This window comes from Ahaetulla prasina, chromosome 1, assembly GCF_028640845.1.
Source record: "Ahaetulla prasina isolate Xishuangbanna chromosome 1, ASM2864084v1, whole genome shotgun sequence".
In the NCBI taxonomy this organism is placed as follows: Eukaryota; Metazoa; Chordata; class Lepidosauria; order Squamata; family Colubridae; genus Ahaetulla; species Ahaetulla prasina.
This window is the reverse complement of record NC_080539.1, coordinates 354,982,038-355,108,565: the sequence shown is the minus strand read 5'-3', so window position 1 is coordinate 355,108,565 and position 126,528 is coordinate 354,982,038. Positions and strand designations below refer to the sequence as shown.

Sequence of the window (126,528 nt, the reverse complement as noted above, 5' to 3'; positions counted from 1 at the left end):
CATTCTTCATATACTGCTTTGCAATGGCCCTTGTCAGCCACCCAAGTATAATAATCTGTTGGAAGAAATGTCCATCTGGGTTCAGTTCTAAGTGGGGAGAAAGACAGTGGAAACCTGGAGACTGCTGGGAAAGAAAGTTTATGATGAACAGGATCACATGCCTTGAAGATCTTGGGAGAAAGAAAAAAGGAGAAGAGATGCTGAGAGTGCTTGGGTTTTATGCCCGCTGGGTTTTTGAATTTGTATTCTGATTGGCTGTCAGACTCCCATGGGGCCATGCAGCGTAATTTTGTAGGTTGTGTTTTTGAGTTCCAAGCTTAGTTGAGCCTTGCTGGGTGATGATGTAAGGGTTCGGGCAATTCTTATAATGGCTCTGCTTGAAGGAGATAGATCTTTGTTATGTAGAATAGACTGGGCCAGGCCTTAATGGCCCATTGACAAAGGGAGGGGGCTGAGTTTCTGCCTCCCTTTTAGGGGAAATATTCTGCTCTTTTTAATATTTCCTAAAATATCTCATTTTCCTAGGACGGGTGGGTGCTAACTTCCTACAATATACAAGCGTTTTTATACAAGACTTATCAAGTTGTCTTTATAAGCATACTTCACTCTAAAATTTAGAGGAAACAAAAAGTGACTGAAGTCATTCAGCATAGGAGACAGATGAGACTGTTTGGTACAGAGTTTGATAACTTCTGGCAAAGTGAGTATTTTACTATAAGTGATGATCAGCTAGGTTCATTCTTCAGTAACTCGGAATTGGCACATTACAATGATAGAAACAAATATTTAAAGAGCAGAGTTTTGGCAGTGGTTGAACTTTGCAGAGGTACTTATTAGTTTTTCCAAGGTATTTATTCAGTAGTGCAAGAGATGCTCAGAATCACGTTTCTAGTTACAGCTAAATCCTTTAGAGGCAGTTGGAAGAAAAATCCATCTGGCTCAGCTCCAAGCTGGGAGAAAGATGCTGGAAACAACATAGAGGCTGATTGGAAAGGTCCATTTATTAATTAACAGAACCATCAGGGTTTGTGGTTCTGGTGCAGCTGGTTTGGTTTTACATGTCTTTTTATACAATTTTTACAGCATTTTGTTATCTGGAGGCTTGCCTTATGTGCTTTTATTATTTGATTGGTTTTACTTGTCTTATGATGGGTCTTAAGGATCACTTCCTTAATCCTAATACTGTCAGGCATATGTAATTCATATTATCCTCTTATCTATTGCCTCTAACCTGCCTTTCTTAATGAACAGATATTGTTTCCACTTTTCTCAATGTCCTGTCCTTTATCCCATCACCCCTGGAGCTGAAGTTCTTTTGTCTTGTGAATAAGCTGGGCCAATCTTTTTTTATTTTATTTTATTTATTTATTTTGTCACACAGTATATATAAGCATAAGCATGAAATAACTATATAATATATAAGCATATATATAAGCATGAATATGTAATAACTATATTAATTGGATATAACAAAAGGAAACAATAGGACAGGAATGATAGGCACGCTTGTGCTCTTATGGACACCCCTTACAGACCTCTTAGGAATGGGGTGAGGTCAATAGTAGACAGCTTTTGGTTGAAGCTTTGGGGATTTTGGGAAGAGCCTCTGGTGGCTCAACAGACTAATGCAGTCTGTTATTAACAGCAGCTGCTTGCAATTAGTGCAGGTTCAAGTCCCACCAGGCCCAAGGTTGACTCAGCCTTCCATCCTTTATAAGGTAGGTAAAATGAGGACCCAGATTGTTGGGGGCAATAAGTTGACTTTGTATATAAATATACAAATGGATGAAGACTATTGCTTGACATAGTGTAAGCCGCCCTGAGTCTTCGGAGAAGGGCGGGATATAAATGCAAATAAAAAAAAAAAGAGAGACCACAGAGTCAGGTAGTGTATTCCAAGTATTAACAACTCTGTTACTGAAGTCATATTTTCTGCAATCAAGATTGGAGCAGTTAACATTAAGTTTAAATCTATTGTTTGCTCTTATATTGTTGTGATTGAAGCTGAAGTAGTCTTCAACAGGAAGGACATTGCAATAGATGATTCTATGAGTTAAACTCAAGTCATGTCGAAGACGGCATAGTTCTAAATTTTCTAAACCCAGGGTTTCAAGTCTGGTAGCATAAGGTATTTTGTTGTATTCAGAAGAGTGGAGAACTCTTCTTGTAAAATATTTCTGGACATGTTCAATTGTATTGATGTCAGAAATGTGGTATGGGTTCCAGACAGTCAAGCATTCAAGAATTGGTCTAGCAAATGTTTTATATGCTCTGGTTAGTAGTGTAGTGTTTTTGGAGAAGCTACGCAAGATTAGGTTTACAACTCTTAAAGCCGTTTTTGCGATGTAGTTGCAGTGGGCTTTGGCACTTAGATCATTTGATATGAAAACTCCAAGGTCTTTAACATGGTGGGGGTCATCTGTAAGGTAATGTCCATCAAGCTTGTACTTAGTGTTTAGGTTCTTTTTTCCAATATGTAAGATTGAGCATTTGCTGGTCAAGAGTTGGAGTTGCAGGACGACTTCCGGTATCCAGCGGCAACGGACGTCTGGAAGGTTTCTCCTGCCTCCAGCGTCCGAATCCGGCCGCCGCCGAGGCCCTCAGGGGCCAGGTGTTCCGAAAAGGACACCTGCCGTGCACGGACGGCTCGCCAGGGTCTCCCAGCCGATATACAGGACTGTGGGGACCGATGCTGGCGCGTCCTAGGCTTGGCGGGGTTCGAGGCCACAGGCCGTTATTTGGGTCGTGGCCTGGGCCGCTGTGCCCGGTGATACCGGGGCATTGGATTTATAACTGCAGCAGCCTGGTGGTGAACAGGGCACGGAGAAGAATTGAGGAGGAGAAGGGAAGGGAATATCGGTAAACGTGAGTGGAGTGCGGGGGGGTTTTCTCTCCCCTGCGGTTGGAAGGAGCACGAGTTATTCTGGAGAGAGGAGAACTTAAAATAAGAAGATTACCGGTTTTGTGGAGCTCTGGAGAGAAGAGGTGATGGAGAAATTTAGGAGGGAAGGTTTGAGGCCCCCCCTCCTTCTGGGGAACAGTGGTGGCGTCCAGCTTCCGCCTTCACTATGAGAATTTTGATGACATCACTTCCCTTCGGCTTCCTGGTTGACTAACTGTACTCTGGACTCGTTGCTCCTGTGAGTGCCCCCTGGTGGATCCGGAGGAAATTACAAGGATACTGTGCTTGCCTGAGGATTTTGAATACTTTTTTTTCAAATGGCAAAAGGTCAGAGACCAACTGCTGGAGAGATGGAGAGAATTCTGGAAAAGTTATCCAATATGGACAAGAAATTGGATGATTTGCAAAGAGGCCAAACGGAAATAAGAGCAGAAATTGTGACTATCCAAAAGGATTTAAAGGATACTCAACAAGTCTCAGCAGAAAACAAGCAGAAAGTGGAAGGTCTGGAGGGTGATATGCGGGCAGTGCAGAAAAGAGAGGAGACGACAGGCAATGCTGTGCTTGGACTACAGATGGATAAAATGTCTTATTTCCTTAGGTTTCAAAATTTGGAAGAAGTGGACCAAGAAGATTTGAGAGATGTTGTGACTAAATTGTTGGGAGAATTTCTTGGGAGAGGTGTTGATTTCATGAATTGGGATGTGGATCGAGTTTATAGAGTTAATTCAATATGCACGCACGCATGCAGTTCCCAGAGAGGTTCATGTCAAATTTGTGAGAAGAGAGACGAGAGATGAAATTCTTAGAAAACATAGGAGTGGGGCACTGATTTACAGGGGCAGGAGATAGCCATTCTGAGGCAGATTCCCAGACAGGTACGTGAAAAAGAAAGAAATATTATTTTTGTCAAGCAAATTGTACCAGAAGGAGTGGGCTTCAGATGGCTGATGCCAGAGGGATTGATGATTTTCCGGGAGGGCATTACGAAAAAATCAGTACAATTGTGGAGGCTACGGCCTATGTGGAGGAACACAAAGCCTTCCTGGAATCAGATGACCCAGGAATTGAAGAAGGAGGTTATAGATCATGGGGCTGAAGCGGCTGCCGCTGTTGCGGCCCTGGAGTTGGGTCAGGCTGAACCCAGAGTTCTGAGATCCAAAACTAGGAAGTGATAAAGATATTTGGGATTGTGTTGGTTTTCCTTATTCTCTTTTGTACGATATTCTGATTATTCTTGACTCTTCTTTATTACGTATTTAAAATTTGCAAACTTAGCTACTTCGTGTCACCTGCTTGCCTTATGGCTGTTGTATGTGTTAAAAAATTTGAGTAAAATTCTTATTTTAGATAAGAAAAATGAAAATTTACCATACCTGATATGTATTTGTATAAACCTTTTTTGACTAATAAAAACTTTTTGAATAAAAAAAAAGAGTTGGAGTTGCCAAGTTTTAGACCATTCAGATACAAAGTCAAGGTCTTTTTGAAGGGTAGCTGTATTGTTGGTGGTGTTAAATAGTTTGGCATCATCAGCAAAGAGAACACAATTTCTTGTAATATGGTCACAGAGATCATTAATGTATAATATGAAGAGTGTTGGTCCAAGAACACTACCTTGGGGAACACCACTTTTAACAGGAACAGGATTTGATAGAGCATTGCCAATTTTGACCACTTGTTATCTGTTTGACAGGAAAGCTGTTATCCAATTGCGGAGGGGTTCTGAGATGCCGTTGGATTTTAGTTTTAGGAGAAGTTTATCATGTACTACTGAGTCAAAAGCTTTGCAGAAGTCTATGTAAATTGCATCTATTGTTTTGCCTTGATCAAGATTTGTAGTCCATATATTTTTGCAGTGGAGAAGTTGTAAATTACATGATAAATTTTTTCTAAAACCAAATTGTTTATTAGAGAGTAGGTTTGTTTATTTCTAGGTGGAGGGTAATGGATTGGTTGATGATAGATTCCATTACTTTGCAGGTGACGCAACATAGAGAGATTGGTCTATAATTTTCAAGTAGGCTGGGGTCTCCTTTTTTGAAGACTGAGATGACCGTGGCTAGTGACCAAAGTTTGGGAAGGGAACTGGTCGTGAAAGCTTTTTCAAAGATTATGCTTAGGGGTTCTGCTATATTAGTGGAAATCTTTTTTAAGAAGTATGCACATAGTCCATCAGGTCCAATAGATAGGGATGGTTTCAGTTTGCGAAGAGCTTTTTCAACATTATCTTCTGTGAAATCTATTTGTTTTAGGTCGTTGCGCTCATTGTTGGTACGATAGGGGAATGTCGGGTTACTGTTAACAAAGACTGAGCCAAAGAATGTGTTAAAGATGTTTGCTTTAGCTGTTTCATCATTATATTCTTTGCCCTTAGATTCTTTTAGTGGTGGGATGGATCTCAAGTCTTTTAAGTTTGTTGTTTACAAAATTATAAAAAGCACGATTGGAATTTGTGCGCAGAAGGTCTTCTTCTTGCTTGGTGTGGTAATTGGTGCATTCAATTTTTATTTGGTTGCATATATTTCTGTAGCGGTTTTTGAAATTTGCTACATAGCCCTTTTTGTTTCTTCTCCAAAGGGATTTATTTTTTTGGGATTGGAGCTTTTTTATTGATATGGGTAATTTGTTTTTTCTGATTTTGGTGGTGATTTGTGGTATGTACAGTTTAATGACTCTGTTGATTTCAAGTAGGAAAACTCTGTAGTGGTCTTCAGTAGTGATACAGGTTGAGAATAGATTTTGCCAGTCAAGAGATGGGAGGTCAATGTTTATAAGGTCGTAGTTGGCTTTTTTGAAATTGTAGTTTGGAATACATTATGATGATTTTTATAAGGGCGTATATTGAGACAAAAGTCTATCATGTTGTGGTTGCTGTTGGAAAAGGGTTCTTTTATTTGTAGTCTGTAAATTGAGTTTTTGTTGTTGCAGAAGATGAGGTCAAGGCAGTTGTTGAGTCTTGTATTGTTAGTTACCAGTTGTTCAAGACCTAGGTTTGTAACAGCGTTGTATAGGATAGTATGGATGGGTTCAGTTATACATTCATTTGTTAACCAGTTAATAAAAGGTAGATTAAGGTCACCCTGGAAGCTAAGAGGATATGGGCAAGAGGTAGCCCATGTTAGTAGTGTGGTTAACATGTTCACATGAGCGATGTCGTAGTCAGGGGCTCTGTAGCATAGTAGGAATCGAAGTGTGATGTTAAGGGACAGGTCGCATACAAGTTTCAGGAAGAGCAAGTTTATGTGCAACTTGAATATTTTTTAGATTCAGTGACTTTTTGTAAAAGATAGCCCTCCACCTCCTCTGCGGGTTTCATGATCTGACCGAAAAACAATACTCTTTTGTTTGAAATAATGAAGTCAGGGAGGGATGAGTTCAGCTATGTTTCGCAAACAAATATAATATCAAATGTACCATTGTTTAACAAGAGGATAAATTCAGGCAATTTGTTTACAATACTTCTTGCATTTATCAATTTGCATTTAAGATCTGCAGTGTTTGGTGTAAAAGAAGTAAATCTTTCTTATTGGGCACAAAATATCTGCTGGGGGCTATAAAACTGAGCCTGCTTTCTGTCTTTAAGAGCATGGTTCTCCATTTCTCCCTTTGGAGAAATATAATATTCTGCCTTTTTTAAATATTTCTTTCTTCTGGGAGTGGGGAGCTTCCCAGAGGATTTAGGACGTCTTTCTTCATCTAGTCAGCCAATAGCATCAAAATTATGTTTTCCCATGTCAGCTATGAACTCCAATTCTGCAGTCTGCACACAGAACCAACCAAAATAATCGCCCGTTGCAGCTCCCAAAGATATTAAGCCGTTATTAAGCCGAGAGTGACAGAGGAGGTGTTTGGATGAACTTTAGCGTCTGGCTATGCCGCCATCTTAGTTAAACATGATTAGAACGACACAGCGTCCACATTCGGAGTAACGCAGAAGGACTTAACTAGAGATCGGAATTTTAGAGTTACGGTGGTTACGGCGCGTAACCACCTTCAGCAGACTCGCGGACTGTAAACCGTCTCTCATTGAGACACGCAACAGCCACGTCGCTAGGAAGGCCGAGCGAATCTCCTTCCGGTGCATGCTCTTTCAAGCGGGTTGTCTTCCGGGCCTCCGGCTGGGCGCGCAACCACGCATGCGCCTCCTTCTTCCCGCCGGCGGCGCAAGTCAGATCCGGCCAGAAAAAAGAGAGGCCTTAGGTCCGACGCGCCTGCGTAGTACTTTCTTTTCGGACGGCGGGCAGACCGGAGGCCTCTCAGGGAGTCAAGTCGACGGCGACGGCCGAGCGGGACTGATGGCAGAGAACACGCGCCAGGTCTGTAGGGAAACGGGCGAAAGAACGAGAAGCCTCCTGGTTGTGCGTGTGTTACGAGGTCTGAGGAAAGGTTTAATAATTAAAAAAAAGAAACCGTTTCGCCAGCCACGCTCGCTGAGGCAAGACGGTTGGGCAGCGAGGAAAAAGAGGGGAACCTGCTGTTGCCGACCCACGTCCCTCCACACAGTTGGCTTTTTCTCCCCCTCCCCTCGAGCTCGGCAAGGCCAGAGGCGGCGCTGTAACAACCCCCCCCCTTCCCGCCTCCGGTGGTCCGAAGGCGTGCGCGCGTGCGTGGGGGGAGGGGGAGAAAGGGGGACCGAGCGCGCGAGCTAGAAAGTGTGTGTGTGGGCGGGGGGTGGGGAGAAAGAAGCTCTTTTCTCAGCTACTTTTTGTGGAAGGAGCAACGCGAACCAAGGAAGGAATTTGCTGGCGTCGTTATACCCGGAGGGCGGGCGATTCTTAAAAGCTTTCTTTTCTTACTCGGCCCCGGGACGGAATGACCGGCGGAGCTTCAGTCAAAAAGGCCTGCCTTATATAGCGACTTTCTCTCAGCCATATTGCTCTCTTAAACTGGGATTGCTTTGCTTTGCCCGAATTGGCGCTTTTCGGTGTAGGTGTTGAACTCTATCGTCTATCCATCACGCGGGTTGATCTCCAGCCATGTGGCTTTGGGGCTGTGATCTCTTACGCTTAAAATTAAGGGTTTTTTTTGGGTAGGGTGGGGAAGCTGGTTGAGGGCATGATGAAAAAAAGGGGGGCGTAAATTATACTTGCATCGCTCCTCCTGATCAGAACTGGTCGGATACATAACTTTCTTTTTCGACTCGCTACAGTTTTCAACGGTCAAAGTTACAGTAAGGAATACAGTAGAACGGGCGTCGTGGCCGGTGGGTTTGCCACTGAAAAGGAAACGATATGGAGAGTTTAAGAGGGTTTTTTTTTCCAACTGCAGATGCCTAAAGTGTCTTATAAGGAATTAGGCGTTTTGAAGGAGGTCATGACAGAAATCGGCTTTGACAAGGGATCTTTAAAAAAAAAACGAGTGGAAGAAAGTTACATTATTCATTTACTGGGCCTTCGTTTTTGCTCGCTACACCTCATATCAGCTTCAGGGTGCAGTTCAAGAAAGGGTTGCTTTACACGACAAATATTTTGAGAATTGAAACTTGAGAATTGTGGTTACTTGTATTGTGTTTTTAGACCTTTTCTGCGAACCGAGAATGGTTTACATTTTTTCTATTTTGGAGGAAATGAGAGGAAAGCTTTTGAATAGCCAAATATTTTGCTCTAAAAGGCAGAGCTAATTTCCTGTAAATCTCGTTCTAGTGAATAGGTTCACTGTCTGAATTCTCCTGTAACTAAATCTTAGCAGATTTTTTATATAATGATGTTACAAAGTTTGGATAATTAAATCCCTGCAAGAAGAGAACCAAGCTCAGAAAGCAACCCCTTTTACACATGTAAATCTGAGGTGTCCTAAAGCTTTTTAACATATCTGCCTCTGAAGAGAGATACTTGGTACTGAAAATATATATAACCAAGCTGTGTGTGTATTTCCATTCAGCTTGGTTATGTATATTTTCAGTACCAAGTATCTCTTTGCAGAGGCAGACATGTTAAAAAACTTTTGGGTTTCTTTGTGTTCTAAAAATATTATACATAAAATCCATTTCCTCCAGAATGACTTTGGGACTTTAGATAATTCTATTATCCCAATTACAGACTGCTCTGTCATCTAGAAAGATCTTGATTATAGTTATTAACCAGTACCAACAAACTCAGAAGCATTGTGGGAGGATACCACATCAAAGTCTATCAAGTAGTTCCAACTTGATTGAAGTTAATACTTCCCTTGAGCCTTTGTGTATCAGTTAGGGATTATCAACTGATGCATGATCTTTAAGAAGTTAGATGTGATTGGACTTCTTGCCACTTTTTAATTGTAGGTTAGGGCAACTGATTTGCCCTTTTATAACTTAATTTGCTATGAAAGCTGCTGCAAATGATTGAATGAGCAAGTTATCTCTTGTATGACAGGCTCAGTTGCCACCTGTCCCTCCCTCCATTCAGTTGAATTTTTTGGAATTTGTTTCAGTGAGACTATGACTGAGAAAGCAGGATCCAAATAATAATTTATTCATTTGTTTTTATTGGTAATTGAGACTAGAGAAGGTGATGCTTAGATAAAAACATTTGGCTTCTGTGTTGGAATTCTGAAGTAGAGATTAATGGGAAATGAAAGCAGTACTACCAGATATATTAATATAGCACTTTATTTCAATAATTTAATTTATGAAATACAATGCAAATATTTTTCTTTTTCTTGTAATTTGTGCAGAACAGAGGTGTGCTAAAGTGGTATATTAATTATACATTATTATTTACTCCAGTTAGAATTTTAGCCACTTATTAATCAGGGTAGTTTAGTTGAGCTAAAATGGGCTGGAAAATGGTTTTTACTCTGATATTTGCCTTATACTTTGCTTTCAGTCTATATGTTAGAAAGATTTGACTCATTCATTCAGCTTTGATTGTCTAACTTTTAATTATTTTAACTCTCTATCAAATGTTATCTTTACTTAAAAAAGTCAGATGCCTATACTGTTTAATGAAAATTCAATAGACAGTACCAGTGCTAATCGTTTTCTGCATTTACAGAATATTTCATAAAGATAAAAAGGTATCAGTCGCTATGCAGAGTTCAGAACATACAGAAGACAATAGCAACTTGAAAAGTGAGAACATGGGTAAGGACACTGAGGCCAAGAATGAGCAGCCAGCTGACTTTAGCACAGAGATCATGAGTGTCATGGAGATGGAGCAGTCCCCTGACAATTCTCCTGCTGCCAATTCCCAGGAAGAGACTGTTCAGGACACTGAAATACCAGATACAGAAACTGTAAAGACATCTGATCCTGAAAATTCATTCCCTGCTGACTTTGACAAGTTTTGGAAAGTAGTTGAAACCAACCCACAAGATTTTACAGGTTGGGTTTACCTCCTTCAGTTTGTAGAACAAGAGGTAAGTAATTATATATTTTGGCCCAATAGTAGTGTTTTTCCCCCTACTGTCCAATACTTGAATGTACAAATTCTAAATTCCATGCTTCTAGCAATTATATCATCCCTCAGGTTCAGTGAAGTCATGTTAATATTTCACATTCAATATTGTAAAATTCTTTGTGTGCCACATGTAAGAAATGGATGAATTGAGTGGAAAATGAATATACAATTGAGGGCTGTTCATCTTCCAAGTATTTACTTTCTTCCCTTCTTCCCGTTATTTCCTCAAAAGATAACCTTTAGTATAAGATTTCTTCCACTCGCCTACATTGTGAGTGAACGTTCTGGCACTCTTAAAATGTTCTCAATATTCATTCAAAAATTCTTGTGATAGATTTATTTTTTATTTTATTTTTTTTGGTAGAGAGTATGGGGAAGGGTCCTACAGCAGCAGTTTTCTTCTCTTACAGGCAAAATAAGGGCAGTGGCTGTAGCTCTTTCAGTGTAGGAAAACTTTTGGGAGGCAAAATGTTAATGTCTGTAACAGCGAAGAATAGGGATATGGAAGGGCAACGGGAGTGGCTGCAACAGCAGTGACAATAATAATGATGTGGGTAAGGTAATCTAGAAGGGTGGAGAAAGGTAAGACAATAGTGAATGGACCATTAAATGTGGAGTGGACAGTATCTGTGGCTCTTAGGATATATGCATTAAGTCTCTGTTCCTCCATTCTGTTGGAGTTCAACTATCCTTACTTGTAACTGGGAAAAACTGAACTGAAATAAAATATTCCCATATTAATGAAGGGAGAATAAGTTTCTATATGTAGATATTGGAGATGCAAGTGTTAAACAATTGCTGTCCCTGAACCTGCATGGGTTTTTTTGTGTGTGTGAAATATTTTGGAGTGAAAAAAAAAACATAGTTTTAGAAATAGGTACAACATTTTAAGATTTTTATGGGTTTAAATTTTTTTTATCAGTGCAAAAGTATAGAATTTAGAAGTACAGCTACAATATGTTTTATGAATCCCAAGAATCTAGTTTATCTGTTGAAGTTTCAAGGTCTTTTTGATACATGTTTGTTTAATATACTTAAGCTTTAAGATACTGAACCCTCTTCATCACATGTGTGAAAATAAAGCTATCTAATATTTTGGAATAATGAAATATTGTCATGTATATTTTAAAATACAGTGAGAGCTTGATTTAACCAACTCCTTATTCAGCAAACTTCAGGATTTCTGTACAGATGTTGCAGACTAGTACTTTGCATTCACAGTAGATTAAGAGAGGCATTTAAATTTATATTAACTTTTCCTTAATGTTATAACTGGAATGTTATGTATGAAGACTTTTATGCAAATATATGAGTCATGTCAGTTGCACCTATTTGTGCAATGCTCTTATGACATTAATTCAAATGATATAAATTCTTTAATATTTATTTATTGGACAATAGGCAATAGCAAATATTCCTTCTTTTTCCTAATTAATGTAATAAATGAGGCTTTATTGTAGTTTGGATGAACCATGTGGAATCTAGAAAAGTGATTAAAGCTTTGCCTCTTGATAGCAGATAATTCTTGATCGAGCTGGGTGATCCAATCAATCCCATATTCTTCAAAAATAAGAATAAAAATTATCAAAGGAATTATTTTGTCTAATGTTACCTTAATTGAACCAATTAAATCTGATTGCTGATAACAAAATTTCCTTCAGAGAGAATGTAATACAGATAATCTTCAATTTACCTGGTAAAATGACTGTCATTTACATAGTTACAATGGCTTCAGAATTGTTGCTTTGCAGCCTGTAGAACACTTCCAGTCATCATCAGATGTTTCAACAGCACCACCACCACATGACTGCATTTCAGGCGCTTGGCAACCTGTTCTCACTTCTGACCAAGCCCTCAATCTCGTAAATCACTATTTTCAGTTCCCTACTCAGTGAAAATCATGAAGATCTAAGTTTCCTTTTTGTACCCTGTGGTGCTCTCCTGTGTGCACACACAAAAATTCCTGCTGAGGTGCGGAAATGGAGCTTGGAATCTTCATGATGTAAACTTTGTTTCTGCTTCTCACCAAAGGAGTTCCCTTCCATGCATGGAGGAGAACTGACATCTTTTTGTGGGGTGCAGAAAAATAAGTTTAAATTGTGAAAATCTGAGCTTTGATCTTTATGATTTTAAGCTTTTCTGTACCCCATGAACGGATTTCAGCTGTCTTCCACCCACAGAAAGGAACTCTTCCAGTGAGGTAAAGGAAGGGATCGTAGATCTTCATGTTTTAAGCTTCTTTTCTGCATCCCACTAAATGATGTCAGCTGTTCTTCATGCACAGAAGGGAAGTCGTCTGGTGGAGTGCAGAAAGGGCCTTAAGATTTTCATGATTTAAGGCTCATCTGCACGCCATCAGAGGAGTTCCCTTTTTGCACATGGTGGACTGCTGACATCCTTCTGCAGGCTACAGAAATGAAGCTTAGATCTTCAGATCTAAGTTTCTTTTCTTTCTACTTCCTACCAGAGAAGTTCCTTTCAACTCACGGAGGGGAGGGGAACTCCTATGGCAAAGCAGATGATGTACAAATTAAGGTTTTTTTTCACTTCCAATCTACTGCAGAGTCTAAAACTACTAAATGCTGTCCTCTATATTTTCCCCCCAGAACAATTTGCCAGCTGCAAGGAAAGCCTTTGACAGTTTTTTCACACATTACCCTTATTGTTATGGCTACTGGAAGAAGTATGCAGACCTTGAGAAGCGACACAGTAACATGAAGCAGTCAGATGAGGTATGTATATAGAGGTATGCTGCTGTTGCTCTTGGGTTCTGTGAGCCAAATGATGACCAAACCACTGCATTGCAAGAAATTCTTTGGCTGCCAGTACCTGCCACTTTCATTCAGGGTTTTCTATTTACACTTGTCACTCCTGTTGGCCTTTGGAGCTAATATCTTCTCTCTTTGTTGGCAGGTGCGTTAAACCTCTACTACAGTTTGTCAAGCTTTGCAGTGCAAGCGTCTGCATTACACTGCAGCTTAACAAGTAGGGCAGGGCTTTTCTGTCACTTACATTATACATTTATTCACAAAATTCAAACGCTGTGGTTGGTTTTGCTGGTCACCATTGCTACATCTTGCATTTTTGGTCAGACGCTGACATTGATGCTCTAAAGGGTCTGTGCCCTATGATCTGTATCCCAAAGCCTGCCCACACAGCCTGGTCAGATGCAGGGACTGCTGCGCTTTGAAGATCAAGACTCCGCACGTGGAGATCAGAGCATTGCCATGTTCTAGCCAACCTCCACCCAAATGGTAATGGTAGATTATTTAAACAAAATTCCAGTACATTAGTATTTCGTAAGGTTCACCAGATAAGACAGTGTTGCCTCTCTCATATAACCCACCTAGAGGTTCAAAGGATAGCTATTTAATGTTCTCTTTGTAGGTGTATCGGAGAGGACTCCAGGCGATACCTCTTAGCGTTGATCTCTGGATTCATTATATAAATTTCCTCAAAGAAACTCTGGATTCCAGTGAGGAAGAAACCGTTGGGACCATTAGAGGGTAAGTTGGTTGAAAAGAATCTTAATGTGTGTATCATCCATGGTGGAATTGTACTTAGGGATGTACTTGATTATATGAAAAGACACTTCAGTATTCGGCCTGAAGGAGAAGCTTGAAATTAGAAATGCCATTTATAGCAGGGGCTTCAGAAACTGAGGATGTATAAGGTTGAAGTGTACGTGTTTACTAGTTTTCTGAAGGTCAGATAGGAGACCAGATAAAAATCTGGTCAGACTTCAGAACACCTTAGCATATATACATGGGAATAAAAATGCTATGCATGATATATGTGGTTTTATAAAAATAATAATTAACAGCCTAATATATAGCATCCACGCTTGCCATTTTTTTTTAAATTTGCATTTATATCCCGCCCTTCTCCGAAGACTCAGGGCGGCTTACACTATGTTAGCAATAGTCTTCATCCATTTGTATATTTATATACAAAGTCAACTTATTGCCCCCAACAATCTGGGTCCTCATTTTACCTATCTTATAAAGGATGGAAGGCTGAGTCAACCTTGGGCCTGGTGGCACTTGAACCTGCAGTAATTGCAAGCAGCTGTGTTTATAACAGACTGTCTTACCAGCCTAAGCCACCAGAGGCCACGATTTCTTCTTTCAGGCCATTGATATCCTGATTGGGCCTGAAAGAAGTTCCACAATACTAAAAGGATTAAATTTGAAGAAAGTGTGTCTGTTGTAAGACTGCCAATTTTTCAGTCACAAACAATGCAGGTGCTTACTATTGTATCCCGCTGTAAATAGCTAAAAGGTTTTTGTGCTAAATACTCAAAAATCATGTCTCAGTGGCTTCATTCTTTTCTAAATGAAATATTGCTAATTCATTATGTGATGTATTTTGTGGTAATGAAAAACTTCCTTGATTCCTAGGACATATGAGCATGCCGTGCTTGCTGCTGGGACAGATTTCCGTTCAGACAAACTCTGGGAAATGTATATCAATTGGGAAAATGAGGAAGGCAACCTGAGAGCAGTGACTACTATATTTGATCGTATTCTTGGAATTCCAACACAGCTATATAGTCATCACTTCCAAAGGTATAAGGATTGTAATTGTTTGGTAGTGTTCTTTTGTTAGTATAATTGTATGGTACATTTTTACACTTACATGGCAATATAATCTGACCTACCAGAACAAGGCAGAATTCTTTTCCTGAGTGTTTTTGAAAGTCTATCCAGTCATATTTTTGCAACATTGCACGGAGAACTAGATTCCACAATGGTGTTCTGTAGATTTTTCCTGAATTGAAAATCTCTCAGCCAATCTACCTCTTGGATTGTTGTGGGATTTGTAGGAGTTTTAGGTATCTTCACCGCTGTGAAGTGGGCCAAATATATAATAAGCAGGATAAAAATATAATAACAACAACAACTACCCATTGTCATCAGGGCACTTGGTACCATGTCCAAGAATTTTATAAGATACATCAACAAATTTCAGCTTCCTGCAATAACACCAGTGGAACTACAAAAAACTGCGCTATTTGGAACATCGTACATCTTAAGAAGGTACTTGGTTGATACCTAGGACGCTGGCAGCAACCTGTATCAACCATTAATACCAGTCAAAGGTATTTGTGATACTTTTTTGAATGTTCAGTTGACTGAGTTTCATGTTTAATGAATGAAGTAAATAATAATAAAGCTGTAATGATCTTCACACTGAAGTATTATCCAAACCATTTTTAAAATGCTTTTGAGATTTTCAAAAGATTACTGATTTACTACTCTTACCAAAACAATTTTAAGAACAGTTAAGTTACTGTGTAAGGATTTTGACTCTTGGGTATAGGATGTGATGCTAATCCACTTTAGTATTTTTGTGTCTGATAAACAGATAAAAAATACCCCATTTTGCCAAAGAAAGAGCATAAAAAATTATCTATTAATCTCACGTGTTTTCGTTTCTAATGAAATTTACTTCCAGCAGTCTGCATATCATTTGTCGGGCAAGCTCTTGAGAAATTGATAGTATTGCTGAAAATGCACCCAAAGAGGTTATACACCTTTTTATCTAATGAGATTGCAGTGGCACTGGGGTTGACCTGTTCTGAAATTTTGTAGAGGTTTAAGTTGTTCTTAGACTCAATAGAAGGATCTACTTTATCTTTAGGTGTTCACAACTCTGCGTGTATATAGTAAGCTTGGAATAGCTAATATTTCACCTTGAGCCCTGTACTACGTAGAAGTGAACAAAATAGTAAGATTTTCTACTCTTTGTTTTTTTTGATATATTGCAGGTTCAAAGATCATGTCCAGAATAATCTGCCTCGAGACATTCTTACTACTGAACAATTTATTCAGCTGCGTAGAGAACTTGCTTCCACTGCCAATAATCATCATGGGGAGCATGAACCACCTCCAGATAACCAACCTTCTGGAATTGAAGATATTACTGACCCTGCTAAAGTAAGCAGTCAGCATTTTTGAATAAGTTTTCAGTTTGGAATGTACAGTAGACAATTTCTCTAGGGCTAACAGTTTTTTAAATAATTTAGCCAGTTGTTTGGAAATGTTTTTGTTGAAAGTGCTATTAAAAGTTATGTTCAGAAAATTGTTTCTATACAGAAATACCGGTGTATATGCATTTACTCATACATTCTGTGTACTCCAGTTCTTTTTCTTTATCTTTCTGCCTTTTAAAATCTGTTGGTGCTCTTGGTTTTCCATTCTTTTCATTGGATGTTTCTGAAATGTCATCTAATAATTTTAGTGTCCTGCTTCAGTGCAGGCAGCGTGTCATTTTTCCCACATATTTATATAAAAACTTATCAATTGCAAACACCAGTGTAGATATAGTTCAGGGAGATACTTTTAAACAGTTGTATTGTTCTGGTAAACTAGTTCAGGTAGCTGTATTTAACACACTCATACAAACAACTAGAACTCTGTAAGGTAAAGCTAATAATTCTGCCTAGTTTGGTACTTTTATTTTAAAGTTTCCAAGTATCTTTAGGTGGAGGTATGCAGTTTAATTTCCTTACGCTTACATGTCACTTACTTCCTATGGAACAGGAAAGGTTATTAATGGAAGGGTTCTGACAATTCGCCATAGCCAACTTGCTGTGACAAACACTAATATCAAAGAAATGGTGGAGTAGACTCATTAAGAAAGAATGCAAAAGGAGGGACAAAATGGAATGTGAATGACAAAAAATATATTTTTTATTTATTTTGAATAATTAAATTGATTTGTTGAATTACCTGTGGCAATTTATCCTATTCTAGGTGGAAGGGTGTGCTGATTTTACTGTACCATTTTCTTCCTGTTGGTAATTGTGGTAAAACTACAGGATAATTTTTGATTAGCAGAACATCTGGAACATGATGGCTTGTTCCAAGTTCAAAACATCTTCCCCATCTTTTTGTACACCTCTGTTTCAGTTATTGCAGTAGGATATTAACATGGTATATTGAATAAGCTACATGTGGCTGGGTTTCCAAAACATGTAAATTTATAAACCATGGCTTACCATTTATAGCAACACACTAAGACTCAAAAGAAAGAAGCCACATTTTGTTTTGATATTGGTATACTTTAGTCACAGACAAATGGTCTAGCACAATCCTATCAAGTTAACCATTCTTTAAGATTCTTAGAGTGCATTGATTGATGTTTCCAATCTATGGGTGGTCAGGTATTTTGATAAACAAGGTTGTGGGACTAGAAGATAATTGTTTCAACTTTTTTATTCATATTAAACTAATATATATCAGCAGTTATATTGGAATACATCATATTTCACAGTCGCACTAGAATAGTTTTTTTATTATTCCCATCCAGAGTAGGTACCTGTTTCAGAAATTTCTAATAAAAATGCCTCTTTGCCTGAATTGTATTAACACTTCCAATGTCTGGTTTAGCTTATCACTGAAATAGAAAACATGCGTCACAGAATCATTGAAATTCATCAAGAAATATTCAATCACAATGAGCATGAAGTTAGCAAGCGGTGGACTTTTGAAGAAGGGGTAAGTTCATTTGAATAATCTTGTCAATGTTGAGGGTTCATACAATTTCTGTCATGGCACTGCATATGAAAAAGCCTCCCTCTAGAAATTAGGCTGCCCCATTGCTAGTAGCTTTGCAGAATCTTAAAAGAGATTAAGGTTTTTCTATTTCTGTTTTATACACAATAGTGAAAACAATGTTGTCATACTGTTTAGTTGATGGAACATTGCCTTGGCTCTTCCATTTGCCTTGTACATAGTAACACATTGACAATTTTTATAAAAGAAGCTGCCAGCTGCATGTTTGTGGCTTTACAAAACAATATCTGACCATTGCTAATTAACAAATGTGCCAACTTTAGTGAAAACATTGAATATATTTTTGGTTGCCCAAAGTAGAATGTATGTAGGTATTTCATTTTGTACTTTAAACTGCTTTTGAAACAGGGCACAGAGGAAAAATAAATTATATCTGTTCTCATTTTGCAAAATTAGAGGTTGCACCTGGATAGTAAATAAATACTGTCTCCTCATTCACACTTCTTTCTTAGTATTTTAAGAAAATATAGGACTTTGCCAAGTTTTCATATGTAGCTTTAGGCCAATTTTTCAGTCTTTATACCATAGAAATGCATTTGTACTAGAAGTACTAGAATTCCCAGCAAAAATGGCCTATAGTAACAGTATAGACCTAAAATGTATGGAGGTAGAGTTATCAAACAGGGACAGCTCTTCTGCAGATAAGAACTATAGTAAGAGAAGTTAGAAATCTGTTTCACATATATGGGATCCTTTTCACACCTATCACTATTTGAACATTTTGAAAGTTCAGCACATGCTCATCTGTTTTTCAGTGGTAGAAAACTCTAAAATGCTATGATTTTAGGGTTACTTCAAGCATTTAATTAAAGATTGGGTCTTTGTTGGAAGAACATACATCTTTGCTCATTTTCTACCATTTGCAATTTATTCTATGTGACTCCATATAACCACAAAGGCCCTAATGTGATTTTTCTCCCTTAAAATGTTGTCCACCATATTTCAGACAGGAATAAGATCATGCCTGCACAAAAGGTTGGATTAGAAGACTTCCAAGGTCCCTTCCAACTCTTATTCTGTTATCCCTGGCATCTCCAGCCCTAGTAGTATGCTTTTTTTCCAAGGGCATTTACATCTGACTCTGTAGCTTCTTGCATAAATTTTGCTTGAAGACATGCTTGGTGTTTCAAAGTATCAATTGTATGGGGTTCATTGCAGTCTTCCTGATCCCTCAAAATGGGCGAGTCAGAACAAATAAATACTATAAATAATTTCAGTAATTTAGGTGTGGTTCCAAACCCTTTGTACTCTCTTTAGCGTCTTGCAGTCAGCACATATTAATTAATGACTTTACAATAAAGACAATTTGTGTTCTTGAATCATTATACTTTATAAGTATAATGAGTATAATTTTTAAAAAATTCTATCCTAAATGTCCAACATTTTTCTGTTCTTTCTCCTCATAGCTGTGTGTGCTAAATTACTAAGCCAAGGTCTCACAGCAAGCATGTTTTATTTATTTAATGACTCTTTGCATGCTGCTTTTCATTTAATTCAAGAAAGAAGAGAATTCTGACTGTTTGCCAGAATATTTGGCTAGACCCAGAGTAAGCAGAAAACAAGATAAAGATGAGTTTGGGCATACATTGTCTTGTAGAAGGGATCTTCTTTTTTTCCCTGTAAGATAGGAGTTTTTATTCTTGCCATCATACACAAATCTTCTGAAAGTTTAGTGCTTCTTTAGACTTAATGATTTTGTTGTATTTACGCAGACCTTTTTATTTCTGAGTGACTTCCTTGCTTGTCTATAAGCTGTTTATATTGCTTAGGTGATTATATTCACTTACAGTCTACTAGTGAAAAGCAACACATGTCCAGGAGCCAGTGTTCGCTTTACACAATATTTTGTTTTGATTCTTGTTCTTCCTTTATTTTTAGAAAGCTTCAGTATATCCAAATTGGATATATTTGGATATGATATATTCAACAAACAAACTGGTTTTATTTGAGGATAATATATAAGATTATGAAAGTAATAATAATAAAAAATATTAAATTTATGTGCTCCCTGACTCCAAGAGAGGGTAATTTGAAGCAACAACAGACAAAGAATAAAGATCCCAATAATGACCAAAATGAATAGTTAGGATCAAAATAAATACGATTTACTGAGATAATTCAGTTTTTTAATAACTGTAATGAGCACAATGTAAAATGAAATTTGTTTTCATGACTTCCCATGTCATGTCCATTTCAGATAAAACGACCTTATTTTCATGTTAAACCTCTGGAGAAAACCCAGCTAAAGAACTGGAAGGAGTATTTGGACTTTGAGATTGAGAATGGAACTCATGAACGAGTAGTGGTTCTTTTTGAGCGTTGCGTGATCTCCTGTGCTCTCTATGAAGAATTCTGGATCAAAGTAAGGGGCGTTTCTCCTATGCCAGTTCTACTCTTTGCAAACATTGATGATCAGTGACTAACCTTCTGTACTCTTGTTTGAATGTTGTTCATGTATAACTATATCTGTTGCATTAGGAGATGGTCTGCTTGCAACCAGATTTGACAGCTGCATATGCCAACTTCGTTGCCTCTCTTCGTCCTTCCTTACAGAAACTAGTCTAATGGTTCAATAAAGGTGCTGAATGGGTTTAAAACACAAGAATTTTATAGTTCTCTCAAGTATTTAGCAACCCAGAGTAAGCTGGGAATCATTCAGTCTCTGCTCTGTCTTCAAATGCAGTATGCCAAGTATATGGAGAACCACAGCATTGAAGGGGTGAGGCACGTATACAGCCGGGCCTGCACGATACACCTCTCGAAGAAACCGATGGTGCACTTGCTCTGGGCTGCTTTTGAAGAACAGCAAGGTGAGGAGTAGCTGGTGGCCATATAGGTCTCTCTTGAAATGACTTATCCTTTTAGATTCTGGCTCCAATTGCACTCTGAGCATACCAACCATCTCCCCTTTCTTTGCATGTGTCTACATAATATCTTGTCTCACAAGCGTTTCTCAAAGTTCCTGCTGAACACAGTGTTTGATTTGCATCAAATTAATCACAAGGCCAGGTTATCTGTGTGGCTGCCGTTCCCTAAGGACATCTACCTATCCTACCAGGTTAAATGGAGTGAGCACACACTCCTAGTCCCTTTCTTTAAACATTGTCATCTGATGGAGCTAGGAAGCATGCCTTTTCTGTGCCAGCCCCTGCCCTAAAACACCCCCTTCTCCCTGAAGTTTGGCAAGTTTTATTCCTAAATCTGACGTACTAAAGACCTGGCTTTTTTCCTAAGTAGCTGTGATAAGACAAAGCTATTATTTGTAATCACTGCTCATCAACTGCCCTAAATGAAATAAATGTTTCTTTCTTCTTTAAACTTGGTATTCTGAACAGAAAGTTCAGGGAGAGTTGAAAACCTTTAATTTCTACTATGCCATCAAGTAATTATTTCCCCCTTTCATGCCAGCAGGACCAAAAGATTTCCTGTAGATAGTAAATTGTACTTATTGCCCCTCAGCAGATTGAACCAAATATAAGGTTGCAAAAGGAATTTTCTGCTCTAGTTCTGTTTGCTTTTTTAAAATCTTTTAAGGGCCCCATTAGTGGATGCTTAAGCATCCATCTTAGAGACTGATCTCAAAAGATGGAGATTATCTATACATTGTTACAAACATAATGATCCATGTTCACAAGGCTGGTGCTTTAATAATCAAGGTGACAGCTACCAGTTTTCTCTTTGCCTAACAGTAATTCCATGGTCCAAACACCTTCTAAAACACAACTCTATAGAACTATTGATTGTCATCGAAGTCTTGCATCCACCATTCAGACTAAATCTCAGCCAAGGAGCCAGGTTCATTCAGATTTGAGCTAGTTATAACTGCCCATCTGGAAATAAACAGTTCTTTTAGACTTTACATTGTGACTCAGTCTCTATCCAGACCACTCTGGCCTCCCATGGAGCATCAATATTCAAGCTCCTTGAAACCACCTGGCACATTTTCTGCCAAAGAGAAAAGGAAGTGGCACAAAAATCATTTTGGATACTGGCCTTTTTTGTAAATGGGTATTAATTATTTAGCACATTACATCATAGATTTCAATGGTGGCTTTGATCCTTTCAGATTCTCAGATCCTTTCAGATTCTCTCCTTTCAGTATTGGCCTTTCAAACCCCTCTGCTTAGTAAATGTGTTTGTTGGAAAATGGTTTTCCTCATGAGCATAAATTCAAACAGACCTCTCTCTAAACCATGGGTCTCGATAGAGATCCCACATTCACATCCAGATTATAATATATCCTGCAGAGCTTCTTCCTCTAAATCTTCTGTGCTATCACAAAAGCAGTATTGCAGGTTGTATATTTGGAGAGCAGTCAGTCTCTGCCTCAAAAGAACTGCCACCATTATTCCAGTCACTTGTCTTTGTTTATAAAGTACCTGCTGTGACTACCAGGTGAATCTGAACCTGATTAGCTTATTGATAAAAGATAGCCTCAATGGGTATCATAGCTGATTCCACAAGAAATATAGCCAGGTTTTTGTTTTGTTTTTTATCAAGATGCCACTGAACAACATATGCAGGCTGGCAAGATGGTCCTCTATCAATTCCTTATTGAGACCCTGCAGGTTTAGCTCATAAAGCTCAGTTGAAACCTATGAAACTAATTCTGTGTGAAACAGAACCACATTCCAATTTCTGCTCCACAAGTAGTTCCCAACTTTGGACAATTATCTGGGAAATTCTTCTAAAGGCTGGTCTTCAGGCAGTGTAGGGAAATGGAACACGGGACTTATTGAATGAGATCTTCTTTTCTGTTTTTGGTATCTATTGTTCTTCCCTTAAACATCTCATGTTCCATTGCTTGCCAGTATTTAAGCTCAGGATGAGGGAGGTCCTAGTGAAACTGGGTTGATTTCAGAAAGGATCAGTATGGTTGGATGGAGTGTAATCTGGAAATTTCAGGACTCTTGGTTAGGTTATAAAGACATAGGATACAGTAGCAGCAAACTACTTCTGTCATCCTTGCCAAGAAAAGTACAAGATGCACTCACTAGGAATCAACTTAATGTCACGGTTCAAAGTAACACCCCCAACGGAATAAGACACTGAGGCTTGAAGTTCCTCAAAGTTCCATTTTATTAGAGATGTCATATTAGCACATCAAAGGAAACATATCCCACCCAAAGGAAAGTCCAGGTCCCTGCCCAGCACCCACATATCCCCGCCCAGCACCCACACCATCCCATCTGGAGATGCCTCCCAGTCACCCCTTTAAGTGCAGGGCAAGATGTCCTTGACTCTCTGAGAAAGTAATGTTGTTATGACTCTATATCTCCCTTGCTCCATACAATCCCCCTCCCAATTTCCCACAGTACTAAATGTGGCAGGACAGAATGCCCAATACAAAAGTTGTCACTGCAGTTGTCAAATTATTAACACGCTTGTTAAGTGAATCTGGCTTCCCCATTGCTTTTAGGAGGGCACAAAAGGTGATCACATGACTCCGGCAAACTGTAACCATAATAACTACATGCCAGTTGCCAGGTATCTAAATTTCGATCTCGTGGCCACAGGGATGCCGCAACCATCGTGTGAAAAGCAGTCATAAGTCACTTATTTTCAGAGCTTTTGTAATTTTGAACGATCACTAAACGAATGGTTGTAAGTTATGGACGACCTGTACTTGGCTACTTAAAATTCTGCTCCAGTTAAGGCTATTACTGTCAATTAGGTTTTGGAAACTAACAAATGAAGTGAGATTCTGTATCGATGCTAAATTGGAGTACCTATTGCTTCCTTTATTTGCATATCTTCTTTCTGAACCCCCTGTGGCTCTGTGAAGCAGAGATACTTGACTGCTGAAAATCCAACTAATTTGCATTATATAATATCCTTCATCAAGAGTAAAAAAAGGGCAAAGCGTAATCTTGACGTTGGGATGGAGCAATATCCTAATATATTTGATGGGCTTGTGTCAATTTGCAGTTCCAAGTGCATGCATACTCTCTCTCTTACTTTTAGGGAATATCAATGAAGCCAGAAGAATTCTGAAGATCTTTGAGGAGAATGTTTCAGGATTGGCCATGATTCGTTTACGAAGAGTTAGTTTAGAACGGAGACATGGAAACATGGAGGAAGCTGAGCACCTGCTTCAGGAAGCTGTGAAAAATGCCAAATCAAACTATGAAGCCTCTTTCTTTGCTGTAAAGCTTGCTCGACACCTTTTCAAAATTCAGAAGAGTCTTCCAAAAGCCAGGAAAGTTCTTTTGGAGGCCATTGATAGAGACAGGGTATGTAATTTCCCCACTGTTGGTTTGTGTGTCTTATCTTAGGAAGAAGTCATTATAGCTGGCAACTGTGATGATTCCTTTAAACTCTGCAATGCGCGTAGCTGCAGTATGGAGACAACAGTCCCTCTAACCTGACGTTGCTTGGCTTATCATTTGTCTGGTTTCTCCCTAAATTTCAGGCTTCCTTTCCAAAGCAAATCATTCCGGCATGGGAATTACCTGACATTGAAAGCATAGTGATGCCATATCTTGGTAGTATAACGTGGCCAAAAGTGGTACATCACTGTACCTGAACTGGTTGTGTTCAAAAGAAGCAATGCAGATTTCTAGATAAAAATGCAACTATATATTATAGTAGGAAATGTTCCTGGGAGAGCAGAATTATGTGGCATAATTAGGCAGGAAAAACCAAATGCATAGAACAAGGGTGTTTAGCCTAATGAAGGCTTAGGGGAGACATGATAGCAGTCTTCCAATACGCTGCCACAGGGAAGAGGGCACTGGTTTATTTTCCATAGCATCTGAGGGCAAAACAAGAAAGCTCATCAGAGAGATTCAACCTACAAGTAAGAATAAATTTTCTGACAGAGCAATTACCTAACTCAGTTGTGGGTGCTCCATTGCTGGAGACTTTTAAGAAAAGATTGGACAACCATTTGCAGGATAAGGACTCCTGCCTTGATTGTGGAAGGGCTGGACTAGGCCTCCAACATCCCTTTCAACCCTAATATGTATGTCCTTATTTGAGACCATATTTGAGATAGTTCCTCTCATATTTGTCTTTAGAAAAGAATGTTGAATATCGTGAACTTTGTTTAATCCACAAGATTCCATTCAGATGCTACAATACATGTGGCCATGTATGGACAAAACATATAAGCGTCCAAGGCCTTATACTTTCAGTATGTACATATTTTGATTGAGAGCAACGTTGTGGCCTAGTGGTGAAAATGCTTGCCTCCCACTCTGAAGGTTGAGAGTTCAATCGTAGATCGCAGATTTTCTCTCCTACGATGCAAAAAAAATAAATAATGCAAACTCTGCATAGGCAGCAGAGCATCCAACCAGTATCCTGAATAGGGACTACAAGGTTGTAAAAAGGGAGAGTTTTTAAAAAAATGTTTTGATTATGGTGCAAGACATCAACAAGTTCTTGCAAGTGTATATTTATAATGAATAAAGACTTTCTTCTACAGTATGCTTTCTCTTAGTAAAGTACGGTATATTCTGATGAGTTGAGCCATTTAATTTTCTAGGTATTGTAAAGTTGCTGATAATTTCTTTAATGGAAGTAGGATAGAGGGCTTGTTACAATTCTTATTCTCAAAGATTGGCTCAACTGTCAAGAAGCATTTTTACTATTAAGACCTAATATTTTGGCCTCAGGTTGTTGCTGTAATTTGAAACCTGTTGCAAAAAGCATATTTGTGCAGTGCTCACACAAAAAGATAATGACTGTCTTCTTGCACTGGATGATTTCACTTAGTAAAAAGTGTAGGGCTGCCTAAACTTAATTTGCCTTTCTGTTGTTTTGTTGGCACCTGATCTGGCTTTTTCCTCACACTGGAGAAACTGAACTAGGAAATCTGCTTTTTGTGTATGCTTAGTCTTAAAATGTGAATTGAGCAGGAAGCCTTCAGGAACAGAGGAGGCATTTTGACATACAGTTTTACAAGGAGCACAGCTAATTGATTTATGTACCTCAGACACTTTGGCTGAGTTTGTATATATAAGCCATGGTTTACTGAAAAACCACACATATATGATAAGTTGTAAATCATGGTTGTAACTTACATCTGGTTTTACATAGCACAAAATATGGCCTGGAAGAACCATTCAATAAAAATGTTTGAAATCCCCTTTTGGGTACTGAAGGTGACCTATTTTTTGCCACTTTTTCCCTTGTTTTATTATTGTATTGGCTTTGGATTTTTTTTAAATCCATAAGCTTTCAGACTTGTTGGGATTCAGGCAGCATAGAAATTTAATTAATACATGATAAGTTTTATGAACTCAAGCCGTGTTTTCAATTTCATAAGGTAATTGCGGTAGATACATTCTGTCAATTTCAAAATAAAATGAACAACAAAATACTGAGTTACTCAAGATTCTCATTCATATGTTTTAAGCCAGAATTTAAATCATGCTTTCAGGTTTATTGCCAAAGTTTGTTACCTGATATTCATTTAGAAATTTGAGGAAACCTGTAGATTAAGCATAACTGTTAAAATACAAACCTGGCCATTCTCAATGGTAGGTTAACATATGGGAACTTAACCTGACCTTAAATTATGTTGCTTTTTGCATAGGATAATCCAAAACTGTATCTCAATTTATTGGAAATCGAGTACAGTGGAGATCTAAAGCAGAATGAAGAGAACATCATTTTGTGTTTTGACAGCGCTATCAATGGAACGTTGCCTATAAAAATTAGGATTATATTTTCTCAGCGCAAAGTGGAATTTCTTGAAGATTTTGGCCTGGATGTGAACAAGTAAGATTTATTTTCAGTGATTGCAGTCTTTGATTTTTGGATTCATGAATGGTTTGTAGCCTACAGAGATCAAGATGATTAAGCTGTCTTTATACATTTACTCAGAAATTCCAATCCTAAAATTTATTTTCCATTTTACTCTGACTGTAATGTTGTGTTTTCCCGAAAATAAGACCCTGTCTCATATTTTTTTGAATCCCGAAATAAGCGCTTGGCCTTATTTTTGGGAGGTTTTATTATTTTGGGGCATGTGGAGCAAGACGGGACTCCTCTTGCCATCTTAACTGATTTCCAGCTCTGTCTCCCTAACCAGAGGAAATGGTGGATGTTGGCTGTACATGCAGGTAAATATTTTTTTTGGGGGGGGGGTGTTATTTTAGCGCATGCGCTCGAAAGCCCAATTGAGTTTATTATCCGGGGAGGGTCTTATTTTTGGGGAAACACAATAGTACTTTCAAAAGCCAGCTGTGTTGACAGACGGTGAAAGCAGTATATAAAACACATGCAGGATATGTCTCGAATAGAAATCTCAGTTTTCTTTCTTTTTTCCTTTTGGTAGGCTTTTGGATGCTTATGAAGAACATCAAGCCCTTCTGAAAGAACAAGAATGTTTAAAAAGAAAAGCAGAGAATGGGTACACATATTTTCTTTCTAGCTAAGAGTTCTGGATTGCTTTTTTAAACATAGCTGTTATTTACTGTTACATTTTTGGAACCTTACCAATGACAATACATGTCTGAGCTAATTAAATGTAAACAAAGTATATCTTGAAAGGAATTGTGCACAGGTGGTCCTTGATTACGACCAAGCCTGTCCATCTTGGTCATAACTTGGTGATGGTTGTAAAACAAGTTGGTCACATGATGAACGACCAGATTTTATTTTTTGAAGCAATCATTAAAGCAAAACAGTGGTTTGGTTTTGCTGAAAACTGGAAATGTTGGTTTTTGACAAAGCTGCTGTAAAAGGTAGTATGACTGCAAGACACTGCAAATAGCTGTACATGTAGCCTGGTTGCCCAGCACCCAAAATGCAGTCAACTGACCACAGGTGTGAAGCACTGTCAGAACTTTGAATTTAGATGGTAAATAGCCCGTAGGTAGGTCTCTCGGAACTAAGTGACCTGTTGTAAGTCAAGGGCTATCTATATCATATTTTCAGAAAACATGAGCAAGAAAAATACTTTTTTCCTTGATGTGATCATCAATATTGCTATGATCATTTTTATATGAATAGAACAGTTCACACTTTAAAGATACTTAAATAAATGTATAGGCAGCAGTAGTAAAATGTGCTTGTATGCCCTTTACATACACAATCTTTAATTCTGTCGAAGGAAAAAAATAAAAATTGGGACTTCTTTGCAGATATCATTTAAGATTAAACAGGAAGCTCAAAAATGATCTATTTTCTTGAAGAAAACTAAGGAAAGTTTGTTTTAGCCCATGAAGCCACTTAGGACTTTAAATGTTGCATGACATATTTAATGTACAAAGTTTATGTGTAGTGTGGGATATTGAATTAGTCTTCAGTTTAAAATTCATTATTTAATAATGCTGTGACACTCTGGAGAAACTTTTGACTGTTGTAACAAATAAACCTGCCTAGGAATACAGCCACCATCTTTCTACTCAAGATTGGGGGAAGGGCCCTGAAAAAGGCTTCAATGTTGAACTCCGTATTCGGCACCCTCTGCTGAGGGTTTAAATTTTGATTAAAAGTGACTGCTCTTCACAGTTTACAATAAGATAGGAAATGTATGGCTAAGTTCAACATGCAGGAAAGTAATAGCATTTCCTCATACAGTTGGGGGGGGGGATCAAAAATTTCTGCAAGGGTCTTGCTTCATAAAGAAGTGACACAAACTATTTTTGCAGCTGTGAAGAACCAGATGAGAAACGAATTCAGAGTGATGAAGGAGGTGTTATGTCTGGACAAGTAGCTGATGGAGATATGCAAGCAAATCAGGCAGCCTACAACTACAATGCCTGGTATCAGGTGAGCATCATTTATTTGGAAGTTTTTGGACTAAATACTTAAATTCTGCCCGTTTCCCTGCAACTGAAGTTATTTAATTTTAAAAATGCAGCCCAGCTTAATAATGCTTTAAGAGTGGGTCGGTATGCCTTAGTACAAGCTTTGCAATAGCAAATGGCTATTGAGGGCTCCCAAATCCAGCCTTCAGAGATGTATGACCAGTAGATGGCAACAAAGAGTTTGAATCACATGGCTGCCATCTATGGCTCCCAGTTGTGGCAGTAATCCTTGTTTGGCAATCATTCATTCAGCAGCCTTTCAAAGTAGCAACAATTCTGAATGAGGGCACTTGAAACCATTCCTTCTGGTTGCACTTTGGATACTTGACAACTAGCATGCAGTTACCATGGCTGCAGCATCCCAAGGTCATGGGATTGCCATCTGCAATCTTCACTGCCAATTTCGAACAAACTTAATGGGAAAACTTACAGTAAGTCACAAATGGGAATCCTGGGATGCCATGACTGTGCACGATTCACATAACAGTGGTAACTGGAACTGCCGTCATATGACATCAGCTTTATCAACTGAGTTATCAAATCTCCTTATTAAAAAAGGGCTGTGTATTTTACACCTTGAGAATCTTACTTTTCAAGTTATTTTAATTGTTAGCTGCTTCATATTGGAGCTTACAGCATTAACTATAGAGGGTATTAATTTTCTCTATTTTTTCCCCTTTAGTACAATTACTCAAATGCATGGAATTATGGACAATATTACCAGTCATCTTCAACCTGAGCAGAACAATTTAACAACAAATGGAGTTTCACAATGTTTTCTTAAGGCTTTTCTTTTGTAAAAGAGAAAGAAATAGGGATGTGAACAAACTGTCATGTGATTCTTGTCTTTTTTGCATGTATGATGAGTTGATTTTTCACATTTTTTCTTGTGACAAACTCATATTGGTATCTTGCTGTATTCCAAGTCTACTGAGCTATTAACTTTCTCAATAGTAAAATTATCAAATGATGATTATATGAAATAGTGTTGATGATTCGTTGGGAAAGTTAATTTGCAACAATTAACATGTATTAATACAAAAATTTACCCCTGCAATCTCGAATATTACCCAAGCCAGGAGATACTTTTTCTTCTGCAGTAAAATATGCCTGAATATTCACAAATCCCACATCCCTTTTCCTGCATCTGTTTGGTTTTTTTTTTTACCAGTTTACAATTGCAGCACCCAAAAGCTGCGAGCTTTTAGAAAAATGTTAACAGATGAGGATGCATAATGTATAGGGTATCTCTTTGAGTGACTAAAATGAAGTGTGTTACTAGAACCATGCTCTGTCTTAGGATGGATTTTGTATTGGAATTTTCATGTGTAAGTTTAGTTTTTTGTTTAAAATGCCTTTTTGTAATAAAATCAAATTGTGTAATTTTTCTGAACAGTAGCTTTTCCTTAGGGGTCTGTTTATCAAATTTATTTTGGAACATGGCTTCTTTCTGATGGTTTCACTTGTACTGCTATTCAGTTCCAGGTTTCCTTTATGGATTGATTCTGAAACTTTGCATGTAGGACAGTTGTATTATTATGCGTTGCAAAAGCCAAGCCAATATTTGGTCCAAAAATTCTTAATTACTCTTTTCTTATGTTAATCTGTTTTCAAATTATGAACATGCTTGTTGAACTACAACATGGTGTATATCTGACTGGATATGTGTGCTCCAGCTGAATAACCACCCTGCTATTCTGATATTGTATGCCTGCAAGATTAAGAGAACTGATTACACAAAGAATGGAGATTATATGTTTAAATCAGATAGACTAAAATAGATTAGCAAAATATGGTAATTTGGGCTGAAAGGAATAGAAATTATAACCCAGCAAATCAGGAGCCCTGATCTTAAAATATCTTTCCATAGACAACACAAAGTGCTTAACAAGTCCTTGCTACAAAACATCAGTCAAAGCCATGTATAAAGTAGTTTTTAGTAATACAGACATTGCACTGTAATTGCAGTAGTGTCTTTTGACTCCTCCATCTATCAGATAAAAGGCCACATGTGCATTTCCCTGAAATCGGAAGTGCTGTGTCTTCACAAATATTGAAGACTGAAAAGGAGACAATACATCATTCAATATCTACCAGTTCAATTTCAAAGAAAAGTTTTGCATTGGGCGGAATCCTGAAATAGAAGTTAAGGAAATTCTTAAATAGTAGATTGTGTTGCAAATGTATATATACTTAAAGATTGTATACTTAAAGACTGCATATTTTTTTCTAAATTGCATGACTTTTCACAAAGTATTCTTATTCAGCGTATAACTCAGATGGGGGCTTTGGCAACCAAGTACAGATAGTCCTCAATTTACAACAGTTAATTTAGTAACTTTAAAGTTACAAAGGCACTGAAAAATGTGACTTGACCATTTTTCACACTTCTGACCATTGCAGCATCCCCATGGTCACATGATCAAAATTTAGACATTTGGCAATTGACACATTTATGATGGCTGCAGTGTCCCGAGATCATATGATCCCCTTTTGCAACCTTCTGACAAGCAAAGTCGACAGGGAAGCCAGATTCATTTAACAGCAGTTTGACAACAGAAATTTGGGGCTCAATTGTCCCAAGTCGAGGACTACCTGTAATGAATGCTCATAAATAAAAAGTACCTAGATATTGTGGAAGCAATGCTCCTTAGATGTAATGCCCCCTAGAGGATGTAAGCATGAAATTGAAAATACGAAATACTCTAACCACCTTTCAATGTCCATTTTTCCTTTTCTACCTGTTAATCCTTAGAGGCTTCAATTTAAGGAGTCTCCCTCCCTCTTCCCCAGTCAAATCATTACTGTACACAATTAAAGATAACTTAGTCAGGAAGATCAGGCAACAAGATAACATCTAAATAAATCTGTGAGACGTAGTTCTCCCCCCCCCTTTGTGCTTTGCATCCAATATTAGATGAAAATACTGAGGATTATCACTTGAATTTTGCCTCATTCTGTCCCACCTCTTTACCTCTCCACCCCCCCCGAGAAGTCTTTCCAGTTCTTTCACATTGAGAGATCTGTCAATGAAGACACTTTGTATTATGGACAATGATGGAGACTTCTGCAACAGTATAAAATTGTTGGAAAAAATATGCTCTCTTAATCTCTATTATTGTATAGGAAAAATGGTTTTTGCAATCTACATAGTGATAAATGTCAGCAGGATACTTGGCATCGGGTTGTCCTTTCTTCCCATAAGCCCATTCTGGCTCAATTTCCAAATTAGCCTTTTCTCCTTTGCTCATTGTCAGTAAGGCTTCATCCCACTGAAAAAATAGAAAAGAAATGTGTTCTGGTTACAGGTTTAATAATATCAGATAAAAAGCCTTTCTTTTTCATTCTCCACTGCTGCTGAAATCTTTTTGTTAAGATTTCTACACAACACATACTAGATATTATTTAGAAATGGTACAAAATACTTTCATCAGGCCTACAAAATTCATCTGAAAATTAGTAGATTGGACTCAATTAATTGGACCCAGAGACTGCAATATTACACAAGATCATGAATAGATAAAGTAAAGGTTCCCCTTGCACATGTGCTAGTCATTCCCGATTCTAGGGGGTGGTGCTCTTCTCCATTTCAAAGCCGAAGAGCCAGCGCTGTCCGAAGATGTCTTTGTGGTCATATGGCCAGCATGACTAAACCCCAAAGGCGCATGGAATGCTGTTCCCACCAAAGGTGGTCCCTGTTTTTCCACTTGCATTTTTTACGTGCTTTCAAACTGCTAGGTTGGCAGAAGCTGGAACAAGTAACAGGAGCTCACCCCGTTATGCGGCACTAGGGATTCAAACCGCTGAGCTGCCGACCTTTTGATCGACAAGCTCAGTGTCTTAGCCACTGAGCCACCGGGCCCCTTTAGGTCATGAATACAGATTTACAAACCTGAAGATTACAGTCTTCTGTCTTGGTAGAGATGCAGAACTAGTAAACAATCTTCCTACAACCCAAAACTAGAACTAAGGAAAGTATCAGAAGTGACCTCTGCAAACATGATATACATCATGCATGACACATAGCTGTCTCCCAAAACCTCTAATTATGACAGTTGGACACTGGTCTGCAGGAAATGTATGGGCAGACTTCCAATGGTGTTCTCTCATTCCTGGCAGGATAGAAGAATCTAAAGGGCTCATGGGATGACATATACCCAATGCCTCCTCTTATGGAAAGAAACAGACAGATGGCTGAACAGCTGCAAAACCAAAACTATTTTCTAATAATGAAAGGGTATGAGAACGTGATACTCTCAGTCACCCACATTAGCACACTTACACCTCGAATCACTTTTCCAACACCAACTTTGAAGCTCAGTGGTTTAGATGCTTTTTTTTTCTTTGAACCTGAAAAATAAGATTTGGTTGCAAACTATCAGATTAACAGGGAATTAAGATTCAAATCTTAATAGAACATTTGCATCTTTCTCCTTTCTTTCTGGGTACAAAATACACTGTAGGGAAGACCAGACTTGATTCACAAGAATTCTAGTAAAGTCTAAAGTCTGCTGTAGATTATTAAGACGCCAGGCTAAAAGTCAGGAAACGGAGTTCTAGGACTACATTAGGCATGAAAGCTAACAGTGATTTTGGATCACTTTCTCAGCCCAACTCCCTTTACAGGGTTGCTGTGGTGAAAATAGGAGGAGAGAATATTAGGTGTGTGTTTGTCACCTCGAATTATATTTATAAAAATAAAAAATAATCTTTTTTAAAAACGTTTTTCCATCTTTTTTCCACGATGGCTTGAACAAATGCAAAATGTCGAGGGTTTACAGTCTTACTCGGCTCCAATTTATTGTTTGAGAGACACTGTAGCTCCATCACTCTGCCTTCAATGAGGACCACTCATTTAAAAGCTTTGCCAGCTTTTTTTTTTTTAAGAACTGTCTAAACACTTACTTGATTGAATATTAGTGTCAAAAACAGTTCCATCCTGCAGCTTGCCTGTATACCAGCAATGAACAATATCACCCTTTTTGGGAAAGTTGGTTTTATCCCCTTTTTTCAGAATTGACTTGGTATATTTTGGGGAAGTCTGCAATGAAAGTGGAAAGAAACAAAACACTAAACTTCACGATTTTAAAAATACAGAGGTTCAAAGTTTTATATAGTGTATTTTTAGAAGGATATAAATAGTCTACTTTCCTTTTCATACACTCAGAGAAGTATACATTTTACAAAATTTTACAGGAATTCTATTCCCCCTTCTATGGGACAGGATATTTATTTAGCATCTGGACAAACTCCTAATTAATAGGTCAAGTAAGGTTAAGATCACTACTGAACTGAAAATTCTTTTCAAGTGGCTTTTTAGTTGGTCCCAAAAAGGGTAAAACCATGAACTATATCATTCTGTACACACACATACAGAAATGTCTTCTACAATAGATTTTATTCTTTAAAATATGTATAGAGGTTTGTGACATATACCATTAAGCTTGATCATGCACATTTTATTTTAAAAGAATTATGTGTTCAAGCTTGAGTTGACCATGTTGTTACATATATGGAAAATGCAACTAATTTCAGAAGTCAGAACCCCAAAAGATCTAATGAGCAGAATAGAAATCACTACCAGCTCAAAATCAGACACAACTATCACAAAACTTAAATTTAAACAGTTATACAGTATTGTCCTATTTTGCAGAATATACTTTATAATTACAGCATTATTTTCAATAGACAAAAGAACTTGTCTCTTACTTATCACAGCTATGCTAGGTGTATTGTGAATATGTCCTTTCTCATTAATATATGGTTTTTTTAATGTACTCACCTAGTAGAAATTGAAAAACGTGACTGAGGTACTTCCCAACTTACCTCATCAACAACTTCTTCAGATTTTGTCTTTTTGGGTTGGTTTTCATCAATTTTGGTATTTTTTAGCTGTTCTGCCACTTGTTCAGTGCTCTCTGTGTCCTTAAAGCTCTAAGAAATATACGTTTTAGTGATCTATCTAAATTATAAGGAAGTTATAACAGTGCTATGGAAAGTATTTATTAATCAAATTTTATAGCTGCCAATTTCACAAAACTCATTTCTAGGTGGTGTACAACAATCAAATAAATAAAGTACATAAAATCCAGCTTAAAAAGTAAATAAGATAAAAAGAAGTATACAACTCTAGACAAAGGATATTAATAGAATAGAATAGAATAAAATAGAATTTTTATTGGCCAAGTGTGATTGGACACACAAGGAATTTGTCTTGGTGCATATGCTCTCAGTGTACATTAAGAATGGGCATCTTGCAAAGGAGCCATTTCAGCATATCTGCTCACACCAATGTGAAGTCACAGCTGCCAGTTCTTAGCTGGTATTGTCCTTTGTAAACCTCAAGTTCTTACCAAGAATCTAGGAAGTTGTACTGTATCGTTGTAGTACATGTGTGTAGCTAAGCAATGTGGCCATTTGCAATTGACAGGTAGGTGTTTTTTGTGAATGTGCAGTTTGTCTAAGTGCCACCCATGATTTTTTAAATGGACCACCATAGCCATTTGCCAGAAACTTTTAATGTCAATTTTTAAAACTTAATACTTTTGTGATCTTTATCAATTCTTTGTTTTTTATTCCAGCAGTCCCCAAGTTCTCCAGCAGCAGGGCCTGGTACCAGGCTGTAGGTCAGGGGATGGAGACTCCTATTCTATTCTACTGATATGTTATTATAATATTGAATAACATGAACACAATCATACTTATTATATTCTGAATGTTCAAGGCATTGCACTTATATTTTCTTGGTGCAATCTTAAAATCTTTCTCTAAAATGTCATTATAGTTCTGCCATATAAAATGTATCAGTACTATATAGCAGGTCCAAGTTAAAAATGATGTTTAATTAAAATAACATTCTTGGAAAAACATTCATGTAACGTAAGTTTTAACAGCTAGTTTGACCACATTTATATACTCATCCTAGTCTGTCTAGAAACAGTATATATAGGCATTTTTTAAAAATTGCTTTTTTAAAAGATATTTGTATTAAAAGTTTTTACTTAATATAAAATAGAAATATAAATAAATACAATGTAAAAAGGGGAAAAGAAAAGGGAAGAGTAAAGAAAGTGAGGAGAAGGAAAACAAACAAAAAGTGACTTCCAAATTATTTTGGTGCAGTAAGATACATAATACAGTTACAATGTCAATGCTTCATTTATCTAAAATAGCAAATACTAGTCACGCCTATAACCATGATCTATTGGTACTTAATAATCAAAACCCAAATCAGAATTTTTTTTTTCTTTCAAGCAGAAAGTTTAACAACAATAAAGAATAAAGACAATAAATAATAAAGACGGCACAGCAGTCTTTTTAAGTAGAGATGCTGAGCACCTTTTGTAGAAAAAATACTATTATCTATCCACTCAGCTTTTCATCCATTTTCAGTTTACAAATAAAGCACTGGTAAAGTAAGGCAAGCATAAGACCTACCTTTGTTTCAAAGAGTTGGTTGTATGCTGTTATTAACTGATCCTTACTAGCTGTTTTAGCCACATTCTTTATCTGACCAAGCAACTTGTGCTCTGCAAGAAACTGCAAACAAAATTTAAGATTAGTTCAGCTACCTGTAATAAATGACAAGTTTTTCTATACTGCAAATTGAGCTGGAGTAGTATATACACTTTACAATATGAAAATTTGAAGTTTCTAGTAGCATCCAATAAATCCAACTATTGCTCCTCAAATCCAAAAACGTGTGATTCCTATACTATACTAAGAAGTCCATTCAGGATGGTCACAGCAAATTGCAGAACAGAACCCAATCATAAGACAGAAAAGAGCAAAGGAAACAGTGAAAAGAATACTATTCTCTTTCTCTTGGTTTTTCCTATCTACCAATTTAATGGAAGATAAACATAAATTCATTTGCAATATAAGTAAGCCATGAAATTGCAGATCAGCTTAAAATAAATTTAAAAACAAATCAAAGTATCACAATATTCCAAATAAAAATGTCTATGATCTCACGTCCATAAATCTAGATCAGCTAAAATTAAAAATGGAAGATACTGTGTAACTGAAAGACGCTTTCAGTTATACAATATACCCTTCTCCTTTGCACTGTAAACTGAAAGCTTCTTGGATTCATCTATTCTAAACTATTTCAATTTGAAAAAAAATGAGATATTTTTTTTTATTCCCAAGCAATTCCTTTCATGTTAACACAGAAAGCAGATGAACGGCTACAGGAAGCCCTCTCCAAGGCCTATTTTTTTGTTTTTGACGATTATCCAATGGGCAATTATCTTGCATTTCAAAAAAATTAAAGACTATTGCCCGTATTATTTTAATGTTTTGCTATGCTTTGAAATTCAAGGCAAAGTACGTTAATGGCATCCGAAGATCACTCAACAAATAACAGGGGGAAAAAATCAATGAATTAAAACCTGCAAGAATGAATTAGTGCATGACCAATCTGTGATTATAAATTACTTTATCCTGGCCTGTCAGTAATGGAATCAGCAATCCCTATCCCTTCCCAAACCCCGCTCCCAGGCGTGAGAAGGGAAACTGTTCCCCACCCACCCACACACGCGCGCTATGCTTACGACTACAACCCAAGCTGGCATGTGGGAATGCCGCAGTCACGTGAAATGAAAAATGGGAGGAAAGATAAAACGCGATCTCACTGAAAGGCTCTCATCACGTCCGAAGGGATCTATCTATATGGCTTGCTTCGAAGAGCCGGACAGGGTTAAAGAAAGAGGCAGCCCTGACTAAAGGAAACCGGGCAACGAGGGCAAAAAAATAAAAAAAATAAAAATGAAATAAGGCAGGAGAGGATGGGACTTCTCAACTTTGCACAGATCTTCTGGCCGAATGAAAGCTACACGCGTCCAGGCTAGCCCCGCACGAACGTATGAATGGAGCCTGCCCACTCGTCAGATCGCGCCTCGGACCCCCCACCCTGTGCGCCGCTTGCTCCTGCAGAAAGTGGACAATCTCCCGCTTGGGCAGCTCCTCGCTCCGCAGCTCCTCCAGGCTCCAAGGACGAGCGCGGTCCGCCATTACATCGCCTGACGCGCGGGCGCCTATTAGGAGAAAGTCCGGGAACCCTTCAGCAGCCCCTCACAAGCCCACAGCACGAAATACAATTCCAGCACCCTTGGCGCGCCACGCCGCCTCCACCCATACGCGATTCCGTTCGCCTCTTCCCGTTGGGCATGCTGGGTAGCGTAGTCCTACCCGAGAAAGCAGAGGCTCCTGTTACGTGATTGGATGGACGCAAAAGCCGGACCGGCGGAGCAATTTCTGATGCATGCTGGGTATTGTAGTCTAAGAGATGATTAGATAGATAGATAGATAGATAGATAGATAGATAGATAGATAGATAGATGAGAGATAATGATTGATAAATAGATAGATAGATAGATAGATAGATAGATAGATAGATAGATAGATAGATAGATAGATAGATAGATAGATAGATATTGTTTCCTAGTATGACTTGATTGCTTATTTGTACCCTATGTCTATCATTAAGTTTTGTACCTATGATTCTTGACGAATGTATCTTGTCTCTTTATGTGCATTGAGAGCATAGGCACCAAAGACAAATTCCTTGTGCGTCCAATCACACTTGGCCAATAAAGAATTCTAATCTAAAAAAAAAAAAAGGAGAAAAAATGGAGCACGTGATCGATCCGCCTCTCTTCGGTTCGGCCAATCAGGGCCCTCCTCGAAGCTGGCGGGTTTTTTTCAGCGGCCCTCAAGAGGAGGGCCGCTTGAGAGGAGTCGCAGGAGACCAGCGGTAGGGCGGCGGCGGCGGCGACGGCGGCTCAGCTGAAATGAAAGGCAGAAGCCGGCAGGCCACGCTCTTCCAAGCATGGGGAGCCCAGCCGACTCCTGCCCCGGCGGTGGAAGAGGAAGAGGAGGAAGAAGAGGCGGCGCTGTTGGCTGCAGCCATAGAAGCCGAGGCAGCGGATTCGCCCTCCTGGCCCTCTCCGTCAGGCGCTTCTGCTGCCCGGGGGTTCATCGGCGGCGCGCCGGGCGCACTATGGATGTTCCCGTCCGGCGGCTGCGTGGAGGAGCGCGCCTACCAGGTCCGAGCGTCGTGGGAAGCGCTCTTGGCCAACACGCTGCTCTGCCTGCCGACAGGGTTGGGCAAAACGCTGGTAGCCGCCGTGGTCATGTACAATTTCTACCGGTGGTTCCCCGGCGGCAAGATCCTCTTCCTGGCCCCGACTAAGCCTTTGGTGGCTCAGCAACGGGAAGCGTGCGCCCGCCTCCTGGGCATCCCAGCTTCGCATATGGCCGAGATGACGGGTGGGTCACACGCCCTGCCTGTGGCTCAGGACCGCACTGTTTTCGCAGGAGCCGGCTTAGTGTCTTTGCCTGCTCCGTAAGGGACCTAAGCGGGCTGTGGATCACTAGTGGGGGTGGGAGCAGAGCTATAAGACTGTGAAGTTGAAAAGAAGTTCCATCTTAAGATGGATTCAGATTAACAGAGTTGGAAGGGATCTTGTAGGTCATCTAGTCCAACCCCCCACCCCAAGCAGGAGACCCTGCCTACATCCTTTCTGACCAGATGACAGCCCAGTCTCTTCTTGAAAGCTTCCGGGGATGAATTCCAGAATAAGGCATCTCTTTTATCCGTGGAAACGGACCAGTAGTGAAATTGGACCGAAAGGATTTATTTCTTTTTTATATCCTGGTTGGAAGAAAAATCCATCTGCTGACCCAGAACTGCATGCTGATTTGTGTGTTGTTCTGTTTATCAATAAACTTTTTTTCCCCCCAGTCAGCCTCCATGTGGTTTCCAGCATCTTTCTCACAACTTAAATTTTTCTTCCAACAATCCTTTTTACGTGACTTTTGGTTGGATCGATACCACCAGCACTTCTAAGCAGCCAATTCCTGTTGATACAGCTGGCATTCCATATATATTAAGCTATGACTAGTTTCATTATAAGGTTTATTTTGTACTTTATTCAGCAGTCTTGCTTTTAAAAATAAACGCTGAAGAGTGCTGTGTGTATTTCTCTACCCAGAATAAATGGAATGAGAGTTGTGACTTTCAGGAGCAGCACAAGGTGTTAATTTATTTTTAGATGTTACATGCTTATTTGCAAAATCCAGTCTTCTGAACAAAGCTGCATAATTTAGGGAGAAAGCCTGTGGTACTTGTTATTAATGGTATCTCTTAGTTTTTTCCTTATGGATTATTCGCACTCCTGCTTATGTGCTAATTTTTGACTTTTACCAAGTCTATTTCCACCTAAAATAGTTAAGAGAAATGTGATTAATTCTAGCCATTAAATCCTTTCAGAGTGGGATTTCTTAAATTGTTTGATCCAGTTACCCTGTTTCTCAAATATAATTATTGCCACAAACTTGACTATTATTTACTCAAGTATTTTGGCAGGGGCAGTCCCCAGGATATGCTCAAATTACCTCCTTGGGAATAATTATCCCATTTTAAGAACTACTGCTCTGCATGATTAAAATGGGTAGAGGATATAATCCTGATTATCTTGAGTATATTTTTTTACAAGATGAAGTGTGTGTATGTATATGTGTGAATATGTAGGCTTCTAGTACCCAAGCACAGCAAGGATACCTTGCAATCAATCAGTCTTGCTGGGACTTTGAATTGTACTTTCTGTTTTCCAAGCTAGTGCAACTATTTGGTGATTTGCACTTCAACAAATTTGGTGGATTTTAGTTTTAAAAAAAAGTTCAACTGAATTTCCTCAATTTGATCTGTGACAATATTCATGATTGCTGAATGGTACTTTATGCAAAATGCAAGTAATTTTCTATTTTCAGTACAGTACAGAACTATCAGTATCATTCTGAAATGCTGTCACTTAAAATGCTTTTCTGGCTAGCAATGTAGAAACCTGAAGGCTGATGTATAAGAATGCATTTAATGTAAACTCTGCTAGAATATGTAGCTCATATTAACTGTAAATGGCTGTGCTATGTATGTTTAGACATACAATTTTTTCTTATCTTTTTTTCAGGAGGTACCCAAATTGTTGATCGGAAAGAAATCTGGCGCACCAAAAGAGTCTTCTTTCTCACTCCTCAAATAATGGCAAATGATCTTTCTCGTGGCACATGTCCAGCAGCAGAAATTAAATGCCTGGTTATTGATGAAGCCCATAAAGCTCTTGGAAATCATGCGTATTGTCAGGTAGTGTGGATTGTACAAGCTTATACTCTGTCTTTGAATAGATTATTATTTAAAAAGCAGTCGAGTTAGGAGCACATATTAGTCTGCAGCTAATCTGGAGTTGGTGTGACCAGAGCCAAAAATAGATGCAGGCATTCATTCTTTTTTCTCTCACAAGCAGCAAGTTGGAGAGAAACAGTTAACTCTTTCTATAAGTTTGAACTATTTTCTAAACAAGGATTTCGAAATTAGATCAAGAAACTGCTGCTCTAGAAATTGTTAAAATGTTTTCCAGCTGTTGATGAGCACATTAAGGCTATTTTTAACTGATTTAGAATTGTATATTTATATAGACTCTTCAGTACATGTATTGAAAAAGACTGCATCAAGAAACAGGATTTTAGGATGAGAGTTGAAAAATTCTACTTTTCATCCTACAGAAAAAGATTTTTTTGCCACTAGGTGGCTCTTAAATGTCATCCTATAGGTAGAAAATCTTGTATAGGTTATAAGTAGTAAATCTTAAAATCGATTCTGTTTTACCTGTAGCCAGTGAGCCCAAGTATGCATTTCTCTTCAATTTTATTTTTTATTTCCAGATTCTTTTTGATGTGGTATTAATCTTTTTCTACTTTTTTCTGCATTTCAACATAACAGAAGAGGCATCATATAAATAATACAATTTGAGTAAGAATGTTAGCAAAGAAAATGAAGTATTTTTTTTTAGAAAAAGTGTTTGGTGCTAGGGCAATATTAGGAAAAAGAGAAATTAACAGCTATTTTGATAGAAGACATGCTATCTATCTCATCTTTTAAACTCCGATTCCTGGCAATACCAATAACAGTGGAAGTTAGAATAGGAAGAACCAAAAAAAGAGGAATGTTTAAGTTAGAGTTTATAACTCAAACATTCCACCTTTTTGGGTTCTTACAACTGCAGAAAATTGCCCCACTGAAAGCTGACCATTTTGCAGTTTAGTTTCAGCAGTGCAGTTTCACGGTGCTGGGGACTCTTGTCTGTTTAAACTCCTAACCAGAAAATAAATATTGTCTCTGGGTTTTAATCACATAGCGTAAGTTTACAAATACAGGTTTGTTGTTGTTAGTTGTGAAGTCGTGTCCGACCCATCGTGATCCCATGGACAATGTTCCTCCAGGCCTTCCTGTCCTCTACCATCCTCTGGAGTCCATTTAAGCTCACGCCTACTGCTTCAGTGACTCCATCCAGCCACCTCGTTCTCTGTCGTCCCCTTCTTCTTTTTTCTTCAATCTTTCCCAGCATTAGGCTCTTCTCCAGTGAGTCCTTCCTTCTCATTAGGTGGCCAAAGTATTTGAGTTTCAAATATAGGCTTACACCTCAGCAAGATACACATTTATTTTACGGAAACTGATCTTTATTTTCTGTTAGATGCTACTAATTTGGGAGTCAGAATTTGCTTTGTTCATATTCTGCATTTTATCAGAATTATTTTGGATGTAATAGAATAAACTTAGTGGTGATGAAAGTTATTCTCCCTTCAGGTTGTGAAAGAATTATGCAAATACACCAAAGAGTTTCGAATCTTGGCTCTAAGTGCAACTCCTGGCAGTGATGCAAAGGTGAGTCAATTCTTTTTGTTGAGGGAGCTAGTTTTTCTTAATAATTATACATTATCTTTTATTTATTTATTTATTTTATTTATAATTTAATTTCTATACCGTCCTTCTCCCAAAGGACTCAGGGCGGTTTACAGCCATGTTAAAACTACAAATACAAATAACAATTTTAAAAGCGAATTAAAACCAAATATTTAATGGCCAGATCAACTAAAACGGTCAAAGACCGACATAAAACCCGTTTAAAATTACAATTAAAATTGTACTTAGGCTAGTCCCGCACGATGAAATAGTAGAGTCTTCAGTTCACGTTTCAAGGTCCGGAGGTCGGGGAGTTGGCATAACCCCGGAGGCAGCTCATTCAATAGGGCCGGTGCTGCCACAGAGAAGGCCCTCCCCCTGAGGGCCGCCAACCGACATTGTTTGGTTGACAGCACCCTGAAGAGGCCCAACTCTGTGGGAGCGCACAGGTCGTTGGGAGGCTATCGGTGGCAGAAGGTGGTCTTATAAATAACCCGGTCCTAAGCCATGGAGCGCTTTAAAGGTGGTGACTAACACCTTGAATTGCACCCGGAAGGCTACCGGCAGCCAGTGCAGGCCGCGCAGGATAGGTGTTATATGGGAGCAACACAGTGCTCCCTCTATCACCCGCGCAGCCGCATTCTGGACTAGCTGGAGCCTCCTGGTGCTCTTCAAGGGGAGCCCCATGTAGAGAGCATTGCAATAGTCCAGGCAGGAAGTAACGAGGACATGAGTGACCCTGTGTAAGGAGTCCCGGTCAAGGAAGGGGCGCAACTGGCGAATCAGGCGAACCTGATAAAATGCTCCCCTGGCGACGGCCGTCAAATGTTCCTCTAAGGACAGCCGATCGTCCAGGAGAACACCCAAGTTGCGCACCCTTCCCCTGGGGGTCAATACTTCACCCCCAACAGTCAGCGATGGTGTAAGCTGACTGTACCGGGACACCGGAACCCACAGCCACTCTGTCTTGTAGGGGTTGAGCTGGAGCCTGTTCTTCCCCATCCAGACCCGCACGGCTTCAAGACACCGGCCCATCACCTCGACGGCTTCGTTGGGGTGGTTCGGGGTGGAAATGTACAGCTGAGTATCGTCAGCGTACAGATGGTATTCCACCCCGAAACCACGGATAACCTCACCCAGCGGCTTCATATAGATGTTGAACAGGAGAGGCGAAAGAACCAACCTCTGTGGCACTCCACAAGTGAGGCACCTTGTGGTCGATCTCTGCCCCCTGCCAACACCGTCTGCAAACGGTCAGAGAGATAGGAGGAGAACCACCAATAAACGGTGCCCCCCAATCCCTCCAACCGCCGCAGCAGGATACCATGGTCGATGGTATCAAAAGCCGCCGAGAGATCTAAAAGGACCAGGACAGAGGAACATCCCCTGTCCCGAGCCCTCCAGAGGTCATCCACCAACGCGACCAAAGCCGTCTCCATGCTATATCCAGGTCTGAAACCGGACTGGAACGGGTCCAGATAGACAGTTTCCTCCAGGTATTGGGGAAGCTGATATGCCACCACACTCTCAACAACCTTCGCCAAAAAGCGAAGGTTGGAGACTGGACGATAGTTCGCCAATACAGCTGGGTCCAGGGAAGGCTTCTTGAGGAGGGGCCTCACCACCGCCTCTTTCAAGGCGGTGGGGAAAATGCCCCTCAGCAAGGAAGCGTTGGTAACTCCCAGGAGCCAGCCTTGTGTAACCTCCCGTGTGGCAAGTACCAACCAGGAGGGACACGGGTCCAATAAACATGTGGTGGGATTCAGCTCTGTTGAAAAATCAATCTCTGTTGATTTTTAAAACTACTGCTATACTTGAATGCACATCTCAGTTCTCCAAAGTTGTTTTCCTTTGTATACAGTTTCTTGATCAGCTGACAGTTTAAACTGACAGGAGGGAAGGGCCTAAAACTATTGCTTAATAGGTGCTATTAGTAAAATATTGGAAGCTACTGGGATCTTCTATAGGTACATTGTGAAGTTTATGTGTTTATGTTTGGGGTATTTTTTTTTACCAATTTTAAGGGAAAGGCTTTTAAAATTAACTTAAAAGATTATGCCACTCACAAGATTATCCCAACATTTTTTAAAAATGTAAAAATCATACATGCACAGCCAACCTGACATTGGCAATTCCGTGGCGGATAATTAGGTGTTTGCATCTTAATATGTGTGCTACAAACCCCACAGTTAGGACAACTTGAATTTTTCCCTCATTTACTCTTGCTTGTCTATAATATTTACAGACTGAAGATTAGTAAAGGATCTGAAAGACTTTAACTCTGAAATTCTGTGTCCAAATATGTCTGATTTTTATTATGCTAACATGAGCCTAACCGAGATGCAGCACATAATTTTATTTGTCACTTTTTTTAACAGGCTGTGCAGCAAGTTATTACCAACCTGTTAATTTCCCACATAGAACTTTGCTCTGAAGATTCTCCTGATATTCAGCCTTATTCTCATGAGCGACGAATTGAAAAATGTGTTGTTCCACTTGGGAAAGAATTGACTGAAATTCAGAATGCTTACATACGGGTGAGTTTTAATCTGTTTTAGAATTATGAAAATGAAGGTAGAATTAATATGCAAGAATTAAGTAAAATTTTATTCAACACTTCGTTGTACCCAAAATGGGTACAACAGCCAATAAAGACCACCAGACACGAGGAATGGCATGTTTTATTAGAGTACTCCAGCAAAAGGGTCTCAGCAGCTAGAGGAGCCAAGACCCAGAACCATGCACAAATACAAAATTTATACAGCTATGATTAAGGAAGTTAACACCCTAAGAATAAATCATTGGTTCCTTGGCACATGTTTCTTTTGATTGGTTTTTTCTACTTTGCCCTCTTTTTTCATAAATTGCATGTTAATGTTAATAAGCTTTCTTATCAAAAGAGCTGTGTCTTTTACTATTATAATAAGGTAGAATATCCTTCTAGCATCCTTCTAGCATATCCTTCTGACTTGTAGCTTTATTGTTGCTAGGCAGTAATGTCCCACCATTTGTTACACTCATCGCAGTTGCAACTTTCTGTCTCAGCAATTCTTTTAACAAACTTTCATAATTCCAGTCTGAGTCCTTCAACTTGAAATATGAGTCAATAATTACATTTATTTTTCATTTTGCTATGGGAGATCTGCTCATTGAGCCTGTTAAATAAAACACTGAATTTACTGATGTGTTTCTGAACTTATTTTTCAGTAGTTTAAAACTTCGAACAGTGACATGTGTAATTAAACCAGACTGACAATAGAATGCTTAACAGTTGGTGAATTATCCTGATTGGGTTTGCATTTTGCTGCAGTTTCTCATTAAAGTCACTCTAGCATGTCTGATCAAAGGTTGTGGTTTATTCTTGGAAGAATTCAGAGACTGGCTTTGGACAGTTTTGTAATTAACTAGATGCTGAACTTAGAAAGGATATTTGGAGATCTTGTAGTTTTATTTTCTAGTTGGCCCTGTGCAGATTGCATTACAATGAGCTGTAATTATGATTGCTTTATAAATGTTTGTAATAAACAAATCTTTGTTAAAATTAAAATCTCAGAGAGATATTTAAGAGAATCTTCAGCATTAGCCTCAAAAAATAATAATAGATTTTAGAAAGTAATGATGCGTTATATTTGAGGCCCGATGTACTGTCTTCTGTAGTTATAATCTTGGTTTTGGTTAATGCATTTAATTACTGTTTGATTATTACAAGGCTAATTGCTTTCTTTTTATACCACTATTTGTCCTAAAGGAGCCCAGAATGGTATACAAAATAGTAAAAACATCCTTCCATGAAAAAAGTTTGAGGAGTGGAAAGAAAAAGTGAATTCCTATAAAATGAAACAATTGTACAAGGAGTAGAATAGTTATAAAGAATTAAATCAAAAATGTTGTCCTAGGATAGTTGTTAACATGCAATGTCTGGAAAAACAAGCTGGTCCAACAAAGATTAAAACAAGATAGGGAACAAGTTATATTCTCAGGAGAGAATCTTATAAGTAGGAATCTGCCTTACTCCAGGTAATACAGTGAGTCATGGCCACCTTTGGGGTCACAACAACTTTTCTACTGATCTTATCATATGGCTTACATAAAGTTGGAGGCATCTTTTCAAATAATTGGGATCTTTTATTTATGACTTTGTAGGTTTATGTCAAAATAATGGTGTAGTTTTTTATGGTGGGCATGTGATAGAAGAGATAAGAATGCATTCTTAAATGAACAGTGCAAAGAAATAGAAGAAAACAATAGAATAGGGAGGACCAGAGCTCTCTTCAAAAAAATTGGAGATATGAAGGGAACGTTTCATGCAAAGATGGGCATGATAAAGGACCAAAATGGCAGGGACCTAACAGAGGCAGAAGAGATTAAGAAGAGGTGGCAAAATTACACAGAAGAACTATACAAGAATGAGCTTAACATCCCTGATAACCATGATGGGGTGGTCACTAACCTTGAGCCAGACATCCTAGAATGTGAAGTCAAATGGGCCTTAGGAAATCTGAGCAACAACAAAGCTAGTGGAGGAGACAGTATTCCAGCTGAGCTATTCAAAATCTTAAAAGACGACGCAGTAAAAGTGCTACACCCAATTTGCCAGCAAATTTGGAAAACTCAACAATGGCCACAGGATTGGAAAAGGTCAGTTTACATTCCAATTCCAAAGAAAGGCAATGCCAAAGAATGTTCAAACTATCGCACCATTGCACTCATTTCACATGCTAGTAAGGTTATGCTTAAAATCCTACAAGCTAGGCTCCAACAATATGTGGATCGAGAACTACCAGAAGTACAGGCAGGATTTCGTAGAGGCAGAGGAACTAGAGATCAAATTGCCAACAAACGCTGGATCATGGAGAAAGCTAGGGAGTTCCAGAAAAACATCTACTTCTGCTTCATTGACTATGCTAAAGCCTTTGATTGTGTGGATCACAACAAATTGTGGCAAGTTCTTAAAGAGATGGGAGTACCAGACCATCTTATTTGTCTCTTGAGAAACCTGTATGCGGGTCAAGAAGCCACAGTGAGAACTGGACACAGAACCACTGATTGGTTCAAAATTGGGAAAGGAGTCCGCCAAGGCTGTATACTATCACCCTGCCTATTTAACTTATATGCAGAACACATCATGAGAAAGGCGGGGCTAGATAAATCAAAAATTGGAATTAAGATTGCCGGGAGAAATATCAACAACCTCAGATATGCAGATGATACCACTCTAATGGCAGAAAGCGAAGAGGAACTAAAGAGCCTCTTAATGCGGGTGAAGGAGGAGAGTGCAAAAGTTGGCTTGAAACTCAACATTAAGAAAACTAAAATCATGGCATCAGGCCCTCTCAATTTCTGGCAGATAGATGGGGAAGAAATGGAGGCAGTGACAGATTTTATTTTCCTGGGCTCCAAGATCACCGCAGATGGGGACTGCAGCCAAGAAATTAAAAGACGCTTGCTCCTGGGGAGGAAAGCTATGGCAAACCTAGGCAGCATACTAAAAAGCAGAGACCTCACCCTGCTAACAAAAGTGCGTATAGTCAAGGCTATGGTTTTCCCAGTTGCAATGTATGGCTGTGAAGGTTGGACTATAAGAAAGGCTGGACTATAAGAAAGAATCGAGGCCTTTGAACTATGGTTCTGGAGAAGACTCCTGCGAGTCCCTTGGACTACAAGGCAAACAAACAAGTCAGTTTTAGAGGAGATCAACCCTGACTGCTCTTTAGAAGGCCAGATCCTGAAGATGAAACTGAAATACTTTGGCCACCTAATGAGAAGGAAGAACTCACTGGAGAAGAGCCTAATGCTGGGAAAGATTGAGGGCAAAAGAAGAAGGGGATGACAGAGAACGAGGTGGCTGGATGAAGTCACTGAAGCAATAGGCATGAGTTTAAATGGACTCCAGAGGATGGTAGAGGACAGGAAGGCCTGGAGGAACGTTGTCCATGGGGTCGCGATGGGTCGGACACGACTTCGCAACTAACAACAACAACAAATGTGATAGGAAGTATTGAGCTTCAAGGTTTAGTGACTACTGTCAGTAAGTTTTGAAGCTCAACACTGTGTGTGCTAGATAAATAATTTCTGCAGTGAGTCTTGACTATTGGTTTTTTTTGGGGGGGGGGAATCCTATGTTTTATTCCATCATTATCAGGTTGGACATAACTTGTCAGTAGGGGCAGGAAAATGACAAAAGTCAGCTATGTGCGGCAACACCTATGGAGCACAATGTGGCTGGGCTAGGGTGTGCTGAGCTGAGCTGAGGAGTGGCTGAGTCTTCCAAGACTGGCTATAGCCTTATGCTTCAGCAGCTTCAGATCCACAGTGCCCCAAGAATCCCCTGAGCTGCAGCAAATTCTTTCCCTAATATCCCTGTGTTTCACTACACTGTCATTCTTTTGTGACCAAGGCCCAAGTAGTGATTACTAAACACAATTCAGTCCTCACCAACTTATTTTATTAAAACAGCCGGAAATTAATTCATTTTCAGCTTCATCCAAAAAAAATTCTTAATAACCAGTCCCTTGGCCTTATCACCAACCTTTGCTGTCTTTGGCAATCTGCCAAAGGCTTTTCTTGGCAAAACCCCCACAAAGTTCAAGAGACTCTGACAAGAAGCATGGAAATCAACATTGTTTTTCTACAAAGAACCCAACAGCTCATTTCTGCTCTTTTAAGCCTTAGGGGAGTGGCCAATCATCTTCTGGCCTTACTCCTGAGTTGTCCTTTTTTCTTCAACTGCTCTTCCTTCTGGCAGCTCTTCGCATGCATGCACTAGGAATAGGCTCCTCCTGTGCCTCTCTGCTGTCCGCCTCTGGAGGCTCTGGAGTCAGCGTATCGCTCCCAGATGGCCCTGGCCCCATCTCCACCTCCAATGCAGAGCTGGGCCTTCCCCAGAGTCCAGGACTGGCCCATGATCCTCCCCAGCCTTCTCACTGTCTGACTCCGTTGCTAGGTCCGCGGGCTGCTAGCGGACCACAACACCCTCATCTCTCATGCAGACTATGCCAGGCCTCCCATCTCTGTGGCACTCCTCCCTCTGCTTAACGTCCCACACATCTGGAGTTATGACAGGAATCAGGAGTGCCAGGATTGGGATCATTAAGCAATGTGGTCATGTGATATCTCACTTTACAAGTACATTGCTTAGCAATGGGAATTTCTGTCTCAACTGTGGTCATAAATTGAGGATTATCTGTATAACATTTGTATCTCTCTGCTCTGACAGCAGCCTTAAAGGAAAGGTATTCTGATACCTTATAATTTTCTTTTCAATTCTATATGTGGTCCTTCTTTCATTTCCTTGAGTGGGAGCACACGTAGCAGAACTATTAGCTAAGTCCTTAACTAATACTTCTCCCAAAAAAGAGATTGAATCCAATTATTGTTTAGAAGTCCTAAGGCATCTAAATTCATGAATTTATCCTATTTGTTAGAATGGATTGGGTAGACTTTTTTATGTGCAGTGTGTAGATTTTAAGGAAGCAATAGCTACATCAAATGAAACCTTGTTTTGTTTTGTTTTTAGAATAGAATAGAATAGAATTTTATTGGCCAAGTGTGATTGGACACACAAGGAATTTGTCTTGGTGCATATGCTCTCAGTGTACATAAAAGAAAAGATACGTTCATCAAGGTACAACATTTACAACACAATTGATGGTCAATATATCAATATAAATCATAAGGATTGCCAGCAACAAGTTATAGTCATACAGTCATAAGTGGAAAGAGATTGGTGATGGGAACTATGAGAAGATTAATAGTAGTGCAGATTCAGTAAATAGTCTGACAGTGTTGATGGAATTATTTGTTTAGCAGAGTGATGGCCTTCGGGGAAAAACTGTTCTTGTGTCTAGTTGTTCTGGTGTGCAGTGCTCTATAGCGTCGTTTTGAGGGTAGGAGTTGAAACAGTTTATGTCCAGGATGCGAGGGATCTGCAAATATTTTCACAGCCCTCTTCTTGATTCGTGCAGTATACAGGTCCTCAATGGAAGGCAGGTTGGTAGCAATTATTTTTTCTGCAGTTCTAATTATCCTCTGAAGTCTGTGTTTTTCTTGTTGGGTTGCAGAACCGAACCAGACAGTTATAGAGGTGCAAATGACAGACTCAATAATTCCTCTGTAGAACTGAATCAGCAGCTCCTTGGGCAGTTTGAGCTTACTGAGTTGGCGCAGAAAGAACATTCTTTGTTGTCCTTTTTTAATGATGTTTTTGATGTTAGCTGTCCATTTGAGATCTTGCGATATGATAGAACCTAGAAATTTGAAGGTTTCTACTGTTGATACTGTGTTGTCAAGTATTGTGAGAGGTGGAAGTATGGAAGGGTTTCTCCTAAAGTCTACCACCATTTCTACGGTTTTGAGTGTGTTCAGTTCCAGATTGTTTTGGTTGCACCACAAGACTAGTCGTTCGACCTCTCGTCTATATGTGGATTCGTCATTGTCTCGAATGAGACCAATCACTGTTGTGTCATCTGCGAACTTCAGTAGCTTAACAGATGGATCATTGGAGATGCAGTCATTGGTATACAGAGAGAAGAGAAGTGGGGAGAGCACACAGCCTTGGGGGGCCCCTGTGCTAATTGTACAGGTATTTGATGTGATCTTGCTTAGCTTCACCTGCTGCTTCCTGTTTGTTAGGAAGCTTGTGATCCACTTACAAGTCTGTTCCGGTACCTGTAGCTGGTTTAGCTTAGTTAGAAGAATGTCTGGAATGATGGTATTGAATGCTGAACTAAAGTCTACAAAAAGGACCCTTGCATAGGTCTTTGGAGACTCAAGATGTTGTAGGATGTAGTGCAGAGCCATATTAACAGCATCATCTGTTGATCTATTTGCTCGGTATGCAAATTGCAAGGGTCTAACAGCGGATCGGTGATGGTTTCCAGGAAGGAAAGCACTAGCCTTTCAAAGGTTTTCATGACTACAGATGTTAAAGCAACTGGTCTGTAGTCATTCAGTTCCTTGATGGTGGGCTTCTTGGCACTGGGATGATGGTAGAGCGTTTGAAGCAAGAAGGAACATAACACATCTCTAGTGATTTATTGAAAATATGGGTGAAGATGGGGCCAATTGGTCAGCACAGACTTTTAAGCAAGAAGGAGTTATCTTGTCTGGGCCTGGAGCTTTTCCTGGCTTTTGTCTGTGAAATAGGTCCTGCACTTCCTTTTCTGTGATCACTAGGGTTGTGAACCCAATGAAATGGGGTCAGTTGTAGGAGGCTTGGCTGTTGTTGGTGTGTCTGAGATGGGGTTGTGGAGATAGGTGGCTGTAGTTTCCTTTCAAACCTGCAGTAAAACTCATTCAGGTCATCTGCCAGTTGTTGATTACCTTCAGCCTGGGAAGGAGGTTTGCCATAGCCGGTGATATTTTTAAGAGTTTTCCACATGTTTGCTGGTTCATTTGCTGAAAACTGATTCTTTAGCTTTTCAGAGTAGCTTCTTTTTGCTGCTCTGATCTCCCTTGTTAGTGCATTTCTGGCCTGATTGTACAGCATTTTATCACCTTTTCTGTAGGCTTCCTCTTTGGAATGTCGTAGCTGCTTAAGTTTAGGTGTAAACCAAGGTTTGTTGTTACTGTATATTCGCAAGTTCCTTGTAGGTACACATAGGTCTTCACAGAAGCTGACATATGATGTTACAGTATCTGTGAGTTCATCCAGGTCTGCAGAGGTATCTTTAAAAATATTCCAATCAGTGCAGTCAAAACATGCCTGTAGCTTTAATTTTGATTCCTCTGTCCAGGTCCTTTACTGATTTAATTATTGATTTAATGATTTTAATTTAATATTTAATTATTTAATTATTATATAATTATAATTATATATTTAATTATTTAATTATTTTAATTTATATTTAAAGCAGAAAGACTCATGGATTTCAGGATGCATAACATTTACTTGCAGGTTGAATGCAGTTGAATGCAGCCTTCAACCTACCCACTCTCCCCCAATTGTGCCATCGGAATTCAGTGACAAAATACCTGAATTTTGTAAGTGCAATTTCAGGCAATCAATGGTGATAAATTGAGAATGCTAATAGTTTGTCTTCCAGGGCTTAACACTGCTTCAAAAGTATCACTCTCTCGTTCTCACGCACTGCCCCACCAAAAAATACTGGTCATTCGTTATGAGAAAGCCGCTGAATGACCTTCTGGGATCATGCAGAAATGCAGGAAGCTGGCTTGTTTCTCTGATTTCTCAACAATTAAAATATAAGAGATTAAATTACTTCTTCTTTCAAAGCCTTGAGTTCCCCTTGGTTCAACCTGCTGTGAGATAGCTCATACTGAGAATTTTCTCTGTTCCACGTAGAACCACCTGTGACATAGAAAAAAATTCATTTTGTGTCTTTTGTTTTATGTCCAGGTTTTGGAAATTTTTACTAGTCGGCTAACTAGACTCCAGGTGTTACCACGACATGAAATATCTGCTCTTACAAAATATCAGATAATTCTAGCACGAGATCAATTTAGGAAAAATCCTGCTTCCCGTTTTGAGGTACATATTCTTTAGAAGTATATCATTTGTTTTCTTTCTATATAATCAGATTTGTAATTGGTCACATTCAAATGCACATCTGGGATGTGATGGACTGGTCCCTCTGTTTCCCATGGGGGAGGTGTGTTAGGCCTTTTCTCACAGTTGTTACTGCAGCCTCCTTTACTGTTTGCAGAGTCTTTTCAGGAAAACCCACACACCTGGCACTTTTCCACAGTGGCACTCAAGAGTAGATAAAGTGGTGATAATTTTTTTTCCTGCTTTGCTCCCTTTTCGTAACTAATCAAGGAGGGGAAAATGTGCTTAGATTAAAATCCTTTCAGAATTAAAATAACTATTTCGGTAAGAATCCCAAGTTATTTATCATGAATGCTAAAATCAAAGTATTAAAATGGAGTTGAGAAGGAGAAAATGATGTCTAAAACAATATCCAGGTTTTATTCCTTTAGCCAAGAGCACCGATGTGCATGCACAGAGTTAGCACAAAAGAACAGCAAATCATTTCCCATAAAATTAAAACCAAAGTTCTAATTCCACTTCCACCTCCAATGTCCTTTAATACTGGGGTCCCCAACCCTGGGCTGTGGCCCGTTTGGAACTGGCCATGGAAGTGGCGGGAAAGTGCGCGCACCCGCGAAGCTGCATTTGTGAAAGTCCCCCCACTGCCACCTCTGCCAGTCCGCTGAGCCAGACAGGTTGGGCAACACTGCTTTAATATACTTTTTATGGATCTCCATTGGGTTACAGCAATCCTTATCTTGCAATCTTTATCTTTTCTTATGTCTAAGAAAAAGAGGTGCCCATATTGCCTTTAAGAAAAAGGCAGTGTAGCGCCATCTTTTACTCTTTTAAAAGCCTGCCTGATGGAATGTTTATACATTTTTGTGGACTTTAGATAAAGGCTTTATCCGTTTATCTGAATACATTCAGATTCTTGCGGTATTTGTCTCATAGATGGATTTTTTTCTCACTACAGTTTTCTATCCTATTTACATAGTGTTTTTAAGCCCCCTGGTCAGAACGAACATTTGCAGACGTATAAATGCAACAGTTTATATAAATGCAGCCGCCTCCGAACGACAGAAAAATACGTTCCCTGATGTGCAGTGACAGAGAAACCTAATCCTGGCTTTAGCTTTCAAAGCATCTGATTTTTTTTCCCCCAGTAAGCTTGAAATGGAATAAAAAGTGCTTAGATAGTTACTCAGGTGGAAGTCTATTTCACTTCATTATTTACTTAAACTGTAGGTAGAATCACAGTAAAATTGCTCTTACAAATGAATCTGTATAACTATAATTTTGTTGCTGAAATCAGAAATGTCTTTTTCCCCAGCGAATGCAGCAAGGTGCAATAGAGGGAGATTTTGCTCTTTGTATTAGTTTATATCATGGTTACGAGCTGCTACTGCAAATGGGAATGAGATCATTGTATACCTTCTTACGTGGAATTATGGATGGATCAAAAGGTAAGGAATCTGTTTTTACTCCCATTTCAACTTAATCATGGGCATTTAGATGTGTTGTACATGTCTTAAAATATTTTAAAGAAATAATTAAAATCTCTGGTTATACTACTGGTTATACTACTGCAATAAATTGAGCTGATTGGAAACAAAATGTATTTAGAAGATATGGAAATAAACCATTGTTTTCATATTTCCTAAGTCATAAATTAACTTGAAATATATTTATTAATTGTAATGCTTCTAAAGATATCAGAAAGTCCTCCCGTTTATATGTGTATCATTATTAAAAATGGCAGAATTAAGTTGGTTTAGTTTGGAAAATAGTGTAAACATCACAAAAATCAAAATGTTTTTAAAAGAAAAAATTGGCATGTGGTAATGTAGAAGATCCAGATATTGACAGTGATTTCAGATTTTTAAATCGGTTCTTACCAGAGGGGGAAAAACATAATTCATCCAATCTGGCAGAAGCACTATTGACTGTTTTTGGTATAAAAAGCTGAGACAAAATAGAAAATACTGCTTTTTAGTTGACTTGAACCATACCCAACAATTGATCTAAGACTGATGGTCTTGAGGAAATTGAAATTCAGTAAATAAAATTAATATTTACGCTTTCCCGAGTACTTTTTAATGTAAGGCTGAATAAGATAGAATTAGCATAATAAGGTCTATATCTCAATTCTTTTGTCTGTGTCTCATGTCTTGCCTTTTCTATAATTGTTCATTCTAGAGATTTTAATTTTTGATACCAGAGTAGTAGATAGAATTGCTGCCTAGCTATAATGAAAATGGGACTATATTAAAAGAGACAAGGATAGACACACTTCATAAATATGAGGAATGTGTCCATCCAACACAAACCTATTTTCTTTAACTTAGTTCACCTAAGTCCATCCAAGATAGATGTTTTTTACATATTTTTTCTGTATAGAATACATTTTATTCTGTTATCTAAAAATTATGTATGTCTGTCTACGGAGATTTTCAGAGCTGAAGAAGGTTCTTGGATGAGAATCAAAATGTCTTCAAAGAAAAACTAGAATGTCCAGTTGCCTCTTGAAAAAGCATCTTTGGAATTTTTTTGAGTCATTTTCAGATATTTGAATTAGAATTCCATCATAATTCTGGTTACTTCATAGGAGAATAATTGCCAGTAGGGAGTTGGGATGAGCCTATCATTCATTACAAGAATTCAGGCAAAAAGAGGATGGAAATCTGTCAGGGAAACTATAGTAGTGGAGTAGCTACATCAATGGCAGTTTGACTTTAAAGATCTTTAAAGTCCTTTCCAACTGAATTAATTATGTTGTTGTAATACTGCATTATTCTCTATCTGTGTCTGAGAGAGAAGACTTATTGCTGTCATTAACCAGACACTTATCTGTGTTTTTTTTTACTGTTAATTTTTACTGCAAACTACAAAACTGTCTAGCTTGATGTGCAGTTTATGTAAGTCAGATATCTAAACTTTAATGCTTTTAAATTCAGCTACTTTTTTTTCTAAGGAATGACTCGAGCCAAAAATGAACTTGGGCGTAATGAGGAATTCATGATGCTATACAGCCAGCTTGAAAACATGTTTTTGGATTCAACTTCATCAAATGGAAACATCAATGAACTAGGTTGGCAATTTATCTACTCAAAATACAGCAGTGCTGTTTGTTCAGCATGGCAACTAAGGATTAAAGGATATTCCTGGTGAAGGCTGTCTTTATATAGTATGAATATTGTGGCTTAAGTGTATACTATTTTTTTTCAGATATTAAAAGGTATCTCTGTTTTGTTTTAAATTTGATATTGCTCTTATTTATTTTAACAAATTACCAACTGTCTGCAAGGAATATAAATCCTTCCATTCCCCACTATCCAGTCAGAGCTGAAGAAGCTCCTTGGGTGAGAAGTGAAATGTCTTCAAGGAAAAAACAAGGAATTCCAGTTGCCTACTGAAAAAACACCTTTGGGACAACCATGACCTGGATGACAGAATCTACAGAATTTAAAACAGTCAAAACATATAGAAAATACATACAACAATTCTAAAATTATAAAACAAAAACAATAAAATAGTTAAAACATTCAGAAAATACATACAGCAACAAAGATAGTTAACCAGCTAACAGTAAAACCAAGAAACAGGGCCTTAACATATTCCGTAATAGGGACTTCAGCAGAGTAGTCCCGTCTTGTAATTCCCAGCATTTGGCACTCTTTGACCGATGGGATTTGCGGCATGCCCAATCTGCTGGGTTGAACTGGATGGGTAGAGACTTGGAAAAAGACAATCCTTCAGCTAACTGGTAATCTTACAGGATTTTTCCTTAATGATAGGATTAAGGAGACATTTTATTATATTTTGAAGGGCAACTTTTCACAGAGGAGATTTTTTTTTTTAAAGTTAAACCTGTCTTGATTTTTATATCTAAAATTAAAAATTTTGTGTTTGCAGGAACCAAAAACATGAAGACTTTCATTTATAGCCATCCCAAATTAAAGAAATTAGAAGATGTTGTTCTACAGCATTTCAGATCCTGGAGAAAACATCAAGGTACATATAGGATGTAACCAGATGCTAATGAAAAAGCTACAAGTAATCAAATAGTATTGTTCAACGCTCCGATTCAATTTTACGCAGGAAATCCCTTGTTGGGTTTATATTCTATACCCTGTTGTTTTCTATTGTGAATCTTAAGATTATGGATTATTTGCTCTTTAATATTTTGCCATTCATTTTATACTTATTTAAAACACTCCGGCTAATGTATGGTTTACCTGTATATGCAGCTTTCAATCGGACACAATTTATCGTTTAAAAATAAGTGTTCTTTGTTTTTATGCTTTTTTAAAACTTTACTAGTTCCATTTTACCAGCATGATGCTTAGCCTTGATTAGGATGCTAGTCAGTGAAATTGATTAACTGGAGATTCTGCATGGGGCAATTTGTACCAAATTTCTCTATATGTGTTCATCGAGGTATAGTTTATTGGTTTGCTTTCTCTATTACATAGATCAGACTACATCTGAAGCCACACCTACAGATACCAGGGTGATGATCTTCTCTTCCTTCCGCGACAGTGTTCAGGAAATTGCAGAGATGCTTAACTATCACTACCCACTTGTGAGAGTCATGACTTTTGTAGGCCATTCTACAGGCAAAAACACGAAGGGTTTTACACAGAAGGAACAACTTGAGGTAATGAAATGGGTGGAGGCAGGGATACAAATTGTCCTGCGTGGTATAACGAATGTTATCCTTAGAATATTTTGTAAATTATCATCCCAAGCAGATTTCTGATGCCAAGAAAATGGATTTGTAATGTAGCAATACCTATAGAATGATTCCTAAATTATGCTGTACTATCACATGATATAAGTTAAATTCACTTGATATAAATAAAACTCAGAAATGTATAACTGCCCTGCTCATAGTTATAAGCATGTGATTATTGGCTGTGGAACTCTCAGTGTTTTTCAGAAGTGCAATGTTGCATTTTTCAAATACCGTATTTTTTGGAGTATAAGACGCACCTTTTTCCCCCACAAAAGAGGGTGAAAATCTGGATGCGTCTTATACTCCGAATGTAGCCCTGCCCAGCTTCTCAAACAGAGCTTTCAGGCTGAAAAAAGCATCAGAAACGGAGCTTCAGAAAAGAAGCCCCAAACAGAGCTTCAGAGGCTTTTTTTTCCTGAAGCTCTGTTTTGGAGGCTTTCAGAGGCAGAAAATTTTTTTTTCTGAAACTGAGGCAGGAAAAAAAAGCCAAAAAAAAAGCAAGGCACAGAACCTAGGAACCTGTTGCTAAAATTCACCTCTGGGAACAGCTGATTGGGGGTATTCCGGGAGGCCAACCCACCTGCCAATCAGCTTTTTTCTTATTTTTGTCCCCAAAAAGTATACTCCGAAAAATACGGTAATAACTACTTCCCTCTTAGTTATTTTTAATAGAAAAAGTAGTTATTCTTCCTATAGCAATAAAAATGTGATGAGAAGCAGAATTTCATAGCTTTGTTTCATATATCAGCTGCTCCTTGAGAATTTATCTTGCTCCCAAGTGCCAGAGATGCAGAAAACCAGGGAGTGGCTTTCAAAGTTCTTCCATCACCATAGGAGAAACCAGATGACTGTCATGTCTTTCCAGCAGCCTTCTCCAAACGGAACATGGGTTTAAAAATACATGGTGCTTCAGTCATCTTGGACCCCTTGGAGAATCAGGAAAGCCTATCTGCTCTCAACATTTTGTCTCTCTCATTCTCAACGTGGGTACTGAGAACTAAAATCTGCACCCAAGATCATTTTATGGGGCTCCTCTATGAGTTTGTTTCTGATTCACCAACAGGGAAATTAGTTATTGCTTCATTAAGCTCCTCAGCTGTGTGCACAATATGGTTCATCAAGTTAAGGTTATTTTGGAACTTTGGGGGATAAAATTAGCCTATCTATCCCTGTCTCCAACTGGGTTACAGCGTTCACATGACATATCAACACTATAACTGTTTTGACTTGGTTAAGAAAGTGGCATAAACAGAGTGTGTACATTATATCTGTCCTTCCTTCCCTTGGATTTTTGTGACTGATTACTATCAATTACTAATGCATTGTGTAGAAAGCAAAATATTTTTAATAGAGCAGTATAGTAATTGATAAAAGTCAACTCCTAATTTGACTGAACAGTTGAATAACTTAAAACTTATCCTATCTGTTTACATTGGGTTATTATCTAAAATAAACCCCTCAATTGTTCCATGTAACTTAATGCCACTTTCAATACTTTCCTCTACTTTGAAATGTACACAATCCTCAGTTCTCTGTATCTCATGCATATTTTAAATTCTATGATATCTACTGATCTTACTACATGGATTTGTTTTCTACCAGAATCAAGCTAAAGCTTGTTTAAATTTTCCTTCAGGTAGTGAAGCATTTCCGGGAGGGCGGCTACAACACATTGGTCTCCACATGTGTAGGAGAAGAAGGCCTGGATATTGGAGAAGTAGACCTCATCATCTGTTTTGATGCTCAAAAAAGTCCGATTCGTCTTGTGCAGCGAATGGGCCGAACTGGACGCAAACGGCAAGGGCGCATTGTTGTCATTCTTTCTGAAGGAAGGGAAGAGCGAGTAAGATGAGACTCCAAACCCAAGTTTTGCTCACTGCCTAACAAATTCTAAGCACAGGGATTTTCTAAATTTTTCCAAAAACTCCATTCAAATCCTAGGTCTTGCTACCAAATAAAGTTGAAAGAAAGTAATAGTTGAACTAGCAGATCCTGGCACTGCCTTGGTGGTGATAGCACTTAGACATATGTACCGCTTTACAGTGCTTTACAGCCCTCTCTAAGTGGTTTACAGAGTCAGCATATTGCCCCCAACAATCTGGGTCCTCATTTTACCGACTTTGGAAGGATGGGAGGCTGAGTCAACCTTGAGCCTGGTGAGATTTGAACTGCCAAATTGCAGTCAGCCGGCAGTCAGCAGGGGTTGTTGCTAGAGGCACATAGGATTATATCCAGAAAACCTGTTTCCATTGGTCTAGTGGTTAAGGCACGAAGCTAGAAACTAGGAGACTGTGAGTTCTAGTCCCGCCTTAGGCACAAATCTGATTGGGTGACTTTGGGCCAGTCATTCACTCTCACAATCCAACTCACAGGGTTGTTGTTATGAGGAAAATAGAAGAAGAAAGTAGTATCGGGTATGTTCACGATCTTGAGTTATGTATAAAAATAATAAAGGTGGGATAAAAATAAATAAATTAACAGAAGGAATGTTATTTATTTTAATAATATTACTTCAGTAAATGTGGGGAGAGGTGATTTGACTTCCTTTTCTTTAGGCAAGAATAAAGAGAGGTACATAAAATAAGAACATCATTATCAGATTTCTAAAGCTATGAATTGAAGTTAGAGTAATTGTGGACAGCATGATCTTTAACAACATGTTGGTGGAGTCATAATTATGCTGCTGCTCTTTTATCTGCTCCAATGAACCCTGGCTACCTTCTTTTTGCATTATGTTTCTTCAGTCAATAAGCTTTATGGAGTTCCAGGTCATGGTTTAATCCTTTATAATTGCATACATCGCAGAACATTTTAAGGGCTATTGTATTAGATGGCTATTTAGTAAAAATGTTAACATGGGTTTAATTAAGACTATTGACTGTGCCAACACTTTGCTTTGCTTTGCTTTATCTATATAAATTCAGTAAACAGATATTAAAAATCACCTGAACATTATCAGACATGGGGCTAATAGTGGGACGACATAATCTGAGTTCTGCAAATAAGTCCTGGCATGACATAGGTTTTAAAAATATTATCAAATCACTTTGTAGATTGAAAAATAGCATATTGTGTTGACATTTGTTTGCATGTGAAAAACAGCAAAGTGGTTGATAATGAGCTGATATCCAGAGGAATTGTAGTAAACCAGCGTAAATTATATTTGTGAATGAGTAAACTAGGAACAGATAAGACATTTTACTACCAAAAAAGTGTCAATTTTTTTCTCTCTTTTGTAGACTTACAATCAAAGCCAATCCAACAGAAGAAATCTTCTGAAAACGCTTTCTAAAAATAAAGGCCTCCATTTGTACCAGCACAGCCCACGTATGATTCCAGACGGCCTGAACCCCAAAATGCACCGTATGCTGATTACACCTCCAGAGAAGGAGCCAGACACCTCCACAGCCTGCTCAAAGAAGAAAGGTCACACTTTTGGGCAAAATAATTTTCTCAGTTTGGTCAATGCAGGTAAGAAGAGAGGATATCTGCTGAGCTCGAATTGCCACACAAACGAAAACTTACTTTCATACAAAGTACAGGAAGGTTGCCCTGTGTAACTGATTGGGAGGTTTATGGTTAACAAGACCTAGAGTTCTTTCATTCTTTGTAGAGTCAACAAGATTCATTGCCAAAGATGCTGTGATGGCTATTTGTTTAAATAATTTTGCAAAGGTTGGCCAGTCTAGAGAAAAGAAGGACTAGGGTGGACATGATAGCAGTATTCCAGTATTTGAGGGCCTGCCATAAAGAGGAGGGGTCAGTTTTTTCCCCAAGCACCACAGGACAAGAAACAATGGATGGAAACTAATCAAGGAGAGAACCAACCTGGAATTATGGAGAAATTTCCTAACAATGAGAACAATCAATCAGTGGGAGAGCTTGCATTCAGAAGTTGTAAGTGCTTCATCACTGGAGGCTTTTAAGAAGAGATTGGACAGCCACTTGTCTGGAATGGTATAGGATCTCCTGCTTCCAAGGTCCCTTCCAGCTCTATTCTGAATTAATTACTGTAATTACCATAGCTTCCCATGCCAATGTTAATGGGGATGTGCTTTTCTCTTTGGTAATTCCTTGATAGGGGTATTGTTTTCTGATTGATTGTTTATCTACTTGATAGTTCCTTTTTAGGTGTTACTTTTCTGTGGAACATTCTAGCTCTGTGCCAAAATTGCTCGGTATTAATATTTGTATGGAAAACAGTGCTTTGTGTACTTACCAGTAGTTGAGGTGAACTTGAGTTAGTCTTATCATATCCATCTAGCCAATTTTAAAAAAAGCAACCAGATATCCCAGAACTGTTTCTGAGCAAGACAAGCCAGTGATAGTAATCCTATTCTTTATGTCAATCAGAAATTTACTGTGCTTGATAATGAAGACATGCAAGTAGCATTAACCTACATGGTCAGTGAAGAGAAATTTGGGGTGGTACAGCAGGCATTGATTCTACATATATAGGATTTAGTATCTATTTTAGAGATAGGCCAGAATTATAAAGATTCTGTCTCCCTCCCTTTCTCTCTTTTTCTCTGTGTTTTTTGGGGGGTGGGGGAGGGGTGGGGGGTGGGTGGGGATGGCAACAGAGGAAGTAATATCACTGCATGTCCTTGGAGCGTGAATCATCACTCATTTCAGCAATTTCTAATAATTCTCTAATTTTGTGTGTGTGCATGTATATAATTATGTGCGTATATGATTTTCCATGAATGTGGATGAGTATGATAAAATAAAACTACCCTGTTTCCCTGAAAATAGGACATCCCCTGATAATAAGCCCAATCGGGCTTTTGAATGCATGCGCTAAAATAAGGGTCCCTCAAAAATAAGCCCTCTCCAAAAATATTTAAACGCAGAGCTGGAAATCAGGTAAAATGGCAAGAGGAGCCCCATCTTGCTCCACATGCCCCAAAATAATAAGACCTCCCCCAAAAATAAGGCCAAGCGCTTATTTCAGGGTTCAAAAAATATAAGACAGAGTCTTATTTTCGGGGAAACATGGTATGTACCCTTCAAAAATTATTTTGAAATGTAATTTGGAAAAGATGAGTAAGTACATCTTTTCTCGGACTCATGTAAGCCTGAAAAAAATGCTATAGTAGCTCAAATCAGACTCATAACTGAGCAACATCTTTTTTCAGGCTCAAACACAAGCTTTTTTTTTTAAGATGCTTGTTTTAATGAATAGCAGAGAGATACTATTTATGTAAGGCCCAAAGTATCATTTCTAAATTATTTCAAAGCACGCACAGTCCTCTATGGTACTGCTTCCATTGCCAATTAGACCATTAAAAGTTTATAGACTGAATCTGATCCATTTGTTTGTCTGGTTTTCAGTGCAAATTTTATATCAAAACACTATTATTTAAAAGACCTGCTTATGGCTAAATTGGCTATGAAGATAAAAGCAGCTGTTGGTTTTTTATAGTGATTTTTTTTCAGAGCTTGTGAGAAGGAAAAATGCCAATATTTTTTTAAAATCATAAAACAGAAAGTGCTTTGAAAAATGTATTTAGGCTGGATGCTTATAGCAAATGGTCAAGTAATAAAACTTACTTCAGTCGCTCAGCTTGTTTCTAAGGAGTCTTCCATAGCAAACAAAGAAACCTCAACCAATTGACATTGCTATATCACCAACCAAAGACACAAAGAAAGAGAGAAAATGATTGTAACAGTTCACAGTTCTCCTTCACAGGATTCATCATAGAATATACCTGGTATACCTGGCTAATAATCTGAATATGGCCTATAAGTGCAGTGTTGCTAAAAAATTTGGAACACTTTTGGATTCTTGATATTTCTATATAAATATAGAATCTATTCTATAGGATCTATACATGATCTATTCTACACACACACACACACTAACTTCCTTCCTTTTCTTATCTCCAAATATTTTCCAGGTACGAAACAAGCCAGTCCAACTGACAGCTGGTATCTTACAACTGAGGAATATGAAAAATGGGATAGACTATATAAAATAAAAGCTGGTGAAGGAATAAAAAAGCCAATAATGCCACGCAGTCAGTTTGTAACATTAGAATGCAAAGATACAAGAACAGTAAGTTAAAACATATACTTCAGGTTAATTTAATGTGGTCTGACTGAAGATCATGAAAAAGGTACTTAAGCCTGGAGAAAAATGTCTTGAGCTATTGTCAACAGTAACTGATATGTTTTGATATTAATATAGAAAAGACATACATGTCTTTAACAATTATATTCATTATATTCACATAGAACTTCAAATTATTGGAGAACATTCCAGATATTTAATGCAAAATAAATAAAGGACCTTGTGGCAATCAATTATATCAGACATGACCCTTAAAGGATTATATCTGATCCTTCTTTCATTTGAATGTTGTCCATTTTATGTAAACTTCACCTCTTAGAATTTACAGCCAGCATGGTCATTGCTAAGAATCCTTAAATATTTGAAGTGCACTTATTGGGTAAAGTTTGTATAGATATTCGTTTTGAAAATAAATTAAAATTTAATTTACACAAGGGAGTGCTACAAAGGAACAAAGTGTGTGTAAAAACATAAATATTCCATTGTAGATCTCTACAATAAATATTGATTCCCATCTAACGAATCGTTCCTACAAATGCACTGCTTTTTATAATAGGCTAATGAAAGAATTCAGAACAATTTATTATAGTGATTAAGGTAGCAGGTCATAAACTATTTCTATTCTCACCTTAGATATGAAACTAGCTGGTTGACTTTGGGCCAGTCATTCTCTCAGAAAAAAAAGCCGCCAGACACTTTCAAAAATCTTGCCAAGGAAAAATCAGGAATTAAGAATCAAGACTTACTGAAAGGCACAAAACAGAGAGGAATTATATGGCTGCTACAACTTAATAAACTAAGGCTGTGATTTATATGTGTAAAATTAGAAATATTGTGGAATATGAGAAACAAATGCTTCAACATTCTCAGTTTGTTAACTAGTAAATTGGTGCTAAAAATAAAATGCTTCCTTATTGTATAAAAAAAACACATTTTTTTCTCATAAATAAAAGTTAATATTTTTTTCTAATAGCAATAGCACTTAAACTTGTACGGCTAGAAAGCTGAGTTAACCTTGAGCTTGTCAGGATTGAACTCCTGGCAGTGAGCAGTGTCTTAACCTGCAGTACTGCATTCTAACCACTGCGCCATCGCGACTCCTCAGTTCTAAATTAGTTCTAAACTAATTTTATCTTTATTTGGGATTATTCTTTCGACAAGCCTAAGCTGCGACTGGCATTGGTAGCATTCTATTTTCTTTGTGTTTTGAAATCTTAGGATTTGGAAACTAAAGAAGTTCATGAACTGTCGCTGACAGAATGGACAGTCTGGCAGAACCGGCCTTTCCCTACCTATCTAGTAGATCACTCTGATCGTTGCTTCCACTTCATTAGTGTCATGGACATGATAGAGCAAATGAGACATGAAGAGGTGAGTAAAATGGTTTTCTATTCTGGAGAGCCTTATCTTCTTTCTAAGCTCCCAGATGCATTTTATTGAATTGTGACCAAGTTGGATAAAAATCAATGTTTTTTTAAAAAGAGATTTTAAAAAATCGGATTTTTTAAAATTTAAATCAGTTTTTTTTTAACAAATTTATTTTAATAAAGTGTTGTGGAGTAAAAATCTATCTAAAGATAGTTTTCTATTTAAGATACATTAATAATTTAGTTTATTCAGCATGAAATGGAGCTTAGTTATGTAGCATGAGGCTGTATATATATTCTGTAATATTTACATTTTTTGAAAACTCATTCAATGAATCCAAGCTCTGCAGGCTGAGATAACATGCACTGCATTGATACATTCACACAATTTCACAGTAACCATGAGATAAATCATTAAACAAAGTTCAGGAATATTCCTTTATCCCATTGTTTTGCACTACACTACAAACTGCATGATTGTTTGAAGAGAAATTGTCGTGTCCCACTCCTCCGCTGACGGCTGGGTCAGGGAAATCCGAATCAGGCTTGCCTCTGCAGCTCTGCCCAAAGTCCTAGCAAAGTCCTCAGAGCAGGCAGGAGACCAGTAAGTGACTTCAGCAAGATAAGTTCGACTTTTGCCTGACTCAGAGACTGCCAGAAAGTAGATCCTTTATATAGGCCATGGGGTGTGGCTCCATGACTCAGCACTCATTAAGGCCTGCCCCTCCCTTCCTTCTGTTGCCTCCGCCTCTCCAATCTTCTGATGCGAGGATTACTCCAATCAGCTGTTGTTGGGAGTAAACCCTCCTCAGGCTCACCTGCTGTGGAGGAGGGGGAGGGGTCTAGTTGCTCCGTTTGCCTGGGCATGGAGTCAGGGCTGGGGCAGGGAGATGCTCCTTCTTCTGCAGTTTGTGTGGGCATGGAGCCAGGACTTGGGCCGGGAGGCATACATTCCTCAGTGTTCGGGAGCAGGTAAGAAGGCCCCGGCTGCTCTGAGGGCGGGCAAGACACAACAGAAATGCATCTGTATCACCAGGCTCTAAGTATGAGGAGGAAGGGCAAGGAGTAAAATGAAAGTGAAACCTTTTAAGCAGCTTATAAATATAATATTAAAGGGCACCTGTCATTTCAGACCCGTCATGGCAGCGCCTGTTAGCGGGCATCCACTCACCTGCTGCCTGCCATGTCCCTCACGTTGTGGTATCACTGCCGCATCATCAGCCGTCCCATTAAAGTGAATGGGACTGTCGGTGAGTCAACAGCGGGTCAGAGGAGGAGCCGCTGGGGGACAAATATGACAGTTGCTCTTTAAAAATAATGATTTAAATTGTGTTGATTTAAATCAAGCCTTTTTACTAGTGATTTAAATCGACTTGATTTAAATCAAATCCACCCTGGTTGTGACATAGGATTCTGGAATAGACTATGCCCAAAGCTTGTCGCTATTTTGTATTTCTCTATGAATCTGTTATTCAGCACAATAAACCAAAGAAGATTACACTCTCTTTTTAAAAAGGTATTGAGAAACCTATTAAAAACTTATTATTTTGCCTGATTTCATTGCTTAGGCAAGGTTTACAGATAGCTGATTTTTTCACTAGCAATTAATTTGACTTTTCATATAATGACTCATAAAGTTACTCATTGACTTTTAACTAGTTTGGTAATTACATTGTGGATGAGAATGGGGAAAAGAGTGTTGTTGCTTTCCTTAAAAAAAGCAGCAACACTTCCATACTTTGTGAATTTCAGTGTTACCAAAAGTGCAATGCAATTAAGACTTCAAGACAATGGCAATAAATAAATTACCAAAAAGAAGAAGAAAAAAGAAATAAAAAAGAAGAAAGAAACAATTCTTTAAAAATGTAAACTTCAGGAAAGCATATATGTTTTCTAGAACTCTGCATAAAACTGGGGATGCACTTCCATGTCCCCTCAGCTAAGAAGTTTCTTCTCACAAGGTAACTGTTAGGTTTTTTTTTTTAAAAAAAAAACTAAGATGAAATTCCTTCCTGGTCATTTCCTGATGCTTAGGAAAAAGAACACAATAAAGGTATGAGTTAGAACATAGTATACTTTCCCTCTGGCAATGTTTAAGCTGAATTATAGTTGTTAAATCAGAAACAATATTGAAAAAAAGAAAAGAAAATAGAGCTGTGCAAGGTTTCATAGTTAATCTCCAAAAGGTACTCCAGAAAGTCCTGGAGTGTGAAAAATAACCAAAAAAGAATGGCCCTAAATGAGAGAATTTTTTGGTTTGGTTTATTTTCCTTTAGTCGGATAGATCCAACAGTGTTGAGTCTGAATCTCTAATATAAGCAAATATAACAGTAGAATTGCTGTCAGTGACATGGGGAAACCTAACCATTTTTTTGGGGGAGCAGGATTCATAGTAAACAGCAGATACTATAAGCACTGGGCCTTGTCAAAGATTGATTTCTAGAAGCATAGTGAAAATTACCAATTCTTTATCAAACTTGAGTGAGGATGTGGTGTACTTAGTATTTTGTCCTGTGCCTGGTACATCTTAACAATTTTCATGATGGCTTGGGGAACAGCACTCATAAAATTTATAGCTGATGCAAAACTCAAAGTAACTATTGTTTTAATAGACAGAGTTAGGTTACAGAGGTACACTGAAAGTACTAGAATGAAATTCCATGGAGTTGTTCAAGGCAAAGTTATAAATGCAAAATAAATCTAGAAATTCGACATGGGATATCTGGCTTGAGAATGTATGAAAATACCTGTATGTAGTTGAACCCGATCTAAATTAATTTCCAAAAAAAGACCAATACAGTATTTGTCTGCATCAACAGAAGTATTGAGTTTCCAAATCGGGGATCTAATAGTTCATTCTGTTCTGCATTAGTCAGACCTGACCTCAGGTACTTTGTCCAGGGTACCATGCTTTCAGAAGAATTCAGGCAAATTGGAGCAGATAAAAAGGACAGTGATCAAAGGATTAGGTCTAATTCTTATGAGAAAATGAGGGAACAGGGTAGAGGTAGCATTGTGGAGAGTTTGAGAGGACATGTAACTCTTCAAGTGCACGAAGTAGATTCTGTCAGAGGATGACATCTCTGTTTTCTACTATACTCAACTGAAGGCTTTAGAGCTGTAGGGGACAGCTCCCAGCTGAATGTGAAGAAAAATCTAAGACCTAATTAGTGGAACTTTGAGGGACCCTTTAGATGTGTTGAAGTAGAAACTTCAACAGAATTTGGATTCCTGTAATGAACAGGAGATTGGATGATCGGTCTCTTCCCAACTTTCTTTTTCTATGGTTCTATAAGCCTTAGGCATGTATTTCATTACATTGTATAGCACCCCTAAAAATGAATAGTGAATTATACTTCTAATTTGTCTTTCTGTATATTGTACTTTTGATTTCCCCTATTCTCATGCTCCCATGTTTCTTTGATTTAAATCTCAATAATGCAAAGTGTCAGACCCTCATCTGACTATATCTCCAGCAGCTCAGATTAATACATACTATTATGTAGAAAAATTGACATAAACTTTGATTTTGAACATGAACATACACTGCCTTTCATTATGTGATTCATATATTGTGATTCATTCATTGTCATTCGATCATAGGGAATATATATAGTTAACTCAGTAATGGAAATTAAACTGTCAGGAACTAAACAGATTTCCATTTTCTAGCAGACACACATTTCATTGATGACTAATTAAAATCACCATCATTATTTAAATGTCCAGCTAAATGAACAGACAGAAAAATCTCTTACATAATTTGCAGGCTGATGGAGGGGACTGTGATGTTTTACATAATCTGCTTTTTAACCATTTTCGAAAATAAGCATGAATGTTACTCAAACGGTTTTTTTAATGAAGTATTGCAATCGAAAAAATGTAGGCATGATCTTGTCATGGAACATTAAGTTGTTACCTGGACAGCTAAGAAAATAAACCTTATCAGTCTAATTCAGGAGGCAGCAACATCTGATTGGCTTTGCCTGTACTCAAAAAATTAAGCAGGTTTTATCATGGTTAGTAGCTGGATGAGAGACTACCATGGAATTTCAGACTTGGAGGTTAGATTAAGAAAAGATGGATGGATGGATGGATAAATGGATGGACAGACAGAAAAAATAGCAAATTTGAAGTAGGAGTTTTTTTTCCATTTTGTACTATTTATAGAGATTTATTGAGATATTTTGAATAATAATAATTTAGAAAATAATTTAGAAAATTTATATCTGTTACATAAGACCACACTGATTGGATCCACACATATACTACGATGATACAATATGACTTCCTAGGTAGGTTCTTGGGAAGAAATTCATGTGTATGAAGGCCAACACCAGTTGATCAACTGGCAGCTGTGATTTCACATTTTTGTGCATATCTCATCCAACTCTCAGCAAGTCTGGGGTCATGCTAATTGATGTGAAATTTAAGTATTCCATTTTCCTCTTCCAGAGGAAAATTCCAGATTTGTTAACTTATGTGCATTTAGGAATCTTAAATCATAGGAAAGTTCTTTTTGATGTTAATTACATACTAAAAGTTGAAAACATTATGAGAATGTGGTAATGTAGTACAGTTAAGTCCTTCCTATTGGTTAAGATTAAATCAAAGAGTATCTGATCCACTTAAAATTTAGCTTCTAAAACAAAAACTTGTGAGCAACACTTTTGGAATTTTTCTGAAGGTCTCCAAAATATTGGTATATTAAAAGTTCCCCATGGTTATAATTTCCTGCTTATTTGAAATCTCTGCAATTAATTTTTGGAAAGTCTCGTCCTTGGCTGGATTAGTCGTAAAGGTCTTATGCTTGGCTGGATAAGACTCTTACAACTTGACTTAATGGACAGGATCCATTATGGTCATAACTCAGGGACTACGTGTACTTTTATTAATGTAACTTCTCCCTTTCTATTCTGATTTGTGACATTCAAACAGAAGAAGCAAATCAGCATGCTCAAGTTGATAGGATTGGCTTTGAATTTCAAATCAGTTACTTAAAATGATAGTGCGTTCATTGAATGAACCATAGTCTTCCTCTTTTCTATTAAATTCCATTCTGTAAAATAACAGCAACTTAGTGAATACCAATAATGCAGACGTTAAAGAATGTAACTATGTAAATTTCATAAATAAAGGCATTTTTCTTTATTCTCTTAATTAACTAGGGAGTGTGCAGTTATGAACTGGAACTCCAACCTTATTTTCATTGGGAAGATGTTCATGCATCAAACGTTCAGACCAGCAAAAAATGTGACACCGTGACTCTTGAAAAAGTATCATCTGGGAAAAAAGCAGCAGCCACAGCAAAATATTCCTTACAGGAGTTTGATGCAGAATGTATGTCACTGTTTAAAGTGGCCAATTTTAAATCCTCGAAAAGATCTCAGGTGATTGATGTAGAAACTGCAGTTCGTGCTAAAAAGGATGGCAGCGCTTCAGATTGCTTTTCAACAAACCTGTCACCGTTTCTTGAAGCTGCAGGACAGAAAAGTTTGGCAGGTGAGAATCAAGAAAATATGGGTGCAGCCCTCAACACAAGTATTCAAGAAAGGGCTTGTGTCAATCCTGAAAAGGCTACGACAAAAATCATTCATCCTGCTCCTGAAAATTGTATACAAAACGGACAGTGTGTGGATTCTGGCTATGGCTGTTCTGCAGATGATTCATATCTTTCATCTTTATTTTATCTACCAGTGCCAGGGACTGATATATGTAGATTTTCTGAAACAAATGCTGATGAAAACTTTTCCTGGGGAAAAGACATCCAGATGAATGTAGCAAGACTTCTGTCACAGTCCCCGCCATCTCTGGACGAATGGTTTGCTTCTGAGGAAAGGAGGGTGAATGAAGAAGGCCTGGCGCTTGATTCCTTACAGCAATGTGTTTCCAGAAAAACTAAAGACAATATTCCAGAGAAAAATATATGCTTCAGAAATATGCCCATTTTACCTCAGAACAGCTGTGAACTTTTAAATACCCGTCAATTGAGTTCAGTGGAAACCTGTCCTTTGGAAACAAATAACATTCCAGATACTTTCCTTGGCAGTATAAATGATCTTACTTGGGATGATGTTTTTGAAGTTGAAACTGAAGAACATAATGGAATTCAAGGGGAGAAATTGTCAAAAGTAAACGATAGTCCAGTGCTGAATTCTTTGAAAAGGAATAATGGTAAAAGCTGTGGAAAAACATGCAAACCATCTGGAAGAAATGTAAACCCTGAAGAAGATTGTTCTATGCATTTATTGGGAAATCATGCACAGAGCAACCATCCACCAGTTGAAAAAGTGGGGTCACCTTCAGAATTACCTGGTTTGTGTGGTCAAGCCAACATGCTGAGTAACAGACCAAGCACTCCTGAATGGCATTTTTCTGACCCACTTGCTTCTGTTTGCAATACAAATCCCACAACACCATTAACACCACACAAAGATGTAGTAAAAGTCCCTGGTGAACCTGATCATGGAAGCAAAGCAGATCTCCATGATTATGAGCAGCTGTATAATGCTTCTGAGGATTTGTTCTCTGTTAACTTTGATCTTGGATTTTCTTTCCAAGAGTCAGAAGACGATGCCTTAGAGCAGATGAACCCCATGAAAAATAAGGGGAGCCCTACAGCTGGTCATTCCAACAGGGCTGAAGCCTCTCTTTCAAATAGTAGTTTGGTAAATAAATATCCCAGTAATGAATGTTTTAATAATGTGACTAAATCTTCTACACCGTTAAACTTGCAAAACCACAATCCTGGTCTGGCAGCGATTGACCCTCGTATTTCTTTGGCATCTCCTTTCACACCAGCAACTCAGAGATTTTACCAGTCACCAAACCATGTAAAAACTGTGTGTTCCACACCAACAGGTGGACAAATGATACATATTAGAACTTCTTGCTCTAGAAATAATCAAGAGAGCTCACATATGAGAGTCTCAAGAAAAGCAAACACCAGCATAGTTAAAGTCTTGGCAAAATCAGCTTTTGGAGTAAAGGATCTTCCATCCCATGAACCTGGTAAGACTAAAAATGAAAACCTAAATTATTTTAGCAGGCTTTCTGCTCAAGTTAAGATTTTCAAATGCATAAATGTGTGTGTGTAAGAACAATGATGCAGCTATATCATTGAGAAACTGCACTCTTTAGGGGACGTAACGAAACTAGTGACTGAGTGCCTGTCTTTTGGGATATTGAATGGTTCTCATTATTTCATTCTGTTTTAAGCTCAGCATCTGCCTAGCCTTTTAGATGCTCTGAAATGAAGCTAAGGATCAACTTGTAGCAAATGTAATCATGATATGATAAAACTTGTAAATGGTTTCTGTTACGTTAGCGAAAATGATCCTAATTTTCCAATGGTGTATCTTCTTTATGTAAGAATATATAAGATCCCTCCATTTACTACTGCAGTTTTCCTGACAGTACAGTTGCTGGGTTTGTACTTTTAAATGTACACAAAAGCGTTTATAGGTAAAGTAATGAATCTTGGAAATATTTTAAAGCCATTGTAAGATTGATAACCAAAATTTTGATTTGCTCTTTTGAAATATATCAGACTGAATTCTTGGTATATTTTTTATTTCGTCCTCAAAAGAAAGAATAATGCACTTGATTAGGGAAGCTAGATGAGAAACAAATCACAGAAACTCAGTTTGTTGGCTATGCTTTTTTGTTCTAGAGAACTAGTTTATGTGAACAGCAGTCATGTCCAGGTGCAATAAGCGAAGCTGGTTTACTAACACTTTCTCTTCTCTTTTATTTCGTTCCCCTGATGGGAAATATTGTTTTAACTTAAGCTTCCAGCTTAACTAGGATGGACTTTGTGTTGTTAGAGAAATTCTGGCAAACAAGAAATCATCTTACCGCTTTTTAAAAATTAAAATGTATATTTTTTGCCTAACCATTGCACACTGGAACATTCAAATTATTCTTATTAATTCTTCACTGTAGGGGACAGCAGTGAGAAGGAAGAATTTTCTTTTCTTAACAGAAAAAAGCGAAAAACAGAAATTTTGAGAACTTCAGATGTGAGTAATTTAGTTACACTTCAGCAACTTTAAGTAAATCAAATATTCCCCTTTGGGACTTCTTAATGGATGCTCATGTTATTCATTCTTTCTCAGATTAGTGACTATGATATTGAATCACCAGTTCATGCTGTCAAGAAGCGGAAACGTCCACTCATTACTGTAAGTTTATTTTCTCACTAGTGTAGAAAGAAGGTGCCTAAAACATGTGTTGCTGAATTTAGTTTGAATAGGTAAGGTAAAGGTAAAGGTTCCCCTTGCACATATGTGCTAGTCGTTCCCAACTCTAGAGGGTGGTGCTCATCTCCGTTTCAAAGCCAAAGAGCCAGCGCTGTCCGAAGATGTCTCCGTGGTCATGTGGCCAGCATGACTAAACACGGAACGCTGTTACCTTCCCACCAAAGGTGGTCCCTATTTTTCTACGTGCCTTTTTTACATGCTTTCGAACTGCTAGGTTGGCAGACGCTGGGACAAGTAACGGAAGCTCAACCCGTTACGCAACACTAGGGATTCCAACCGCTAACCTGCCAACCTTTCGATCGACAGGCTCAGCGTCTTAGCCATTGAGCCACTGCATCCCCTTTAGCTTGAATAGTCATATTCAAATGAAATTAAATTTTATGTTCTCCATCAAGTTGGTAAGATTGCTTCATTTGCTAACTCAGAAGAATTTATTTATCATATGTTTTAATTATACAAGGTCTAGTCAAGATCAACCCAGAGCCAATTTGATGTAAACTCAGCAGATTAGAAACTAGGACCCTTGAGAGTTCTAGACCTGCCTCAGACACAAAGGCCACCGTTCTCTCCCAGGAAGAAGATAAATCATTTCTAAAATGTTGCCATGAAAAGTGTATGGATTTGTCCAGGGAGTTGCCAAGAGTCAAAATTGACCCAAATCCCTCCCTCCCCTCCCCAAATCACACATCTCTTTGCTGTATAAGGAAAAATATATTCACAAGATTGAAAGTTATTTTATATCATATCAGACCTTCGGTCTAAATACTTCATTATAATATAGACCGACTGAAATCTTCCTCTCATATTTTTAGCTGCAGTATGAGAGAGGATATAGACTCGAAGAGGTGAAAAGGCTACCCTTTAAAAATATTTTTTAATTATAAGATTTTACAAAGATTTTTAAAACTGTAGAAACGTGAATGAAATAGAAGATGATGTTAAAAAAGTAAAAGAAACAGTGTAGAATAACAAAAAGGAAGATATCTAAAGAATGACTTTTGATCTTCAGTTACAAACCTAGCAATTACCGTCCCCACCCTCCCATATTCCATATCATAGTTCCGTTCTTCCCATAAACAAAGCTTTTTACTCAATAAATTCCAAAATCAGCAGTTTATTCTAATCAATAAACACTTTCTAGTATTTCATAAAAGTAATTGTAGTTCCCTCTTTGATCAAACAAGTCAATTTAACCAATTCTGCAAACTCAGCCATCTTCAGAATTCATCCCTTCCATTATCGGTGTTTTTATAGTCTTTCTTCTACTTTGCTGCAGTTACAGGTACTCTCTTCAACTTACGACCACAATTGAGTCCAAAATTTATGTTGCTAAGTGAGATATTTGTTAAGTTTTGCCCCACTTTACAAATTTTCCTGCCATGTTTGTTAAGTGAATCACTGCAGTTGTTAAATTAGTAACACGGTTGTTAAGCAAACCAGCCTTCCCCATTGACTTTGCTTGTCAGAAGGTCACAAAAGGGGATCACATGACCCCAGGATCCTTCAACTGTCATAAATACGAACCATTTGTCAAGCATCCAAATGTAAATCACGTGATCGTGGGGATGCTGTAACATTCATATGTGTGAAAAATGGTCATAAGTCACTTTTTTTCAGTGATAGTTGTAATTTCGAACAGTCACTAAATGAACCGTTGTAAGTTGAAGACTACCTGCACCATACACAAATAGTCCTCTACTTAACAACCAGAATGGACTGGAGCTTCTATGACTAAACAAGACGTTCATTAAGTGAATCATGCCTGATTTTATAATTTTGCTCAATTGTTAAGTGAATCCTTGGTTGTTAAGTGAATCACACTGTCACTTTGTCAGAATATAGCTGGGAAAGGACAACCACACGACCCCAGGATGCTGGAACTCATAGATACATGTCAGCTGAATTTTGATCACATAATCACAGGGACACTGCACTGGTTAGAGATGCAAGGACTGGGGAAAGGTTTTGGGGTTTTTTAGCACCATTGTAATCTGGAAATGTTGTTAGAAATGGATGTAAGTTAAGGACTATCTGTATTAAACCAATTGTCAATGAGCCTTTTCTACTTAAATTTCCATAAGTCCAATAAGAAAAAAAATCCAGTTTCATCTTAAATGTTTAATTTTTAAACCTGCCTGCCTCACTATATGCATTTATAATGGAAAAGCTGATTTATAATGGAAAAGCTGATTTTGTTGCCATAATCAACAATTATGTTACATTTCAGTCAGATATCTCTAGCGATGAAAGCACAGATTTTGCTAAGATATCAAACCCAGTGTTGCAGGACAGAAAGAACTATATCAAGAAGCCATTTCAAGATACGAAAAGGCAGAAAAAAGGAGATAGGTCTCTGATCAAGGTAAAGATGTTACGATTAATTAAGATAACTTTTTTGATGTGAATAACTTTTTTTTTACTATGTTTTGCCTTTGAATTGGTAACATTAAAACCCCTCTAGAATCATATGCGTGATTCAAAACGAACATGATTTGATTAGCAAGAGTGCTTTTGTCTGTAGTTATTTTGGTGATTGAGGCAGCAAACAATAAAAATTTATACCAAATTTATAATCAGGAGAAAGTTATTGCCAGCCAGACAATTAAGCCATAAGAAATCAGGAACAAGCTAACATTTTAAGCATATTATGCATAATAAATGAATATATGTCTGGGAAAAGGTGTTTTTAATACAAATGGAGTTAGCCAATGAGTTAAATGAGTTTGCAAATTTGTTTTGCAAAAAAAAAACCCAAAAAAACCACAGAAAACTCTACCTTAATTCATTCAGGTTAGCACCTGAACATTCTCTGCCATTAACATATTGATATAGTAACCGTCTAATTTATTTTGTATAGTGCAGTAGTGTAGTATATGTTAAGTAGTCAGAATCCTATTTTTCTTTTGGTGAAAATAAGTTTCTATTTCATTAATCTGAAGCTTTGACAGCTGGGAGTTGAAGCACTTTAAAAACTTAGTGGATCCCAAGAATGATCCATGAATCAACAGCTAGAGTTTAAGCATGGCCTCCTCTGTGGTTTGCTGCAAAGCCCCTAGGAAACAGATCCTTAGTTCCAGCAGATGCATTTTTTGGCCAGTCTACCGTTATTGAAATTCACAGCAATACATTAGGTGGTTTTATGCTTCAGTTCTAAAGTGAATTCTTCGAAATGGAATTGTATCCAAAATTCTCTCTTCCATCCAAACTATTCTCCAAAGCACCTGAGGGTAGAACAAGAAGCAATGGGTGGAAACTAATCAAGGAGAGAAGCAACTTAGAACTAAGGAGAAATTTCCTGACAGAACAATTAATAAGTGGAACAACTTGCCTGCAGAAGTTGTGAATGCTCCAACACTGGAAATTTTTAAGATGAGATTGGACAACCATTTGTCTGAAGTGGTGTAGGGTTTCCTGCCTGGGCAGGGGGTTGGACCTCCAAAGTCCCTACCAGCTCTGTTGTTGTTGTTGTTGTTATTCTGTAGAATTTAGCCAAGCACTTCATAGACGAGGAGGCAGAACTTTCTGAAGATGGGGTGGAAATTTCGTCTGATGAGAGTATAAAATCAGAAGATGAATCGAGTTCTTCCCTCGTTCAGTTTCTGGATGATGAGACGCAGATCGCTCAAGATTTAAATGGTATGCAGAGAAAATCCTCTCCCCCACCCACCTCTCAATCGGTTGATATTCTGCTTGAACTTATCTGTGTCTAAGCATCTGATCCGATAAATATCTTCCTTAGACAAGATATGAATAAAGTATTTCCATTTCTGCTCCTGGTTTTTAACTTTGAAATAGTGTCTATATGTGTGCGTGGGGGTAGGGGAGTTAAAATTTCCAATACGTTCTTGATAATTCTTCTCTCTGATAGCTGAAAATGCTACTTTCCTTGGAAAGAAGCTGCTCTTGATCTGCTTGACCAGGGGTGTCAAACTCAAGGGTGCATAGATCTGGCCCATTGGGCCACCATGGAAACAGCAAAGGACTGGTCCGCAATGGCTCTGCCAATGAAAGCTGAGCTCGGGAGGGCCACATGACTCCCCCACCCCCAGCTCCTTTTTCTCTGGCAGAGTGCTAGCAAAACAAATTACTAGCAAAAGTGAATCCCCCCCCAGCGCCGCCTGGGTCATCACAGGTGCCTCCCGACATGAGTGATGTCGAGCTGGCCGTGCCCCCCCCCCAGGTCAAACACAACCCTGATGCAGCCTTAATGAAATCGAGTTTGACACCCCTTTGTTAGACGTTTCCCTTCCAGAAACCCACGGAGATACTTGTGTAATGAAGGTTGTAATGGATCCATAAGGCAATTTTTTTCTAAAGGTTACAGCTTTTATATGACCCCCCAAAAAAACAAATCAGACTCAAGATTGGGTGCGGTCTCAGTTACTTTTTTGTCTGACAGTCTGTTTTCTTTTTCTACGTAGAATCTGAGATGCAGGCAGTTTATCTGAAATCTGTACGCAGTCCAGCTGTTGGCAACAAGTATAAGATGGTGCATAAAGAATTCAGTCCAATAACGGTTTTCTCACAGGTAAAAAGCCAAGCAAAGAAAGTGATACTATAATAAATGGAACCACATCACAGGTTGGTCTGAACCTGCAAATGCTTTGAAATGCCTAGGTATTATTTTATTGTAAGAAACATTATCAGGGCAGGTTTTGTTTTAATTAAAAAAAACCTAAAACAATCCAAATGCAACTATCACAAGTGAGAATATTTTAAGGATTGTTTTTACAATCCTACCTCAGCTGTCAAAACTTGTCAGTGGTAAGTAACACCCTTATTATCACAAACAGACAAGGTTTTAAAGATTAGTAGGAAGCTATAGCAGGTATAAAACAGAGTGACCAGGTTGATAGCTGCAGAAACCTGCTAGTCTAGAGTAACATGGATACTGCAGTTGTTGTATTGGTTGCCAATAGACTTTTGGACTCACCTCAAAGTGCTGGTTATTTCCGATAAATTCCAATTCAATATTCCTAAGAACATCAGGGGTTGCAATCTTCCATGTTATCAGTGAAGAGAAATGCCTCCTCATCAGATAATAAGAAGGCTGCAAGTAAGACAACCCAAAAATCTGTGCTATAATATACCTGGAGATAAATTGGTTCTAAAATGAAGCAACTGAAATTAGCTTACTTGCTTATATTTTAGTGTCACTTCCATCATAGTAAATCTTACTAAAGAAAACTAAGAATCGTGTTTAGAAACAAATCTTGTTCGGTTTTAGGCAATTGGCAGAAAGCCTGACATATGCAAAGTAAGATCCTTGACCTTCATTTGTTGATGACTTCATGGACACATCCTTAGTCCCTCCCATCCAAGTATTAACTGGGTTTCTCTCTGTTTAAATTTGTGAAATCAGACAAAAGCTAGAAAAAAGCACATAAGCACTAGGAAAAAATAGTTATTTTTTAAGCTGTCAAAAGTCAACAAAGTGGGATAAATGCACAAGTTTCATCATTCAGAGATGACTAACTACCAAGAAGATAAGCCAGGCATCAAGAAAAGGTTTTATGTTGAAGATCTTAATGTATTTTTGGATGCATAATGAAATCAGGAAGGCTTTTAAGTATCCTGAACTTACGTTGTAAATTGGGTTTTTTTAAGTGCCAAAACTCTGAATTTGGTCAGTAATGGCCAGGAACCCAGTATAATTAAATATTACTGATAGTGTCTAATTAAAAATATTACTTTTGCTTCTTTCTCTCAGGCATAGGGACACTGTCAAACTAGTTATTAAGTATGCATTACTATTAATCTTCTCATCGCTCCTATCACCCATCTCCTCCCACTTATGACTATATGACTGTAACCTTGTTGCTGGTATCCTTACAATTTATGTTGACTGTTTTCTAATATGATTTGATTGCTTATTTGTACCCTGTGACTATCATTAAGTGTTGTACCTTATGATTCTTAACCAATGTATCTTTTCTTTTTAGTACACTGAGAACATATGCACCAAAGACAAATTCCTTGTGTGTCCAATCACACTTGGCCAATAAAGAATTCTATTCTATTCTATTTCTCAGGATCAGTCTTCTTTCTTCTCAGATTCCAGAGCAAGACGAAAGCTACGTAGAGGACAGCTTCTGTGTTAAAGACAATGAAGACGATAACCCCAAAAGCAGTTCCAGTGATGAAGATGTGAGCATCAATTTTGACCTTTTAGGGGAAGAAAGCTTTGTGAACAGGAGAAAACAGTACCAAACCCGTCACAGGAAAAAAATGAAAGCGGGCCACGTGAAGCAGAAAGCAGGAACTCCATTAGCCCCAAAGAGGTTAACTAGGGTTCGTATCCTTAATGGATCTAGTGAAGATGAGGAAACTGATAAAAAGGAAGAACAGATGGAATCACGAGTCAGTGTTAAAGTTGATAAGGATTCTAATATTACTTCCCTAACTAAGGACCAAACTCTGCTCCCAAAACGCTCAGTTCTAAAACCCGAAGAAAGCCATGCCCAGGTATGCTTGGAACCAAAAGCTTGTTTGCCGGAACAATCAAATTTTCATCTTCAGAGGAAATATCAGTGCAAATCAGAGCTTGTGGGTGAACAGGTCCAGATTATGCCAAAGGTAAGACTGTTTTTTTAATTACTGCTTTTTCTGTGGATGGCTTGTAATAGTGGAATTAAGGAGTCGGGAGAAACCTTTTAAAAATGATTGGTTTAAGCCTTTAACACATTTCTCTTGAGAATTGTCACTAAAAGGTTTAATAGTTTTCCTCTCATTCGCTAATTCTGCTTATATTATTAGCATACTGTGCTGTGTCAGACAAGTTTGTCTATTCATTTTGCAATAAATAGTCAGACCATCCTTGACTGTTAAATTCAATTCTAGACCGGGTGCATAGAATTATGGTTGTGGGCACACGCATGCGCAAACCTTCCACCCACCCACCCCATCCTGGCACGAGATGGCAAAAAGGTTAGCCATCACTGATCTAGTGGAATCATGTACCTGAAAGGGTGGCACAAAATGAAGATAAAAAATTATTTTCTCTGGTTCCAGAACACAGAACATAGAATAACAGATTTAAATTCAGGAAGGCAAATTCCAAATAAAGTAGGGGAAACTTTGTAACAGTAAGAATTCAGCAGAGATGGTTATCCAATAATTGGTGGACTGTTCTTAATTGGTTTGTTCAAGCTGAAGCTATAAGACCTGTTCCAATCATGTGGCTCTGTGAGATTACAGAAGTAGTAACATTTAACAAAAGGAACATATATGGACACAAAACTTCAAATAGATGGGTAAACGTTTCTTCCATAGCAATATTATAAGATAGCCATCCTCTAAATTTAAACATTTCCTTATTTTTTTCCTCCCAACATCCCAATAATGTCTCTTTAATCAGTAATGGGAATTAAGTAATTAAGTTTTTCCAATAATGTCTCTTTAATCAGTAATGAGAAACTCTGTTTTTAAATTTTAAAATTTGGAAAAAGAACCTTTGAGACAACCATGACCTGGATGATTGAGAATCACCATAGACAACTGTGATCTGCGTTTTCTGTGTAACTCTGCAGGAAATAGGTACTTTGATTGACACGGTACAAATATTAAAAGATTGTTCCCCAGTTTTTTTAGATAGTTGCTGTTCTAAGCCTGCTGACTGATACGGTGTTATGATCTTTGCAGCCAGAAACATCTTTGGAGAACCCTCCTGGACTCTCTTCTTCTTCCTCCTGGACTCCAAAGAATTCAAAGAACCAAGCACCATTGTGCATTCTGGTGGATAACCATGAGATCTCCTCTGGGCCAGAAGTTATTTCAACCCTAAAAACTGTTCACGGAGTCAAGGTTGAGATTTGTTCTCTGGGTTCCTGTGATTATATTGTCAGCAACCGTCTGGCGGTGGAAAGGAAGTGCCAGGCAGAATTGGTCAACAATACACATCAGAGTAAAATGGTCCAGAGGATGCAACAGCTGAAGAACAAGTTTGATAGGATCTGTATAATTGTGGAGAAGGAAAGAATTAGGACAGGTGGGTATCTTGCCTGATAGGTCTCCCTCTGGCAATCAAGAGTCTCTTCAGGTGCAATTTTTAGCTGCACTGGTTATGAGATTCATAGCTAAATAGGAAACAAAAGCCATATTTCACAAGGAGGTGAAGGTGGAACTAGAAACAGAATTACCAACTGGGAAGTAGCAAGAGAATTACATCACAGTCCTGCCTCTTTGAGCCAGCGGAGTGCTGCAGCTGCCAAAAAAGCCAACATAGTTCTAGGCTGCATTAACAAAGGGACAGAATCAAGATCATGTGAAGTGTTAATACCACTCTATAAGGCCTTGATAATACCATACTTTGAATACTACACTCAGTTTTGGTTGCCACGATGTGAAAAAGATGTGGAGACTCTAGCAAGAGTGCAGAGAAGAGCAACAAAGATGATTACGGGAATGGAGGCTGAAACCTCTGTGGCTCAGGGCCTCTGTGGCTCAGACTGGAAAGATAGTCTGTTATTAACACAGCTGCCTGCAATTACTGTAGGTTCTAGTCCCTCCAGGCCCAAGGTTGACTCAGCCTTCCATCCTTTATAAGGTAGGTAAAATGAGGACCCAGATTGTTGGGGGGGCAATAAGTTGACTTTGTATATAAATATACAAATAGGATGAAGACTATTGCTAACATAGTGTAAGCCGCCCTGAGTCTTCGGAGAAGGGTGGGATATAAATTTATAGATTTCCAGAGCTTGGGGTATGAACTTAATAGCATAGGTTGTAGGCTTAACTTTTCAGAGGTTTTACCAGTACATAAGGAACAAAAATATTGTAGGTTCAAGTGCCACCAGGCCCAAGGTTGACTCAGCCTTCCATCCTTTATAAGGTAGGTAAAATGAGGACCCAGATTGTTGGGGGCAATAAGTTGACTTTGTATATAATATACAAATGGATGAAGACTATTGCTTGACATAGTGTAAGCCGCCCTGAGTCTTCGGAGAAGGGCGGGATATAAATGCAAAAAAAAAAAAAAAAGGTAAAGGCCAGCATGTAGTGGAGTTTAATGTGTGGCTAAAGGAGTGGTGTAAAAGGGAAGACTTTGGTTTTATTAGTCATGATATCTGCAACTGGTCCAATGAAAAATTGTACAAAAGAGATGGATTGCATCCATCAAAGAAAGGGACTGAGTTACTTAGCAATACATTCACAGATTTTTTGGATAAACATTTAAACTGAACAGTGGGGACAGAGAATTAACTGATACACAAAATTTCTGTCCCCAGCAATCGAAAATTAAAAGGGTTATCAGTGCATGTAACATAGATGTCTGTATGGGTAAGACTATCAGCCCTGCTATCAAGCAAAACCAAGCATTTAACAGTGAATGCCATACCATGTGCACTAAACCAACAGGTGGCAAGAAAGTAGGGGCAGTCAACACAGGTTATGTAGACAGTAAACACAAGGTCAATCCAAATGGACTCAAATGTCTATACACCAATGCACAGAGTATGAGGAATAAACAGGGTGAATTAGAAATTCAAGTAAATGAGGGCAGATATGATATTGTTGCCATTACAGAAACTTGGTGGGATGAAACTGACAAATGGAACATACAGCTAGAGGGATATAAATTATTTTATTTTAAATTAAACGATTATTTAAATTAAACGATTATTTTATTTTAAATTAAACGATAAAAATATCGTTTTTCACCCCTTTTATATTGACCCAAATACATTCAAGATGATTTTCATCATTGCTGTGCTCTATTTCTGTAGAGATGCAGTTATTTCTCATATATAGTGCAACTCCACCTCCTCTTTTATTTGGTCTATTTCTTTTAAATAACATAACATAACATAACATAACATAACATAACATAACATAACATAACATAACATAACAACAGAGTTGGAAGGGACCTTGGGTTGGACTAGAAGGCCTCCAAGGTCCTTTCCAACTCTGTTATGTTATGTTACGTTATGTTATTTTTTTTTTTTTTTTTTGTTTACATTTATACCCCGCCCTTCTCCGAAGACTCAGGGCGGCTTACAGTGTATAAGGCAATAGTCTCATTCTATTTGTATATTTTTACAAAGTCAACTTATTGCCCCCCCAACAATTTGGGTCCTCATTTTACCTACCTTATAAAGGATGGAAGGCTGAGTCAACCTTGGGCCGGGCTCGAACCTGCAGTAATTGCAGGTTATGTTATGTTATGTTATGTTATGTTATGTTATGTTATGTTATGTTATGTTATGTTATGTTATGTTATGTTATGTTATGTTATGTTATGTTATGTTATTTAAAAGAAATAGACCAAATAAAAGAGGAGGTGGAGTTGCACTATATATAAGAAATAACTGCATCTCTACAGAAATAAAGCACAGCAATGATGAAAATCATCTTGAATGTATTTGGGTCAATATAAAAGGGGTGAAAAACGATATTGCTATAGGCCACCCAACCAAACAGAGGAAGTAGATGAACTTTTTGCTAGTCAGCTAACTAAGGTATGTAGGAAGCACATCACAGTAGTAATGGGGGATTTTAACTACCCTGACATCAACTGGGAAACAAACTCTGCACCAAGTGGAAGATCCAACAGGTTCCTAACAAACCTAGCAGACAACTTTGTTTCCCAAAAAATAGAGAAGGCGACAAGGGGATCAGCCATACTGGACTTAATTCTCACTAACAGAGATGAAATGATAGAAGGTGTTTTTGTTTTTTTTTCCAAAAAAGTTTTATTTTGACATTCTTATCCAATAACATATCCAATAACATATTTAATGTACCCTCATATACAATTAATCGGGTCTGCCCGGTCACCACCCCCTTCCTTTTCCTTTTACTCTCCTTCTCTACCTTCTTCTACTTTCCATAACCATCCTCCCCCTCTCTTATCTACATCCTCTCCTCTTTCCTCCCTACTCCTTTCTTCTCCCTCTTCCCCTCTTCCTTCCTTTCCTCCTCCTCCTCTTCTCTTTCCTCCTTCTCTCTTCTACTCCTTCTACTCCTTCTTTCCCTTCATTCTAAAGTAGTAACCAGGCAGGTCCGATCTTACATTAATTATACATCTTCAATCATCTTTGTACATTAACTATCAATCCATTTTCTGCCCCCTCCCCCTCCCTTCCCCTTCCTCCCCCCACCCCCCAGGACTTCCGAGAACCGAGTACAGGGTATAAAACTAACAACAAAAATTAAAATCTAGCACAAATCATAATCCATAGTCATTCCTTAAAACCTCCACTCCCCTTCCAAAGACAAAGAAGATACTTTTCTTCCACTCCATTATATATCAGACCATTCCACTCCTAGAGTTCTCAGAAGTTTCCGATTGAGTTAGTGTTTATTCTTGAATAAAGTACGTAGTTTTTAATATCCAACCTTCATCAATCAATATCAAAACAACGTTCCATCTTCCAATATTCACCAAGGGTTCTTCTAAAATGTCTTTCTTCCCTTAGCAGTCTCTCAAAAATAGTTCATATTTCCAACTTAGTTTCTTTAATTTTTCTGTCCAACCTTCAGGGGTAAGCAATAGTCCATCTTTTCACATCTTTAACATTTATATATACAACAAATAATATTACAAATATCCAAAGTATCAATTGTAGTAATTAAAATCTTCACTTTACCTTACTTATATCAAATAACATTATTAAAATTACACCTATAACTTATCCAAAATATATCTATTATAACAATTACATTCTAATTAACATTACATCCATCTCTTAAATATAATATATCCAAATTCCTAAATTTTACTATCTATCCTCCAAAATTAAACAATATTCCATCATCCTATTCCTTTATACCTTTAATATATCATATAGTACCCCTAAAATTACACATTTATATCCACAATAAATCATTTACAAAAATTAACCATAATCATATGTAATAAAGTTAAACATTCTCCCTCCCCTTCTTCTATCTTACACATTTTCGATCATTTATTCACCATTCAACTTAACATCTGTTAACAAAGAATTCCCAATCTTTAATACATTAGTATAAAAATCTCGTGCTTTACAAATTGTGTTGAGAAAATACTTTCTTCCTTTATAATTCAGTGTTAAACCTGCTGGAACCTCCCATCTAAAATATATCTGATGTTTCTTAAGCTCATCCACCAGAAAGGCAAATTCTTTTCTCTTTCTTAACATTTTAGGAGGAATTTCCTTCATCATTATTATATCTTGTCCTAATATTTGAAATTTATTTTTATAAAATGCTCGCAAAATTCCATACCTAATCCTCTTATTTGTAAAATAAATAACCACATCTCTCGGTAAACACTTCTGCCTTGCCCACCAGGAATTAACACGATAAATTTTTTCAATATTAACTTCAAAATCTGCTGGTTCCATTCCCTCCATCTGAGCAAAGGCCTGAATAAAAATCTCTTTCAAATTTTCCTCTTTAGATTCTCTTAAGCCCCTTACCCTTATAGCATATTCCATTAATTTATATTGTAATATAACCCTTTCTTCCTCTGCCTTATCAGCCTTAACCTGAATATCATCTATTTTATTTTCTAAATTCAAATTAATTTGAGATAGAAGGTGTTGAAGCTACAGGAACCTTGGGGGCAAGTGACCACGCAGTATTGGAATTCGACATTAAGCAAAGACAAGTAGTAGAACAAAGCCAAACTAGAATCTTGGACTTTAAGAGAGCTAATTTCAATAAACTTAGAGAGCGCTTGAGAAGGATTCAATGGATGAGAATCCTCAGGGGGAAAACGACTCAAGAAGCTTGGGAAATTTTGAAAAGTGAGATTATAAAAGCGCAGTCTAACACAATACCAATGAAGAAGAAAAATAATAGATCTCAAAAGAAACCAGCATGGATGCATAAAGAACTATCTGACAAATTGAAAGACAAAAAGGACAAATATAAAAAGTGGAAAGAGGGGCAAATAACTAAGGCAGAATATCAGCAAATAGCCCGAGCCTGTAAAGATGAAGTGAGGAAAGCTAAGGCTCACAATGAACAAAGGCTAGCGACAAAAGTAAAAAATAACAAAAAAAGCTTCTTCCAACATGTTAAAAACAAGAAAAAAGTCAAGGAAACAATTGGCCCATTGCTGGGAGAAAGTGGCAAGAAGATGACAAGCAACAGGGAGAAAGCAGATCTACTTAACTCATATTTTGCATCTGTCTTTACACAAAAGGAAAAAACAATCCAACCTATCAAAAACAGCACTACAAAAAACAGATTAGTAACACAAGTTAAAATAGGGAAGAAAATGGTAAGTGAACACCTGTCTACCTTAGACGAATTCAAATCACCAGGACCGAATGGATTACAACCCAAGGTTCTGAAGGAACTGGCAGACATGATCTCAGAACCACTGAACTATATATTTCAAAGATCCTGGAGCACAGGGGAGCTGCCAGAGGACTGGAAAAGAGCTGATGTAGTTCCCATCTTCAAAAAAGGAAAAAAAACAGAACCAGGAAACTACAGACCTATCAGCCTGACCTCAATACCGGGGAAGATTCTGGAAAAGATAATCAAGCAACGAATCACCAAACACCTAGAAGCAAACAAAGTAATAACCAAAAGCCAACATGGGTTTGTCAAAAACAGATCATGCCAGACTAATCTTATTGCATTCTTTGACAAAGTGACAAAATTAGTAGACCAGAGGAATGCTGTCGATATAATTTACTTGGACTTCAGTAAAGCATTTGATAAAGTAGACCATAACCTACTACTAGATAAAGTAGAAAAATGTGGGTTAGATAGCACTACCACCAGATGGATTCCTAACTGGCTGACCAACCACACTCAATGTGTAGTCCTCAACGGAACTACATCCACATGGAGGGAAGTATGCAGTGGAGTACCCCAAGGCTCTGTTTTAGGCCCAGTACTCTTTAACATCTTCATCAATGACTTGGACGAGGGGATAGATGGGGAACTCATCAAATTTGCAGATGACACCAAGCTGGCAGGAATAGCCAACACTCCAGAAGATAGGCTCAAGTTACAGAAAGATCTTGACAGACTTGAACATTGGGCGCTATCTAACAAAATGAAATTCAACAGTGAAAAAAGTAAGGTTCTACATTTAGGCCAAAAAAACAAAATGCACCGGTACCGTATATGTGGTACCTTGCTCAATAGTAATACCTGTGAGAGGGATCTTGGAGTCCTAGTGGATAACCATTTAGATATGAGCCAGCAGTGTGCAGCAGCTGCTAAAAAAGCCAACACAGCTCTGGGCTGCATAAACAGAGGGGTAGAATCAAGATCACGTGAAGTGTTAGTACCATTTTATAATGCCTTGGTAAGGCCACACTTGGAATATTGCATCCAGTTTTGGTCGCCACGATGTAAAAAAGATGCTGAGACTCTAGAAAGAGTGCAGAGAAGAGGAACAGAGATGATTAGGGACTGGAGGTTAAAACATATGAAGAACGGTTGCAGGAACTGGGTATGTCTAGTTTAATAAAAAGAAGGACTAGGGGAGACATGTTAGCAGTGTTCCAATATCTCAGGGGCTGCCACAAAGAAGAGGGAGTCGGGCTGTTCTCCAAAGCACCTGAGGGTAGAACAAGAAGCAATGGGTGGAAACTGATCAAAGAAAGAAGCAACTTAGAACTAAGGAGAAATTTCCTGACAGTTAGAACAATTAATAAGTGGAACGACTTGCCTGCAGAAGTTATGAATGCTCCAACACTGGAAATTTTTAAGAAAATGTTGGATAACCATCTGACTGAGATGGTGTAGGGTTTCCTGCCTGGGCAGGGGGTTGGACTAGAAGGCTTCCAAGGTCCCTTCCAACTCTGTTGTTATGTTACGTTGTGTTATGTAAATGCAAATAAAAAACCCTATGAAGAATGGTTTCAGGAATTGGGAATGTCTAGTTTAATGAAAAGAAGGACTAGGGAGACATGATAGCAGTGTTCTAATATCTCAGGAGTTGCCAGAAAGAAGAGGGAGTCAAGCTATTCTCCAAAGCACCTGAGGGCAGAACAAGAAGCAATGGGTGGAAACTAATCAAGGAGAGAAGCAGCTTAGAACTAAGAAGAAATTTCCTGACAGTTAGAACAATTAATTAGTGGAACAAGTTGCCTCCAGAAATTGTGAGTGCTCCAACACTGGAAGTTTTTAAGAAGATGTTGGATAACCATTTGTCTGAAGTGATGTAGTGTTTTCTGCCTAAACAGGGGGTTGGACTAGAAGACCTCCAAGGTCTCTTCCAACTCTTTTATTCTGTTGTTCTGAGATGAGCAGACTGTGGATCAGAGGAAATATCTTTTCTGTGACAGTCTTAACACTTTTAGAATATTTTATCATTGGAGGTGTGCCTTTTCTATCATTCTTGATTATTTTTAAAGTGGTGAAAGCAATTTTACTCGGACATTCAAAGTTTAATAGGGAGTCTCATATTCTCCCAAGTGCTCTCACTTTGTTCTCACTTTGTAGCTGAAGATTTTGACTTTCGTCTAGCTACTTGTATTTTACTTTACCATTATTGTCTCCCCTACTTTGTATTCTGATTTTGTTGTTTGTTATATATCTTACATTATATTTTACTATTAGTGTATACACACACAGATACCTCTGTGTGTGTGCATATAGGTTTTATCTCACTGATATTATGGGCTTTAGGCAGTAATAAGATTTGCCTTGAGATTTGATTTGATTTGATTTTCGGCTGGGTTAGTGTTGCTCCTTCTTTTATATATTTTTGCTTAACCGTGTTTACTGAACTCAGGTTTAATGTACTCACATAATAAACGGAATTATAAACTGATCACAGGAACTGGGCCTGCACAAAAGACTAAGCTAAAATATCATTTGCTTGTTCCTGTGCCATCATAGGAGAAATGTTGAACTTTTGTCTTTCAATCTTTCAGGAGAGGCGTGGAAGGTATTCCACAGAACCAAGCACTATGATGGCATGTTATCAGCATTCATTCAGGCAGGAATCAAAGTGCTCTTCAGTGCCTGCCAGGTGGAAACGGCTGACTTGCTAAAGGAACTAGCTTTGGTGGAACAGCGGAAGAACGTAGCCATCCGTGTGCCAACAGAAGTGGAGGGACCTCGACAGGATGTTTTCCGTTTCTATTTGAGCATTCCTTGTGTCAGCTATACCCTGGCTCTGGCCTTATGCCACCATTTTGGTTCTTTAAAAGAGATGGCAAACAGGTACAGTTCCCTTTTGATTGTTCTGATCTCAACCCTTTGTTGGATACAAGCAGATAGGTTGGTTACAGTGGCCTACATTTTATTTTTCACTTTCAAATCTGACAGCTTTATAGAACTGTCAGGGTAAAAGTCATTTCTCCTCCTCCTCCTCTTCCGAACCTTATAATCTGACAGTTTATGGTTCATCCAATCATAATGTATTAAAAACTGTTATATTGGAAAAAAAGTATAAAGTGATTCTCTGAAAGTCTAGTTGGATATTTTCACATTTATCATTAGAATCAGAATAGAGCTGGAAGGGACTGGTTGTTCTCTCTCCTAGCTTAGAGAGATTGTATGTCATTCATTCTGATGTTATTTTGTGCATTGTTTTTTTGCCAGCCAGAGTCAGGAAGGGTGACCACATAAATTTAAATTAAGTTAAATATAAATAAAGGTAGCCAAAAGAATTTATAGGACCAGAATATTTAAGCCAACCACACAGGTAGGTATTACCATTATGACCTTGTGAACCTCTCTGATTATCCCGTCTGTTATAGTAATTTTCATATTCTTCCCCTTTGTGTTTTTGCTGAAGAATCCTGGTTACAACTAGTGCCTTAATGAGAAGCACTCCTTTCCTTCTTCCTTTTCAGTACCCCAAAGGAGATGGCAGGCCGCACTCAGGTCAATCAGCAGAAAGCAGAGGAAGTGTATCGCTACATCCACTACACCTTTGACACTCAGATGTTGCCCATGATTGTCACATGACCCTCAATAAATCAAAGTGGGGCATCCCTTTTAAACAGAAGCACTTTATTACTACATTCCTTCAGTGTAAGATATGTAAATAAAATCTCAAGCAAAATGAGTTTCTGTATTGCAAGCTGTCTTGTTCCTTTATAGTGTGTCTTTCCTTGATACAGGTTCCCTACTCCATTGGTGTGAGACGAGGAATACATCTTTCCACTTTCTCTTGCTTCTGAAGGCAGCTGTTTTTCCCCAATTAAAGGATAAAGATTTGATACTATGAAAATCATCCATGTAGTCCTCCTGTTCCAGCTATAGATAATTGGAGAGGAAGATGTTCAAAGAAAGACGAATGGCTGGAATTTGTCAAATGCAGAGAACTGTCTTCTGCTTTGGGCTATAGATTAGGTGTTCTGCAAAGTGGTTTTCTCTTTTTTTATTTTTATTTTTTTTATTTTTTAACAAACACACAAACAAACAATGCATTTTTTCTGAACAGTGTATTGGCCAAATCCCAAATTTGTACAGCTTTTAGTTATCTTCCAACACAATTTATGTTTCCCTTGTTGCCGTAATATTCTTTCTCTCTAATTTTTATTTTCTTTCACTTATTTCAAAGTGTTTTACTTTGAAGTTCTACATTCATGTCAATGAAGCACTCCTCAAAATGTTGAAGTAGGCAAGTAGCCATATGGTCTGGAAGGCTGTGGAAACAACCAAGAAAAAGCCTTTGAAGCAGCTATGCTGAACTTTGGTTGTGATTGGTTAATGTGGTTGTGGGTTTTGAGCAAAAGTGCTTTACTCATGCATGTTGCAAATGATCTCTTTCACTTGTCTTAGGTCTGCAATCTGCGTAGCATGGGCATAAAACATTTAAATGTGGAATAAAACAGCTTCATTCAGAATGTCTTTGGAAATATTTTGAGGGTTCTAGCAGAACAAACTTCAGACTGTTGAATGATCTTCATAAGAGTGGGAATCTCCTTTCTTTTCTCCTAAAGCTACAGAAATCATACTAATCATACTACCAATCATCTTAAGTCAACAAGTTCATATTTTTTAAAAAATGCATCTCTAAATTTCTCATTGCGAATGACTAAGCACTAAGAGAGCACACTCGACAAAAAATCAGCAACAATAGACCAACATAAGCCATGAACATCATAGCCAGAATATATTTATAGGGTTGTCAATGGTCTATAAACACAATAAAATAATGGGACAGCTTGTGGTGGTTGGGGGTGGGGGGGCAGAATTGTTATCGTATTACTTTCCCTGCTGCAGAGCTTCATCTCTTCCTGAGCTGGTGTTGACGTTCCAAGACTTTAAATCTGAAACATACCTTCATTTGGCAAGACCAGGAAAAGGGAATTGTAAAGCTAAAAGTCTGTAGAGATTCTCAGTCATCCAGATCATGGTTATCCCAATGATGCTTTTTAAGGAGGCAACTGGACTTCCTTGTTTTTTTCTTTGAAGATGTTTCGCTTCTCATCCAAGAAGCTTCTTCAACCCATCCATCTACCCACTATCCTGCTAGAGCTAAAGAAGCTTCTTGGATGAGAAGTGAAACGTCTTCAAAGAAAAAACAAGGAAGTCCAATTGCCTCCTAAAAAAGCACCTTTGGGGCAGGAAAAGGGAATGTAATCCTTCAGGTCTTGATGGATCTCTCAGAAGCTTTTGTACCATTGAAATCCGTTTAGTCACCTTGTAAGGATTGAGAGCATGAATCTGTGCTGCAGTGTTTTTGCAGTGCCTAGCTATGAGTGCACCTAGTTTTGCTCGTGTCACACTGCTAATAGGAGCTGCATTTGCAGTTTGGGGTATTTGGGGTATGGTTATCTCTTAGCCCGACTTCTCCAAATTGACTTTACTCATCTAGTGAGGACCTCTGTTAAGACTCCCTCCTTCTCAATAATGCTCACTCTTCTGTGGAACAATTTTCCACAGAAGCCCTAGATTTTCAGAAAGTTCTTCCAAAGCTGAATCTGAAAATAACATTTGGAGAGATGGTGACTATTTTTTTGAAGATAAATAGAGAATTGTAAGATGGGTGAAAAGCAAGCAGAGGGGAAATTAAAGCTCCTTTTTTCTTAATCCATTTGTCTCCTCAAGGTCCATTTGGGACTATAGTCTTCACCGATACTTGAGGAGTAGCATCCAAAGAGATTCTCCAATGTTGCGTATATGCTCTTACCTCTAACACTTGCCTATTTCTTCCTCTCAGGAATGCATTTGGTTTAGAAAGTGTTTGAAAACAAATTAATCAACCTAGGATAAAATATCTGAAACAATGTAAAATGCAGTATTTTGTATTTGGGTGTTTTTTGTTAGTTTATTTCAAGGCTGAACAAAAACTCTCACAATGGATCTGTTAGAAAGAAATCTTTCCAAGTTTGTTTCCGAGCTCAGAATGAAGAACAAAGGGAATTACCATATTTTTCGGACTATAAGATGCACTTCAAAGTGGGTGGAAATATCTGTGCATTTTATAGAGCAAATATTGCAGCAGGGTGTGTGTTAGGCAGTGATTGGCGGCAGCAAACAGGCCACAGCGATGGCGAGTGGGCAGCTGTGAATAGGCCATGGCAAACGGGCCGTGGCGGCCGCAAACAGGCCACAGAGGCAGAGGCAGATTTTTTTTTCTTGTTTTCTTCCTCTAAAGCTAATGTGTGTCTTATAGTCCCGAGTGTCTTATAGTCCAAACAATACGGTACTTGAAAGAGGTGTTTATTTCTGAGGGCACAATTGACTGCATCTGAGGAAGCCATGGTGAACCCTCCCAAGAAGCCCTTTAGGAAAAGTCTTGTCTTTGCCTTTTGAAAGTACCCCAGCCTATCCTCTAGGAATTCCAAGAAAGTGAACTTAGTTGGGTTTCCTCAACACCCTGCTGTGTTGTGGTTTCTACACATCCAGATGGAAACAGCAACCTCTTTTGAAGTAAGGATCTTTTGTTAATTAAGAAGCAGCATCCGATCTGGGTGGGTCACTGGGACCGGAGGTTTTGTCTTCCCAACTTTCAGACTTGTGCTGGGTCCCATCCTTCGGGAACTTCTCTGTGGGCTTTGGGCTGTTCTGTGTAGATTGGGAAATTGATGGCTGGCTATTAAGTTGTTGGCTGTTGTTTCCTTGTGCTGTCAAGCCCTTGCCTGGTATTTGTTAAGCTGGGGGTAAATTAGCATTCCTGTTGATTGACGAGGGGCCTGTTTCCCAGGCTTTAATCATTTCCTTGGCTGTTTTTGTGTCTGCTCATCCAACACTTAGTAGCTGCAAAAGTGAATGCATGTCCTTATTTATTGCAATGTGAGGCTGCCCCCAGCTTATCAAATACTTAGGAGGCAAGGAACAGCCAAACAACTTAATAGCCATCCATCAACTCCCCAATCTACATCTAAAAAGCTACACACAACAGGCACCCTATAAATACCACACAGAACAGCCCCAAAGCCCAAGTGAAGCTCCCCGAGGATGGGCTCCAGCATGAGTCTGATAGCTCAGAAGACACTGGTCCCTGTGACATTTTCCTGGGACATGCCTTTGTATAAGATCTGTGGCATCTGGAAGGGATGTTCATCTAAATAGGCACATCTGCCACATTTTATTTGAATCCATTGCAATATTTTTGTCCTGCACAAGGAAACAGCAGCCAACAACCTAAAACATAGTTTTTAACCATTTGCCCTTATAAATCGTGGGAAGAGTGAATGCCAGCAAGACATGAGTTCCTTCCCATACATCCTTTCTCATTACAGGCAGCTCGAGGAGCAAATTGCAAACTCAGTATTTTGCATATTTCTTTTCCCAAGGTCTCTTTCCAGCATGCGAAGAAGAGCTAGCCATCAAATGCCTTATTGAAATTCTCATTAAGATAACATTAGGAGGAACAGAAAAGATAGAACAAAGAAATTAGGAAACCACAAGCAATTTTCTCAATAAGTAGAAATAAATTGGACTGTGCATCTGGTCTATGTACTGTAGAGAAAGCTGCTTCTAACTTGTGTTTTTCTATCCGTTAGGTTTTTAAAAAACATTATTGAGAGATTTTACTGTAAAAACTGCTTAGAAGCAATCTGTAATTACTGGGTCAGTGAACTGTTACAGCCATTAATAGTAAATATTGCTAGCTCAGCCAGAACTTGCTCCAAAAGTGATAAAGGACATTCCTTTAAAGCTCTTAAAAGTATACATCTGTAGGTTTGGGAATGTAAGCAAATATGTAGGGTTACTTAATGCATTCTTTAAAAGATTTTGTGCATTCAAGATTTCACTCTGTGAAAATCAGAGGATAATAGACCTATTCTCAGGAAGAGTCCAAATGAGCAGAAGGTCCATTAGAGATGCCTGTGGAGCGGCTTACCTGATTATTTGAGAACAGTTTGGTCCTGTTGAACCTGATGAGAGACAGGATCCTCGATGCTGCCAGTGTAATTACAGGTAGTCCTCAACTTATGATCACAAACCCAAAATGAGGATGAAGGTTCATTCTTCGAGCTTGTGCATTGGTTCCCGAACATTTCATTACCAGGCTCTTTAGCAGAGTTTAAGGGATGTCAGTGTTCTGTTTATAAGAGCTTCAGGTGTGGGTGTGTCAACTGAGGGTCTTGTGATGGGTCAGCTGTGAGTCATCAGTGAGTCTTGTGATAAGATTTACATACAGCTGACCCATCAGAATATTTGACACACCCACACCTGAAGCCTTAATTAACAGAAGAACACTGACATCCCTAAACTCTGCTGAAGATGTTACCTAGCCTGGTAACAAAACATTCGTCCTACTTTATCACTGAAAGTTTTTCTTTACCATATGAGAAGTTATTTATGCACTTGAAATAACTCCTATGAGAGCCACAGGTGTTAAGTGTACTATGATTTTCAGCAGTAATATTCATAAATATAGTACAGTAAAATTATTTTCAATAGGCCTACCACGAGAAAGTTTAATGAGAGAATTGATTCTTCTATTATTTTCCCTCTTCCCTGTCCATTGCCTGCAGTGACAACGGCTCACTGTTATTTGTACTATATAGTAGTTTTTTGAAGTGTTTTTTAAAAATTGTATTATGTATGCAGTTGCTGATTAGGGTGTTATCAGTGTGTTATAAAATATGTAATGAATATTATTGACTTAGAAAAGGCAGAATTTCAGAAAACCTTATTTTTAAAATAAAATAAAAATAAAACTTATTTTTAAAATAGTTATTCTACTATTTTCCTCTTCTCTAAATTGTTAAGAATGTAATACTACTAGTTTACAGATTGATAGAGTAGCTTTGTTTACATAATGTATTATTCCAGATTTATTGAACTCATTGGTCTTGGTTCATACAACATACCAGACATTAACTAACCATAGAGTGGACTAATACATGTTTCAGTTATATATTACATATCCAGTTATACTGTAATTGCCAAATTAAAAAGGTATCAAAAACATTTAAAAGGTACTAAGCAAGTAAGTTTAATACAAAAATTTGTCAGCACTGCTGTTGGAACAGAAAATAGAGATTGTTTGCTATTACAAACAATACTGTTGACATTTATCGTACAAGTAACTTCTAAAAACATTATTTTACTTCCATTAAAAAGGTAATTACCACAGCTACCTCTTTACATAATCTCTGCATCACATCTTCTAAAAAAGAAAGCTAAGTGTGTGTAGTAGATTTTTCTCTATTCTGAAAACTTGAGAGTACAGAACTGTGGAGCCACTTAATTCAACTCAAAACAGGCTGGAATCAAAACTCAACTCTTTGCTGTTCATTAAAAACATCCGTAGCTATGGAGTTGGAGGCTTGATCAGGTGGCTATGTTGAAAAATACATATCATCCTCTTCATCAGACTGCATTCCTTGTTCCACTTCAAAGAGATTCCTCACTCCAGCAGAAGTTGCTGCATCTATAGCAAGGTAAGGAAAAAACCCCAAGGATGATAGTATCCAAAACGGTCCCATATAATACCATCCTCAGGTACAATCTTGTAGCCAACATGAAAAGCTCCACTGATCTTGGAGAGAAATTTTATACTGCATGAAAACCCACACCAAACCAACCAAGTTAAAAAGAGACTATGGCAAACCATATGCATAGATTTTCACAATCCCAGGAGTCAGGACTGATTAATTTACCTTTTAACAATTATACAGAAATTACTTTAATGTCCACAAGAGCAGATTACCTCTGTAATTGGTGTGGGGCAATCAAGCGATCCTAATTATGGATTTCAATTTCTGAATATCTGCATTTAAAATTGAGATTTCCCACCCTGGGAAATATACTCGGAGAAAATACAGGTAGCAAAATTGGGTGCCTAAATCTGGAACTAATTCTTAACTCTGCAGTCACTAAACTTCATGAGCTGCTTTGTCTGCTGGCTTCATGTTAAGGTTTGCAAATGAATGGAAGAAAATACTTTCAAAATTACAAATCCTGAAACATGCCGTATTCATTACTGCATACTGCAATGTCGCTCATATATGTAACAGATGGCTTCCTTTGTAGACTATTTCCAGCCCTTTGACACAGGTAGTCCTCATCTTACAAAAGTTTGTTTAGCACCGTTAGTTACGATAGCACTGAAAAAAGTGACTGATGACCGTTTTTCATACTTGACCATGGTCACACAATCAAAGTCAAACACTTGGCAACCGACTCATTTATGACTGCTGCAGTCCTGAGCTCATGTGATCACCTTTTGTCAAGCAAAGTCAAACGGGAAGCCAGATTCACTTAACAACCGTGCTACTCTTAACAACTGCAGTGATTTATTTAATAACTGTGGCAAGAAAAATTGTAAAATAGCCCAAAATTCACTTAACAAATGTCTCGCTTAGCAACAGAAATGTTGAGCTTAACTGAGGTCATGAGTCAAGGACTACCTGTACTACCCTCACATTCATATTGTGCACAGAAATTTCTCTGAAACCTTCCACAGGAGGAATAGCAATAGCACTTAGACTTATCACAGTGCTTTTACAGCCCTCTGAAAGCGGTTTACAGAGTCAGCATATTGTCCCAAACAATCTGGGTCTTCATTTTACCAACCTCAGAAGGATGGAAGGCTGAGTCAACCTGGAGCCTGGTAAGATTTGATCTGCCAAACTGGAGGCAGCTGGCAGGCAGCAGAAGTAGTCTGCAGTACTGCATTTTAACCACTGCACCATCGCGGCTCTACTATATACAAGGCCAAGAACATCCTTTCCTTCATTTGGCAATGATAATGAGAAAGCTCTTGTGATTATCCAACCCATAGATCCTCCTTCTTGGACTGTCAGATCCTTCCAATCCTTTTTGGACTGTCAGAAACATTTTGAATGTTGAACACAAATTACAAATAGGATGTTTGCCTATTCATAAAATATTTATTAATGACATACCCTTTATTTTGCAGTCTGCAGATTTCCAACTTTGTTACATTATTTAAAATTCTTTTTTTAAAGAACTCAGGGCACAGTGGCAACCATACAGAATTGGGACCTGTCTGTCCATTGCTAAGCAAGGAGTGATCCGTTGTTAAAGTGAGCCACAATCAATTTCAACTTTTTTGCCAAGGTTGTTAGATAAATCACACAGACGTTAAGCGAATCATGTAGTTGTTGCATGAATCTGGCTTTTTCCTCATTGATTTTGCTTGTTGGAAGCTGCCTGGGAAGGTCACAAACAACGATCACATGACTCAGGATGCCAAGCAACCAATATTGAGTGACCCTGGGTATGTTGTGACAGTTGTAAGTGCAAGGACCAGTTGTAAGCCACTTTTTTCCATTATAATATTGAACAGTCACTAAATGAATAACTAAATCGAGGACTAACTGCATTGATGGTACCATACTGGGACTCCCAAATCTAATCCTAAATCCTGACAATGTCATATAAAGCAAGTGAAACAGGCCTACCTTCAAAATTAAAGACATTTGTTCTTCGAGATAGGGGACTAGTGAACACAGTCACAGCCTGATGGAAACAAAAGATACATTACTTTCCACAAGCAAAGAGCTTGTAGAAAAGCTTCATGGCAAAACAAACAAGCCAGCTAAGAACTGCAGTTTAGAATCAATAAAACCACGGAACAGGCATTTTATGATCCAACTCTGATTCTGCCATGCTACGTTTTATATGCAGGCAGAGGAAGGAGATGTTAAAAGTTTCTAGATTAGGTTGGTCAGTAGGTAACCAGCCAAGAATTATTTTTTCAAGGCTGTGACTAAATAGAAAATAACAGATTACTGGAAAATGGCTTTATGAATTGTCCTTTAGAACAAGGCCATTTGTGGTTCAATATATCTCAGAACCTCAAAGGTCCTCTGAGGAGGTTCATTAAGGAACTTAGTTGTTCTCTTGGTCCTAACCACTTCAGGTCTCTATTTTTTTTGGGGGGGGGTCCATTTCCCATTTTTACCTGTTAATAAAGCTGCTTCTGGAGTGGATGTGATAAATATTTTTATTTATTCAGGGGGGGAAATATATTGTTACTGAGAAAATAATCAGGTCCTATGAATAGATTTAGATCCCCCTCAGGGAGATAAGGAAAACACATGAATTATTTTTTTAAAAGATGCAGGAATCTAATTTGTTTTCATATGTGATAAATGAAGGAAAGGCATTACCGCTTTCTTCTTTACATTCAGCCATGTGCGTCCCTTGCCTTTGATATTATTTTGCATGTGGAAGACCTGTTTTTCACAGCTTTCCCTAAAATAAAAAAACAATTTAATTGGCGACTATGTATATGTGAATGTGTCTCACTTACTCACTCACTCCCAAGAAGCAAGAACTACTTTGCTTATTGTCAGGCTGTAGCAGCACTCGCTGCTTATTCTTACCACCCTCTCAAGTAAGATGCTCACTATCCTTTTCAGCATTTCTCTCCCTGCACTTGCCTCCCTACTCCAAAACAGCATATTCCAGAATGCTCAAATGCCCACATAAGCCAACATCCCTCTTGCTTGACTCAGTCCTATTTTTATTGTTGGAACAGTATATTTATGTGTAAATTCTGCACACTTGTCAGCCGTGACCTCAGTGGACCTAAAATGAGTTCTGCTCATAAAGAGGCAGATACTTTTGCCTTTCAAAATAATAAATAGAATCTATCCAGAGTACCTACCTCTCAAGAGATTCCAGCATGCCAGGGCTGACATGGTCACATTGGGGTGTCTTCACCCAGGGGAAAATAGCTGAAGCAGGTGTAATGGGATGTCTGTCTTTCAACTGGAAAACATCTTCCTCTGGGGCCACGCAGAACTGTGGCAACTACAGATCATATCTTGGTTATCCCCAGAAAGAGAAGGTGTTTGCTGTAAGTTTACTATAATATTATCCCCATCCAAGAGCATCTTTCTCATGTTGCCTGCATTCCATTTCATTCCCCCCCATTAGAAAATGATGGATTTATTATAAATGATCCATAATTAAAGTGATGGTAGAATTTTTAGTTAGTTAGGTGAAAGTAACATAGTTTCAATAGATGAAGTGGGCCTTACTAACAGGATGAATCATATATTGTAGGTAGGGTAATGAATGTAAAGCTGTTATAGAGTTTTGAGGTTGTGAAGATTTTTAAGGGGAAAAGGCCCAGAAGCAGATAGAAAGTTGAGTAAATGATTAGCAAACGGAAAAGGCAGATACCTAATGTAATAAGTCTATACTAATAAAGTAAAAAGCTATTTTTAAAAAAACTTAAATTCTTTTAAATTTTTAAAAAATCTCTCAAAGGACCAACAGTTTGCTGCTACAGATGGACTGAATTCCAGAGAATGGTTCACGTATAAATAACACTTAAAAAAGCAGAGTAAGATAATAGGGTGGGTATAATTTTTTTATATTTTCTTTCTTTTGTACTTTCTTCTACTAGCTACCCACAACTAACAGTGTATTTACAACTCTCTGCAATAGCTAGAATCTCAATGAATACCAGATATTTTAGGGAATGTCTGTTGTAGAGATATATATTTTTTGGACTAATCTCAAGATCTATGAATGTATTTCTGAAGAGAAGCACAAAATCAAGAAAATTTATTTCACACCATCCAAGCCCAGGAAAAAGAAAACAACTTTCCATCTTGTTTTGAACATTTCTAGCATCTTGTCTGATGGAATCCTGGTAGAAATATTCTAATATAAACAACCGATGTGATATTTACTTTTGTGTTCCTATTTTGGAAAGGTGTGGAAGCAAAGATGTCATCGTGGTTATCCTTGGGCATCTGTTCGAGGAAGTTCCGCATCTGTTGTTTCCTTTTCAGGGTTCCCACCTTTGCCAATGGCTGTTGTGTCCCCCTATCTACCAGCAAGAATAATACAAACTAACATGGAAATTCTTTTTTTGCAAGAGGATGGAAATTGTAGACAAACATTAGAAGCCATTTAAAAAAAAACTTGTTATTTTCATTAATCTGAATTTTTAGATTGGAATTTTGTTCACTCCCTACACTAACTGTGTTTAAACAACACCATATACAAACAGCTTCATCAAACAGAATTAGACAGAATTAATTTGTACATAGCCACCTTTTTCAACAAGTGAACATACACATAAGCAATCTATTATTACCTGAGTATCTCTGCCCAAAATTCTGAAAATTTCTCCCAATATTCTCAGGTACAGATTCAAAATTAACCTTTATTCATCTTAAAACAGAAAAGAGCTTGCCTAATTTTGCAAAATTCAAGTGCACCCCTAAACAAATAAGGGAAGTGCTATGCTTTTGCTGAAAGTCTACCCAGACTCTCACCCTTCCATGCTCCCAGAAAGGGAATCCTGACACATGTCTGGCTTTGGATGGAAGAAGACAGGGAAGAGGTCAGGACTTGTACCTCTTTCTGCCTTTTGTCCAGGCTTGGTAGTCTTCTTTGGGGCACGTTTCTTCCCTTTCTGCTCTGCCATGTATTTTTGTTGGCATTCTTCAGCAGATCGTGTTCTCAGAGTCTTTGCCACATCCATCCAGAAACCACTTTTGTGTTTGGGAAAAGATGCCACTGCCCTATAAAAATATGAAGGATTTGGTGAAGCACATTATGTTATAACTTTGGTGGCGATGATATGAAAGTTAGACACTATATAGAATCTAAAAGGGGAGATAGAAGAGAGAAGAAAAAACGATCAGGAATTTGCCAAAAAAAAAAAAGTTGTGGATTGTATAGGAGGAAAATCATTTGCAGGATTAGGTAGGGGATTAGAAAAATAAAGCTTTCAGATCATTCTGTTGACTAATATGGAATCAGATATTGTTATCCTTGCATTAGAAGAGCTCTGCAAGTCACAGCTTTACAGACAGCATCTTACAACATAAGGTAAAATTATGGTCCGACCATCCCTACTTGCCTGTACAACTTTTCCAATTCTTCTTCAGTCCAGTTTTCATTAGTGTCTGGAAGAGACTCCTCATCATTCCCTAACTTGCTCTGGTTGTATGGCTTTCTAGTCCTAGGCAAGGGCTTTGGACTAGTTGAAATGTAACCATTGGTTCTCTTGGTAGGTATTTTTATCTCAATTTCTTTCACAGGAAATTCCTCTAGGCTGTTTTCACTTTCGGTCTCTGATGCAAGAGCATTCTTTCTGGCTCTGTTGAACCACTTCTGTGACTTTTGTCTATTCCTTTTCTCTAACTCAAAACTGGTAGCCAAGTCAGGAGAAGAACTCTTGTTACTTAGTTCTTCCAGCATGTCCTCCTGGACAAAGTAAGAACAATTTGTGCTCCTTCTGCTTTGAGAAGGTGCTACGCAATTCTCTGTACTTTTTTGCTCACATGATGGTCCTTGTATATTATTACACTCCTTGTTGAATGTTCCTCTTTTGAAAGAAGGCTTTGTTTTCCTTTTAATACATGGGATCTCTTCACTAGATTCATCTTCATCTGTGCAAGGAACACTTTCCACAACTTTCTCAATTTGTTGGTGTTGTTTCAACAAATTTAATGGGCAGTTAAAAGTGTCTAATTCTACATCAGCCAAGTTTCTTTCATAGCAAGTAATGTTTCCACACTCCTTAGTCACATTTTGCTCATTTCTGGACCTCCTGTTGGAGTACTGTTTTTCTTGCATTATTTTCTTTTTCAGAGGTGTCAGCATAACTGTGGTTGTCTTCTTGCAAATATCTTTAATTAATTCAGAGTCATTTTCTTCAGTGTCTGAAATAAGGTTGAAATAAGGTGACTGTTGCTTCAATTTAAATTTGGTTTTCCTGGTTATATTCTCAGGTTTCATATTAACTTTTCCTAGGTAAAAATTAGTTTCGAAAATAAAAGTTAGCTTAGGTTCTAAATCAATGAAATTATAATTTGTTAATAGAATTAATTTCTTCTTCACATTTCTATTCTGCAAGTATTCAAGGCAGCTGACAGGATTTAAACAGCAAAAGCAAAATGTAACATTTTAAAAATAAAAAGCAATACAAATTTTTGCACTAAAATTAACCATTAAAAGCATAACAAAAGATGTGTGTCTTTTAACGATACTAACAGAGGGAGGAAAAATCAGTTCCAAGGGAATGTGTTCCTTACTATTGGGACATTAGAAAATCCTCTTACATGCCAGAAAGAGGGGAGGACATTAAACAAAGGGGGCATTTTCAAAACAGCCACCCCTGATGGACCGAAAACAGGATTGAGACAGATTTGTAAAATGAGGGCAATCTTTTCTTTAAGCCCCAACAGTTCAAATTGTGCAACCACTGCATATATTTTCAATACAGGTAAATAATCCCTATATCTTTCATTGTTTAGCAGCCAAATCATCCTATTTAACATCATCTGCACCTTCCAGACAATTTACAAGCACAGCCCACAGGGAGGCTTTTGTATAGTCATATCATTATCACCAAGATATAGAAAACTAGTGAAATGTGCCTGGTACAATAAGGATTGCATAGGCATGTAATGTGTAAATGTATGGAAACCCTTCTCATCACAACCATCTCCGGTAAGTGCTCAGGATCATAGAGTATACCCAAACTCTGAACAATGATGTTTCAAGGCAGTGCAGCTCTATCCAAAATGATAATTTCAATCTCTGAGTCTACTTTCTTATTTACCAACAGCATCACTGCTTTGTCTTGGTTTAATGTCAGTTATCATCCGTTTTGAACCCTTTACTCATAAGTTACCAGGCCCGGATCATTTTAACCATATTTTGTTGTGGCTTGCACCATGGCTCAGGACCGGGATACTTACGGGACCGCCTGCTGCCACCGGCGGCCTCCCATCAACCAGTGCGTTCCCATAGAGAGGGTCTCCTCAGGGTGCCATCAGCCAGACAATGTCGGCTGGTGATCCCCAGGGGGAGGGCCTTCTCTGTGGGGGCCCCAGCCCTCTGGAACGAACTACCTCCAACGTTGCGCCAACTCTCTGACCTCCAAACCTTCTGGCGTGAGCTGAAGACTCTTTTATTTCATCGAGCAGGATTAGCCTAATAGTTTTTTAAATAGTTTTAATCAGTTTTTAATGAGATTTAGCAAATTTTTACAATTTCGGCCAATTTAAAATTAGTTTTTTTTAATTGTTCTTAACTTTTGTATTGTTGTTTTTTACTTGGCTGTAAACCACCCTGAGTCCTTCGGGAGAAGGGCGGTATAAAAGTTGAAATAATAATAATAATAATAATAATGATGATGATGATGATGATGATGATGACGACGACGACCATGGGGTAATCCATCCTAACATGCAGGGCTCCTCACTTTTGGATCATCAAATCAATCCAAACAGAGCATCAAATCCAGTGTGTGCACAAATTGATATACAGAATTGTTGGGACAGACCATGATCAGAGGAGATGACTTTTTAGATCAAGAATTTGAATTGAATACAAGGTACAGTACAAGGAGAAAGGTTAATTTAATACCACACCAAGATTAGTGTAGCCAGTTTGGGAAGACAGAAGACGGGATAAACCATATCTCTGCATAACTCTGGCCATCCAAATGCAATAGCTTACACTTAAAACTATGAAGAGTCGACACATCATCAAAAGAACTGCAGACTGTGGGGACTGCATTTCCAATCCCAGTTTGCTGAAGCCTGCTGTATTACTAAGTACTACAGCAGATGGATCTGGGGAAGATGAATTCTCCACAATTCCCTTGAAACAATAATGTCCTTCTGAAAGAGGATAGATCTGCAATTTGGGCCACACTGATAAAAGTAGCTAAACATTCTATAGAGCTGGGAATCTGTGTTCTACTGGTTACCATTGGTTAACATCATCTCCTATCATTATCCACATTAGCTGGGTATTAAGAATTCAGCATTACCAGAACAATTACAGATTATTCATCCTATCTTAGAAATTTTCCTATGGACCATCTTCTTACAGTTTTTTTGATATAGTTTGGCTCTCAGTTTTAATACTCTGTTTAATGTTTTTGTTTTACTTTTTATGGCCAATGGATCTCAATAGAAGGTGATACAAAAACAGGAGATGGAATGGCATGTTAAATGTGGTTGACAGGCATTTGGTAAGTTAAACATAATTTTCAAGAACCTCCCCCTAATACTGAAGAAAAGACGTTTTCAATTAGTTTTGTGACCACTGCTGTGTCCCAAGGTCATGAGATTACCACTGCAACCTGCTGACAAGCAAAGTCAATGGGGGAGCCAGATTCACTTAAATTCACTTGTGGCAAGAAAGGCCATAAAACGGGGCAAAACTTACTTAACAAATGTCTGACTTAATAACCGAAATCTTGGGCTCAATTTTAAGTTGAGAACTACCTGTCTATGACTGGAACTGGCTAATACACTCGTGACCAGAAATTGAGCAGGGACAGCTAGATTAACGTATTATGACACAAAACCCCAAACTTATATATTTGCATTAGACATCAAGTTGCAAGTACAGTATTTTGCAACTACCTTCTCAAAATAAATCATTTCTAGAGAAACTGATGGATTACAATATCCCTGTCCTTAAGCATAATTTTCCTAAGCATAAGTTTCAAGAACAACCTCCCCCCATGCCTGAAAAGTTTTCAATCAGTGAGTGCCACCTGCTCTAATATATACCAGTGAAACAAGGACACTAACCTCACAATCGATACAAAAGCTACAAGTGGTGCAAAGAGCCATGGAAAGATTCATGCTCGGCATCACAAGACAAGATAGAAAGACCCGCGCATGGATTACAGAACAAACAAAAGTATCATCAAGAAAGTAAAAGAACTGAAATGGAAATGGGCTGGTCACATAGCAAGAAGAACCGATGGCAGGTGGACCAAGGCAGACACAGAATGGATCCCCCTTGATAAAAAGCATCCACAAAAGAGACCTAAAACAAGATGGATCGATGACATCAGCAAGTATTGTGGGGCAAAGAAAAGCTCAAGACCATATTGGTTGGAAACATACAGAAGAGGCTTTCGTCCTACAGTGGCTACAATGAATGAATGTTTTACTTTACATTAATTTAACTGTCTAATTTTTATTGATACAATGATTGGGGCTCTTTTGAAGAGAAAGGAAGGGCAAAAATAATTTTATACTACCTGAATCCTGGTAATCCAACTGATTTTTGTTTTAGAGCAGAAAGGGAGAAGAGGAGAAAAATTTTGGGACATTTCTTTCATTTAATCCAAACAAGAGCAGCTCATGCAACATTAATATTGTAAATTATCCTAACTTTGTTGTAATATATACCTGAAAAAGTACAAGTCATGCCTTATAAAATTGAAAGGGCAAAGTTGCCATCTATAAATATTTAAATATTTTATTATACACTGCCTCCGAGTCCCTGCGAGGGAGGAAGGCAATTTTAAAATGTGATAAAATAAGTAAAAAATAAAGACTAATACACACAGTTCCTACCCATCTATTGATCTTTCTGATCATGTACTTACCTGACCTAAAGAAAAATATTTTGCAACCTAATAGCGCTTTTGACATGGGTTAAGCCCATTAGTCACCATCAAGTAAAGGTGGGAAAACCTGTTCAGCATTAGAATTTTTGAATCAATAATTTCAATAAAATAAAATAAAATATTCTCTACCTTTTGCTTGGTTCAAAGGCACTTCTTTATGATCTTTCAAAAGGTTCTCGCCATTTTTCTTTGGAAATTTGATAGTCTGCCTCTTCACAGGGGGTGTACTGCTTATTGTCTTGAGGAACAAAATATAAGCAAGCATAATTTCAAAAATGCAATTTCATCCTGTACTAGTTAAATTCCACCTTCAGGACTGTATTAATTTTAATACTATACTTTCAAAAGGATTGAGACAAATTGGAATAGATTGCAAGAAATGCAATGAGGATTATCAGGGCATAAAAGTTGTCTTGCAAGTAAAGATTTAGCCTAGAGAAAAGACAATTGGGTAATTATAGACAGGCATTCTTCAACTACCTGAGGTTTTTTTACTTAAATGGCCACAACCATTTACAGTATAAGAGCGTTCCCCAACTTTCCCGCTTTTCCAGACCTGAGGAGGCATGGTGGGGAGAGGGGATGGTTTTGCATGTGCTCGCCCACCAGTTTTCCTGTTTGGAAAACAGGCTGCAGACCCCTGTCTTATCCTATAAAGTAAATTCCTACAGGAACACATTTTCTAACTGACTGTTATACCAACTCCCTAATGTAACACTTTGGATTTTTCTAAATTTTTCTAAACTATTGGTCTTCCCTTCACTGGATGTCTTCAAGCATAAATTTTGTTTTGATTTCTTGAATTTAGGAGATTAGGGTCAATGGTTTAAATGATCTCCGGACCTTTCGACGTGAGCTGAAAACATTTCTGTTTCATCGCACAGGACTGGCCTAATGGTTTTTAATGGTTTTAAATGAGGTTTTTATTGGTTTTAAATGGTCTAGCCAACTTTGAATTTTTTGCTTTTAAATTGGTTTTAACTTTTATATTGATTGTTTTATTTTGGCTGTAAACCGCCCTGAGTCCTTCGGGAGAAGGGCGGTATAGAAATTTAAATAATAAATAAATAAAATACATAAATGGTCTTTTCCAGCTTTATGATTTAAGGATTTGAAGTTACACTCTCCATTCATTTAAAGTTCAAGCCTTATGCACTGTAGATTTTTTTATTTGAATATAGAGTATCTTTCAGGTAACAGTTGTTACTTTAAAGTAATATACTTTACTTTAATATAAGAGTTCAAAATAACAATTTCAGAGATTACTGAAATTAGCATGAAAAATAACATAAAAAACAACACCAGACGTTATAAATTCTTTAAAACATTTCAGTAGAATTAGCAACTTAGCAATGTTTTTTTTTCTCTTTAAAATTCCAATCCATCCTCCCCAAATTTACTGAGAAAAACATGCTATAAATGTTGGACCACTACTGCAAAACTGTTCCTGATGACTCTTAATGTCTACAGAGAGAAGTGCTCAAAATGTTTCAAGTCAAAACTTTCCTTTGTATGCATCAGGAATATTCCAGCACTATTTTTTTTAACAGAATTAGAACATTTCTCAGAAGAATCAGATTTCAAAAGTATCAGCAAATGTTTGAAACCCAAATCATCTCTATTATAGATAATAACTCTGAAATATTTAGGTTATCTGATGTCATGCAAGAATGGTTCAGCCTTCTGGAGCCAAGTAGGAGCAGCAAACTAGGAAAGAATTGTGGTTTAGTTAAAAACAATAATGAACCAAAACTTCATTATTGTCCAAAATCCAGCATTTCTAAACTAGAAAATCTGAAACCAAATGTACAATTGAGACACAACTAACATAATATGTTCTGAATGTTGCTATCCTAGTATGTATGCATTTATGACAAGATTCAGCAGTTCATCTGCATTTGAAAGACAAAGGTCACTCTTTTGAAGACAGCAAAGTTCACAATGGGAAACAGAGAGGCCCGCTGGTTTGAAAGAGGGGTCAGAGGCCATCTATCTTAAAATTGAGCAGCCCTCTCTCAACAGAGGGGGGGGGGAATATAACACCACCTATCTCCTGTCTTAAGGGATGCGGTGGCTCAGTGGCTAAGACGCTGAGTTTGTCGATCGAAAGGTCAGCAGTCCAGCAGTTTGAATTCCTAGTGCTGCGTAATGGGGTGAGCTCCCATTACTTGTCCCAGCTTCTGCCAACCTAGCAGTTCAAAAGCACATAAAAAATGCAAGTAGAAAAATAGGGACCACCTTCCATGCCCCTTTGGCATTTAGTCATGCCAGCCACATGACCAAAGAGACGTCTTTGGACAGCGCTGGCTCTTCGGCTTTGAAACGGAGATGAACATCACCCCCTAGAGTCGAGAATGACTAGCACATATGTGCGAGGGGAACCTTTACCTTTACCTTACCTCCTGTCTGCAATACTGTCCTTTCAACAGTCCCAAGAAGATTCCATACTCTTTTGCACTCTGATTCAAGTGACCCTGAGGATACAGATAAATCCCCAAGTGACCTCAAGGACTCTCAGTGCGCTAATGAGAACTTTCAGAGTGCGCTATCAATCAGATGACTGCAAAGAATATAAATCAGTCCATTCCCCCCTCCATTCCATTCAGTTTAGTCAGAACTGAAGAAGCTTCTTGGATGAGAAGCAAAACATTATAGAGGAAAAAAAACAACCAAGTCCAGTTGACACCTTCAGATTACTTAATAGATTATTCTTTTAGGCTCAGGGAAGTAAAATCATTTCCAAGTTAAATTGTAAACACAGTGGATTTTTCAATCCATAATACTCTCAACTTGTAGGAATCCAAAATATCTACAAGCACCTTCTTAAAATTTCTATCTCTATCATCACACCAGAATAATAATTTATATATAGTGAGAAAAAATAAATCTTACAGGTGATAAGTAGTTGGCGCCTCCTTTGTTTATAGTGATATTTAATGCCTGATCTCGATGTATCCGTTCCCCACACCAGTACTGCATGGGTGGCTTAATACATCGCCCACTACGGGTGAAACTTCTCTCACTGTCATTCTGCAAATCAGTTGTTTTCAGCTGCATACCTATTAAGGAAAACAAACACGTGCAAAAATATTCTTCAGCAACAACAAATTTCTGCCTGTGTAACAAGGTAAATCGACTGTAAATGTAAACATAAAATTAGAAGCACCTTCATAAATGATCCAAGAAAAAGATGAAGTAGCCCTACTGAGCATTTAATTCTCTTAATCAACTTTTATTAGCGTAAGATAACCGGAATCTATAGAAGCAACAGTTATTGGTAATGGAAATATTTTGGGGGGCTTTTTTAAACGTTTAATATGAAAGGCTGTTTCCTGCCATATAACTTACTTGCATTTGAACATTAGGTTAATCTAGATATACCGTGTTTCCCCAAAAGGAAGATTCGGTCTTATTTTCTTTTGGGCCCAAAAATAAGCACCAGGTCTTATTTTCAGGAGATGTCCTACCTTAGAACCACTGCAGCCAGGCCTGCCACACCCCGACACCTGTCGCGCTGCTGCCCAACTTCTTGCAACCACTTGCGGCCAGATGCCATGTGGCTCACTGCACCAATGCTGCCACTCGAGGTAGGCCATATGGCATGTCACCCCATTGTGCATGTGAGTGGCGGCACTGGCGCAATGTGCCACGTGGTATATGGCCACAAGCAGCCACAGAAGTTGAGCATCTCTACAGCAGGTGTCTGGGCATGAGAAGCTGTCCTAAGGTAAGCAGGTGCGGGACACATTGGGCAGCTCCACCCCCCCACCCCAGCTTGATTTTTACACATGCGTCTCGCCCCACCTCGTACAACCAGATGGTGGGACGAAGTAGGCGGAGTCTTAACTAGGCTTATTTTGGGGGTAGGGCTTATTATTAGGCACACATGTAAAATCAAGTTAGGTCTTATTTTTGGGCAAACCCAGTAGCTATTTCACAACCCATGGAATACATTCTCATCATTGTATATGGAGCATAGTATTAATAGAGATAGTGGATTAATTGGGCTAATAAAGACTTTCCTCATTTAGCAACCAGTCTGTTAAATTTGAAGTTAAATGGTTACTAAGCAAACGTGACTGAGGAAGAGAAAGAAAGACACATGCTACAAAGATCACTGGTTGCTACCATCTCATTTAGGTAAAGTTCCCTCATACAGCTATGCCAGCATTATTCTCACTTCACCCTGCATAGTCGTCAGGCCCAAAATCTGATTGTAAGTGCACAATTTTTATTACTGTTTCCCATTGTGAACAAAAGCAAATTTCATAGGAAATTACTAGGGTTAGGAACATCAAAAATACAACAATATTTTTTGAAAAGACGAAAATCTTCCCCAAACAAAGAAAATAACATGCATACCATGTATTTTATCATTTTGCAGAGGTAATACATAAGTTGTGTTTTTCGTTTTAGATTTTTTCTCAATATTTTGTGGTAGTTCTTCTGAACATTCATTTATTTTTTCACTATTACCACTTATAGGAAATGCTCTCTCTTCTTTCCTAAAGATTTAAAGATTTGCATAAGTAGCATTAATTATTTCAATCTTTTAAGCAGATTTCATATTTTCTTTAAATTGTTTAAACACTGGTAGCAGTAATTATGCTGCTGCAGCAGCTCTTTTCTGAAAGTTTGTTTAGATCAGAAACAAGGAATTAGGTCAGTGATGGCTAATCTTTTTGCCATTGCGTGCCAGCGGGGGGTGGGGTGGGTTTGCACGCGCATGCCCACACCCATAATTCTATGCACCCCGCCCCTGCACATACAACCCTCCCCCCACTCCTGGCACGTGATGGTCCGGTAGGCCTGTTTTTCTCTCACCTGGCTCCAGAGCAAAAAACAGCCTCCCCCCACCCAGGAGGCCAAAAACGGCCCATTTGCCAACTTTCGGTGGGACTGGAAGGCCCGTTTTTTTGCTGTCCCCAGCCTCCAGGGCCACTCTAGGAATCTGGGGAGAGCAAAAACGGCCTTCCCCACCCCCACCCCCCGGAGGTCCTCTGGAGGCAGGAAACAGCCCGTTTCTCTACTTCTGGTGGGTCCAGAAGACCCTAAAATCAGTTGGCCAGCGTGCACATGCGCGCCAAAGCTGACTTTGTGTGCCCACTGATATGGCTGATATCAGTGCCCACTGATATGGCTAGGCGTGCCACCTATGGCACGCATGCCATAGGTTTACCATCATGGAATTACGTGAAACCTGAGATGCCTATCCAGAAGCCCAATTGTTCTAGAAGGCTGTCTTCAATAGAAAATGACAATTTCATAACCCCAAGACCTGCTTTCATCCATCTCTCTATAAACATCTTTGTTTCCTAGGTCTCTGCCTAAAGTAGCTAGAGAAGACAGGAGTTTTCCAAACTTTTGGCTGCAAAACCAGGATATAAACTTAAGTGGAATCTTCTTTTTTTAAAAAACTTAACTTTTAGGGAAGAATTCTATCCAACAGTAAAATAATTCACATCTAAGAAAAAAAAAATAAAACTGGTGAATACAGAAAAAATAGAGGAAAGGCAAAAGGAAAAAAAAAGTATAAGGTGGCTTATTTTGCTCTTATTTCAAAGAGAAATGGATAACCAGTATTTCCATTGAGGCATTATTGACTGCAATTTGAGGAACTGTCAGTAGAAATACTCTAGAAATTTACTCAGGAGGATAAAATTAGTACAAACTACCTGAGGTCAGAGACTAAATTGCATTGCACTGGTGTCAGAAGCACTGAAGCACTTCTAGGTTGAAAGGATTAGCCGGTGGTACCACTATTGCCCAAGGGACACCCAGTTGGGGGCTCCTTTCATATCTCTGGCAAAAGCTGGAGTGAAGGTCAGGAGCTCACCCCATCCCAGCACTTGGGTTTCAAATGTAGGCTTGCTAACCTTCAATCCAGCACCCTAACATCGTGCTCCTACATACTAAATATACAATATAAATAAATGTTGTAAACATTTTACAAAGTTTTTCTTAAATATTTTAAAGATTGAAAAATTCTTACCAACAATCACAGCTATCACGACTCAAAAACATAAACATTTTCAGTGACACTGACCTTTTCATATAACAAAGCAAATCATCAACAAGCATTTTCCAATTTCTTGGGATTCCTGTCCCAAACTTCTTTATGAATGTAGGTGGTATTCCTGTTTGAAACAAAGGTATAGCCTTTGGACAGTTGTTACGTTTTAGAAGGGTGCTTCTTATACCCATTTTTCAAACCTTTGGAGGAGATCAAAACAGGGATAATCTTACAGGATTACAGAATTTTAGGGAGATTCCTAAATACCTTAACTCTGTATTATACCCCCTCTCTCTTTTTGTAATGCTTTATTTTTATGCAAATGTTATCTTGGAAACTTCTATAGAGGAGTTATGCATTGTAGAAATTATGACATCTAAGACTCTACTCAAGCTGATGCTATCATACAATCAGCATTAAGTTAAATTGAAAAAGAGTATTTTGAGAGGAGGGTGCATATAAACATGAAAAGTAGCTTAGATCATATGGGACAAAATGCATAAGTAAAATGAAGAGTACAGATTTCTGTACCCAGTGTAAATTAGAATGGCAAAGTGATCCCTTTCATGATCATCCATCATCATTTTACAGTCACATTAAGCAAATGTAGTAATAGATATATTAAAGATATTGTCTTCCCTGGTTTTCCTTTTCTCTTACCTTCTTTCTTCATGTTAACTTCATTAATACGCCCTTCTAACATGTAGATATTTCCTGTCAAGGTTTTGACTTGATTGTGTGCAATGCGTTCTACAATTACATTGCTATGCCAGCAGATATTACCCATATCTCTAAAATAAAAAGGACATAGTATCAAAATTGGAAAATAATTCATCTCACCATTATACTTCCTTAGGATCCCAACTCAAAAAGTAATGTGAGCCCATTATAATTTCTTTCTCCCATTTCCCAATGTATACGTTTTATAGTGTGAATTGTATTTCTTACTATGTAGATAAGACAGACTTGTCAAGTATTTTCCTTATGAAGAAATATTTGCAGGCATTTTTTGAATTTGTTATAAAGTACTTAAAGCATTTGTTAATTGTTCTATTTAACTGTTACAAGATGGATTAGAAAGAATAAATTTTGATAAATACACAAGTCTATTCAAGATGTAGGTAATATGTAGAATATATTCAATTAACTCTTGGGAATTTAAATTGTAAGCCACATTATGCATTCAAGATTAAACAGAAACATAGACTGAAAACAAAAGAAATACATGAGGGAATTTAGTTAAGAATCAAAGTCAATCAATCATTTACATTACAATGCCCAGCAAAAGTTACTACAATTCAGTCCCTAAGCCCCATGTTTTTTAGTTTTACAAAGTGTAGGTTGCAAAGGAAGAGAGTGAGTGAGGAGTTGGATATCAAGATTAAAAAAAAAAAACATGGGAGAGGAGATAATTGTCATCCACAGTACAGGTACCCCCGGTTACGAGAGTTCCCTTAGCGAACATTCAGTTATGTGATAAGCGCGCCCTAGCGTTTACAAACAAGTCCCGAAATAACGAATCTTGCAGCACCAGCGCAGTTGTTTGCTCTTATGAACAACTGCAGAGGGTCTGCAACATTCGTCCTGCACGTTGCCGGCCAAAATGGCAGTTCGGAGGAGCGCATCCGCCCCTCCATTCAGGCCTCCGGCTTCCCCCAGCACGTTGCAGGCCGAAATGGAGCTTTTGGAGCTTTCCATTCCTCTGATGCTCTGTTCAGGCCTCCGGAGACCTCACCCGGCATGTTGCAGGCTGAAATGGAGCTTGAGGGGCAGACGTGCCGGGGGAGGTCTCCGGAGGCCTAAACAGAGCTGTAGAGAAGCGCACGTGGCTGAGAGGCTGGAGATGAGACTGCTTGCTGGCTCTTCGTATGGTAAGTAACCCAGTGCAACAGGTTGGAGGGAGAAGCAATTGTGGGGAGCATGAGGTATTTCAGTGTGTCGGGGAGGCCTTGGATGGTCTTAGACAGGTGGCCTGTTCCATCAATAGCTCCCCACCATGGCCTTCCCCATCCCAAAATACCTCATGTGCACTTAATGAGCCTCACATTCGATTAGCGAATGCGTGAGCAACAGGAGGGAGTGATCTTGTTCAAGGTGTGAGATTCACTCTCATGAATCCTAGGTTACGAATGGAATGGGCAGGCTCCATTATATTCGTAACAGGAGGACTACCTGCATTACCTGGGAAATAGGATCAAGGAATCAATCCAAACTCAAGTTTTCATTCTTACAAAGCTGTCCCCTGCTAAATTTATGGCATAACAACTGCTCCATTTAAGTTTGCTTATTTTGCTTTCCTTTGTTTTTTGTTTGAGAGATTGTCTGTATTTATATTTTTTTCTTTTAAATTGCCCTACGCTCCTCAGAGATAAACTTCAATCTTATGGAAATAAATCCAATAAAATAATTCAATACTAATACTAATTCAATACAAGACTAATGCAAGGACCATCCATGACAGTGATTAAAAACTACATAGACATATTTGAACAAAACTGAAAAGCAGTAACTTGCCTCCGTATTCCTTCCAGACACACAGCAGTATTGTCATTGATCACTCGGATTCCCCATTCACTCATACATATAATCTCTTTTTCCTTTGAGAACTAAATTAGAAAAAATAAGGAATATTTTTTTTGCCATAATTATTGGTTTGCACTCGACTGCAAAATCATATAATGTATACCGTTATATATACATATAATGTTCAATGACATTCTCAGATTCATACTTCTTCCTTATATTTGTGATCACTACTTAAATTCAAACTGTGCAATGCTTTAAGATTTGAACCTAAATTTAAATGTATTTTTTTCTGAATTTATGAAGAAAAGAACTTCCATAGCTAGTGTGGTAATGTACCCTTCTTGTCATATATAAGTTATACCATTCAAAGAAATATTTGTAGAGAATGAAATGCACAACGCTATGGGTGCCTGTTTATGTATCTTGTTAGTATTATAAACAATCCCAAAGTAGGAACAATCCAGGAAAATCCTGAAGTTTATAGATTTATATTTTTTTGAAATTCTAAAAATTTCTGAAATTATTCTGAGCTTTTGAGAGAAATGGAAATTCCATTATTTTATTACAGAAATTTAAAACAAGTTTTTTAAAAAAAAAGATGTTATTTTTTAAAATAAAATTGTAGGCGCACAGCATGTCTCTGGATCATTTATTCGATCTCTGGTCTTCACAGTGGTATAAACAAATGGACTTGCCTCTTTTAGGGAGATGGGCAGTCTTATTAATAAAAAATATAAATAAATAAATGTAAATAAAATGCTAGTAGTTTCTAGGATTTTTTAAAAAACGTAATTATTTAAAGAGAGTTTTTTTCCAGATTTACAGCTCTTCAAAATATATCATTTAAAAGAGCAATATGAAAAGAAATGATAAGCTAAGTTAAATTAAGTTAAGCTGCAATTAGGGCTGAGAATGTAATCTTTGTCCACAGCTGCCAGGTGATGCTAAGAAAAGCAGCTATTTTAGAATAGCAAAACAGTTGCTTCATTTGCTTCAATATTCAAAAATACTTTTTGAAACAGAACCTGAAACTTTGTGCAAGTCTACTCGTTTGCATTTTTCAATGAAATAGCTAACAGAAAATATCCTGGTGAACTACTTATGATCCATACTGATTACCCATTCTGATGTAGTAGGAAAAAAAATTGTAACACAAGAAAAGACAGTTGCGGTACCCCCTTCAGTTATGTTTAATTGTGATTGACTATAGTTGGTGTGCATTGTTTTTCCAGCCAGCCAGGATGGATAAAATAAAATAAAAGATTCTACCTTTTCATTTGTGCCTGTGTCAGGTTCATCCAACAGCACCTTGGTAACAGGCTGTCGTTTCCTTGGTATATGGGCTTTTGGAGTAGCAAAAATTATATCACACAGGTGTTGAGAAGGTTTTTGTGGCGAAACACATAAATTTTCTCCTGCTTTTTGGCCATATATATTTTTGGATGGAGTCACCACTGCTTTTTCTTGAAGAAGTTTTCCAGATGCTCTTTCCTTTAAGAATTCTTTAGATTTAACATGATCATTACTCACAATCACAGGATTAGATATTATTGTAAAAGTCTCACTGGCCAATTCAGCAGGTTCCACAATAATCTTCTCTTTCTGGCTAACAGTAGTACTTAGGTATTCTTCATTAAAATAATTAAAGTTTTTTGTTGGGCAGGATGTGATTAAAGGTTGCTTTGCTGTAGGTAAAGGAGAGACATTTTAAATTTAATGCAGTGAAACATCTCCTACAGGAAATATTCTCTTGATAACTATTGTTTCAGGATGAGTTGTTATGCCTAAATCATTTTTTTCCTCAGTCATGCTAACTTCTTAGACAATAACTTCTTCTCAATAACAAGAAAAAAGACAGAACATTACAAGATTTATGGATAGCCAACTAGAATAGTCTGATGGAAGACTAATTTTATACATGGTAACTGCAACATAATTATTATGTGCACAAAGATGGAGGCATACTGAAGCTCCCAGAATTGTGGAATGGATTGTAAAGATGACAGAAATGGCAAAACCAAGCTATTTGGTAAAGGACAAAGCAAGTAGTTTTTATGGACATTTTACTGAAAATAGAAAAAAGCAAAGTGAATTTGAAAAACAATTAAACAAGGGGTTGAAGAGATTTCTGCAATATCAAGAGGAAGGAATGATAATGAGTTTGTTTATAATCTTTATAAAAACTGCAAGTTGCTTACTGTTTTGTTTCTTTAACTATTTTCTTCTTCCTAATTTTTCTTTACATTTATCTTTTACTTATGTAAGTTTTAATAAAATGGTGATGATGAGATAGCTAGCTAGCTATTGTGTGTGTATTAATGTGTGTGTGTGTGTGTGTGAATAACGAAGAACTTGCTGAATGGTGCACATGCTATTTGATGACTATTTCTGTTTACTTACTTATTTAATCTATTTATATGCCACCTATCTCACTGACAAGCAACTCTGGGTGGCTTACAAACATAAAAAGGGGAACAAAACATTAAAACATTTAATGTTAAAAATATCGAAATGAAATAAGTTAAAAATCAGAACCAGAATACTATGGGGCAAAGGTTTGAAAAAAACTAAAGGCAAATGATGAGTATATGAATAAAAGCAACTACAAATTATTTGCCAGTTTGCTATGTTTAGTTATTAGAAACAGAAAATTCCATCTTTTACAAGAAAATTATAAAATAACCACAAGTTTGCAGGTAGAAAAATTAAAGACAGAATTTCAAGACAAAAATATATGCAAAACTTCTCATCACCTAAAAAAATTATTACCTTTCTGCAACCAGTCTTTCTGCAACCTCTGTTTTACACGGGAGAAGAACTTGTTGGGCGATTCCGGAAATGATGGACTTATACTATATATATTTTTGTTCACTTCAGTAAAATCTGTCACTGAAACTGAAATGACAAAACCCACTGATAAATAGTTTTCAATACCTGGTAGATTGAAAAATAACATTTTAGAAAACATGGAATTTAGTATTTGCATGGCAAAATACAATACAACTAATGTAACAGACAAGTGTTATCACTGAGGAAGTTCAGATGTGCTTCTGCAAGTTCTCAGATGTTCCCAATACATAATTTGACAATTAATTAATTATATGGTTATTTCCTCATCACTCTTTCTTGGTTGCTATTCTCAAGAAGTGGTGCTGGGAAGCAATGATTCAAGTGTGGTTTAAAGCAACTTCATGCATGATTTATGCATATAAAAGTGAACAAGACAATAAGAGAAAGTTGGAGAAAAAAGCAATAGACAATAGATGAAATGGGAAGGACAGCTTATTCAAAAATATTGGTCATCCCCTTTAAAACCCTTTACGGAATGGGTCCAAGGTATCCGAGGAGCCAATTTGTTCCAATGGGATTGACCCACCCACTTGTTTTGGCAAGGAGCACAGACCCCATCAGTCAAGGAATTTCAGCTAGTGGGAATTCATTTATGCATCTAGAGTCTAGAAGTCTAGAGAAGCCTTTTCTGCCATGGCCCATCTGGAACATCTTGCCACTGGAGGGGAGATCAACCTCTACCCTTGTAACCTTTAGGAAGAGCCTTAACATCTTGCTCTGCCAGTTGGTGTCGGGCCCTGATGGAGAAGCTATATGTTGGAAGTGGCTGATGCAGTGACCAGAGAAGGCACCACCTTTGCTCTGCTGTAAACTCATTATTTTTTACTCTGTATGTAACCTTTTGTAATTTTAATTTGTTTTTATGTTTATAATGGTTTTTTCATTTCTATTTCTTACTATATTGTTAGCCACCCAGAATCACCCCGAACAGTGAGATGAGTGGCATATAAATTCAATCAATCAATCAATCAATCAATCCTGAAGGCAAGTCTAAAGAATAAGGCAGGGAGTAGGTTGTCCAATTTCTGTCACTGCTGGATAGAAGCCCTAGAGTTATTTTTGTAATTGTAGCTCAAACATCTAAGTATGATACTAGAAGAAATTTGGAAGAAATTATATAACCAACCTGTTTTTACATTGGATTCTTCAAGAAAATCCTCATCCAGCTTTGTCTTTTGTTTATCTTCAACTATAGGTATTTTTTCTGATCTTTGTAGAAAGGCAGGTTGCTTTTCAGGAGTAAGAATATAATCTATGGTACACTTTGGGTCCAACAACTTAGCTTCTGGAGGCTTGTTTTTTTCTTTGATAAGAGCTGCTTTTTGTTTCATTCTTAAGAAGATTTTTGCTGGAGATTCAAGGGATACTGGCTCACAAGCTTTACGTTTTTGAACAGCACTCCTTGTCAGTGGCTTAGTTTTTTGACATGAAGAAATCATTCCCAGGATTCCTTCAGATGGTGATTTTATTTCACTGAGGTCAAAGAATTCTTGTCTATGCATACCGCCAGACATTAAAGTGGACTGGAAAACATTAGCCCCTTGGCCCGAGCAAACATTTTGGCAAGTATGAACCATTGAAGGAGGAATTTTAGCTGAATCCAAAATACAATTCATCTGGAATTTTACAAAATCCTTTAAAGGTGTACCACCAGGGATATTATGTAAAGGAACTCCTTTCAATGACATTTTTTTCTTTCCTGTTAAAGAAAAAAAAGACATGTTAAAATCTTCCATCTTCAAAAAGTACAGCATCTGCAAAAACAAAATCTTTATTATGTTTTAAGTAAAAAAAATGTCTTTTATCTGCAAATACAAACTGTATTCCTTTACATTTTTACTTTAAAAGGTTATAAACAAAAACAATCTCTGTGATACCCCATGCTAAATACATCTAAATTCCTTAAATTATTTAATACTTAAATTATAAATGATACAGTATAATAATACCATATAGTGACACTATATCTAACACTATATACGATTTAAATCCCTAGTGCAATTTTGAAAATTTAGTTATAAAATATTAAAGGACATTTTCTTTTTCATATTATAAGGCTATTGCATCATAGAAATTGCACCAGAATGATGAGACTCAGCAATCAGTCCATAGGAGTGTTGAATATATAATGCATGATGTAACGCTGGCATGTCCAACATGAGGCCCATGGAGAGCTAGTAATGTGGCCTCACAAGATTGTAAACTTTTATATACATTTACAATTATATTATATACAATTATATTATATATTTTATATGTAGTCCAAAAAACCTCCCCTTCACTCAATGCAGCCCACCCAAGCCAAAAAGGTGGATACCCATGATGTAAAGAATACTAATTGCAAAATTCAAGAAAAGTAACAAATATTTGTACTTTACCAGCATAAACAATTCATCAGGCACTTTAGCAAGCCCAAATTATTGCCATCAAAAGAGTAAAAAAATGGAAATGGAAATGGACTGGTCACATAGGAAGAACCAGTGATGGCAGGTGGACCAAGGCAGTCATAGAATGGATCCCACTTGATAAAAAGCATCAGAACAGAATAACAGTTGGAAGGGTCCTTGTAGGTCATCTAATCCAACTCCCCACCCAAACATATCCTACACCATTTCTGACATATCCAGTCTCTTCTTGAAAGTTTCCAGTGATGAAGGCAAGCTGTTCCATTGGTTGATTGTTCTTACTGTCAGGAAATTTCTCATTTTTAGGTTGCTTCTCTTCCTTGATCAGTTTCCATCCATCACTCTTTGTCTGGACTTCAGGTGCTTTGGAAAATAGCTTGACTTCCCTCCTCTCTGTGGCAGCCCCTCAAATATTGGAACACTGCTATCACGTTTCCTCTGGTCCTTCTTTTCATGAAACTAGACATACCCAATTTCCGCAACCAGTCCCCTAATCATCTTCGCTGCTCTTCTCTGCACACTTTCTAGAGTCTCAACATAAGCATCCACCAACGAGACCAAAAACAAGATGGATCCACGACATCAGCAAGTATCGTGGGCTCAATTGGCAAAGGAAAGCCCAGGACCGGATGGGTTGGAAACATGCAGAAGAGGCCTTCATCCTACAGTGGGTGGATAACAGCTAAAAGAAGGATGATGATGATGATGAATATCCCTGTCATGTAGCTGGGCAGCCTGATCTCCACGTGACAGATGGAAACGCTCCCAAATCTAACCGAGACAAGTCCAGGCAGAGAGGGTCCTACTTTTCAGGGGGCTGCCCTAAAATCCCCGGGGCAACCACCCCCAACCTGGTGCCCTGCAGACTTATAGAGGCTTCGATTCCTTACCTTAACCAGGAGGAAATAAAAAAAAATAACAATTTTTAAAAAGAACCCACCAGAGGATTTCCCGCCAATTCCTAATGGAAATAGTAGCGTTCACATCTAGAGCTCGGGGGGGAGGGGCACCGCTTTCGTTGGAGTGCAAGCAAAATCTTCTCCCATTCACAAAGCCCGCTCCCTCACCGAGTAGCCATTTCTCCCCCCCCCACCCCCTACCTTCTCTCCCTCCGTCCCTCCCTCCCTCCGTCCGTCCGTTCGTTCGTTCGTTCTTTCGTTCAGCCGTCCGTCAGCTCGCAAGCGCGGACGTCAACCGCCACGCGGTTCGAATTCCTCGCGGACCGCCCTCCCTGCCGCTGATTGGCCCGACCAGCGCGGAAGGCTCGCGGACATCCTCAAGCTGCGGCGTCGCGTAGCTTGGGGGGACATTTTGGAGGCTGGCAAAAACTGCCAAGCGAAGGGCAGTTCCTTTAGAATGAAGTCGGGGGCGAACCTTTTTTTTTTTTTAAGAATAAGAATACAGCGCCTCGTCGCAATAACCAAATAAATGAACAGCAGCCGGAGCGGCGGCGAGCCTGTAATCCCCACCAATGTTATATTTTCTGCATCCAGTTAGTTGAGACCTATGTATAGTTCGTTAGTTATCCCTTAGTTCAGGGGTCTCCAACCTTGGCAAGCCTGGTGGACTTCAACTCCCAGAATTCCTTAATCAGCAAATCTGGCTGGGGAATTCTGGGAGTTGAAGTCCTCCAGGCTTAAAGTTGCCAAGGTTGGAGACCCCTGCCTTAGTTCACTATTTATTTCATTTGCAATGACTGAGCCGCGGGATTCGCCTTTGATGAAACGAATCTTGTCCATATTGCAACAAAATAATTGTATCTATAAAGGGCCCTTGGCAGCTCTCTGAATTTGGGTTGTTTCCTTGCAATCATTTCATTTCATTGAGGACCCAGATTGTTGGGGGAAATAGACTGACTCTGTAAACTGCTTAGAGCGGTTTAAAGCACTGTGAAGTGGTATATAAGTCTTATTGCTATTGCTATTACCCAAACTAAGTAATATCATCATTTATTTATTTATTTATTTATTTATTTATTTATTTATTTATTTATTTATTTATTTATTTATTTATTTATTTATTTATTTATTTATTTGATTTTTATACCGCCGTTCTCCCGAAGGACTCAGGCAGAATAAAACAAACAATACAAAGTGTTATGTATTCATGTTTGTACCTTTAAATATTTGAGCGGGAAATCAGCACGTTGCTGATTGGACGAAGCCTCCAGTAGAACTGTATAAAAGGAGAGGTTTTTCCCCCAGCCTGTTGCTGGGTTCACCCTATATTAAAGAGCTGTTGTCACTACCCTGGTCTCCAGCCTCGTTACTTCCAGAACTTAACATTGGCGACGAAGGTGGGATCTCGAGGCTGAGGAGAACCAGAACCGAGCTGAAGCACGATAGACCCGAACCCAGCAAACCCAGGGCAGAAAAGCGGAGATGGCCAGTTACACTCCGCCCGCACCGTTTGACCCGCTAAAGAGAAATGGGGACGATATGACCCGTTTCGAAAGCTTCCTAGAAGCCAACGAACTGCACGGAGTTCCAGATAACCGAAAAAGGGCTTATTTCCTAAGCCACTGTGGTCCGGAGGTCATTGATATCGCGGAAGCCCTGGCAGAGCCAACACCGTTGCAGTCGGTGTCGTGGCCAACTTTACAGACTTTACTAAAAAACCACTTCGCACCAACGCCGTCCAAATACGTGCGGCGGTTTGAATTCGGAGAGCGAAGACAGATGGAGGGCGAATCCATCGGTGACTACATGGCCGCCCTAAGAAAAGCGTCCAAGGACTGCGGATACCGTGACCTAGACGAGGTGCTCCTCGAGCAACTCATCCGAGGGGTCAAAGACATCCGTTTGCGGCGACGGCTGCTAGCAAAGAGCAACCTAACGCTGGCCAACGCTCTGGACGAAGCCAGAGCACATGAAATGTCCTCCCAAGCGGCAGAGACACTGCAGAAGCCGGTCCCACAAAAGGCGAACGCGAAGGCAACTCCGGTGCACCAGGAGGAGGTTCAGACCGAATCCGACGGTGAAGATGAGGAAGGGGTCTGCCGCATCGAGAAACGCGACAAAGGGGACCGAGACGAATGCGGAAGCTGCGGGGGTCAACACCAGCGCCAACGCTGCAAGTTTTAGGACGCGACATGTCGGCGGTGTGGGAAGAAAGGGCACCTAGCCCAAGTTTGTCGAGCGGCCCAACCTTCCCGCCGAAAATTCAAATCGGCCAATCAGAGCGTGGAATCGGCAAGGCGAACCGCGATTGGCTCAAACAAAAAAGGCGCGGATTCCAACCAAACAACTGTGGTCATAGGCCGCGCCTCGACCCAAGTGGAGAAGAAGATCTTCACCAAGCCAAAAATAGAGGGAGTACGGTGCCGGCTTGAAGTAGACACGGGATCAGCGATCACCATCATGTCCTGGGACACTTTGGCGAAGTCGCTGCCGTCCGTCGCGAAGCGCCACCTGCAAGCACAACGGCTACGAGTCCACGACTACCAGGGGAATCGCATCCCTGTTCGAGGGACCACCTCCGTCCGAGTCGAGTACGGTCCATACAAGAAGACCCTGCCCATCACGATCGTCGAAGGAACTCTGCCCAGTCTGTTGGGACTAGACTGGTTTCGTGCCCTGGGCATGGGAGTGACTGGCATCTACAGAAGTGACTGTAACCTGAAAGACATTCTCTTTAACGAGTTTGAAGATGTCTTCAAGGACTGCCTGGGCAAGTACAAGGGGACCCCTATTTCCTTCAACTTAGACCCCCAGGTAGCCCCCATTAGGCTTAAGGCGAGGAGAGTCCCTTTTGCCCTAAAACCAAAAATCGATAAGGAGCTGGACAAGCTCATTAATCAGGGGATTTTGGTGCCAGTCGATCACGCAAAGTGGGAGACGCCAATCGTCACCCCAATAAAGTCGGACGGGTCAATTAGAATTTGCGCTGACTACAAGGCGACGCTTAACAAAGCCTTACAGAAAAGCGCTTACCCGGTTCCCGTGGTGCAACACTTATTGCACTCTTTGGGGCAAGGGCAAGTCTTTGCGAAGTTAGACTTGGCCCAAGCCTACCAGCAACTGCCCGTAGACGCCCGCACAGCCGAAGCCCAAACGATTGTAACGCACAGGGGGGCATTCAAGTGCACCCGATTGCAATTTGGGGTCAGTGTGGCACCAGGGTTGTTCCAAAACCTAATGGAACGACTACTGCAGGGGCTCCCAGGGGTAGTTCCCTACTTTGATGACGTCCTAATTTCAGGGGAAAACATGGAGGAATTGGGGGAGCGTTTAAGAAAGGTTTTGGGATTTTCCGGACAGCGGATTAAAAGCCAAGGCAAACAAATGCCAGATAGGGGTCGAATCCGTCGATTTCTTGGGCTACCGGATAGACAAGAAAGGAATTCACCCTACTGAGAGCAAGGTCAAGGCAATTAGGAAGGCTCCAGCGCCTAAAAATAAAGCAGAGCTGCAGGCATTCCTGGGGTTGGTGAATTTCTATGCGGTCTTTTTAAAGAACAAAGCAACCGTTCTTGGAACCGCTGCATAGGCTCTTAGGAAAAATACTGTTTGGTCTTGGGGAAAGTCAGAAAATAGGGCTTTTGAAGCAGTAAAGAACCTGCTCTCAAGTGATAGCCTGCTCATCCAATATCACAACTCATTACCCTAGTGTTGGTTTGCGATGCCTCCCTTATGGGGTGGGGCTGTACTCAGCCATAGACTTCCAAACGGCACAGAAGCCCCTATAGCTTTTTACTCTAGAACGATGTCCTCCCCAGAGAGAAACTACAGCCAATTAGATAAAGAAGCACTAGCCATTGTGTCAGGGGTTAAAAAATTCCACGAATATGTCTTTGGGCGGAATTTTGAAATCGTGACTGACCACAGACCGCTACTAGGGATACTGGCTGGCGACCGGCCAACGCCTGTGGCACTTTCGCCACGCTTGACCCGATGGACTATATTCTTAGCCGCTTATTCGTACAAGCTGCAGCATCGACCAGGAAAAGAAGTGGGGCATGCAGACGCGTTAAGCCGATGCCCACTACCAGGGGCGACCGAAGACCCCACTCCGGGGGCACCCATCCTACTCATTGACTCTTTGGACTCTGGCCCAGTCACATCTAAGGAAGTGGCTCGGGCATCATACCGGGACATTGTGTTAAGGACTGTACTCGGTTGGGTACAGAGAGGGTGGCCCGCTGCGCCGGGCGAACGGTTCAAAGAATTTGTTAAAAAACGAGATGAGCTCTCGGCTCAAGGGGGGTGCCTGTTATGGGGTGATCGTGTAATAATTCCGGATAAATTAAGGGGAAAGGTATTGGACCTCCTCCACGAGGGTCACCCAGGGATCGTAAGGATGAAGGGGTTAGCTAGAAGCTATGTGTGGTGGCCACTCATGGACGCAGAGATTGCTGAGAGGGTAGGGAAATGCCAGGCTTGCCAAGAGTCCAGACCTCTACCCCCAACGGCCCCAGTCAGGGAATGGGAAAAGCCCCAAGGGCCCTGGTCAAGAATCCACATTGATTTTGCTGGCCCTTTCCACGGCCAAACGTTCCTAGTGGTTGTTGATGCATTCTCCAAATGGTTGGAGATCATACTCATGAAATCCACTACGGCCGAAGCAGTAATCGCAGCCCTGCGCCACCTATTCGCAACTCACGGGTTGCCGGACACTCTGGTGTCCGACAATGGGCCTCAATTCACGGCAGCCCAGTTTGAAGAATACCTGGCAGAGGAGGGCATCCGACATGCCCCCTCTGCGCCTTTCCACCCTGCGTCGAATGGCCTTGCAGAGCGTTCCGTCCGGAGCGCTAAGGAGGCATTGTCCAGGCTCAAGCCAGGTGACTGGCAAACAAAGATAGACTTTTTCCTAGCCGTTCAGCACAGAACCCCAAGCACGGCCACCGGGAAAAGCCCAGCCGAATTACTAATGGGACGGAAACTCCGGTGCCCACTTGACCGTTTGAATCCCCATTACACACCAGAGGGTTACAAGGGGGAACTAGAAAAGACAAGGGAAATGAGCATAGGCGACCGGGTGTGGGCCCGAAACTATGGGGACGGCCCTAGTTGGTTCGCAGGACAAATAATAAAGATAACCGGCCCAAAATCGTACGTGGTAGAGCTACCAGACAACCGAGTGTGGAGGCGCCACATAGATCAGATAAGGAAACGAATAACTGATCAAACCGAACCAAATGAAACAGATCATGACCAATACCAATTTGAATTCACAGCTGACAATGACCCGGGGGAGGCGCAAGACTTAGCTGAGGTCCCAGAGTTCCAGCGACGCCATCAGGTTCCCGAGGGAAACAGCAGGGAAGGTTTCAAAAGTAATCCAAGGCCGGATGGCCAAGAAAAAGAGTCGGCCAATAATCCGGAGCCCGTTGGCTCAGAGAAAGAGCTGGGAGGAGAAAACAGCCCCTCCGACCAGCTCAAAACACCACCCAGAACTGAACCGCGCAGGTCAGAAAGAACTAGGAGACGCCCAGGTTATTTGCGTGACTACGTCGAAAAATAACATGGAAATAAATATGTAAATAGAGGCAAAGTGTTTTCTGGGAGGGGAGGAGTGTTATGTATTCATGTTTGTACCTTTAAATATTTGAGCGGGAAATCAGCACGTTGCTGATTGGACGAAGCCTCCAGTAGAACTGTATAAAAGGAGAGGTTTTTCCCCCAGCCTGTTGCTGGGTTCACCCTATATTAAAGAGCTGTTGTCACTACCCTGGTCTCCAGCCTCGTTACTTCCAGAACTTAACACAAAATACAATTAAAATGCAATATAAAAAACTT

General features: G+C 38.6%; 4 protein-coding genes and 1 non-coding gene across 13 annotated transcripts; 3 read left to right on the top strand and 2 right to left on the bottom strand.

Annotated features, from left to right (window-relative positions):
* Positions 1-7,048: 7,048 nt before the first annotated feature.
* On the top strand, positions 7,049-30,010 carry PRPF39 (pre-mRNA processing factor 39). Of its 2 annotated transcripts, none has more exons than XM_058163152.1 (14): positions 7,049-7,221; positions 9,880-10,243; positions 12,891-13,016; positions 13,672-13,790; positions 14,685-14,852; positions 16,055-16,223; positions 17,679-17,786; positions 20,062-20,226; positions 20,548-20,674; positions 23,829-24,097; positions 26,407-26,591; positions 27,151-27,225; positions 28,469-28,589; positions 29,310-30,010. In XM_058163152.1, the coding sequence occupies exons 2-14, from the start codon at positions 9,914-9,916 to the stop codon at positions 29,364-29,366; spliced, it is 2,019 nt and encodes a 672-aa protein (XP_058019135.1). In that variant the 5' UTR covers positions 7,049-7,221; positions 9,880-9,913; the 3' UTR covers positions 29,367-30,010. The 2 variants fall into 2 exon arrangements, with proteins under 2 accessions (XP_058019135.1, XP_058019136.1); XM_058163153.1 differs by lacking the exon at positions 7,049-7,221 and adding an exon at positions 7,607-7,831.
* LOC131189408 (small nucleolar RNA SNORD127) lies at positions 24,157-24,240 on the top strand. The gene has a single exon (XR_009153022.1). It is a non-coding gene; the product is annotated as a small nucleolar RNA SNORD127 (small nucleolar RNA).
* A 536-nt stretch (positions 30,011-30,546) lies between the features above and the next one.
* On the bottom strand, positions 30,547-37,796 carry FKBP3 (FKBP prolyl isomerase 3). Of its 2 annotated transcripts, none has more exons than XM_058163154.1 (7): positions 37,541-37,796; positions 36,065-36,166; positions 34,454-34,561; positions 33,533-33,668; positions 32,910-32,977; positions 31,802-31,899; positions 30,547-30,761 (listed from the first exon to the last, which is right to left on the bottom strand). In XM_058163154.1, exons 1-7 carry the CDS (start codon positions 37,640-37,642, stop codon positions 30,707-30,709), a joined length of 669 nt encoding a protein of 222 aa, XP_058019137.1. In that variant the 5' UTR covers positions 37,643-37,796; the 3' UTR covers positions 30,547-30,706. The 2 variants fall into 2 exon arrangements, with proteins under 2 accessions (XP_058019137.1, XP_058019138.1); XM_058163155.1 differs by lacking the exon at positions 37,541-37,796 and adding an exon at positions 37,183-37,534.
* Positions 37,797-38,331: 535 nt separating this feature from the next.
* On the top strand, positions 38,332-90,272 carry FANCM (FA complementation group M). Of its 2 annotated transcripts, XM_058163151.1 has the most exons (23): positions 38,332-38,899; positions 40,600-40,772; positions 42,273-42,350; positions 44,747-44,905; positions 52,726-52,857; positions 54,191-54,323; positions 55,832-55,948; positions 56,773-56,871; positions 57,333-57,517; positions 59,232-59,438; positions 60,835-61,066; positions 63,496-63,653; positions 64,887-65,039; positions 70,204-72,046; positions 72,980-73,056; positions 73,153-73,218; positions 75,524-75,658; positions 76,779-76,932; positions 77,718-77,824; positions 79,351-79,872; positions 80,938-81,283; positions 89,130-89,421; positions 90,057-90,272. In XM_058163151.1, the coding sequence occupies exons 1-23, from the start codon at positions 38,422-38,424 to the stop codon at positions 90,169-90,171; spliced, it is 5,961 nt and encodes a 1,986-aa protein (XP_058019134.1). In that variant the 5' UTR covers positions 38,332-38,421; the 3' UTR covers positions 90,172-90,272. The 2 variants fall into 2 exon arrangements, 1 of the variants encoding a protein (XP_058019134.1); XR_009152723.1 differs by lacking the exons at positions 89,130-89,421; positions 90,057-90,272 and adding an exon at positions 80,745-80,832 and having other exon boundaries at positions 80,938-81,074.
* Positions 90,273-95,442: 5,170 nt separating this feature from the next.
* On the bottom strand, positions 95,443-120,859 carry MIS18BP1 (MIS18 binding protein 1). 6 transcript variants are annotated; one of them, XM_058163145.1, is made up of 17 exons: positions 120,679-120,859; positions 118,510-119,082; positions 117,303-117,428; positions 115,803-116,218; positions 114,522-114,613; positions 112,668-112,798; positions 112,041-112,131; positions 110,357-110,499; positions 108,887-109,053; positions 106,124-106,232; positions 101,468-102,359; positions 100,960-101,126; positions 100,287-100,426; positions 99,251-99,396; positions 98,751-98,835; positions 98,040-98,097; positions 95,443-96,043 (listed from the first exon to the last, which is right to left on the bottom strand). In XM_058163145.1, exons 2-17 carry the CDS (start codon positions 119,069-119,071, stop codon positions 95,952-95,954), a joined length of 3,417 nt encoding a protein of 1,138 aa, XP_058019128.1. In that variant the 5' UTR covers positions 119,072-119,082; positions 120,679-120,859; the 3' UTR covers positions 95,443-95,951. The 6 variants fall into 6 exon arrangements, with proteins under 6 accessions (XP_058019128.1, XP_058019127.1, XP_058019126.1 ...); XM_058163144.1 differs by having other exon boundaries at positions 120,729-120,858; XM_058163143.1 differs by lacking the exon at positions 120,679-120,859 and adding an exon at positions 119,762-120,647.
* Between the last annotated feature and the right edge of the window lie 5,669 nt (positions 120,860-126,528).

What these genes read in the sequence shown, in the direction of transcription:
- PRPF39 (XM_058163152.1), top strand. Translation starts at nt 9,914, where the DNA reads ATGCAGAGTTCAGAACATACAGAAGACAATAGCAACTTGAAAAGTGAG. An exon ending in ACATGAAGCAGTCAGATGAG is followed by an intron (nt 13,017 to 13,671) that starts GTATGTATATAG and finishes TTCTCTTTGTAG; the next exon opens with GTGTATCGGAGAGGACTCCA. An exon ending in TTTGGCCTGGATGTGAACAA is followed by an intron (nt 26,592 to 27,150) that starts GTAAGATTTATT and finishes TCCTTTTGGTAG; the next exon opens with GCTTTTGGATGCTTATGAAG.
- FKBP3 (XM_058163154.1), bottom strand. Translation starts at nt 37,642, where the DNA reads ATGGCGGACCGCGCTCGTCCTTGGAGCCTGGAGGAGCTGCGGAGCGAG. An exon ending in ACCAACTCTTTGAAACAAAG is followed by an intron (nt 34,562 to 36,064) that starts GTAGGTCTTATG and finishes TATATTTCTTAG; the next exon opens with AGCTTTAAGGACACAGAGAG. An exon ending in TTGGAAAAGTGATTCGAGGT is followed by an intron (nt 31,900 to 32,909) that starts GTAAGTGTGCTA and finishes CTATTTTTTCAG; the next exon opens with TGGGATGAAGCCTTACTGAC.
- FANCM (XM_058163151.1), top strand. Translation starts at nt 38,422, where the DNA reads ATGAAAGGCAGAAGCCGGCAGGCCACGCTCTTCCAAGCATGGGGAGCC. An exon ending in TCTCAGTTTGGTCAATGCAG is followed by an intron (nt 61,067 to 63,495) that starts GTAAGAAGAGAG and finishes AATATTTTCCAG; the next exon opens with GTACGAAACAAGCCAGTCCA. An exon ending in TCTTCCATCCCATGAACCTG is followed by an intron (nt 72,047 to 72,979) that starts GTAAGACTAAAA and finishes TCTTCACTGTAG; the next exon opens with GGGACAGCAGTGAGAAGGAA.
- MIS18BP1 (XM_058163145.1), bottom strand. Translation starts at nt 119,071, where the DNA reads ATGTCATTGAAAGGAGTTCCTTTACATAATATCCCTGGTGGTACACCT. An exon ending in GAAAGACTGGTTGCAGAAAG is followed by an intron (nt 116,219 to 117,302) that starts GTAATAATTTTT and finishes CTTTACCTACAG; the next exon opens with CAAAGCAACCTTTAATCACA. An exon ending in GAATTGGAAAAGTTGTACAG is followed by an intron (nt 101,127 to 101,467) that starts GCAAGTAGGGAT and finishes ATATTTTTATAG; the next exon opens with GGCAGTGGCATCTTTTCCCA.